Source organism: Microcaecilia unicolor, chromosome 2 (assembly GCF_901765095.1).
Source record: "Microcaecilia unicolor chromosome 2, aMicUni1.1, whole genome shotgun sequence".
Classification (NCBI taxonomy): Eukaryota; Metazoa; Chordata; class Amphibia; order Gymnophiona; family Siphonopidae; genus Microcaecilia; species Microcaecilia unicolor.
In genome coordinates this window covers 270,379,197-270,523,375 of record NC_044032.1, presented here as the reverse complement: position 1 = coordinate 270,523,375, position 144,179 = coordinate 270,379,197, and the positions used below count along the sequence as shown (strand labels likewise).

The following is a 144,179-nucleotide window of genomic DNA, read 5'->3' as shown; positions in this document are numbered from 1 at the left end:
ATATTTATGGCTGTGTTTTCCCATCAAGTTGACCCGATGATTGCAGTATGAGTCTGGTAGTGGCTTCAGATTTTGTCGCTTTCCTCATCCTTTTATAGAGAAGCAGGTGTAGTTACCTGGGTATGATGTTACTTCTGGTGGTCTAATCCTTCCTTTAGTGGGGGGAAAAGGTGTGACATTATAAGACAGGTTCCGTTGGGTCTATAACTTCTGTTATATAGCTGGACTATGTACTGCAATCCTTCAGGATCATCAAGACCCAATCTGAAGGGTATGGTTCCTAAGGAAGGTCTTGCCTTAGCACAAGCCACACAGTCAGACTTGTTCATTTTTCCAGTAGTATAAATTACCCATGCCATCCATTCATTTTTTTCCTGGTAACCCATTTTGAGTCTCAATTTTTCTCTCTTTATTGATATTAGTAGGATATAAATACCTGAATAGAATAGAATCTGTGAGGTAAAATTTAGTTTTGAGTACGTTGGAGAAATTTGTGTTTCTTTCTTGGAGGAATTTCTCATTCCCCCTACCCCCATGGTACCTCAGTAGGATGAGTCCTAGAGCTGGGACAGCACAATTTTGGTGTTCATTGCATTTGGGCTGAGGTCAGGTTCATGCTGCTGTCTCTCCTGTTTTGTGGCAGTGGTAAGCAGCAATAACTTTAATATGGCTTGTTCCCTTTGGCTGTCTCATTTCTTCCATTGCCAGAGTAAGTGTTTCTGGTGGTGTGCCTCTATTTTTTTGTTGGGTGGTTTGGGGCGGTGTGTTGTAGTGTGTTTCTGGAGCTCTGCTTGGTTTTGTCCCACGGGAGTGTGAGTGGTGGGGTTCTTATCTTTACTTGTGTTTATCTTTACTTGTGTATACTTTATTAGTTTAAAAAAAAAAAAAGCTTTGTGTCTTCTACTAAAATAAAAAAAAATAAAAAAAAACATCTCATTTGAGTTGTGTTCTTGTGCTGTGGTATATTGTGAATTAGTTTCTTTGGTGCTTGATTGGGTGCCCTTTAGTGCCTGATGCTGGGGATATGACTCAAAAAATGGATGCTGCTCTAAGCTGGGTCACTTTGTGCGTGGGGGTAAATGTAAACAGGTAGCAGCTGGAAGCTACATTGCACGGGGCCGTTTGTGGTAACAGAGAAAACAGAGTGTGAGGGGGTATACAGAACACTGCCCTTCACCCTTAAGTAGGATCCCTCAGGTACTGCGAGCCACCTTAAAACCATTAGCCCCACCCAGGGAGGAAGTGAGAGGGGAGAGGTGGCGTAAAAACCAGGAACTATAAAAGGCAGGGGCAGAGTGGGGCTAAGGAGGCATAGGGAAGGAAGATGAGAAGCACCCGCATATGCCTTTATGACATACAGTATGTCTAGCTACTCTGCTGCAATGCTCCAGCAGGGTTTAGCCTTTATTGACTGTGACCCAGCAGTGAAAGACCTTTGGTCTTTCCCAGTATGGCAATATGTATGTAGTTACGAGGCAACTTATTTTGCTGCTGCAAAGGGGGGGGGGGGGGGGGGGCTCACCTGATTTTATTAGGAGTTAGGGCAGTGGTGTTCAAATCACTATTTGGGCTATGGGCACACCACCATCGTCAGCCTGTAATTAAATGTTTACATAAGTAAATAAGTATTGCCATACTGGGACAGACCAAAGGTCCATCAAGCCCAGCATCCTGTTTCCAACGGTGGCCAATCCAGGTCACAAATACCAGGCAAGATCCCAAAAAAGTACAAAACATTTTATACTGCTTATCCCAGAAATAGTGGATTTTCCCCAATTTAATAATGGTCTATGGACTTTTCCTTTAGGAAGCCATCCAAACATTTGTAAACTCTGCTAAGCTAACCACCTTTACCACATTCTCCGGCAACGAATTCCAGAGTTTAATTACACATTGAGTGAAGAAAAAGTTTCTCTGATTCATTTTAAATTTACTACTTGTAGCTTCATCGCATGCCCCCTGGTCACATCTACCCGTTCAACTTCACTCATTATTTTATAGACCTCTATCTTATCTCCCCTCAGACATCTTTTCTCAAAGCTGAAGAGCCCTAGCCACTGTTCTTGTGCTACTCTTACAGGTATTCTTCCTCCTGAAATCTGTGTCCAACTGTATGGGCACTCATTTATCTTCTAGGCCCAGAAACGTGCGATGCAGTCTCAATGGGGAGCAAATCTTGGATTGACTGAAGTAGGTGTTTGGTTTCCCTGGTTGGGCCTCCATGGCCTATGGTGGGATCAACTCTTCCCAATATTATTTCAAGCAAAATGTTTTTCCTCTACTCATCTCATGCTTATTCATCTTGGGGGGAAATGATTTGTGCAGGATCAAAGGGGTAAATTTGATTCATCAGAAGAAAAGATCTCTTTTTGGCTGCCTGCTATTTCCCTTACATTCACTTAGGGGCCCTTTTACGAAAGGGTTGTCGCGTGGCAACCTTGAACTACCACCAGCCCAACGCAGCCGCCAGCAGTAGTTATTTTGCCGTGGCACTAACCCAGCGGTAATCAGGCAGCACTGCACATTGCCTGGCTACCACTGGGTTACCTCGATGGGTGGTGGTAAGTGCTCCCAGCTGCATGGCCACCCAGTAAAAGTAATGGCCATTTTATTTTTAAGGGTTTTTACCCGCTGAGGTAAAAGGGCCCTGATGCAAGGAACACCCCCCACATACACTACCCCAGGGCCCTTTTTACCATAGCTTGGTAAAAGGACCCCTAGATTATACTTAGATGCTAGGAAAGTGGAAGCCATAGAGCAGCTTTGGAGGAGGGTTAATTGGGATGTTTCCAGGTTTGTGTCAGCTTTAGGGGAGATGGTTCTTTGTCCTGAGTTGTTGAGTATCGATTGTCCTATGCTTTATCATAGGGTTCACCTTTCGACACTGAGCTGGATATCTTTCTGAGTACTGTACAAGGCCTCTTAGAGGCTTGTTTTGGAGGCACTCTGGCTGCAGTTTCTGTGGTGAGGAAGCAATAACTAGATCCAGGCTGTCACTGCTTGTGGTGGTAATGCTAATGAAAATATGTTCCGATACTGATGTGGGAAAGGTAAAAGGGATTGTGGGGAGCTGGAAAATTAATAAAACCTGCTCACATGTGGCACTGTCAAGGGTAGATGCGTATCCCTGAGGCACAGCAGATCTCACTGAGAAAACTTTTCTGCTGGGATTTGGATATCAGGTGGGTTAGTTCGTTACTGACTAGTTGTTTTGGGTGGGGATATAAACAGTGGTATGCTGGAGCAGGCTCTCACAGGCTCTCAAGAGCCGTTTGTTAAGTTTTTAAGAATTTTGGGAGCCGGTTCTCCATGGCTACTTTAACAAATGGATCCCAAAATGTGGGCTTGGGTCCCTCCTGAATTCTCTTTTACTTTGCTGGCGAGAGAGAGCCCCCTGTTAACAATTTACCAGCACACCCCTGGATATAAACCACATTGGGAAAAGGTGTGTGTTGCAAATTCTATAACGTTTGGGTTGTTTCATATGTAAATTGTTCAAGATTTAAACAAAGTTGAGGCCAGTTCTTTTGCCACATAAAATCTTAATTAGTATGTTTTATAAATTGGATTATGAAGTCAGAGAATGATAGAGTTGGAAGGAGCAGTGCAAATGCCGATGTTATTAACTGTAGGTTTTAAGTTAGTCTATTGTATTTTATTTATATTTCATTAAGGTTTGGACACTAACTTTAGTCTCTGCTCCTGAAAGCAAATTATTGGGTAGAAAAGATCTAAGTAACATTGGACAATAGTTAATCCAGTGAGCTTTGTACTGTCTGATCTGTAGAGCTAAATTTATAATGAATCTCAAAGGCTTACAGTTTTATTCAGAAAGGTTTGTAACATATAAAAAAATATTCTCATTTATGTGCTCATTTTGCTTTCATGATCCCACTTTCTAGGTCTTCCCAATTTAAAGAGAAAATTGCACAAATTTCATTTTTCACTAAAGTTGTGGCATGATAAACTCTTATGCATTCACCAGTAGGTGGTGAAATTTAAAACTCTGCAACAGTGCCTTCAGGAGATCAAATGCTTTTGTTCTGTTGACAAAAGCTTTGGGGCCCCAGCAGTGTTATTTTGGGGCTGCAGGGGTGAAAGGAAATGCTCAGAAGATTAGGCCCTCCTGCTGTCAGGGGGAGAGAGAAGGAAGTTTGAAAGGAATTTGTAATTATCAGGGGGATAGATGGGATTTGGGTCTGAGAGAGGGCTTTATGATTGTTGGGGAGCGGGTTGTAAGTATTATATTTATATTTAGCATTAATATCTAATATCCCTATTAGAAATATTTTCATTTTTCATTTTCATGCACATTAGCATTGCCATAACAGAACCAGTGGTAAAGCTTTCAGAATAAGTATTCACATCTGCTTTAATGCATGTGTGTCATAAATATTACTGATAACAGCTGTCAATACACAGACTCCTTTTGTCTGATCATTTTAATTTGAAAGTTTGCATTCCTTCTGAAGGAAATGATAGATATCTAGATTTCAGCAGACTATAGGGTCTGAGGCAGCACAGTTTTAGTAAAAGATGATTGTGTTAAATCTGATCAATTTCTTTCATTAGATAACTAGAGAATTAGATCAAAGCTATGATTTTAATATGATCATTTAGTTGGCTTTCATCAACATTTTTGATAAACTAACCTACATAGGAGGCTAATAAATTTTAACTGAGAAAACTAGGGGCCCCCACAATGGTGGACTGAATTAGAATTTGGTTGATTGATAGATGGCAGAAAGTAGTGATGAACTGAATTCACTCTGGGAAAAGAAAGGTGATTAGTGAAATTCCCCAGGGGACAGATCCTTGGGCCATTTCTGTTTAATATCCTTGAGGACAATTCGCCAGAGGAAAGGCTTGACCTTATGAGGAAGCCACTAAAATCTCCAACATTTTAGAAATCCTTGAAGGACATGAAATGGAATAAGATTTAAGAAATACTTAGAAATAGTTGAGGGTCCCTTTTACTAAGCGGCACTAAGCCCAATGTGAGCTTACCACTCGCTAAACAGGAAGTACCATTGGGCTACTGCAGCAGCTCGGCAGTACTTCCCACCCCTAGCGTGCTGTCATATCCAGCAGTAATCAGGTACTGCCGTGCGCTGCCTGCTTAATGCCAGGTTAGCGTGGGAGCCCTTACCGCCACCTCAATGGGTGGCAGTAAGGGCTCTCCCCCCCCCCCCCCAAATAGCCACGTGGCAAGTGCTTTACTGGCCGCATGGCTATTTCCTGCAGGAAAGAGAGACTTCCCTTTTACCCACTGCGGTAAAAGGGGGCCTCAGTGCGTGTGAAAAAAAACACACGCTGACGTCAGTGCAGGCTCCCTTTTACCACAGCTTGGTAAAAGGGGCCCTGAATCTTTTAAAATTAAGGAGCCCTTTAACTAAGCTGTGGTAAGCACTAATATTTGCTTACTGCAGCTAAAAATATCTTACCATGGGGTGTGTGCTGAGGCATTCAAGAGTAATTTTTAATGTGCATGAACTATCCACGTGCTAAAAGTTTTTTTAAATGTTAGCACTGGAGGTGGATCTGGGACATAGAGTGGGCATGTTCTGAGCTAATCAGTTACTGCAGCTACATTGCTGCACGCTAACTAATTAGTGTGCGGTAAAATGTCCATAGCACTCGGGATTGACGTGCTAAGGCCATGTTTTACCACTTTTTGGTAAAAGGGCCCCTCAGTGTGAAAGAGAACAATGACACATTTGCAGCACAAAAATTCTATTCTTTTCTCGGTTTTTATATCCCACTTAGGTCAACAAGGAATCTAAGTGGGTTATAATAAGATATGAAATACAAAAGTCATTTGGTAAATTATATCAGATTATATATTGAAATGCATATTAAACAAGTATGTTTTCAAAGCTTTGCGAAACAAGAGATACTCTAAAATAGAACAAATTTGTTCAGGAATAGAATGCCACATTTTACTGGATTGAAGGGTCACTGAGCATATCTCCCTCTATTAAATGTATTCCGACTCCATCTTCTCCATGGGGATATGTATAATAGGTATTTGGCTGCTTACCTGTAAATGAGACTAAAATTAATGTAGAAATTAATTATGTCAGTCTAATTTCCCATTGAATTGCTCTTTTTCTCAGAAGCTCCAAAAGAGCAGGAAGCTTTACTAACTTATAGCAAAGAATGTGGTAAATAAAAGATTTATAAAACATTTTAAATCATCAAATCCTTGTTGTCACCTATGGCTAACAAGGGAGTGCAAAGTTGCCTGTTCTGGCATAAGCAGAGCATTATTTATTTACTTACATTTGTTTCTCACCTCTACCCCTAGATCCAAAGTAATTTATATATGCAATATACTTCTTCAATATCATTTACATATATCACTATAATTCCTCTATAATCCGACCTCCTACAACTCAACAAGTTTATAATCTCATTTCTGCCCCATCTCTCTCTCTCATATATCTATATCTATATATATGTATATCTATCTTTCTATAGCTATATATATCTATATATACCTATATTTATATATATGTTTTCTATATAACTTTGTCAAAATGACCAATTTCAATAAAATCTGGAATATATCATCCTCAATAAACCTATACTCACGCTTGCCACCTCACCTAAACAACATCACTTCACTGCCTGGATCTTCAAATGTTGTGATGTTTTCTTCAGTGCGAACTTATTGGGCCCTGACACTGCCTGACTTTGTGATCTGCAATTACATATAAACATATTTTACGCTTACCTTCTTCACCTCTTTACTGGAAAACTCTTGCAACCATTCCATGAGACTATAACCTTTCCCTTGAAAGGAGTTTCTAATCCTCCTGACTGAAAAACTATTTCAAATCCTCCTGATAAGAAACTATTGTACCGTTATATTAAAGCAAAATGATGTCTGCATGTATCATGACGATAATCGCTAGGTGGTAGCGACATCATTTAGGTAAGGTGGCTAACATAGGTGTAGGCTTATTGCTTATTGAAGATTTATTCAGGTTGATATATCCCAAATTGTATTGAAATTGTTAGTTTTGTCAGAGTTATGAAGAAAACAAGCTTTGAATAGTTTTTTGAAACCCAGTTCCCTCCCCCCCCCCCCCCCCCCCCCCATATTCAGCTGTTGGATGTCAGCATTTTTGTAAACACTGATCATTGCTAGCTAAATTAGCCCCCAATCTTCAGTGCCGGGCCATATCCAGGCACCAGCACTGAATACTGGGGGCTAAATGAGGGGTGGGCAAGCTGATAGAGCCAATGTGGACCCAGCTAATATTCAGCTGCGGCCCACATAAGACAGTTGGACGGGCCCCCGCTGAATAACAGCAGGACCCCCATAACTTCAAAAATCTAAACTGCTGCAATCACCCTCCCAGCCAGTGGCGTAGAAAGGGGGGGCGGTGGGGCAGTCCACCCCGGGTGCACGCCACTGGGGGGGTGTCGGCTTCACTGGTTCCCTGCTCCCTCTGCACCGAACAGGTTACTTCCTGTTCTGGGGCAGAGAGAGCAGGGAACCAGCGGAGCCGACGCAGCTCCCAGTGACGTGCACTTGGGGCGGATCGCCCCTCGCCGCTTCCCTATGCAAGTACGAATGCGCTCCGGGGGGGGAGGGTGCGCTCCGGGGAGGGAGGGTGCTCACCGAGGGGGGGGGGGGCGCCGTGCTGCACCCGGGGGAGAAGTGCGCAGGGGCGACCCGCCCCGGGTGTCAGCCGCCCTCGCTATGGCACTGCTCCCAGCCCTCTCTTTCCTTCCCACCCTCCCCCCAGCCTGCACCGTTTAAACCACCCCCCCACAATGTCACCCTCCCAAACCCGACCCCAGCCCTAGCACTCTAACTAGGCCCCTTGAACCATCCCCCACCCCCAGCCTACCTTCTACTGCCTGGTGGTCCAGAAGATCATTGGGGGCAGGGGTATAACCCCCAAGCTTCTGCCCCTAGCTGCTGGACTCACAAAATGGCTGCTGCAACCTCTCACAGTAGTCTCTTGGTACTATACACAGTACCATGAGCTGCCACAAGAGGTCATGGCAGCCATTTTGTGAGGTTGGTTGCTAGGGGCAGGAGCAAGTGGGCTGCACTTCTACCACTACTACAAATCATTTCTATAGCGCTACCAGTCATTCGCAGCGCTTCACAATTTAACATGAAGAAAAGACAGTCCCTGCTCTAAAGAGCTGACAATCTAAATCAGGACAGACAGACAGGACAAATAAGGGATAAGGGTAGGACAGACAGATAGGTCATATAGGGAAGGGATTATTGAAGAGAGGGAGACAAGATAAAGGTTACGAGCAGGTGACAAGTTAGGAATTAAAAGCAGCATCAAACAGCTAGGCCTTTAGCCCAGATTTGAAGGCGGCCAGGGATGGAGCTTGATGTAATGGCTCAGGGAGTCTATTCCAGGCATAAGGTGCAGCAAGATAAAAGGAACGGAGTCTGGAGTTAGCGATGGAGGAGAAGTGTACAATTAGGAGAGATTTGCCTAGTGAACGGAGTTCCTGGGAAGGAGTGTAGGGAGAGATGAGGGTGGAGAGGTAGTAAGGGGCAGCAGAGTGAATGCACTTATAGGTTAATAAGAGGAGTTTGACCTGTATACAGAAACGGATAGGGAGCCAGTGAAGTGACTTCAGAAGAGGGCTGATATGGGCATAACGACTTTGGCGAAATATTAATCGTGCAGCAGAATTTTGAACAGATTGAAGAGGAGAGAGATGGCTGAGTGGAAGACCGGTGAGAGGCAAGTTGCAGTAGTCCAAGCGAGAGGTGATGAGAGTGTGGATGAGGGTTCTGGTAGCGTGCTCAGAAAGGAGAGGGCAAATTTTGGCGATATTATAGAGGAAGAAACGACAGGTTTTAGCAATCTGTTGAATATGTTCAGAGAAGGAGAGGGAGGAGTTGAAGATGACCCCAAGGTTATGAGCAGATGAGACAGGAAGAATGAGTGTGTTGTCGACAGAAATAGAGAGTGGGGGAAGGAGAGAGGTTGGTTTAGGTGGGAAGATAAGGAGCTCAGTTTTGGTCATATTAAGCTTCAGGTAACAGTGAGACATACAGGCAGCAATGTCAGACAGGCAGGCAGATATCTTGGCCTGGATTTCTGCTGAGATTTCTGGTGTGGAGAGGTAGATCTGGGAGTCATCAGCGTAAAGGTGATATTGAAAACCGTGGGCTGAGATCAGAGCACCAAGGGAGGAAGTATAGAAGTAGAAAAGGAGAGGTCCTAGGACAGATCCTTGAGGTACACCCACTGAGAGCGGGATAGAGGAAGAGGAGGATCCACCAGAGTAGACACTAAAAGTACGCTGAGCAAGATAAGAAGAAAACCAGGAAAGAGCAGAGTTCTGAAATCCAAGTGAGGACAGCGTGCCAAAGAGTAGGCTGTGATCAACAGTGTCAAAAGCTGCAGAAAGATCGAGAAGGATGAGGATAGAGCAGAGCCCTCTGGATTTAGCCAGGAATAGATCATTGGAGACTTTAGCAAATGCTGTTTCAGTTGAATGAAGGGGTGAAAGCCAGATTGGAGTGGATCAAGAATAGCTTAAGAAGAAAGAAAGTCAAGGCAGCGACGGTGGACAGCACGTTCTAGTATTTTGGATAAGAAAGGGAGGAGGGAGATGGGGTGATAGTTGGAAGGAGAGGTAGGATTCAGAGAAGGTTTTTTGAGGAGTGGGGTGACTACGGCATGTTTGAAGGCATCAGGGACAGTCACAGTGGAAAGTGATAGATTGAGGATATGACAGATGAAAGGGGTGACAGCAGGGGAGATAGTGTTGAGTAGATGAGTGGGGATAGGGTCAGAGGGGCAGGTGGTTAGTTTTGAGGATGAAAGAAGAAGTAAAGTTTCTTCAGTGATTTCGGAAAAGGAAGGAAAGGAGGCAGGGGTAAGAGGGTTGAGAGAGTGGACTGAGGGAAGAGGGGGTGGAGGAGAGCTGGTTGTGAATTCAAGTTTAATCTTGTGAACCTTATCATGCAAGTAATCAGCCAAAGTCTGGGGAGAAAGTGAAGGGGGAGTTGGAGGAGAAGGCACTTTGAGGAAAGAGTTTAGCGTGGCAAACAGACGTCGAGGGTTTGAACCAATAGAGTTAGTCAGTTGGATATAATAATCCTGTTTGGCAAGTTGGAGAGCAGATTGGAAGGAGGTCAGCAGGAATTTGAAGTGTATGAAGTCAGCATGGGCACGAGATTTAAGCCAAAGGCGTTCATCAGAGCGGGCACAAGAGCGTAGGTAGCAGATAGCAGGGGTCATCCAAGGCTGGGGTTTGGTACGTTTTACAGGACGAGACACGGGAGGAGCGAGAGTGTCCAGAGTAGATGACAGAATAGTATTATAGGAAGAGACATCCCCCAACAACCCTCTGGACCACCAGGAAGTAGAAGATAGGCCTGGGTGGGGGCCTACCTTTAACATTGGGACTGGGGTTGGGGAGGAAGACAATGCAGAGGGGGTTAAACTTGGTGCAGGCTGGGGGAGGGTGGGAAGGAAGGAAGGAGGGGGACCAGGATGGGGATCGTGGCAGATTAAATTTTTTAAGTTATGCATGTGCCGGCCCAATATTCAGAGCCGGCACCCACAACCCTAAGCAGCCTAATTTAGGACAGCTTTTGAGCTGTCTTGAATTAGGCTGCTTAGCGATATGGGTGCCAGCAGTGAATATTGCCGGCACCCACAAAATCTTGGGCTACTGCCCCCATACCACCCCTGACTTGCCCACTTTTTTTGTGAGTGGTCAGAGGCAATATTGAGAGACTCCAGGGGATTTAAGCGGACCTGCTTGAATCGCTCTGAATATCGGGCCCAGTGTGATTATACAGTATATCTATCTACATATATGTGTGTATATGTGTGTGTGTGTGGGGGGGGGGGGGTGTATGTGTACAGAAATAATGGCCATTTCATAAAATATTATAATATCCTCATCTCTCTAAAACACCTTCCTACTCCTAACTCCATGCCTCAAACTCCCTTTACAGCATCCCATATATCTTCATGAATTATATTCCCTTAATCTCACTTACCTTATCTCACTTACATGCTCCTTTCAATCAGTTTATTCTTGTGAAAATAACTAGGTTTTCACTAACTACTAAATTGCATGTAATCTGTACAATTTCATATTTCCACTCAGTCCAATATATTGGAGCATAGATTGAAAGGTGATAATTTTATAAGGAGTTGCCTAAAGTTAGGTGGCAAGAATGTTAACACATATGCACATAAATGACTATAATCCAGCTGCATGACCTATGCACGTCAAATGCAACTTGGTGCGTGTCCGTTACATGCATCCGAAAATAAAAAAAAAGAATTTTCAGACACGCATATCGGACATGCACCAAAACTGAAATTACGGCAAGTGCCAAGCGGTAGTCAGACAGTAACTCCATTTTGGCACGCATTGGGCACGTGTAGACGCTTACGCGGCTTAGTAAAAGGTCACCTCAGTTTCTAAGTGTACAACTTTCTGGTCATCTTTTATCTTTAATGCTCTAGCTTTAAATATGAAAGAATAATGAGTTCAGAAACACAAGCAAAAGATGAATGTGTTACCCTTCCACTGGATGATCATTTTTGTGTTTTCTTTAGACTACACAAATGTTTAATCTGCATGCCTTGAAGCTCTCTGTTTCTTCAAAGTATATTTGTATTTGATATTTTGGTTAATAGTGTCATTTTGTCAATATTAAGTTTAACTTAGCTTTAGGAGAACATGCTGCACTCATAAAGCTCTTTTTGAAGTGTCTATCAATGAAAGTAGGCAAGCTGTCAATCAAAGAATAAAAACTAGGTCTAGCATGATGCCAACAACTTGCAGAAGGGAAATGATTGCTCTCCCACACCAGATGTTACTGACAATAGGGAACCTGTTTTCATATCTCTTTTTGTAAATCCACATCAACATGAAATTATAATCTAATTGTGTGAAATGGATCAACACCTTTTCCTTGGCATTTTCCACATTCTATCATTGTATTGGTTCTGTTGCAATCATCTTCTAAATTAAATGTGTCTCCATTTCTGCCATAATTTTTATTTATAGTATATAAATTATACTGTGATATCAGGTTATCAGATTTTAATATATAATAATAATAACTGTTCTTGTTATTACTGGGTTCACTGATAGTACATTAATGGCCACCTGAAGCCATCAGTCCTCTCACAGCAGATTAATTGAATGATATTTATCTGATTCATAGGTTTTTTTTTCCATTTTGCCTTCTATTTCCTATCCCAGCAGATAAATATTAATCCATTTGCAAATCTGCAGACTTTTCTGTAACAATTTCTCTCTCAGAATACTTATTATTTATATGTTTTTTCTTCCTGTTCTTTTAAGGTCTGGGTAGGGTAAAATCATGGGAGGGGCCCTTTTACTAAGCCGTATAAGTGTGTATGCATGCCCAACGCATGCCAAAATGGAGTTACCACCTGGTTACCGCGTGGCTCTTGTAGTAATTTCATTTTTGGCACATGTCCGATACGTGTGGCTGCAAAATAATTTTTATTTTCGGACACGTGTGTCGGACGCGCGCCAAGGGAATTTGACACGTGTAAGTCATTACAGAGTGAGACTCTACTGCTAGGTCAATGGTTGGCGGTAAGGTTCCAGACCCAAAATGAACACGTGGCAATTTTTATTTTACCGGCGCACTGAAAAATGGATCGGCGCGCGCCCAAAACCCACACCTACACTACCGCAAGCCATTTTTCAGTGCACCTTAGTAAAAGGACGCCTGAGGTGCTTACAAAAGAAATGGCTATTTTACCATCCACATTCTAGTGATATTTAAATTGTAATTGTTTTTTTGTTTTTCACATGAGACTTCAGAAAATTATCAAAATAGTTTAGTGATCATAGAAGAAAAGAGTTTTGATTTTAAGCCTTGCAATTTGTGAGGCTACACTTTCAGTTTTGTGACTTGCCTCTTGTAGGTTTGCTTTTCAAACAGAAAACAGAGGCTACCGGAACGTGTATTAGAAATGTTGGAACACCATGTTGAAGTCTAATGGCAATACTGAGTTCGTTTTGTAACACTGCATTACAGGTAACATTAAAGGTGGTGATATTTGTGGATAATTGCGCTCTGCAAAAGAAAGCCTGTTAAATCTGTAATCGGTGCAATTTCAAAAGAAGGCTTACTTGGTTCAGCAGGCTTAATGCACAAATCAATTTTACAGTACCCCCTTGTGCTGTGACTACCCATACAAGGAGATCATGAAAATTGAATAGGTCTGAGAATGTAAATTGCAGCAAAGAGGGAATCTTCAGTCTGTGGACAAGCCTTTGAAACTTGAGAGAGACTTAGGTAGATTTGTGGTAAGCTTTTACTCTGCAGCATATCCTATAAAAATTTAATTTTCATTTTCCTAACAAGATTCACCTGACCAATATATTCAAAATTCTAATGTAAGTATATTTTAAAGTAACATCACTCATTCAAGATATGGATATATACATTGCAACAAACCTCAGAGCAGATATTAAAGGAGTTCTGATAAGATTGCTTCAGAGGCAGAAGAACATAGAGGAAAGCCTTTCAAATTGAACTAATAAGTCATGTCTCTTGATCATAAAAAAGACAAATAGGATGTTCTGCCCCAGAAGACAATACTGAAGGTTCCACTGCCCATGCAATGAAAATCTTTATTGAGATCTAATCCTAGTACTTTTGTTCCTTAAAATGTGCAATCAAGAGTGAGCAGTGTCTTTAAAAGTTTTTATCAGATTTAGTTGAAACAAATGTGACTTTTAAATGCATTTTTTTCTATCTTTGGTAAATTTTAATGTTTAACTGAAGTTATACTCAACTTTATACTATGAGAGTTGTGTCATATTTGTTTGCAATGTTTTGGTTCTGGTGCTTTCCTGACATCTCTTAAATTTATAGCCTTTCTATAAAGTACTGCACATATCCCTTTATCTGTCCAAATATCAATGTCAAAATATTGCAAACTCAGCACAAACACCACAGGTTCCCGAGTCTGCTGGAAGCTGCCAAATTACGCTGTCACAGAAATCTATGTCCAGATGATTGGTATAGGCACATCAATTCCAGGTCACAGACATGAATCGACATTGAATTTCTGAGCTTACGGAGCTGGCTATTATATCATAGCCGGTTAAGGGGTCTTTTTACAAAAGTGCAGTAAGCCTAACATGGGCCTACCATGTGGTAAAAGGACACTACCACCTATTTGCAGGCTCAATGTGGCTTACACAGTACCGTAAAGGCGTTTGCCATTTCGGTTGATAACAAATACAAGATTGTGTTGTGGTCAAATGAGGTAGAAGTGAGTCAGACGACATAGGGTCGAGGGGAAAGAGGATAGTAAATTGTGCAGTACGATCATTGATTATGTTGTGTTGCTGGGTGTGGAGATTTATGTTGGATCGGTGGGATAAGTTTTTTTGAAGAGGTGGGTTTTTAATGATTTCCTGAAGTTTAGGTGGTCATGTATTGTTTTCACTGCATATGGAAATCCATTCCATAGTTGTGCGCTTATGTAGGAGAAGCTAGATGCATAAGTTGTTTTGTATTTTAGCCCTTTGCAGTTTGGGTAATGTAGGTTTAGGTATGATCGTGCTGATCCGAGTCTGTTTCTAGCTGGTAGATCTATGAGGTCTGTCATGTATCCTGGGACTACGCCGTAGATGATTTTGTGGACCAATGTGCAGATTTGGAAGATGATCCGTTCTTTGATTGGGAGCCAATGCAGCTTTTCTTGAAGAGGTTTAGCGCTTTCGAATCGTGTTTTACCATATAACAGTCTGGCTGCTGTGTTTTGGGCAGTCTGGAGTTTTTTTGTGAGTTGTTCTTTACATCCCGCATAGATTCTGTTGCAGTAATCTGCATGGCTTAGGACCATTGATTGTATTAGTTTATGAAAGGTATCCTTTGGGAAGAAAGGTTTTATTCGTTTGAGTTTCCACATTGAGTAGAACATTTTCTTTATTACGGTGGTTACTTGGCTCTCGAGAGTGAGGTTGCGGTCAATTGTGACTCCGAGTATTTTTAGGCTATCTGAAATAGGGAGTGCGTGACCTGGAGTGTTTATGGTAGCTGGTTTGTAGTTGTTGTGTTGAGATGAGAGAATAAGGCAATGTGTTTTTTCAGTGTTCAGTTTCAGTTGGAATAAGTTTGCCCATAAGTCCATGATGTTCAGGCCATCGTTGATTTCATTGGTTATTTCAATCAAGGCATGTCTGAAGGGCTTACCACCACTTTGTAAATGGGGCCCATAGTGTGCAGGTCATGCCTATCTTTGGGCACAAGATAAATGCCTGCTTCTATCAGACTTAAGTCCAGTGTCCAAAGTTAGGCACATTCTATAACATGACACCTAACTTTTGGAAGTGGCATGACCTGCCCATGCTCCTTCCATGGTCATGCCCCCTTTAGCGTTGTGTGTGGGAAAAATTAGGCTCCAGGTTATACAATTTTGCACAGAGGAGATCTGCGCACAACTCCAATTAAGTGCTTGCTAACATTAACTAAAGACCAACCTGTTCAATAAGATATATCATAATGAGCCATCTGAAATGGCCTAACACCATATCTCTCCAAACCAGATAAAACCGAATTTTTACACCTGACTGGTTCAATCAGTTTTCACCAATGAACATTAACTTATTACCCCTTATTTCCCATGCCTGAAATGAACTGTCTATCCAACTTACTTTATATTTACTTCAACATTTATGAACTTTAATGTAACACTACTTTGTATTTCTCAATCCGGAAATGGTAATCACCATTATGGCATAATGTAAGCCACATTGAGCCTGCAAAGAGGTGGGAAAATGCGGGATACAAATGCAACAAATAAATAATTGGTGCTTGTTTTCACTCACAGGTCCCATTTTTTGCAATGAGACCTCGTTACTAATAAGTGGAGTTAACAATAAAATAGCACATCTTAATGGTAGCTCTAATTGATAACATCCCCTCTAAATGCAATTACTTCACAAAATCTTAATGTCTGCAGAGATTCCATTATTTTCTTTAATTCCTTTCACAATATGCTGATCTCCCTATTTTACATATTAAATAGAGATTTATTAAAATGTTGCCATGTATTTGAAATTTTGCAGAAACAAGAAAAAATGTTTAAACACATATGAAGAGATATCTTTTTTCAGCAGGCTTTTTTCCAGTAATTTCATTATTTTATATCATGCTTATAAACCACAAAACTAATTAATGTACAGCATTACATTCATAGGGCTCATTTAACTAAGCTAACAGTAAGCACTAATGCATGTTTAGCACAGCTTAATAGGGCTTACCGTCAGATGCACTAAGGCATCCTACGGTAATTTTGCAATCAATGTGTGCAAATCTAGGCTAAAAAATCACTTTTATTTATTCTCAGAAGGGGCATTTCTGCACTAATCAGTTAGTGCATCTGCATTAGAATAGATTAAGGAGTCCTTTTACAAAGCTGCAGTAAAAGGGGGCTTGCGCTAGCATCAGCTCGTGTTTTTGTTGTGGGTCAAGGCCCCTTTATACCGCAGTGGGTAAAAAGCTGTCTTTTTTTCTGAAAAAGAAATGGCCATGTGATAAGTGAACCACTTGCCTTGCAGCCATTTCGGGACGGAGCGCTTACCGTCACTCATTGAGGTGTTGTTAAGGGCTCCCTGCTAACCCAGCAGTAACCGAGCAGTGCACTGCCCAAGTACCCTCGAGTAAGCACCGGCACTACAAAAATAGAAAATATTTTTATAGAGCCGGAAATGGTGTGTGCTGGGGGGTGGGAATTACTGCTGTGCTCCTGCGGTAGTTCAGGATTGGCACGCAGCAAGCCTGTTGCCACATGCCAACTGTTTAGTAAAAGGGCCCCTAACTGATTAATGCAGGCTTAGCACATCAGCCCTTACCACCTACAAAATAAGTGTCGGTAACTGCTCATGTACTAATTTTTGTTAATGGCCACGCACAAATGGCAACATCAGTGCATGCAACTCAACAAATAGTAGACCTAGAGGGGCATAATCGAACGGCACCGGCCAAATCGATGGGCGGCCATCTTCGGGGCTTGCTCCATGAAGGGGCGGAGCCAAGCGTATTTTCGAAATACGCTTGGCGCCGGCCAAATCGCTCGCCGGGGTTAGATGAGATGGCTGACTCCGATTTTCAGCCATAATGGAAACCAGAGCCGGCCAGCTCAAATCCGGCGAAATGTAAGGCATTTGGGTGTGGGAGGAGCCAGCATTTCTAATGCACTGGCCCCCCTGACATGCCAGGACACCAACCGGGCACGCTAGGGGGCACTTCAAAAAATTAATAAAAAAAAACAAAATTAGCTTCCAGGTGCATAGCACCCTTCCCTTGTGTGCTGAGCCCCCCAAATCCCCCCAAAACCCACTGCCCACAACTCTACACTATTACTATAGCCCTAAGGGGTGAAGGGGGGCACCTACATGTGGGTACAGTGGGTTTTGGGGGCTTCCATTTACCAGCACAAGTGTAACAGGTGGGGGGATGGGCCTGGGTCCACCTGCCTCAAGTGCACTGCAGCACTGCACCCACTACAAACTGCTCCAGGGACCTGCATATTGCTGTCAGGGAGCTGGGTATGACATCTGAGGCTGGCATACAGGCTGGCAAAAAATGTCTGATTTTTTTTGTGTGTGTGTGAGAGGGGGGTGGTGACCACTGGGGGAGTAAGGGGGGTGATCACCGCTTCCCTCCGGTGGTCATCTGGTCAGTTGGGGCACTTTTTTGGGACTTGGACCTAAAAAAAAAAAAGGTCCAAATAAAACGGACCAAATTCTCCTGACGGCCGGCTTTCTTTTTTCCATTATTGGGCGAAGCCGGCCATCCCAACACACGCCCCCGTCCTGCCTTCGCTACCATGCCAACACGCCCCCTTTCAACTTTCACTGGCCCCGCGACGGAACGCAGTTGAAGCTGCCCAAAATCGGCTTTTGATTATGCCAATTTGGGCGGATTCAGTAGATCACCGCCCATCTCCCAATTTGTGTCAGAAGATGGGCGGTGATCACTTTTGAAAATCAGCTGGGTAATGTTCACTTGAAAACTAATGTATAGGGGGAAAAGGTCTCATTTGTCACAGGGTCATATTACCCTGGTCTTCAACACCGGGTATATAAATGAAACCCACTAGTGACTGTTGTAATCATCGACAAAAAAAACCCTCTTTCCTATAACTGTGTTTGCATCTTTTTAATTGTTTTAAAAAAAAAACTTTTAACACAATGTTAACACTAGAGAATCCTATACTGAGTGATTAGCAATTGGCACAAAGCTCACAGAATGTAGTACATTTATGTTAAAGCTCGTTGAACCCTGACAGGCACTCATTTCGCTGCCACTTTTTCAGGGGATCTGTGCCAATGGATACACCTGGTTTCTATTGAGGAAGTAGACTATTTAAGAGCCATTATATTTCTATTAAACATTAGTGCATGGCCATTCATTCAGAAAACGGCAAATCATCCATTTTCCGGCTGTGCAAAAAATGATCTTAGCACACAGGAAACATCAGCATAAATTAGGGCCAATTTTTAGCACAGCTTAGTAAAAGGAGCCTGTAATGACTAAATAAAACAAATTAAAACACAACTCTGACAGTTTCTCACATAAGTACTAATTTTTCCTTGGGTCAACAGAAGAGAGTGGGAACACTTTAATCTATACAGATCAGAGTTCCTTGCATTATTATTTTTGTTTTTCACTTTAAAAAATTCCAATAATTTTTATCAATACTTGCCAAAATTATTAATTCTGATCACTATTCAAAAATTATAAAAACACATTAATCTTGGTGTCCTGAAGATCAATGATTCACTTCCACTTCATTTTCGTTTTAGATGTACTGTTTATGTTTTAAACAAAGATATCCTGGAACATTGATGTCCAAACCTCCAAAACATCTGAAGCATGATTTTAGAACAGGCCAGAAAAAAAGTGAATGCAGTGAAAATGTTAAAAATGGCTGGAAACATGTTGGGGGTGGGGATGGGGTGGGGGGGGGGGGGAGTTGTTATGGGGCATTCAACCTGTGACAGATCCCAACCCATGGTTTATGTTTTGTTTAGGCACTGTTCTACCACACCAAAGAGAGTCCTTCAGTGTTCTGGAACCTCCTTGACCAGCATCTCCACATCCTCTGAGGTAAAGTTACCTTTTTGGGTCAAAACCTGTTGCTTAGGAACCATTCTAATGTTCCCTATAGCACAAATCTCAGAGATTGTAAAATGGTAACTTGTACATTTATATAAGCATCAGCAAAATGTTGAGGTGGGAGGGCTGAAAACATCAATACTTGGAAATTTGGATTCTACACTCTTTTGATCACCCCTGTGCTCTTTTCAAGGCTCTTGATTGCTCCATCCTCCTCCATTTTACTGGACTATGACCCCCTACTCTTTCCCTTACACTCCCTTGCAGATGCCTGGCAATCTGAAACTGCCTCCCTCAGACAAGCTCTTCCACCTTCTGCCCAGCTTTCTCCTTTACCATCCTCAAATACAGCCCCCTTCATCACCCCCTTCTCCTGCCCTCACTGTTTCTAGCACCCTCTCCCATGACCCCACTAGTATTTCTTCTAATTGGTCTAAGTTAATCTCCCCTCTCCCTCTCTCTTTCATGCACCATTGCTTCCCTTAATCCTCCTCCGCCTCAACTGACCTGCATGCCTGCTTTCCTTCCTAAACAACTGGTCTCATTTCTGATCCCTCACCTTCTTTTTCTCCTTATCTCCAGCCTCTCTGGTTTTGTTCCTCCCCTCTGGAAGCACACCCTCATCCACCCTCTATTGAAAAAAACCTCACCTTGATCCCTCTCTCCCTGTGAGCATTCATCCAATCTCTAACCTCCCTTTTTTTCTCCAAGATTCTTGAGAACATTGTACAACCTCAACATTCTCAACATATTGAACAATGCAATATTCTTCATCCTTATGAATTTATTTATTTATTTGTTGCATTTGTATCCCACATTATTCCACCTCTTTGCAGGCTCAATGTGGCTTGCAATACATCATGAATAATGGTAATACATAAGGAATTATACATTTAGTAATAGCAGAAGTGTTTTGGTACATGATAGTAAAAGGACATGGTAATATTATAACAAGCAAACATAATAAGAGATATGTAGGAGAAGTATAAGAATTGAGGAAAGTGTGCATTTAGTGGTAACAAAAGGTTTTTGGGTAACATGATGCTGAGAAAGAAGATGGTAGTAGTTTGACAACTAAATAAGGTTGGGGCATTTCTGGATATGTGTATAGCGTTCATGTTTGTTGATCATTTTTGTATGTCTTGTTGAAGAGGTGGGTCTTCAGTAGACTCCGGAAGTTAACTTGTTCATAGGTCGATTTTAGGTTTCGCGGCAGCGCATTCCAGAATTGTGTACTCAGGTAGGAAAATGTTGATGCATGCATTAGTTTGTATTTGAGACCTTTACAATTTGGGAAGTGAAGATCAAGGAATGTACAGGATGACTTTTTAGCATTCCTGTGTGGTAAGTCTATCATATCTGACATGTAGGCTGGTGCTTCTCCGTGAATGATTTTGTGAACTAAGGTGCAAATTTTGAATATGATACGTTCTTTGCGTGGTAGCCAGTGCAGTTTTTCTCGTAAAGGTTTGGCGTTTTCGTATTTTGTTTTACCGAATATTAGTCTAGCTGCCGTGTTCTGGGCTGTCTGAAGTTTCTTGATTATTTGTTCTTTGCAGCCAGCATAGAGTGCATTGCAGTAGTCTAGATGACTAAGTACCATTGATTGTACTAGGTTGCGGAAGACAGATCTTGGGAAAAAAGGTCTTATTCTTTTTAGTTTCCACATTGAGTAGAACATCTTCTTGGTTATATTTTTCGCGTGGTTCTCAAGTGTTAGGTGTCCAAAATTGGAAGATTCAGTTTTGGTGTTTCAATGGTGGTGAATTTGCTTGTGTTATATTGTGAGGTGAGTATTAGGCATTGGGTTTTTTCTGCATTGAGTTTCAGCTTGAATGCATCTTCCCATGTGTGCATGATGTTTAGGCTTTGGCTGATGTCATTGGAAATTTCCTTTAAATCTTGTTTAAATGGAATGTAGATTGTTACGTCGTCTGCGCATATGTATGGGTTAAGGTTTTGATCTGATAGTAGTTTCGCCAATGGTATCATCATTAAGTTGAATAGAGTCGGTGAGAGGGGGGATCCTTGTGGAACACCACATTCAGGTATCCATGTAGCTGATGTAGTTGAATTAGATGTAACTTGGTATGACCGTGTGGTTAGGAAACCTTTGAACCAGTAGAGAACATTTCCTCCGATTCCGAAGTATTCGAGGATATGTAATAGTATTCCATGATCAACCATATCGAAGGCACTTGACATGTCGAATTGTAACAATAGTATGTTCTTGCCAGTTGCAGTCATTTGTTTAAATTTATTCATGAGAGTAACTAGTACTGTTTCCGTGCTGTGGTTAGACCGAAATCCTGATTGAAAGTCATGAAGTATTGAGAATTTGTCTAAATAATTTGTGAGTTGTTTGGTTACCAACCCTTCTGTCAGTTTGGTTATTAAGGGTATGGATGCTACTGGTCTGTAATTGGTTAATTCACTGGCATTCTTCTTTGCATCTTTGGGGATAGGAGTGAGTAGAATATTTCCTTTTTCTTTGGGAAAGAGTCCAGTTTGTAGCATATAGTTTACGTAATTCGTGAGGTCTATTATGAATCGATGAGGGGTATACGTCATGAGATTGTTTTGGCATATATCTAATTTGCAATGAGATTTGGCAAATCTTTTGAGCGTTTGTGAGATAAGATCTTCCGAGATTATTTCAAAGTTGATCCAAGTTCTGTCTGCTGGATATACACCAGGGTCTGGATCTAAACAGTCAAAGAGTGCAGCATAATCGGTGGTGCTTGTTAGTATTTTAAGTCTCAGTTGTATAATTTTCTCGTTAAAGTATTTCGCGAGATTGTCTGCTCCTGGTGTGTCTTTATTGTTGGTTGTGATTGTTTTGGTATCTAGTAATTTGTTCACGAGTTGGAAGAGTTTATGTGTGTCTTTGTAGTTTGGTCCGATTTCCTTTTTATAGAATAGTCTTTTAGTTTGTCTTATGGTATATTTATATTTTCTTTGAAGTTGTTTCCATGCATTAAGTGTTGGGTCATCTTTCTTTTTGTTCCATGCATGTTCTAGCCTTCTAACTTGTGTTTTGAGTTTTTTCAGTTCTTCGGTAAACCATGGATTTGATTTCTTCCTAAATGAGGTTCTGGTTTGAGTTGGGGCAATATTATCTAGTGTTATTCTGCATCTGTCATCCCATTCCAGGAGGAATTGGTTTGTGTCCATTTTTATTGTCCATCCGTCATGGTAGATCTGTTGCCAGAATATTACTGGATCTATTTTTCCTCTTGTGGTGTAAGTTTTTCGTTCTTGTTTGTTGGTTGTGTTTTTCTTTCACCATTGGAGGGAGATGAATGCTTTGTAGTGGTCTGACCATGGTGTGGGTGTCCATCTTGTATCTGTTATTAGGAGGTTTAAGTTTGGATCAAATTTTTTGTGTGTGATGATGTCTAGTGTGTGACCTTTTGTGTGTGTTGGTTGTGTATTTGGTTCGTGGAGATCCCATAGTTGTAGGAACTCTTTACATTCTTTGGTGCTCATTAGGGTGAGATCTTCAAGGTGCAAGTTGATATCTCCTATTATGATGAGGTTTGAGATAGAAACACAAGTGTTCGAGATGAAGTCCATAAATTGTATTTGTGAATCTTTCCAGTTGTCTGGCGGTCTATATAGTAGGATTGCGTTGAGGTGTTCCTGTAAGTTTGGGTGGTTAATTCTTACCGAGGCAATTTCAAATTGTGGAAGAATGGATTCAGCTGTGGTTGTGATGGTGAATTCGGATTTATAAATTATGGCTATTCCACCTCCTCTTTTTCCATTTCTAGTCCAGTGGGTGATTTTATATCCTGGTGGGCATAGATTTAAGATTATGGGGTCTTTGAGATCATGGATCCAGGTTTCAGTGATGAATCCGGATTCATTCCAAAATCATAGTACATACAGCTCTTGATTGTCATTCATTCGTGCTGGTCTCACTTGATCTCTCCTCTGCTTTCAACCTAGTGGATCACTCTGTTACTCCATCATCTCCAGTTACTTGCACTGTTCTGTCCTGGTTTACTAGCTTTCTTATGGACCTTATCCACCAGCTCAATTTTGATTCCATTTTCACCACTTCCTGTTCACTCAGGCAAATTTGGAGTTGTGGTCCCACCTTAATACTGCATCCCAGAGTTGTTTAGGTACCACTGTCTTACCAGGGGTTATTGGTACTGAGATGGTCACCAGGATCTTGGCCAGGTCAAGGATGGACTGGAGAAAGGGACTCCCATCTGCAGGCTTAAATGAGTTGGAAAGGGCATTGTCCCAGACGTTCTTATCAGCCAGGCGAAAGATCACACGAAAATCAAATCAGGAAAAAAAAAAGAAACCATGGGGCCTAGCATAGGTTCAGTTTTCGAGCCTCCTGTAAATGTAGGAGGTTCTTATGATCTGTGGTCATATTGAACGGATACTTGGCTCCCTCCAGCATATGACGCCACTCCTCCAGGGCCAATTTGATGGCTAACAATTCCTGATCTCTAATAGTATAGTTCTTCTTCACAGACAAGAACTTCTGAGAGAAGGCGGCACAGGGTAACAATTTGCCTTTAGCAGCAGATTGAGAGAGGATGGCACCTGCCCCCATGGAGGATGCACCAACCTCAACAAAGAAGGGTTTTGCCAGATCAGGATGGCAGAGCACAGGGGCTGAGATGAAGGCTAGTTTCAAGAGGTCAAAGGCTGAGATTGCCTCACCCAACCACTCCCAAGCATTAGTGTCCTTCTGGGTTAGGGCCGTGAGAGGCGCGGTAATGGTGGAGTAGTCTTGGATGAACTGGCAAAAATAGTTGCCAAAACCCAAGAAATGTTGTAAGGCTTATCATCCCTAGGGCCAAGGCCAGTCGCGGATGACAGATAGCTTCATGAGATTCATTTTCAGGCTCCAATCAGATATGATATAATCTAAAAAAGGAAGTTCTTTCTGCTCAAATATGCACTTTTCCAGTTTGGCATATAGATGATTCTCATGCAGGCATTGCAAAACCTGTTTGACCTGTTCCTGATGTTGGAAAGTGTCTTGGAAAATATTAAGATGTCATCTAGATAGACCTGAACGTATTTCTGTATGAAAATCTCAGAAGATGTCATTAGCAAAGTTTTAGAAAACATCAAAGGTGTTAGAGAGCCCGAATGGCGTGACCAGATACTCATAATGACCATATCTAGTGTTGAAGGCTGTCTTCCATTTGTCTCTTTCATAAATGCGTATCAAATTATAGGCTCCTTTCATATCCAGCTTTGTGAAAATACAGGCCCCTTGTAGATGATCAAACAGTTCAGAAATCAAAGGAAGTGGGGAACTTATTCTTGACTGTGATGGCATTCAGTCCTCTGCAGTTGATACAGGGGCAAAGGATCACATTCTTCTTCCCCACAAAGTAAACACTGACTCCAGCCGGGAATGTGGAAGGACAAATAAAGCCCCTTTGTAGATTCTCAGCAATATAGGTTGACATGGCCTGGGTTTCAGGATCCAAGAGCAGATAAACCCTCACTCAGGATGGCGTTTTGCCTGGTAGAAGGTCTATTGGGTAATCGTACTCCGAGAATTTCTGCCTGTTTTTTGGAGAACACATTGGCATAGGCCATGTAGTCTTGAGGAAGGCCCCTGAAGTACCCATCTCCGCAACAGCCAGTGACAATACAGGAACTACTGGATCTAGGTTATTGCAGCAACAGGGTGTACTCCAGGCCATGAGCTCCCCACTCTCCCATTCTATCCCTGGGTTGTGTTTCTGTATCCAGAAAAATCCCAAAATGATTGGATTTATGGATGTCTGAAGAACATACAGGACAGTTGCTTCCCTATGAAGTACCCTGATTCTTAGGTGTAGGGGAACCATTCTGGCCTTGATATGTCCCTGAATATTCCCATATGCTGAGGAGACCGGAATAGCCTTGGGAAGCTCCTGGGTAGGGATGGGGTAGTGGCGAACAAGGACCTCATTGATAAAGTTCCCTCCTGCACCTGAGTTGATGAAGGCCTCAATGGTAGTTAGTTTATGGAACAATTCTAAAGATTCAGGGACTAGAAATCTCATGTGCAGATTTCTGACAGAAGAACCTAGCACTGTTTCCCTGACCAGGGCTAGGCCTGATAGCGTTCTGGCTTGTTGGTGCATTTCAGTGCATACTACCCTTTCTCACCACAATAGAGGCACAAATTCAGCGACCAGAGTCACTATTTCTCCTGTTCTGAGAGAGAGGATCAGTCCATATGTATCAGATCCCCGGAGTCGGTAGGTGTGGTAACTTTAGTAGATGTGTGAGAGACATTGTGAAGACTAGATGACAGATGGACCATCCTGCAAATGGATTGCTGTTCCTGAGCCTGCTCTTGTAACCAGATGTCTACCTGGTTGCAAAGATGAATAAGGTCACCCAACACAGCCAGGAGATCCCAGTCTGCCAAGTCATCTTTAATCTGGGGTGCCAGCCCCTGCCAGAACATGGCGGTGAGACTTTCATTATTCCACTCCAGCTCCGAGGCCAGAGTACAAAACTGAATGACATAATTGCCCAGAGTTTGCAACCCTTGTCATAATTTGAGGAGCTTGGAAGCTGTGGAGGAGGTCTTCTCAGGTTCCTCAAAGACTCCAGAATTGCTCAAGGATCTCATTTAGGTTATTAAGTACCAAGTCATCCTGCTCCCAGAGTGGAGACACCCATGCAAGGGCTTGATCAGACATTAAGGAGAACATATAGGCCACTCGGGCTCTATTGAAAAAAAAAACCTTGACAAAGTTCCTCATGAGAGACTCCTGAGAAAATGAGAAAGTCATTGGATAGGAGGTGATGTCCTTCTGTGGATGAGGAATTGGGTATTGAACAGAAAACAGAGGGTAGGGTTAAATGGCCATTTTCTCAATTGAGGAGGGTGAATAGTGGAGTACTACAGGGATTTGTATTGGGACCGATGCTGTTTAACATATTTATAAATGATCTGGAAATCAGAATGTCAAGTAACGTGATTAAATTTGCAGATGACACAAAACTATTCAAAGTTGTCAAAACACATGCAGATTGTGAAAAATTGCAGGAAGACCTTAGGAAACTGGAAGACTGGGCATGTAAATGGCAGATCAAATTTAATGTGGACAAATGCAAAGTGATTCACATTGGGAAGAATAATCCAAATCATAGTTATCTGATGCTGGGATCCACCTAGGAGTCAGCACTCAAGAAAAAGATCTAGGTGTCATTGTAAACAACACACTGAAATTTTCTACCCTGTGTGCAGCAGCAGCCAAAAAAGCAAACAGGTTGCTAGGAATTCTTAGGACAGGAATGCAAAATAAGACCAAGAATATTACAATGCCTCGTATTGCTCCATGGTGCGACCTCACCTTGAGTATTGCATTCAGTTCATTGTATCTCAAAAAAAATATAGTGAAATTAGAAGAAATACCAAAAGGGGATGGAATTCTTCTCATATGAGGAAAAGCTAAAGAGGTTAGGCCTCTTCAGCTTGGAAAAGAGACAGATGGGGGGGGGGGGGGGACATGATTGAGGTCTACAAAATTCTGAGTGGTGTAGAACACGTAAAAGTGAATTGATTTTTCACTCTTTCAAAAAGTACAAAGATCATGGGACACTCGATGAAATTACATGGAAATACTTTTAAACCCAATAGGAAGAAATATTTTTTCACTTAAAGAATAGTTAATTTCTGGAACTCATTGCCGGACGACGTGGTAACAGCAGTTAGCATATTTGGTTTTTAAAAAGGCTTGGACAATTCCTGCAGGAAATGTCAATAGTCTGCTAATGAGATAGACATAGGGGAAGCCACTACTTGCCCTGGGATAGGTAGTATGGAATGTTAGTACTAAATGGGTTTCTGCCAGGTACTTGTGACCTGGATTGGCCACTGTTGGAAGTGGAATACTGGGCTAGATGGACCATTGATCTGACCCAGTATGGCTATTCTTATGTTCTTTGGTCTCCTGGTCTCTATCTTTCATATGCACATGATTTGTTCCAATAGTGAGCACTGTATGCATTGCATAAACTGGCCCACATGAATATGGCTCTAACTGCTGCCTTTTGGCTGACCTGGTCATTTCTGACAGAAGCTGTCTACATACTGCATGGATTTTGACATTTACTGCTGCTACCGGAGACTGGAAGGATGATGTTATACGTTTAGCGCTGCACTTGTATTACCGCTGCTGGATCCCAGGCACATGTTTTTCCCCGGCCACTGAATATTGCACATGTATGTGCCGAGCATGTACATGCTTACCTATATGCACTGAGTTTCTGCATATCTGGCACCCTTTCAGACCCTTCAAAATTTGTATGTGTGCCGCAGGAGTGTTTTATGAGATCCACATGTATCTCCTATATGTTTATTCCACTTTTTAGACATATTTGACACTGAGCAAATACACATCAATTTTACAAGACACATGCACATACAGCCCTGGTCTTCTCCCACATAAAGTAAAGAACATGGACACTGTGGGAACGTGGACAAGGGCACACTTGGAGCCCTGATAAACATAACCACACAGCGAGATAAAAAGCGAACATAAACTAATTTATTAATGTCTGGGGCTGAGGAGAATCCTTTTCACTTCACAGGTAGGAAGAAAATAAAAATAAACAGCCAGTTCTTAGATTCCTGAATTGTCCTTCTGTGACCTGCTTCAGCAGGGCCATGGTGTACATTATTATTTCTCATCACAAAGCATAAATTCAGCTTGTCTCAGGTCTGTATCTCGCCAGATAGCAATCACTGGCCAGCTGTTGGTCAGGTTTTCACGCATACAGTTCTGGAAGGCTCCAAGGTTAACTTGGCCTACTTGAATGCAGCCTCAGTAAGAGTCTGGCAGTCATATGAAGTTGATGGAGGCATAGGCGGTAGGGCTCTGAATCTTTCCTCTGAGTCTCCTCAACCTAGCTGTGCCTTGAGCTCTTATACTTCCGGGGTTATGCCCTCTTGTCTCTGACTTCCTGGGTCACCTCCCCCAGGCAAGAATGTGAGGCTTAAAGTGGCTCTGTAATTGTGAGGGAGTATCATTAATGAGAAGCAGTAATGTCCTATAGACTCCCTCACAGGCATACAATGAAATAAGGGATATCATTATCAATGTGGGCTACTGTTGTAATACGTTATTTTACTACTAAATTGTGCTATTTTAGCACAGGTCCTATTTTATGCAATAAGACCTAGTTACTAATAACTGGGGTTAACAGTAAAATAGCATATCTTAACTGTAGCCAGTGGTGTGCTGGAGCCGGCTCGCACCAGCTCGCAAGAGCCGGTTGTTAAATTTTTAAAGCTCTTGCAAGTCGGTTGTTGTGGCAGGTGAGCTGGCTCCTAGGGGCGGCACAACCCGGCAGTAAGTGAGGTAAGCATGGCAGGAGGGCGCCACAAGCCATGCTTACCTCACCTCCCGCCGCTCTGGGGGGGGGGGGGGTTAAATCGTTGATTTTACCTCCATCGCTGCAGCCGCAGTGAAAGCCCGTCTCTAGCCTTCCCTTCATTCCCGTCAGTGTCCCGCCTTCTTCTGACATCATTTTCTCTTTCCTCAAGGGCGGGACACTGACAGGAAATGAATGGAAGGCTAAAGACGGGGTTTCACTGCGCCGGCTGCTGCGATGGAGGCAAGGGAGCGAAGGGAATTGCTGGGTGGGTACATGGCTGGCTCGAAGTGGGGCAGGGAAGCGAAGGGAATCACTGGGTGGGTACATGGATGGCTCGAAGTGGGGAAGGGGAGCAAAGGGAATCGCTGGGTGGGTATGAATGGCTGCAGGTGGAGCAGGGGAGCAAAGGGAATCGCTGGGTGGGTATGGATGGCTGGAGGTGGAGCAGGGGAGCAAATGGAATCACTGGGTGGGTATGGATGGCTGGAGGTGGAGCAGGGGAGCAAAGGGAATCGCTGGGTGGTTGTGGATGGCTGGACATGGGGCAGGGGAGCAAAGGGAATCGCTGGGTGGGTATGGATGGCTGGAGGGGGGGCAGGGGAGCAAAGGGAATTGCTGGGTGGGTATGGATGGCTGGTGGGGAGGGGCAGGGGAGAGGAGAGTTGCTGGACATGGATGGAGGGGAGGGAAAAGTGAGGAAGGAGATGAGATGAGGGAAAAGGAAGAGAGAAGAAAAACAGCACATGGATGAAGAAAGTAGGCAGAAGCTGGATCCACTGGACAGTCAAGTCTGCGGAGGACCAGAAATGAAGAAGAAAGGAGGAAAGGAAATAAATAAATGGAAAGGAAGCCCTGGAAACAGAGTTAAGAGGACAGATAACAGCAGAATTGGATACTGGGCCAGCATGATCTGAAAAACAAAGTCACCAGACAACAAAGGTAGAAAAAATAATTTTATTTTCATTATAGTGTTTGGAATATGTCCACTTTGAGAATCAGGTGCTCAACATTAAAAGTTTATATTTATTTACTTATTTATGGCATTTTATCCCATTAAACATAAATTAGATTGGAACCTGGTATCATAAAATATTTTTTTCCTGGAGTAATGCATTGCCCCCCCCCCCCCCCCAGGGAGCGGGAGGGCAGGGGAGAAACGACAGCATGGATGCGAAGGGGGGGGGGAGAAGAGGGCGGGCCAGGCTGGGACATGGGAGAGAGAGGAGCATGGATGCGAGGGGGGGTCATGGAAGGGAGAGAGGGGACTTGCTGGAAAAGGATGAATGGAGGCGGCAGGGGACAGAGGAGCATGGATGGCCATGGATTGGGAGGGGAGGGCTCAGGGAGAGAGGGGAATTGCTGGAAAGGGATGAATGGAGGGGGCAGGGGACAGAGGAGCATGGATGGGCATGGATTGGGAGGGCAGGGCTCAGGGAGAGAGGGGAATTGCTGGAAAGGGATGAATGGAGGGGACAGATGGGCATGGATGGATATGGATTGCAGGGCAGGCCTCAAGGAGAGAGGGGAGTTGCTGGATAGGGATGAATGGAGGGGCCAGGTGACAAAGGAGCATGGATGGGCATGGATTGGAAGGGCAGGACTCAGGGAGAGGGGAATTGCTGGATAGGGATGAATGGAGGGCACAGATGGGCATGGATGCATATGGATTGCAGGGCAGGCCTCAGGCAGAGAGGGGAATTGCTGGATAGGGATGAATGGAGGGGCCAGGTGACAGAGGAGCATGGATTGGAAGGGCAGGACTCAGGGAGAGGGGAATTGCTGGATAGGGATGAATGGAGGGGACAGATGGGCATGGATGGATATGGATTGCAGGGCAGGACTCAAGGAGAGAGGGGAATTGCTGGATAGGGATGAATGGAGGGGCCAGGTGACAAAGGAGCATGGATAGGCATGGATTGGAAGGGCAGACTCAGGGAGAGGGGAATTGCTGGATAGGGATGAATGGAGGGCACAGATGGGCATGGATGCATATGGATTGCAGGGCAGGCCTCAGGCAGAGAGGGGAATTGCTGGATAGGGATGAATGGAGGGGCCAGGTGACAGAGGAGCATGGATTGGAAGGGCAGGACTCAGGGAGAGGGGAATTGCTGGATAGGGATGAATGGAGGGGCCAGGTGACAAAGGAGCATGGATAGGCATGGATTGGAAGGGCAGACTCAGGGAGAGGGGAATTGCTGGATAGGGATGAATGGAGGGGACAGATGGGCATGGATGGATATGGATTGCAGGGCAGGCCTCAGGGAGAGATGGGAATTGCTGGATAGGGATGAATGGAGGGGGCAGGTGACAGAGGAACATGGATGGGCATGGATTTGGAGGGCAGGGCTCAGGGAGAGAGGGGAATTGCTGGAAAAGGATGAATGGAGGGGGCAGGGCACAGATGGGCATGGATTGGGAGGGCAGGGCTCACACTCTCTCTCTCATATACAATGTCTTTCTGACTCTCACTCTCACACACTCTATCTCACACTGTATCACATTCACTCTCTATGTGCCACACAGTCACTCACACACTCGCTTGGTCTCATACACTCACTCTCACAGAGAATCTGTGTCTCACACACACTCTCTCTCTCGCCCACACACACACACTCTCTCTCACACTGTGTCTCACATACACACTTGCACACACTCTCATTCTCACACACACACTCTGTCACAAACACACTCACACCCAGACTCACTCTCTCTCTCACACACTCACACTTTCACTCTGACTCTGAAACAGTCACTCTCACATACACTCTCCCAAACATACACACTCCGAGGAAAACCTTGCTAGCGCCCATTTCATTTGTGTCAGAAACGGGCCTTTTTTACTAGTATATATAATAAAACACACCTCCAACATTCTGAAGCTGACTGCATGGCTGAGTCATTCCTGCTTTCTGTATCCATCTCCTGAATTGACATCATGTACTTCCAGGTTCGTCACAAGCAGAAGTGACCAACCACACGAGGTTTCTCGGCTTCAGAATGTTGGAGGTGCATTCTATTAAATAGGATTGGTCAGTTCCTTGAAGCACAGCCAGAGCTCAGCATCCTGCACAGTAATGCTCAGACACCAGAGAGAGAGAGAGGGGGGGGCCTGACACCAGAGAGGGGGGGAGCTATCTCTGTCACACACATACTCTCTCTCACAGTCAATGACTTTCTCTCTCTCTCTCACACACATTCTATGTCTCACACTGTATCACATTCACTTTCTATGTGTCACACAGTCACTCACACACTCTCTTGGTCTCATACACTCAGTCTCACAGAGAGTCTGTGTCTCACACACACTCTCTCGCACACACTGTATCTGTGTGAAACACACTCTCTCTCTCACACTGTCTCACATACGCACTTGCACACACTCTCATTCTCACACACACACTCTCTCTCTCACAGACACACTCGCACCCAAACTCACTCTCTCTCACACACACACACTCGCACATTTACTCTCCCTCTCACATACAGTCACTCTCACATACATTCTCTCAAACATACAGACTCTGAGGAAAACCTTGCTAGCGCCCGTTTCATTTGTGTCAAAAACGGGCCTTTTTTACTAGTATATATATATATATATATATATATATATATATATAGTACTTGAGGAGATAAACAACCATCAACAGATCTCTGATATTTCATCCTCATTGAAATGCCATCATTGCCTAATCCTGAAATAAATTTAAAGGTGTTAAAACATGCTAAACCTTTCTGGCTATCTTCACCACTCATAGAAACCAAACCATATGCTGTAAAAGGCATGTCAATCTATACACAGATTCTCTTTGACAATAAACCAATATGTATTCCCAAAGGGCATAAAGTACCCATTTGTATGCTTTTTTGAATTCACGGGGGGGGGGGGAGAGGATAACCATGTTAGAGAAAATGATCCATTAAATCCATGACATTCTCTTTGATCTCTAATGATGAAGATCACACCAGTCACAGCCATAAGAATTGACTAAAAGGAAGACTCATTTTCAATTTATGAGGGTAGAAGCTATCAAACCGCATAAAATTAATCCTATGCACTTCTTTTCTACAGAATTGTTTGTAATTTACCTTGGTGTTTGATAGTATAAATATCCAAGAACTCAATCAATCAAGTACTGTTCATTGATATCAGAACATTAACAAAATCATCCAAATCCACTTTGCTGATTGCTGGGTTGGATGTCAAATATATGTATTATGCAGACAATATTCAGGGAGAAAGTTATTAACATAGGCTACTGTTATGACATTATTTTACTGTTAGCCCTAGTTATTAGTAACTAGGCCTTGTTGCATAAAATTGGAACTGTGCTAAAGTAGCATTTGTTAGTGGTAAAATAAAAATATCTTATTTCTGTGACAACTACTTTCACTGAGGCTATTGATCATGGCAGTCTTGTGTATTAGAACTGTGAATAATCCGATGAAACATCATAAACTGGCCTTCAAAGTTCAATCAACCGAGGCTTTGTTCTTGGGTAGATTAGTTCCTCCAAATTTGCCAGCATCAATGAACACAAATGACTCATCTACTCCAATTACCACTAAACTAAAAATTACCATGTTCTACTTGATTTATGACTTACCATGAAATATTAGATTAAGGGGCCCTTTTACTAAGCAGCAGTAGGTCTATCACAGGCCTACCATGCGCTAAAAAAGTAGTACTACAGGACGCGCTTAGGCATCCCGCAGTAGTGTTCCGCATAGGGCCCGATTCTATATATGGCACCTAAACTAATGCACATTAGGCAATCACGCCTAAGCATATTCTAAATACTGTGCATAAATGTACATGCAGCATTTAGAATATGCTTAGGCATAGTTCATGCAACTAAATCTACATGCATCCATTTACACCAATGAAAAGCTGACGTAAATCCCTGCACATAGATTTACATGCACTGGCCCATGTTTTATAACAATGCACATAGATTGTGGATCGCCAACAAAATGCACATTTCCACGCCCCAAATCACATGTGTGTAATGAATTTAAGTTTTGAGTAATGTGTCTGTTTTAAAGTAGTAAATTTTCTCCTCACTGTAATTTGTGTTTTAGTCATCACCCTTGAAGACGCAATTTTGCGAAATACAAATTTGCGTTGGGTGCTGACATTTTGTTTGAACAAGGACGTTAAGCTTTTATACTAGCAAAAGCAAGGAAGAGGGCTGGTCCGTAAGTTCTGGCAGCCCGTTGAATTACACATTGCAAAAACATCCAGGGCTAAAAGTTAGACGGTTTGGTCTAGGCCTGTTTCAATCACAACTAAGTCACAAAAAGGTGTCCTAGATGACCAAATGAGCACTGGAAGGATTAAGGGCCCTGTTTACTAAGCAGCATTATAGGCATGTTAACATTTTTAACGCTCGTTAACCATGTAAGCGTGTTAACCATGTATGTGCCTACAATATCCCTATAGGCGCCTACATGGTTAGAGAGTGTGCTAAGTGTTGACATGCTAAAAACACTAACGCACCTTAGTAAACAGGGCCCAAAGGCATGACACCCCTTACTTCCCCAGTGGTCAATGACCCCCCGCACCTCCAAAAATGTGAAAGAAACAGTACATTCCTGCATCTATGACAGTGTCAGATGTTATGGCCAGTCCTATTAGAGCAACAAGAAGGTCCTTGGGGTAGCCTAGTAGCCGGTGCAATGCACTTTAGAGAAGGGGGTCCAGGCCTCTATCATACTCTAACTGTTACACGTGTGGTGGAAAGTGTGAGCCCTCCAAAACCCACCAAAAACCTAGTGTACCCACATATAAACAACATCTTCAGACAAAAGGGCTATTGTAGTAGTGTACAGTTGGGTACACTAAGTTTGTGGTGGGTTTTGGAGAGATCGCCATACAATTTAAGGGAGTAACAGTGAGATGTGTACCTAGGACCTTTTACGTGAAGTCCACTGTAGTACCCTCTAGGGTGCACCTACTGCTCTGCTGGGATGTCTGTGTGGCCAGACTACTAAGAATGCTGCCCCCCCCCCCCCCCCCCCCACACACACACACACACATCCCAGTGGCTTATGGATTTTTTTTTTTTTTTTTCAAAAATGGTCCAAACAGATAGTTACATTGAGCACAAAAACATTTAGCAAATGTCCATTTTTGAAACAAAAAATGGGATGTTTTTCTGCTTTGAAAATGGCCATGTTCACTACTGAATTTTTGGATAGTTTCTGCAAAACATCCAAAATCAGATTTAGATATCATATCAAAAATGCCCCTCTCTATCTCAGATTTATATTCAAATATAGTCAAATACAAACTATGATTAGAAAACAGGTGCAGCATATTATCTAATAAAGGACATGTGAATGACAGTATATTTAAACAGGTTCACTCATTGAAATTCAGAACTTCAAAAATGTTCAGGCTGAAAAATATTTGTGTTTACATCTAATCACATCCATGCTAATATAAATACTTGACAAAGGGACATGAGTATTTTGTAGGGAGGAGCACAGACAAACAAAAAGTCTTTGGCTGTTTTCCTGATTTTCAGGATATTTTTTAAACTTTTTTTCTAACATTTGTTTTGATAAATATCTTTAATATGCATGAATTAATTTTTAAGGTGCACTAACAAACCAGAAACCTGCTAACACACACACAATAACATATGAATTATCTTTCCTAATATTTTATAAAAGCTTCATAAATACCCTTCACTTGTCATGCAAGATTAGCTCTGCTCAGATTAATATAATGTTTGATAAGTTTAAATATGAAAATAGCTTCCCAAATCTGTCTTGTGAAGTCTATAATCAGTTGGGTTTTCAGGAGTTCCACAATGAATATGTTGAGTACATACAAATTAATTGCATGAATGTACCTTATGGATAACCTTATCACCTGACTGGGATCCCCAGGACAGATTTGAGAAGCCCTGCATTAGAATATTTACACCAATTAAAACTACTTTTCTGATGTCACTCTTCTGACATCAACAACACAGAGAAGAGGAATCTCCACAGAACATACATAACCGGGAAACCAAAAAATCAGAGCTGGCCAAAAATGGAGACTTAACCACAGGTCCAAATTGAAGTATTTTATTAGCTGACCAGACAAAACAGTGTTTTGGCACTTTGTCTATGTTGGGGGTTTTAATGAAAGATTAAAAATATATATATATACATATAAAAATAAATGAGTCACCTACCAAGAAAGTGATCTAGGTGTCATCATTGATGATATGTTGAAACCTTCTGCTCATGTGCTATGGCGGATAAGAAAGCAAATAGAATGTTAGGTATTATTAGGAAATGAATGTAAAACATAAATGAGGATGTTATGCCTTTGTATCGGTCCATGGTGCAACCACACCTCAAATATTGTGTTCAATTCTAGTCACCGCATCTCAAAAAAGATACAGTAGAATTAGAAAAGGTACAGAGAAGGGCGACAAAAATGATAAAGAGGCTGGGACGACTTCCCTTTTTGGTCCCTATTTCCCTCTACCTGTCACTCTTGTAGTAGAAGTTGTGACCCCTCCCAAGGTCACCAAAACCCTACTTTACCCACATATTGGTGCTCCCTTCACCCATAAGGGCTATTTTAATGGTGTACAGTGGGGAACAGTGGATATTGGATGGGTTTTGGAGGGCTCAGGGGACAAAATAAGGGAGCAAACATGAGATGTGTACCTTAGAGTATTTTATGATGTGCACAGAAGTGCCCTCTAGGGTGCCCCACTGCTCTTCTGGGATGTCTGGGGGACCAGTCTACTAAAAATGCTGGCTCCTTCTACATCCCAATGGCATGAATCTCTACGTTTGGCACCTATTCATTTTTTTGTTTGTTTGTTTTGGTTTGGGGGGGGGGGTTGAAAATGGACCAAAAAACAAAACATGAAAATCACAAAACCTTGCTCAAAACAGTATTTTCAAAAAATAAGTATACACATTTTTCTTTTTTGAAATTGACTATTTTCTATTTGGATTTTGTACGTTTTGCGCAACATGTCCAAAATCGGACATAGACATCATATCAAAAATGCATAGGACATATTTCAGTGTTAAAGAGAAGAAGTGAAAAAATAAAGCTGAAACATACTTTGAAAGAGTACATTCATTAGATGCTCAATACTGAAAAATAATGAGCTAGAAAAACAAGAAAGGAGGACAAAAGAAGAAGAGGAGGTAAAGAAAAGGGGAAGAATAAAGAAGGTAAAGAGGGGAAGGGAGGAGGGAGAGAAAAAGGCAGACTATCTGGGGAAAGATATCTACTAAATGTAAGATTTTATGTATTTCTTCATTGAGGGAGGTCTTTTACTTAAGCCTGCTGGCGTTTTTAGCACATGCTAAAATTAGGCACACACACTAAATGCTAAAGACGCCCATAGGAATACATTGCCATCTTTAGTGTTTAGCACACGTCTATTTTTAGCATGCACTAAAAAACGCCAGCGCGCCTTAGCAAAAGACCTCATGTATTTTTTATGAATGTTTTATTGTAACCTGCCCTGGATAAGGATGGGTTAAAAATAATAAATCTAATCTAAACTTCAAATACTTAACATAATCTGGAAGCATATGAGGTATGCCTCCATGAAGCCAGCTCAGAAATGTGTGCCCACTCTCCAGGAATCATTTAAATATGTTTGAGACATCTTTTGCACCAGAACCCCAAAAGAAACAATGCAGATTAAGGATGGACACATGTAAATTACTGTAAACACTGTAGAAAATGAACCTAACTTTGAACATTGGTTCAGGCCTAAAATGATTATAAAAACTGACAGGTCAGAGCTTGTGTGACACTGGCCTGAACTCCAGTGTGGCTCAACTCATGATCTGTTGAGACACCCTGGTGCATGCAGAAATGAGGAAGGGGTGAGGATGGGAAAACAGAGTAACATGGTTTAGCAACATAGTGGTCACAGATGTTTTAGTGAAAAATAGAACAAGATAACTCATCAGGAAGATGACTTAAGTCTTCCAAGAAGAGCTAGTCCATTATTAGCTTTTCCAGTAAGTACTAACCACATTATTATAATAGCCAATCAGTGTTAACTATAATATTATCATATATCCAATAAGTGTGATTATTGTCAGATTACCTATATATGACCTGTTATGTTAATGAACGTATATAAGTGATTGTATTTCCTACTTCTTTGGAGACAGTCACAGCCAGTACCTTTGTGCAAGCAGGGCTGCTCTCCCATGAGAAACTAATCAATTGTATCTGCATTGGCAAGTAATAATAAAAGAATTGTTTTTCTTATAAGGAATAAATCCTATTGCTTTCTCATATGTAGCCTTGGGTCTTTTATCTCTACAAAGTGGCTTTGGCTGTACTCTTGTGAAAAATTACTATTTGTTATCTATGCTTGGTTAGTAATAAACAATTGCATTTCTCATACCTAGGCAGCCTTGGTTTATTTATTCCACCTATTAGGTGGTGGCTGGTCCATACTACTCTGGTAAGGGATAAACCCAGGGCTTTTTTTGAGGGGTACTTGGGGGTACTGAGTACCGACACCTTTTCCATTGTCTGCTAAAATTGACCCATGGTCCCCCAAGTTTTAATAAAAGAGCTCAGGCTCTACACACCAATTCTGCCTTGTCATAGATTCTATGACTGGTTGCAGGGGACCTGGCTATTGTGGGGTGGGTCCCTCAGTGATCACCCCACCCCTGAAGGGAGGCCTGGCATTTGAGTACCAGCACCTTTTTTGCTAGAAAAAACACACTGAATAAACCTAAATAATTCAACATCTTCATTTTAGTTAGGAACATTTTTGATATTTCAAAGGAAGTAACAAGAATTGGATTAGGACAATTTTGCATGTGCTGTGAAGTCTAAAATAAAGAACAAAAAAGGTTCGTATAGGCATTGCACCATTTACTTTGCCCTCACTGCCTTAGCAGATGCAATCCATATCAATGCTTAAGAGCATTGCACCTTGACTCCAATTCTCCTATCATAATATAGCACCCTCAGCCACAGTGGGTCTCAGTAAATGTGAAGTTTCCCCCTTTCATCTTCACCTGTCAGTGAATTCAACTCATTATCACCGAGGGAAGGGCACACACACATAACACCTTCTTTCTTCATGGCAATAATTAACCATATATAAAGATTACCCAGAAAAGCAGGGGTGAGAGATGCAGAAGAAATTCACTGCTTTTCATTTAGTAAGATATTAAGGAAAAACTAAATCTAAATTGGTTTAAAACAAGATAAATCAATGATCACATATTAAAGAAATATATTACATTTGATTTATTTAGTTAATTAATTAGACAAGTAAACACACTGCTTAACATAGTTAAAACAAGTAAATCAGAACAATTTTGTTTGCATCCTTTCTGCAGATTATCTAATGAGCTCTTGCTTAAGTATAGTACATGAATTAAGGGAACCTTTTACCTAGCTGCTGTAATAGGGGCCCTGTGCTAGCAGCGATGACCATTTTTGCCACACGCCAAGGCCCTTTTTACTGCAGTGGGTAAAAAGGCCAAAAATAGAAATGGCCATGTGGTAAGTTTGCACTTGCCATGAGACCATTTCAGGGGGAGCACTCACTGCCACCCATTGAGGTGGCAGTAAGGTCTCCAGCGCTAGCCTAATGGTAACCGACTGCCGGCGGTAGTCCCGCCCCGAGTGCGCACCATTTCCGGGGAAAAAAGAAAACCCCTGGAAATGGCTTGCACGGTGGTAACCCAGTGCTAATTGAGCATCACCGCGGGCTGCCAGGTTACCATCGAGTTAATGAGGGGGCCCTTATCGCCACCTCAGTGGGTGGTGACAAAGGCTTCCCGACACATGGCCATGCGGTAAGAGTTTTCTTACCGCATGGCCATGTGTGTCTGAGGACTTTTGTATCCATTGCAGTAAAAAGGGCCCTGGAACATGGGGAAAATGGTCCCCACCACTAGTGCAGGGCCCTTTTTCCTGCACATTAATTTTTTATGAGGGGGCATGTCTGGGGGGTGAAGACTAAGCAATACTGCACTTATCAGTTAGCACAGCTACATTACCTTGCACTAAGGGGCCCCTTTATTAAGCAGCGGTAAGCCCCCCGTGGACTTACCACGCACCAATCTGGAATTCCTGACAGCCCAATGTGGGTGCCGGCAGCAGTTCCACCTCCAGCATGGGGCACTTCTGGAGCTAACAGAAATGTTCAAAAAATATTTCCATGGGGGTTACCTAGCAGAAATCAGGCAGCATTTTGCGCTACCCGGTTACTGCCAGATTAGGTCAGAAGCCCTTACCGCTACCTCAGTGAGTGGTGGTAAGTGCTCCTCCTGGTTGTTTTTGTATGTGTTGTTTTATTTGATGTACACCACTTTGATTGCATCTTTGGAGGTAGGTAAATATAAGAATTTAAATAAATAAAATACGAATGCATCAGATTTTGTACTTTCCAAACCCTGCTTCATGCGTTTCTCAGTAGGGAATAGAGTGCACTGACGATATTTCTCTATTGGCAATTATTTTACCTTTTACTGGTCTCCTATCCCTCCTCCACCCTGCACTGTCTCTGCTTTCTTTTGCTTCCCTTTGAAGATGGAAATAATTAGTCTTTCATATTTCCATAGGCAGCTGCAGCTGTTGGTATGCTCCTCTTAAAGGAATCTTTCTTCAGCTATACTGTTGGACTAAAGGGGATTTGAACCCATCCGCTTTATTCTTCTCCACTAGTGCAGCTGCTAGCTTTAGATCTCTTAAGAGCATTAATTAACTTCCTTGTTCTGTTTTTATCCCAACTCTCACAACTACCTCTTTCAAGCATTGGTGTTAATTGATGTTAATTGGCTCTAATTGGCAATTACATGCATAACTGCCTTTAGTCATATGCTAGAAGTTGCATGCTCAAATTCCAGAGCAAGTAACTCCGTAAGGGTGTGGACCTGGGAGGGTCATAGCCGGGTTAAGGGTGTGTCAAGCAGATACATGGGCAGATTATAGAATATTAACATTTATGCACCTAACTACGTACAGTTAGGCATGAGAATTTGCACAAGCCATTTGGCTGGCATAAGTGCTTGCACCTAAAGATAGGCACATACATGTGGACTTATGCTACTATTCTACAACTGCAGTTGAGCGTGCAACTGTCTTTATAAAAACCATTCTTAGCGCACATCATTCTGGTGTCTAATTTTAGGCGATCTGTTGAGAATTACCCCATATATGTGTCTCATAGCAATTTAGAAATGAGTAGTAGCAGTAGTAGTAGTAGTAACAGCAGTAATAGTAGTATTAATAGTATTACATAACTGTCTTCCTCCATCTGCCTATCTGTCTTTTCTGTACTCTCTTTGGATTCCTTTTCTGACTTCTATCCTCTAGAGCCAGAGAGTGTGAAATATTTTTAAACTTCCTCTTCTCTATAACTGAGATGGAAGCAGTGTTACCTATACCTCTCAGAGCTCGGTCTCTACTATTTCTCTATCACTGTGCAGTTGGTGTTCCTCGCTCTATATACACAAACCCTATGAGGTTCTTACAACTCAATTTTCTCTGCCATTGCGACAAAAAAAGTCTTTTAATTTTTTTTAGACAGTTTGGACTTTAGCAAAGTAACTTTCTGAAACTACCAATTCTCTTCTGCTTTTCTTTCCTAATGCACAAAAAAAATGGAACACGATTGCTGTTTTTTGTTTTCAGTTTCCTGCTGATTCTGAAATCATCAGCCATAAGTTTTGGGATAAGTGGGGTAGGGATTTGCTTGTTTGGGTGCTTGTCAAAAATTGCAACATGATTGGAGAAGTGCTTCATGCTGTTTCCTTCATACCCTCCCAAACTGTGTCCATTGTGACTGGCTCCATAGACTATGCTATTGCTGAAAACGAATGGCATGAATAAGAACTCAGCTCATTCCTGGGGCAGCAGTCATTCATTTTATTTAATGGCACACAAACTAAAAATGTCTTCATTAGTTGCATTTTACTATTGGTTTTAATATGAACGCACTTCCTTGCTGTGAATGTAATTTTTTTTCAGAATAGAATAAAAAAATGACATGTAAATTTTAAAAGGTTATTATAGATATTTGGATATATAGAAATGGAATCCCTGGAAGAAGGAGGAACACTTCACCTTAAATGCTTTTGCATCAGAAACACCGTTATTAAATTAAAATAAGGATATTTAAAATATTATGGGATTTCTTAGAAATATTTAATGCCTATTTTTTTTCAGGTGTTAAAACTGCCCTGTTGTTGGATACTAAAGGCAGTTTAATAAACCTAAACCTTAAAAGTATCACAATTACTCCAAAAGAAGGTGTGGGGACTATGTGGCTACAGCAGAGTAGACCTAAATTTAAAATATTTGAATCAGAAAACTCCTGGGGAGTGAATAAAAATGGTTATATGATTATGAGAACATCTGAGGACAGAGCAGAGAGCACTCATGGGGGCTCTTTTTTCTTGCAAACCCCAAATGTCTTTGTTTTGACCCATTTCAAATATTTCATTTACAAAATGTCCTAAATATTTGTTTTTATAAAAGCTGCTATTTTGTTTATTTTACTCTCCAGAGGCTGAAGGTAATTTAACTAAGCCGAGCCTTTGACTTCAAATGCATTTAAGATGTATGTAATCCCAAAATGGTTGTTCTAAGTGTTAGTAAAACTGTGGAAGTATATGAAAAAAAATTACTTCCACACAGTTATAATGTAGAAAAGCTTTGATAATAGGAAAAAGAAACCCATCATCATTCTCCCTATTCCCTTACTTCACATAGAGGAGCATTTTTCAAAGAACCTCCAAGTCAGAATTGGGCAATCCTGCTCATAATGTCCAAAAAATTGTCCATCTAGAAGCAATTTTCGAACAGGAAAGGTGTCCAGATTTCCTGTTCAAAAATATGTGAGAAGGATGTCCTTATGCTTTACACGTCCATCCTGAACAACTATTTTACAAACTGAAATGTTTAAATTCTAAACGTGGGGGGTGGGGGGGCGAACAAGCACGGGGATGTCTGTCTGGCAGCATTCTTATGAAAGTGGTCGCACAGCTATCCCTACAGAACAGAGGAGTTCCTTAGTGGTTAGTGCAGTGGAGTAAACCAAAGGACACAGGTTCAAATCCCACTGTAACCTTTTTTTTTAAATGTTATTCCTCCAGGAACAGAAAAAAATGCCTACTGTACCTGAATGTACACCACTTCAATAACTTTCAGGCTTCTGAAGGTACAGTAAGCATTTTTCTGTTCCTAGAGAGAGCCCTACGGGGAAAAAAAATGAATGAGTTACAGTGGGATTTATTTATTTTTGTTACATTTGTACCCCACACTTTCCTCACTCATGGCAGGCTCAATGCTGCTTACATGGGGCAATGGAGGGTTAAGTGACTTGCACAGAACAAGGAGCTGCCTGTGCCTGAAGTGGGAATCAAACTCAGTTCCTCAGGACCAAAGTCCACCACCCTAACCACTAGGCCACTCCTCTACTGCAACGTGTGTTCTTTGGTTTAGAGTCCACTGCACTTACCACAGGTCTACTCTTCGAACCTGCTTACTGCTTTTTTCAGAATGGTCATAATACCTGAAGCTGACATACAGCCTGGTTTTCCTTTCCAGTTTTCCTTTCAGGGGAGAGGGAGGGAGACAGCAACCAGTGGTCAGCTGCTCAATCAGAGCACATTTTTGTAACTTGGATGTGACTGAAACAGGTGAAGATAAGGCGTCCTTCTTTTTAGACAGACATCTTTTCCCATTCAAAAATTGCTGTTGAACGTCCTACTTTTGGGCAGTCCCTAGTAACGCTGTACCATATATTTGTATTCAATTTGATTCAGCCCTGAATAGTGCCAAAAATATGTTACTCATGTTCAGCTGAATAGTGATTTAAACTCGAATACGAATAATCTGGAGCTCTACTGTGCTAAATTCTACTGAAACAAACACTAAATCACAAACACTTGATTTCTGATCTCACATTGCTTCTTTTATTATTTATGTCAAAGCTCAATGTTCATTATTTGTATTCAACTGAATAATATTTTTCATTATTCGTATTCATCTGAATAGCAAAATATGCTATTTGGTACAGCTGTACTCCCTAGTCCTGCCCAAAACATGCCCACAGCATGCCCCTTTGCTATTTGGATGAATTGCGGTGTGAAACATCAAATTCTGACTTTCCAAGTTGGAATTTGGATGTTTTTAGCAGATAGGCTTTCTTTACGCTTTTTGAGACATTCATTTGCTTTGAGAATGAGCACCATAAGCTAGCTGACAGATACAAGTTCAGAATTAAAAAAACAAGATGGCCGCAGAAATATGTCGGTGCCAAACCCAGTTGAGAAAGCATGCCAGTTCTCCCCTAACAAGTTCAACAACCTCAGCAGGAATGAAATAAGTTGAGATTTTTGATGAACGTCTTATTACCCTAGAGGTAGAGTTTGAATGCTGTAGAATTTGGTCAGCCTGAAATTACACTCAGTTGAAATAATACAAGTTGCATGAGGTGAATTCATGGTCTGACATAATTTTACTCAACCACTCAAAAAAGGAGAATGAGCAGTACATAGATTTGAACATCCAAATACAATAAACTGCTCAACCTCTTATGTTTCATGGTCTCTCCTGGATCTACCTAACCCTTCACAAGTGTCACACTCTTCATCCCCCAGATTAAATCCACCCCCTTTACTGTACACAGGTCATTACCCCCCAAATGTATTACAATTAACACAGGTAAGGAAAAATGATTTGCTTGACACAGTGTTTGTTGAAGCTGCTCCCAACATATACCTCATAACCCCAACCAGCGAAGACAAATTCAATGCTCCACCAGTCCCAGATTATTTCTCATTCCCCATGAGACTCCTCTGCATGCTTGTGGGCCCAAAAGATATTGGAATCTCCGCACAGCCACACACAGACATCAGGAGGCAAGGAATCTGGAACATGAACTGGTAGAAAAAGAAAGATTAATACACTTTTGTCATACCCTCCCCCCCGCCGCACATAGCCCTTAAATTGGTGTGAATTCCATCACCCATTGTGACAAATCAGAGCAGAAGAAACCCCCCCTGCACTGCTGCATAACTCACAGCCCCAATCTGGAAAGAGTGAGTCTCATAATCTGCCGGATCACACCCAAGTGCCACCAAACTTTTCTTCAATACTGCAGCAAATTGGTAGTGGGTCAAAGGACACCCTTGCTCATGCATCAGCCAGTAGAGGCCCCCAGCTAGCTGCACCACATGAAGAGCTTGGGCAAAGAGAACTGGACAAGCCTCCACTTATGGGTAGCCATGCAACATCACCCAGCTCCCTCTTTCCACTTTATCAGTTGTGAAATGACAGGTCAGTAACCAGAGACTCCGCTGATCCAACAGAACATCATTGAGCAAAACCCCTTACTCCCCACCAGCCTGATGAAAAGGGGCCACCAACTCCCCAATCTGACACAGTTCCCCACAGGAGGCTTTTAAATAAACTGGATGGGCTGAAGATAGGACCCGAAGTGGTGAACTGGATTAGAAACTGGTTGACGGACAGACGCCAGAGGGTGGTGGTGAATGGAGTTAGCTCGGAGGAGGGAAAGGTGAGTAGTGGAGTGCCTCAAGGATCGGTGCTGGGGCCGATTCTGTTCAATATATTTGTGAGAGACCTTGCCGAAGGGTTAGAAGGTAAAGTTTGCCTATTTGCGGATGATACTAAGATCTGTAACAGAGTGGACACCCCGGAGGGAGTGGAAAACATGAAAAAGGATCTGAAGAAGCTAGAACAATGGTGTAAGGTCTGGCAATTAAAATTCAATGCCAAGAAATGCAAAGTGATGCACTTAGGGAATAGAAATCCACGGGATGTTAGGTGGCGAGGTTTTGATAGGTACGGACGGGGAGAGGGATCTTGGGGTGATAGTATCTGAGGATTTGAAGGCGACGAAACAGTGTGACAAGGCATTGGCTGTATCTAGAAGGTTGTTGGGCTGTATAGAGAGAGGTGTGACCAGCAGAAGAAAGGGAGTGTTGATGCCCCTGTATAAGTCGCTGGTGAGGCCCCATCTGGAGTATTGTGTTCAGTTTTGGAGGCCGTATCTTGCTAAGGATGTAAAAAGAATCGAAGCGGTGCAAAGAAAAGCTACGAGAATGGTATGGGATTTGCGTAACAAGACGTATGAGGAGAGACTTGCTGATCTGAACATGTATACCCTGGAGGAAAGGAGAAACAGGGGTGATATGATACAGACGTTCAAATATTTGAAAGATATTAATCCGCAAACGAACCCTTTCCGGAGATACGAAGGCGGTAGAACGAGAGGACATGAAATGAGATTGAAGGGGGGCAGACTCAAGAAAAATGTCAGAAAGTATTTCTTCATGGAGAGAGTGGTGGATGCTTGGAATGCCCTCCCGCGGGAGGTGGTGGCGATGAAAACGGTAACGGAATTCAAACATGCGTGGGATAAACATAAAGGAATCCTGTTCAGAAGGAATGGATCCTCAGGAGCTTAACCGAGATTGGATAGCAGAGCCGGTAGTGAGAGGCGGGGCTGGAGGTTGGGAGGCAGGGATAGTGCGGGGCAGACTTATACGGTCTGTGCCAGAGCCAGTGGTGGGAGGCGGGACTGGAGGTTGGGAGGCAGGGATAGTGCTGGGCAGACTTATACGGTCTGTGCCAGAGCCGGTGGTGGGAGGCGGGGATAGTGCTGGGCATACTTATACGGTCTGTGCCAGAGCCGGTGGTTGGGAGGTGGGGCTGGTGGTTGGGAGGCGAGGATAGTGCTGGGCAGACTTATACGGTCTGTGCCCTGAAGAGCATAGGTACAAATCAAAGTAGGGTATACACAAAAAGTAGCACACATGAGTTATCTTGTTGGGCAGACTGGATGGACCGTGCAGGTCTTTTTCTGCCGTCATCTACTATGTTATTATGTTACTATGACAAGCAGCAAAATAGGCCACCAAAAAAGCCAAGTGGAAGAGTACCTCCTCAAAATGCGAATCACACACCTCAGGTAACACCTCCGTAAGGCCCACCAACTGGTCATACAGAATAGGTAAATGGACTAAGTGGGGATGATAAACAAGCCCCCTCCCCTGTGCATAGCCATACAGCATCTTCCAGACTAAAAAAGGTCCTGGAGGAGTCAACCCCACCTTGTAATTTGGCGAAACAACTAAGTGACGCCAAGGATTTTGCATCACCATCCTATAAGACCAACTTCGAGACATGGCAAAAACAATAAAATCCACCACATGACCCTCCAATACAAGGACAGTAGAGAACAAATTTCTGGAATCCAGAAACTGAAGAAAGCACGCCCAGCCAGAAGTATAAGATTTCCAGGTGTTCAGCGCTAAAGCTTTCTGCAACAACCATCCACAGCCTCCCGGAAAGTGGTCCACAATGTGTCTGCAAGAAACAGGTCGGCAGCTGTCAGAATCTCACCCACTGAAAATGAGAGAGCACATCAGCTAACTCATTCACCACACTGGGCACATGGCGTGCCACCAGACAGACATTCAATTGTAAATAACTCAGCACAATCAGGCGCAAGAGCTTGACTAAAAGTGGGCATTTGGAAGATTGGCAATTGACAGCATACGTTGCTGAAGAATTGTCAGAGAACAAAAGAACCCATCTACCCCTATATCCACAATGAGGGGCATAATTGAACGAAAACGCCTATCTCCATGGGCGTTTATCTCCAAGGACGGGTCCGTGAAGGGGTGGACCGAACCGTATTTTGGGAAAAAATAGACGCCCATGTTTTATTCAACAATGTGTGAGCTGGGCGTTTTTGTTTTTCAGCGATAATGGAAAATGAAAGCGCCCAGCTCAAAAACGAATAAATCCAAGGCATTTGTTCGTGGGAGGGGCCAGGATTCGTAGTGCACTGGTCCCCCTCACATGCCAGGACATCAACCGGGCACCCTAGGGGGCACTTTTACAAAACCAAAAAAAAAGGTAAAAGAGCTCCCAGGTGCATAGCACCCTTCCCTTGTGTGTTGAGCCCCCCAAATCCCCCTCACAACCCACTGCCCACAAGTCTACACCATTACTATAGCCCTAAGGGGTGAAGGGGGGCACCTACATGTGGGTACAGTGGGTTTGGGGGGGTTGGACGACTAATAAGCATTAAGCAGCACAATTGTAACAGGTAGGGGGGGGATGGGCCTGGGTCCACCTGCCTGAAGTCCACTGCACCCCCTAACAACTCCTCCAGTGACCTGCATACTGCTGTCAGGGAGCTGGGTATGACATTTCAGGGTGAAAATAAAAAGTTGTGAAACATCATTTTTTGTGGTGGGAGGGGGTTAGTGACCACTGGGGGAGTCAGGGGAGGTCATCCCCGATTCCCTCCAGTGGTCATCTGGTCATTTAGGGCACTTTTTGGGGCCTTATTCATGAAAAAACAGGGTCCAGGAAAAGTGTCCTAAATTCTAGCTAAAAACGCATACTTTTTTCCCATTATCGGTGAAATGCGCCCATCTTTGTTCGGCAGATAACCACGCCCCAGTTCCGCCTTCGCCACACCTCTGACACGCCCCCATCAACTTTGTCCTCATCCGCGACGGAGTGCAGTTGAAAACGTCCAAAAATCGGCTTTCGATTATACCGCTTTATTTGGTTTTGTGAGATAAACGTCCATCTCCCGATTTAGGTCGGAACTTGGGCGTTTTTCTCGTTCGATTATAAGCAGGAATATCACCCACACCGGAAACAGTTTGAGCAATGCAATATTTGCACACCAGCTCCTCGCTTTCCACCAATCTGGTAAGCCTGAACATACCAGGTGCTACCAAAATAGGCACCAAACCCTACTTCCTCAGAAGCATCCGTGAATAACTGCAGGTCCATATTAGAGACAGAGCAGTACTGCCAAATACAAACACCACTGAAGGATTCTAAAAAGGAATACCAGAGTCTGAAATCCTCCCAGACACCACACGTCAAATGGACCTGGAAATGGGCTCTCCGAAGTCCCACAGATAATCAAGTCAGATGCCATGCAAATACCCTACCCATGGGTATAACGTAAGCTGCAAAGTTAAAATAACCCAATAAAGATTGAATCTCATGTAACGTGATCTTCCTGTGAGCCAAAGCAGACTGAATAGCCTCCTGCAATGCCAACACCTCAGCCAAGATTGCATGAAAACGTAATCCAATTTGATGCCTAAAAACACCCAGGTGGTAGTAGGCCCAGCCGCTTGGTCTTCAGCCAATGGGATCTCCAACTCCTCCACCACACAGCAGAAGGCCTCCATCAAATGGGCACACTGACTGGAATTTGCAGAACCACAAAACAAAAAATTGTCCAAATAATGGACTATGTAATCTCTGCCACTCACTTGACAAACTACCCAATGCGTAAAAGTCGCAAAAGCCTCAAAATAAGCGCAGGAGATTGCACAGCACATGAGTGTGCATTTATCAAAATAATAACCAGCCTCAAGCCAAAAAACAAGCAAGTGGAAAGAAATGGGATGCACAGGTAACAAACAAAAAGCTGCCTCAATGTCCGCCTTCCCCATCAACCCCCCATGCCCCAACTGCCACACCAAATCCACCACTGCATGAAATGAAGAGTACTGTACCATACAAAATTGTGTGCCAATAAAGGTATTCACACTGTAGCCCTCCTAGTACGATAAATTGTGAATGAGGTGAAACTGCCAGGATCCCAAAGGGGATACCATAAAATCATCCAGAGGAAGATCCCTGAACAGGCCCACAGTACAGCTGAGCCAAAGCTCCTTCTGAAAATTCTCCCACACCCATAGGCATTGGAACAGGGGGAGCCACGGGTGCCGTAGCACCCCCCAAAATCCTTGAGAGCAGGATGCATGCAACAGGCTCTCCCCACTCCCATCCAATATCCCCCTGCCACAGCCACCACTGCTGCTGCGGGGCCACACTGTTCCTGCTCGCAGCTGCCAGTCCCGCCTTCCTCTGACTTAATTTTCTGTTCCGAGGCAGAACTGGTCAGCCACGAACAGGAACAGTATGGCCCCATGATCTTCTACTTTGTTTTTGCCACTACTGCTGAAACAGCAGTGGTGGCTGCAGCAGGGAGTATATTGGGTGGGAGAGGGGAGATCCTGGTGTACCAGTGGCAGTGGGGGTGTTCGGTGGGGGGGAGGGGTTAGATGCTGGATGTTGGGGTAGACCATCTTCCATGACCCCGCTGCCCGCGACTACCAGAAGTGTCCTTCCATGGTGCCATCTCAACTCACCCAATAAATCTCCCCAGCACAGGACACAGACCCCAAGAACCTAGCAAACCCCACCAAGCATACCCTGAAAGTACCCCCCTCTGTACCAAGCCCATTGTTTCCACATACCACCAGGAAGCTCCCCTAGGCACTCACCCAGTCCCCCAACACCCGCCAACACATGCAACAACTCCTTCATACAATGTGCTCCTGCCTCCAGCTATCAACCCCCACCCCCCCCAGAACCGCACCTCCAAAACCACAGCCCCACCACAACCAACAAAGCACCTGCAAACCTTACTCCCACAGCTCATCAACACACCACTGGGCACTGCCAGACCGGAGGCTGGGCTGCTCATGTATGCCAAACCCCCCTCATTGTAACTAGCAATGGAAACCTGACCATCACAGGAATGTAATGCACAGCTGACGCGGACGCCACCTCTGACACCTCCACAGAGCAACCACACACCAGAGCTGCCCACCGTGGTCATTCACCAGCAGGGACCAGCGTCCAAATGACGGACCGGCCTCGCAAGAAGGATGCACATCAGCAGACACCAAACAACTGTTTCCATAGCAAGACTCCCCTGCTTACCCAACAATGTGAGAAAAACGGAGTCCCAAACCAACCAGTCCCTCTAGAGGCCAAAGCGTGAGTAAAACAAAAATTGCCCCACCCCCGAACAACCTCTCACCCTCTTCTGTCCCTCCTATCCTTCAAAGACCCAGCAGCCTACCAAAAACTTCACAATATCATTGCATCCTCTAACTCCACCCCATACCTCTCCACCAATCCCCTTCTTTTCCATTTTTCCTTACCACTCTTCTTACTGTTGCTAATCCTATCCTCCAATCATCACCTCTTTCTTGTTGCTACCTCTATTCTCCAGCACCTCTTTTCTCAATAAACACCCCTCCCAAATGCCACTGAACCTCTATTAAACCATTGTATCCCTGCACAGGTGGCTTGCTCATGTGATGTTATCCACCCCCTCCCCCCCAGTCCAAACTGGGGATTCCTCCATGTCTCTTCTTTCATTGCTAAATTGCATTGACTTCCTGTCAGCGACCCCCTCTTCTTTTAGAGGGGTCTGTTTTTCTAGGCAGTTTGCATCTTTATTTTCCTTGGCTGTGTCATCATTTTTCAATTCTCTTCCTTCTGCTATAAGGGTTAAAGTGAATTATTTATATTTTCGTAAGAAACTAAAAACATTTTTATTTAGGAATGCTTAAATGTTATCTTTGTGATATTTTGAATTTTTAATTACTCTTATTAGTTGTTTTGACTGGTTCTATGATCATTTTGTGCTGCTGTTTGATGAAGTAATTTTATGGTGTAACACACTGAACCCTTATTGGGGATATAGCAGGTAATAAAAGCTGTGTTGGTACATGTATTTGCCGGCATGTGCAGCAGGAGCAGCCATTTACAATGATACATGAGGGAAAAATCACTAGAGGAAACTTGGCAAAGTATGTATGATATGCCTACATGTATAAGCGACCATTTACAAACTTAACATATAAATGTTGCAAGTTAATTACAAATGCTGCAATCTTTATTTTCAATTTAGAGGGGGAAATATACAATAGGGGATTGAGGAGGATATTTCCCTTGGTCCCTCCTATTAAGTGATGGCTGAAATGAGCACATTTTAAAAATCAGCTGTACATCCTAATATGGAAATATTAAATCTTATGCTTGCATTGCCTTTATGAAATTGGGAATACATGTGTAGATTATGACCAGTCCAGGCCATGCCCCCAACATACCCATCATAATTGGAAGATATTATGGATATCCATGTGTAAACTGAGCGCTATGTAAAATCACCAAGTACAGATGGATGTCATTTTCATATGTAAATGCAGGAGGTTTGACATGGAAATTGTGAATAAGATATCTAAAATAAACCCCGTAATAAATTACTACCCACAGCTTTAGAATTGAAAGTACTCCCAGACTTTTTTTAAAGCACGAGTTGCACATAAATTACATGATCAAATGTATGCATTTATGAAGGTAAACTAAACAGTATTGCATTGTTTACCAATAATAACAAGTATCAAAGCAGCAAGCATGTTTCTTGAGATAGTAATGGAAACGGCAGACAAGTCCTGCACAGTTTATTTGTGGTGATACCTCCAGTACTTCGACATAGAGAAATTTGAAGCCAGTACATCTTTCAAATGACCTAAACAAATAACCACTCCTGCTCAGGGGCGAAGCCAGACAATAGATTTTGGGTGGGCCTAGGCAACAAGTGGGTGGGCACCAACTGCTCTCCCCCCCCCCCCCCACATCAAAAATATATCTCAGCTGGCAGGTGGTTCTGTCCACCTTGGCAGTCTGCAGCAGACATGCGTTAAAACTGAGCATGCGCAGTTGCCAGTATCGTGGAGAGCAGAGTTTTTGTTACCATCAGGGGGAAGTCTTCAGCTGGTGGAGCTTGGGATCCCCAACAGTTACCGCTAAACGTGTGCTACTGTTGGGTGGGCCTGAGCCCTAACTGGGTGGGCCTTGGCCCACCCAGGCCCACCTGTGGCTACGCCACTGCTCCTGCTGAATGTGCTTTATTCTGTTTTGAGAACATCTCACCTGCTTGTATTTGCATTTTTTTCTCTCACTTCTGGTCAGTCACCTTGCTGAAAGAGACATCCCTCTACCTGTGGCCCTACCCACCACATCACTAAGGAGATGCATCTGAGCAGTCCCTACTATCATCTGCATAGCTGTAACAACATTTGTGTGTTTTATTCCATGTTATGACTATCTTGCCAGGGTTAGTTATTCTTGCTGTGTAGTTCTAGCCAATTCTGGATTTTCTGTTGATGCTAACAGAACCCCTAATGGATTCGACTCACCTGATGCCTCCCTCCTGTAATCTGAGCTGTCCTCTACTCAAAATCAGCTTTCCAATTCCTTTATCCACTAATTCATCTGGAGATTACAAAATCACTGTCAATAAGGTCCTACTTAGGCTACTTCTTACCTTTGAGCAGGCTGAATTGTCTGAGTTGGTTGGTTTGAGCTCACTCATTCTGCTGTATCTTCTGAATTAATACCCTCTCCTTGATATTCTTCAGGTCAGTAATTGGAGATTCATTTTTCTTTTTCTTAAATACAAGATCCCAACACAGATCATATTTCCACCATCCTACTCTTGAAGTCACCTCCCCAAGTTCTTGGGAACTGAATTTTCCTCCTTGAGTTTCCTTTCTACATACTTTGGCATGAGTGGCAGGACTAGCCTAGTGGTTAGTGCAGCAGGCTTTGATCAGGTTCAATTCCCACTGCAGCTTCTTGTGACTCTGGGCAAGTCACTTAACCCTCCATTGCCCCAGGTACAAATAAGCACTTGTATATACTATGTAAACTGCTTTGAATGTAGTTGCAAAAGCCACAGAAAGGCAATACATCAAGTCCCAGAACTCTGTGCTGTTTTCCTAGATGGGATATGGATAGATAAACTTATTATTATGTTGTTGTTCATGTTGCATGAGTAACTTGGATATTTTCCTCCTTTGGGGGGGGTCACATTTTTTAATTTCTAAAGAACTTCAACTACTCAATGAAACTTTCTACCTCTGCAGCACTAACAAAGCCCCTTCTCACATTATTTTTGTATTGCTGAACAATGCTCTATTTTGTGCGTTTTCATCTTTAATTTTACCTATATATTTTCTGACACAGCAGACAGTTGCATAAATAATTTGACAATTGTTACAATCTGCATATCTCTGCAATCTAGTGATTAGCATGCACTAAATAATAAGATGTCCATAGGAACCATCTAAATTTCAGGAAATTACTGAAGACCACTCTGTTCAAGAAGGCTTACCCTCTAGACTCCAATGAACCTACTTCTTCTTTGTTACAGCAAAATTTTACGGACCCTATCATCTTTTATTAACTTTTATTATCTTTGATGTTTTTTTACAATACCTCTGCGTTTACTATTTTACTAGTACATTGTTTAAATTGTATTTTAATGAACTGTAGCCTACCCTACAGTCTTGTGTAAGCCACATTGAGCCTACAACTTGTGGGAAAATGTGGGGTATAAATATGTTAAATAAAATAAAAATATATATATAATGGGCATCTTATCATTTAGCGTACACTAATCATTAGCACATGCTAAATCCATTACCACAGCTTAGTAAAAAGACCCCTAAATGATGCGTTGACAATTGTCCTTCACATCTTATTGCATCAAGCATTTTATCATACTGATTTTTTTTTTACAAAGGTATAGAAAAAAGTTTTTAGCAAAGTATTTATTGTAAAAGCTCATTAGGTATAATTTTCCAGATGAATGTCTCTCTTTTTTATTTATTATAGTGATCTATTTGTTGCTTGTAGGTTAATAATACAATAGCATTTTCATTGTCTAGAAAGATGGCATTTATATATCTGACAGTTTGGTCAAAATATTTGAATTATTTCTGGCAGCTCACTTCCTGTCTCAATTTTATTTAGAGCTGTGTATTTGACAATTCGCTGTATCTTTCAGTGTCTTATTACCAGTCACTATTTTCTTCTAAGCTTTTCTGGTGTTGAGAATTTATCTTCTTTTCATCAGTTTTGCCATGGCAACTGATATAGTTATGGTTCCTTTGGCTCAACTAATAATTGTCTTTTTCAGCACTTTGTTTTTCCATGTTAATGTTTATTTTAATATTAATTTTAATTGTCTGCATTTCCTTTTTAAAAGTTTTCCTATGCTCCTTCAAGTGCATGATCCATAAACACATTTTTTTTCTCTCTGGGATTGAAAATGTTTTTCTTGATTGCTCCTCACTGGAGCGGAAGATGGTGTGAGTGATAAAAAGCATAGCAAAATGCTGCTCTATTTATATGTTTAGCTTGAAAACATGTACAAATTCATTTATAGATCAGAGAAATAATATAAATGGTGCTTCTAAATGATGAGGAATTATGCTATAATATACTGCATAATTATGTACCCACCCTTAAATTTTTCACTTATAATATTAGCAGTGATAAGTACATAAGTATTGCTATACTGGGACAGACCGAAGGTCCATCAAGCCCAGCATCCTGTTTCCAACAGTGGCCAGTCCAGGTCACAAGTACCTGGCAAGATCCCAGAACAGTATAATATATTTTATACTGCTTATCCTAGAAATAAGCAGTGGATTTTTCCTATGTCATTTTAATAATGGCTTATGGACTTTTCTTTTAGGGAGCTATCCAAACCTTTTTTAAACCCCGCTAACTGCTTTTACTACATTCTCTGGCAATGAATTCCAGAGTAATTACACGTTGAGTGAAGAAATATTTTCTCCAATTCGTTTTAAATGTAATACTTAGTAACTTCATTGCATGCCCCCTAGTCCTAGTATTTTTGGACAGAGTAAACAAGTGATTCACATCTACCCATTTGAATCCATTCATTATTTCAATATACCTCTATCATATCTCCCCTCAGCCGTCTTTTCTCCAAGCTGAAGATCCCTAGCCGCTTTAGCCTTTCCTCATAGAAAAGTTGTCCCATCCGCTTTATCATTTTCGTCACCCTTCTCTATACCTTTTCTAATTCCACTATATCTTTTTTGAGATGCGGTAACCAAGATTGCATTAGCGCACACTAAAACCACTAATGAGCCTGTGTAAAAGACCCACCCCAATATTTTAAATATGAGAACATCTCCTTATCTTTCACTTCTTCAGTTGCATAATTGCTATAAGTGTTCTTGATATTATCATTTATTTTATATTGTAAGCCACATTGAACTCAAGCTTGTTTGGGATAATATCCTGCTTATAATCGAATGAGAAAAACGCCCAAGTTCCGACCTAAATCGGGAGATGGACGTTTGTCTCACAAAAACGAATAACGCGGTATAATCGAAAGCCGAACTTGGACGTTTTCAACTGCACTCCATCGCGGAAGCGTACAAAGTTGATGGGGGCGTGTCGGAGGCATGGTGAAGGCAGGACTGGGGCATGGTTATCACCCGAACAGAGATGGGCGCCTTTCGCCGATAATGGAAAACATGTATGCGTTTGTAGCTAGAATTTAGGGCACTTTTCCTGGACCCTATTTTTTCATGAATAAGGACCCAAAAAGTGCCGTAAATGACCAGATTACCCCCAGAGGGAATCGGGGATGACCTCCCCTGACTCCCCCAGTGGTCACTAACCCCCTCCCACCACAAAAAAATGATGTTTCACAACTTTTTATTTTCACCCTCAAATGTCATACCCACCTCCCTGGCAGCAGTATGCAGGTCCCTGGAGCAGTTGTTAGGGGGTGCAGTGGACTTCAGGCAGGTGGACCCAGGCCCATCCCCCCCTACCTGTTACAATTGTGCTGCTTAATGCTTAGTTGTCCAACCCCCCCCAAACCCACTGTACCCACATGTAGGTGCCCCCCTTCACCCCTTAGGGCTATAGTAATGGTGTAGACTTGTGGGCAGTGGGTTTTGAGGGGGATTTGGGGGGCTCAACACACAAGGGAAGGGTGCTATGCACCTGGGAGCTCTTTTACCTTTTTTTTGTTTTTGTAAAAGTGCCCCCTAGGGTGCCCGGTTGGTGTCCTGGCATGTGAGGGGGACCAGTGCACTACGAATCCTGGCCCCTCCCACGAACAAATGCCTTGGATTTATTCGTTTTTGAGCTGGGCACTTTCTTTCTCCATTATCGCTGAAAAACAAAAATGCCCAGCTCACAAATTGTCAAATAAAACATGGACGTCTATTTTTTTTTTTTTAAATACGGTTCGGTCCGCCCCTTCACGGACCCGTTCTCGGAGATAAACGCCCATGGAGATAGACGTTTTCGTTCGATTATGCCCCTCCACGGGATATAAATGAGTCATAAATAAAACTGCAGACATGCAAATATTAAACACGTCAGTACTGGGTTGCACTACTATTGTACAAGTGATCTTGGACATCCAGTTGCTGTTATAGAAAAGGCAGTCACCACCTATCTTTAAGATGCCGAAATGGAGGCATCTGCTTATAATAATTGCCCACTGCATAATAATTTTTATTTTCTGGCACGCATCCACTACACACACAGGTCATTACCGCCCGGTTAACGCATGAGACCTTTCTGCTAAGTCAATGGCTAGTGGTAAGGTCTCAGACCCAAAATGGACGCGTACCAATTTTTATTTTGCTGCACGTCCATTTTCGGCAAAAATATTTAAAAAGGCTTTTTTTTTGCAGGTGCGCTGAAAAATGGATCTGCGCACGCCCAAAACACACGCCTACACTACTGCAGGCCATTTTTCAGTGCACCTTAGTAAAAGGACCCCATAGTATCTTCATCTCTGCCCAGCCCAAGCATTAGAAAAAATGACACTAGCATCATGGTTACTTTTATTCTTCATTTAGATTTTGCTCACACTTTTTTCAGTAGTAGCTCAAGGTGAGTTACATTCAGGTATTCTGGATATTTCTCTGTCCCAGGAGGGCTCACAATCTAAGTTTGTACCTGAGGCCATGGAGGGTTAAGTGACTTATTCTTCAGAATCATTTTGAGAGACGGATCCTATGCAGACTCACAGAGCGTTGTCGTTCTTTCAGCAAATCACAGTCTAATTTGTCTGTTTTGTTTGCTTATATTAAATACATTTATTTCAGGCTGATCTAGTAAAATTATAGGTATGATTGTTTCATATTTGAAAGGCCTAAGGCACTGATATTCAATTCATTTTCATTTTATTTATTATTTTTCTTGCTTGTCCTTCTGAAGAACACTTGGAACAATCTATAAATTCAAATAATATAGAGCATATGTAATTCATAGCTCACAAAATACAAATGATAGACCCAACAAAGTACACCACAGATAATATGAATCAAAACAAAGGGTCTGATATTCAACCATCCCAGTCAGTATCCAATGTTAAGCGTCAGCACTTGCAATTAAGGGGCCCTTTTACTAAGGCATGCCTAAAAGTGTCCTGCGCTGGTGTAGGCATGCGTTATGGATGCGCGCTGGTCAATTTTTCAGTGCAACTGGAAAAAAAGGGGGGTTTTTGTGGCCAAAAATGGACATGCGGCAAAATTAAAACCAACGCGCGTCCATTTTCAGCCTGAGACCTTACCACCACCCATTGACTTGACGGTAAGGTCTCATGCGCTAACCAGGCGGTAAGCAGCCAGAGCGCATAAATTGCCGATACCGCCAGGTAAGCGCCGTGCGGTAGAAAATAGAAAATATTTTCTACCGTGTGTTTTGGACGTGCGTGAAAAATGGAATTACCGCCTGGGGCATGTGGTAGCCGGATAGTACTTCCAATTTGGCATGCGTTGGATGTCCATAGGCGCCTACGCATTTTAGTAAAAGGGTCCCTAACCTTGGGGGTCCTGGTCCTAAGCTGTGTTAGATGCTAACGTATGCCTAATGCAGCTAAAAATGGAGTGCCACAAGACATGCTCAGACATCCTGAGGAACTGCATCTACATTACCATGTGCTAACTGATTAGCGCACGGATAACACTGAACCCTTACCACCTACAAAATCGGTGGTAGTAAGTGCTCACAGGGTAATTTTGTTTAATGGCCACACCAGGGGCGTATCTGGAATCCAGCGGTAGGGGGGGCCAGAGCCAGAGAGGGGGGGCACATTTTTGCCTCCCTTCCCCCCCCCCCCCCCCCGCCGCTGCCGCCTCTGCCTCTCTCCACCCCCCTCCCCGCCGTCAACCCTCCCCTGCTGCTTACTTTTGCTGGCGGGGGGCCCCAACCCCCGCCAGCCGAGGTCCAACCCGCAGTCTTCATATTTCGTCTTCCTCCGTGGCCATGCTGCAAGGAAGTAACGCTGCAGTGCTAATTCGCTGAATCCAGTTCGGAGTCTGACGTCGCAGCACGTTGTACTAAGATACTAACTTTATAAGAAGTCTATTCCACATATACTATCATAATAACAATAAGGTAACATAAGACTTATTGGCCCATCCAGTCTGCTCAGTTATGTTCCTAAATTTAGACCTGCCATTGATTTACATGCCTAGTGCTGAAAACCAATATTAAGGTCCTAATTGTTTTGTCATTGTTGTTGCCCTTCCTATTGCCACTCACTTTTTGGGCTCCTAAATTTAGGAGTTTATTAGAATTTTCATGTATAAATGTAGGAATTCAGCCCTAGTAAATTTTTCAAACAAGCCCATTTAGTAGCCTAACTCTTAAGGAGGCCTTAGGAAATGAGACTTGATACACCGCCTTTCTGCGCTTACTATCAAAGCGGTTTACATATTCTGTACAGGTACTTATTTTGTACCTGGGGCAATGGAGGGTTTAGTGACTTGCCCAGAGTCACAAAGAGCTGAATTTGAAATCAAATCCAGCTCCACTGGTTCTCAGGCTACTGCACTAACCATTAGGCTACTCCCTCACTAAAGATTAGTGCATGCTATCTGCAACAGGGCCCATAAGAACAAAATGGATCCTGTGGCAGATAACATATGTTAATTTTTAGTAAATGACCCCTAAAATTAGGAGCATAAACACTGTACATGTTGGTCTGTTCTTTTCTTATGTGTGTTATATTTATATGCTGCCTTCCTTAAGCAAATGTTTAACCCAAAGTGTATTACAGCAAAATAGACAATATGATAGGTAATACATAATAATAATACAGTATATAAAACATACAACAATACATGAAAAATACAGTGCATGAATAAAATATAATACATCAACATCTAGAGTGCATCCATGAATCTATGGTACATATCTAGAATGAACCATATAGTCTAGATCAAATCATATATTACTCTTTTTTCATTTATTTACTATTACTATCACATTTTTATAACTAAATGCAAAATATATTAAACGTGTATTAAATGTGCTCAGAAACCAAATTGTGCCAAGAATTGCCATCATGACAGCTTTTGGCACAATTTGGAGGAGTAGCCTAATGGTTACTACAGTGGGCTTTGATTCTGGCAACCTGGGTTCAATTCCCACTGCAGCTCCTTGTGACCTTGGGCAAGTCACTTAACCATCCATGGCCCCAGGTACAAAACTTCAAATGTGAGTCCTCTAGGGACAAAGCACCTGCATATAATGTGTACAGTGCTGCGTATGTCTAGTATCGCTATAGAAATGATTAGTAATAGTAGGTTCCCCTTTGCCATCATTGCACATTACAGTCATTGCTCACTTTTCTGTGATATTCTAGATATTGGCATTATCTTAAATACAAATAGTCCATTTATCTGTGAATCAAAACAATAATCCTCCTTTGAAATCACACTATATCCACTGTACCCTTCAAAGGTGATGTTACTCAGATCTTTGTGCTGTTTCACAAGGGGCGCCTCAGTAAGTAGGATCCCAGTTTTGCCTACATCAGCTTTTTCAGGGGGTGCTTCATATCATAGTGGGACTACACCACACTCTTAATTCCTAATCCAAAAGAACTAACTCCTAACTATTGCTCTATTTTTGGATAACATATCTATAATAAAAACATTAATATATAGAATCATAAAATGCAAATGCATTTTAAGTTTAGAGCTGTAACTCAGATCATCCCACCTTCACAAGGTTGGGTTAATCTACAAATCCATATCTATATATATATAATTTGTACCTCCAACGTTCTCTTGCTGGCTGGCTGGTTGGGTTCGTAACATCCTGACGTCAGCAAGCCTCCAGCGTTCCCTTCCCTCTCACTGACCCGCCCTCACGTAAAGATGAAATGACGTCAGAGGGCGGGAAACTGAGAGGGAAGGGAACGCTGGAGGCGAGCTGACGTCAGGATTTTACGAACCCAACTGAAGGCAGCAAAGGAACGCTGGAGGCGATGAGAGCAACCTGCCTGCAGGGAACAATGCAGATGACAGGAGCCCGACCTGCCTGCATGGAATGCTGGAGGCAACGCGAGACCAATATGCCTGAGGTAAGATGGATGGCTTACAGGAAAGAATGCTGGACATTAATGGGATGGGAGGGCATGGCAGAGGGCAGGGCACAGGAGAATCCCTGCAAATGGATGGGAAGAAGCAGGGAAGAAGCAAAATGCTGGATATGGGCAGAGGGCAGGACACAGGAGAATCGCTGCACATGGATGGGATGGCAGGGAAGAAGCAAAATGCCAGATATGGGCAGAGGGCAGGGCACAGGAGAATCGCTGCACATGGATGGGATGGCAGGGAAGAAGCAAAATGCTGGATATGGGCAGAGGGCAGAACACAGGAGAATCACGTCTACCCTTTCCATTCCACTCATTATTTTATAGACCTCTATCATATCTCCCCTCAGCCGTCTTTTCTCCAAGCTTAAGAGCCCTAGCCGCTTTAGCCTTTCCTCATAAGGAAGTCATCCCTTCCCCTTTATCATTTTCGTCACCCTTCACTGTACCTTTTCTAATTCCACTGTATCATTTTTGAGATGCGGTGACCAGAATTGAACACAATATTCGAGGTGAGGTCGCACCATGGAGCAATACAAAGGCTTTATAACATCCTCATTTTTGTTTTCCATTCCTTTCCTAATAATACCTAACATTCTATTTGCTTTCTTAGCCGACACAGCACACTGAGCAGGTTACAACATATCATCAATGATGACACCTAGATCCCTTTCTTGGTCGGTGACTCCTAATGTGGAACCTTGCATTACGTAGCTATAATTTGGGTTCCTCTTTCCCACATGCATCACTTTGCACTTGCTCACATTAAATGTCATCTGCCATTTAGATGCCCAGTCTCCCAGTCTCGTAAGGTCCTCTTGTAATTTTTCACAATCCTCTCGCGATTTAACAACTTTGAATAACTTTGTGTTGTCGGCAAAGTAGGTGCCTACGTGCACCCAACGCACGTCAAATTAGAGTTACCGCTCGGTTACCACGTGGCCCTTGCGGTAATTTCAGTCTTGGTGTACATCCTCTACATGCGTCTGAAAAATATATTTTTATTTTCTGGCGCGCAGCAGCTACGTGTGTCAAGTGGTATTTGACGCACCTAAACCATTACCGCCCGGTTACTGCGTGAGACCTTACCACTAGGTCAATGACTTGCAGTAAGGTCTCAGACCCAAAATGGACACGCGGCAATTTTCATTTTGCTGCACGTCCATTTTCGGCAAAAATTTTGAAAAGGCATTTTTTGTAGGTGTGCTAAAAAATAATTCTTTGCACACCCAAAACACGGGTCTACACTACTGTAGGCCATTTTTCAACACACCTTAGTAAAAGAACCCCTTAATGTGCGTGCTAACCATGTAGGCGCCTATAGGGATATTGTAGGCACGTACATGGTTAAGGCGTGTTAAAAATGTTAACAAGGCTTAGTAAACAGGACCCTTAGTATTTTCCTATTCTCTCCACTGATAGTATTGGATCTCACTTGTTGTGGACTATAGCAGGGTATATACTGATAATAGTAATATGAATTATGTTTCTTTATTACTTATAACTAGTGCTAGCTGTTTGGGGATTTTTCTTTCTTTTTATCCAGTTTGACTGTGCAGGTATGTTAACTTGTTTGCATATTTCAAATCTATAAATAAACACTTTTTTTAAAAAGCAATGGATTGGACAAGGAGAATGAGAATTGAGTAACAAAACTTGGCCTTGGTCATAAAGACATCGCTGGATACTTAGGTAAGAACAATTTGTTATAGAATGTAGAGTGCAAAAACCAGATAAGAACACATTTAGCATGGCTTGAAATGAAAAAAAGTCAAAATGGATAAGGTGAATGATGTTTTTGAACAGATTGGATACACTGGAATTTTTTTGTGGACTGGTTTAATCACAGCGTGTTTCAAGAAAATGAGAACGGTTTAGTGACAATTGATTGACTGAAGAAGTGACAAATAGCAGTGGTGATTGCAAGGCAGACACAACCGAGAAATTTGATTGTAGTGGGGGTCAGAGGGAACAAGTCGTGAAGAGGAGGACAGAAAAAAATGAGTAGTTTTCTGTGATTTCAGAATAAGAACAATGTGGTAGGGGATAATGAAAGGAGATCTGCATGAATGCCAGATTCAGTAAATATCACCCAAAGAAAGATCCAGGCTAATCCCCTAATACTATAAAAGTCGCCAAAAACTGTGCTTGCAGATTTGGGTGTGTACCTAATTTGTGTGCGCAATTTAATTGAATAGTGAGCTAATTTGTGCCAATAATTGGTTTTATCACAAGCGATTATTGGCACTAATTAGATTTAATTAGAACTTATGTATGTAAATGTAGGTGTGGGATCCGCGCCTTAATTTTAAGTGCAAGTAAAAAAAAAAGGGGTGCAGGAGTGGAAGGGTTGTGGTAAAATGGGGGTGTTCCTATCATTCCTGTGCTTTGTTATAGAATGTGGGAGATACGTGCCCAATTTAGGGGCATACATTTACACCATGTTTCAGTTGGAACTAATGGCTGTGCCTAAAGTTAGGCGTGATCCCTGGGCATAAGTGCTATTCTATAAACCCCGCATTACTGTAAGGGCCTTAGAGTCAAGGATCTCCGACGGTTGCAGCTTATTAAAAACACTGCTATTCATTTAATTTGCAAACTAGGATATGTGATCATATTACTCCCCACCTAAAAGAAACACACTGGTTACCAATAACCCATCAAATACACTCTCATCCAGTGCACCCCCTGTCTTCTGACTCCATATAGTCCAGCACGCACTCTTAGATCCTCTTCTCAAAATGTGCTTGCCATCCCATCTTATCATCTGATCATTCATGAACATACAAGACATTCCATCTTCTCTGTACAAGGTCCCCATCTTTGGAATACCCTGCCCAATTCTCTCCATTCACAATCCTCTCTTGCAACCTTTAAAACTGAGCTTAAAACATATCTTTTTGCAGATGCCTATATAAATTGATGCTGCAGTTCCTAAGTGAGCCGTCCCTTCCCCCTTGCTTTACCCCACCTCCTTTCCTATTGAAATTGTTGAAGCTCCTCCCTCCTACCCTACTCTATTTCTTCGTTTGTTATCTTCTACTGCTCTTCTCATTTTTCTCTGTCTGTCTGTCTGTCTGTCTCTCTCTCTCTCTCTCTCTCTCTCTCTCTCTCCTATACGGCGGTAGATTGTAAGGCGCCCTGATGATTCTCCAAAGGGTGGGATAGGAAATTTTGAATAAACTTGGAAACTTATAGAATAGCGCTTCTTTGGCACCAATGTTTTCAGTGCCATATTTAGAATTCACCCCTAAGTGCCAATTCTGTAAAGGGTTGCTTAGCACTAAACAACCTTTATAGAATACCACTTGGAACGGATCTTCCCATGCCCAACCTTGGGCATGACGACTTAGCCTGCTGAAGCCTGGTATAAATCCTTGTGCCCAACTGATGGCAGTTGGCCATGGAAATTCAAGTATTCTATAACATTGCGCCTAAGTTTTGGGAATGCCCCTGACTCCCCTTACCCTTCCAATGGTCATGCCAACTTTTGAGTTGCACGTTATGGAATTTTGGTGCCAATGTTATAGAATAGGGTTAGGGCAGATGCATATGTAACTCATAATTATTGCCAATTAGGTGCCAATGAACCAATAATTGATTGTTGGCACCTTATTGGCTAATTAGTTTCTGCGTGCATCTAGGATCCATGCCCAAATTTGGGCACCCAACTGTGGGTGACCTTTATAGAATTTGGGGGAAGTGGGGTAAAAGTTGGCAACATGAAGGAAAAATTCACAAATAAGCTTGTGAATCTTGTCACAGAAGAAGTCAATCAAAGTTTGGGCAGAAAGAGAAGTGGAAATGTGAGGTGGAGGCAGTTTGAGGAGGGTGGAGAATGTGGCAAGGAGCCAATGGTGCTTCAAGGCAAAAGTATTTTTCAAATGGGCATAATAACGTTACTTGGTGAGTGTAATAGCAAAGCAAATGGAGGTGAGCATGAGTCTGCATGGAAGCAGGATTTCAGTAAAAAATGCTCTGCATACAGGGTGGAAGAACATAGAAAATGAATTCTGATCAGAATGTGGGGGAGAGTATTCAAGGGTTAAAATTATCAAATGATGTTCAGAGAGGGAAAGAACAAGGGTGTGGAATAAAGAGCTGGTTCAAGAAAGGACTAGGTCAAGACAGTGGCCATGCTAGTGATTGGGAGCCACAGAGCATAGTTGTAGGTCAAATTAGGACATTAAGAGAAAAATATTTGAGGCAAAGGAGTTAAAGGGGCCATCAAGGTGAAAGCTAATGTCTCTAAGGATAAGGGAAAGAGAAGATAGTGCAAGGAAGAAGGAAAGCCAGAAATCAAACTGAGCAAGGAAAGAGAAGGGGGACCTAGTAGAGGGGATAACAGAGGACAGCTACCCATAGTAAAAGTGAAGTGAAAATACAGATGCACTTGGCCTCAAATGAAGAAGACGAATGGGCTTTAGGAGCCTGATACCAGCAACAGAAGCAGAGTCCTAGGGTAAAGCCAAGGCTCAGTCAAAGCAAGAAGATGGAGAGGAAGAGAGATAAAGAGGTTGTTAAGGTTACTAATGTAAAAAAAAAAAATGCTTACTCGAAACAGAGTGGCCATTCCACAGGGAGCAAGAAAAGAGGAACGAAGAGGCAGAAATACAGATAAAGATAGGATTGGACAGGTGATGGGTTGAAACACACAGATGGGATGACAGCTGCCTTACATCAAGTAATTTAAATAAAAAACAGTTTAAAAGAACAGCCTAAGACATTAGTCTATATCGGGTGCATTGAAAAAAATAGCGTTGTGTTCCCCTATGTGTTGATATAGTGCAAGTTCTTAGTATTAGAGAAACTTGCAGACAATCTTTACCACATTTGTTTCAGTATTAGAGCAACAAATACTTTATTGATTTGTAAATAAGGCATATTGCTAACAAGATAGCTGAAATTTGTAAGTCGTAGACTATGGCTCAGCTAATTTATGTAAATCATTGCACTGGGAATTGTGAAAACAGTTGTTTGGGTTTTTTTCTGGTTACATTGTGCTTTTATTTCTGCTTTCAGTTAATTATGTTGCCCATATGTCTTGCCTGGTTGTTTTAGTGTATTTCAGTCGTCATAGATTAATGTTTTGTGTTGCTTGCCTTGAATGTAAATGGTGTCAAGATTGGTAGTGGTGCAGCTATTTCAACATCTGATTTATTTATCATATCAAGATGGGAGCTGTTGAGTAAATTATAGGGAAGAGAGCTAGTAGTCTAGCGGCACCGAAAAAATAAATGTGAGATTTGTTTATAAAATAGAAGGCAAGATTAATTGTGTTTATATTTTATTTAATCCTCCAAACAGCATTGTTGAAGGTTACAGTGATGTAAGTGGGAACAGCAAGTGCAAATACATATTATGCTATACTGGCTAATAATAAAGTACCATGAAAATAGAAAAAAACCTTGCAAAGACTGAGGAAATCATTAGAGAAATACAAAATGACATCAGGTTTCTAAAGAGCCATTACTTCTGGGGGGAAAATGCATTAAATCATCTGTTCCTAGCTGAAGATATTTCTAATAACCTACATAAGCTCTAGTGACAATTAAGCACCATTGGGCTAAAGGAACTGTGTTCAAGAAGTAACAATAAGGTGAGCATTGCACCCTTAGCTTCTCCCTGACCTTTGGGCTCCTGAGATTCTCCAGTGCCACTTTGACTTGCTCTTCCCTCAGTCATCATACATACTGTCTCGTATAAACATTATCCACCTAATTCAGGGGTAGGCAACTCCAGTCCTCGAGAGCCGCAGGCAGGTCAGGTTTTCAGGATACCCACAATGAATATACAGGAGATAGATCTTCAAGCACTGCCTCCATGGTATGCAAATCTATCTCCTGCATATTCATTGTGGATATCCTGAAAACCTGACTTGCCTGCGGCTCTCGAGGACCGGAGTTGCCTACCCCTGACCTAATTCTATATATGGTGCTCAAAAATGTGTGCACAAATTGGGACATGCACCCAATTTGTGCATGCAATTTAATTGACAAGCAAGCCAATTAGCACCAATAATTGAGTGGTTATAATCAATTATCAGCACTAATTGGAATTAATTAAAATTTGCATGCACATCTTTAGGTACCAGGATCCACAAGTAAATTTTACACGCAGAACCAAAAAGGAGGCACGGCCATGGGAGGGGCATGAACGGAACAGGGATGTTCCTGGAATTTGCACGCAATGTTATAAAATTCGGGGGATCCGCCAAAAGAGTCCCCCCTAACTGTTAGACCTGGGATCTTAATTGTAAAAATAGTTTTCACCATTTTTGTGTTGCATGAGCAACATCAGGAAAAGCTCCAGTAATCGCCCCCTCCCCCCTGGCCAGTTAAATGCCCCATAACCAGCTATCTGTGAATATTCAGCAGGAAATAGCCGGCCATGACCTGCTGAAAATTTGCGATTAGCAGCTAGTGGTTAGTCAGTTATATCATGCGATATAACTGGCTATCCACTGATTTTCAGCGCATCGCTGGCTAAGTTTTGCGGCCATGTGAATACAGGCCTATATTTGGCCGATTCAAACTTAACTGGCCAGCACTGAATATCAGCTTAGCCAGTTAAGTTTGAACTGGCCAAATTAAACTGGATATTCAATGTTGGTCACTGGAAGCAACCCAGTATTGAATACCCAGGCTCAGCACCAACCACGGGAGTTAGCCAGCCTAACTACTGTAATCTAAATATCGGGCCCCAGTAGAATAATTCAAGAACTTAACATTTCTATTATGCAAAATAGTCTCAGAACCCAGAACAAAATTTTCATTTAAAGTCAATGGAACTGAATCTTGATCTTTAGCCATATCACTGCATGTTTGCCAACATGCAATACTGAAAGAACTCAAACATGAAATTGCTGATCTATTGTTAGTGATCTGTAACCTGTCGTTAAAATCATCCATCGTTCCTGAAGATTGGAGGGTGGCCAATGTAGTGCCGATTTTTAAAAAGGGTTCCAGAGGTGATCCGGGAAATTACAGATCAGTAAACCTGACATCAGTGCCGGGGAAAATAGTGGAAACTATTACAAAGAATAAAATTACAGAGCACATAGACAAACATGGTTTAGTGGAACAGAGTCAGCATGGGTTCAACCAAGGGAAGTCTTACCTCACCAACTTGAGCTGGTTGATGTAATGTATCTAGATTTTCAGAAAGCTTTTGACAAGATCCTCATGAGAGACTCCTGAGAAAATTAAAAACTCATGGGATAGGAGGCAATGTCCTTCTGTGGATTAGCAATTGGTTACTGGACAGAAAACAGAAGGTAGGGTTAAATGGCCATTTTTCTCAATGGAGGAGGGTGAATAGTGGAGTGCTGCAGGGATCTGTACTGGGACCGGAACGACGAGTGAAGTGATTAAATTTGCAGATGACACAAAACTATTCAAAGTTGTCAAAACACATGCAGATTGTGAAAAACTGCAGGAAGACCTTAGGAAACTGGAAACTGGGCATATAAATGGCAGATGAAATTTAATGTGGACAATTGCAAAGTGATGTGCGTTGTGCATCAGCAGCCAAAAAAGCAAACAGGATGCTAGGCAGTAGGAAGGGGGGGGGGCGGTGGGGCGGTCCGCCCCAGGTGCACGCCACTGGGGGGTGTCAGCGCCTCGCTGGTTCCTTGCTCTCTCTGCCCCGGATCAGGTTACTTCCTGTTCCGGGGCAGAGAGAACAGGGAACCAGCGAGGCGTCGACACCCCCCAGCAGCGTGCACTCAGCAGATTGGCTCTCCCGCCCGCCCCTCACCGCCTTTCAGGTATGTTCTCGGGGGAGGGGGGTTGCGCTCCGGAGGGGGGAGGGTGCGCCGCGCTGCACCCGGGGGGGTGTGCAGCGGCGACCCGCCCCGGGTGTCAGTTGCCCTCGCAACGCCACTGATGCTAGGAATTATTAGGAAAAGGATGCAAAATAAGACCAAGAATATTATAATCCCTCTGTATCATTACATGGTGCAACTTGAGTAATGTGTTCATTTCTGGTCACCATATCTTAAAAAAGATATAGCAGAATTAGAAAAGGTTCAAAGAAGAGCGACCAAAATGATAAAGTGGTTGTAACTCCTTCCATATGAGGAAAGGTTAAAGAGTTTAGGGTTCTGCAGCTTGGAAAAGAGATGGCTGAGCGTCCTATAAAATCCTGAGTGGTGTAGAATGGGTAGAAGTGAATTGATATTTCACGCTTTCAAAAAGTACAAAGACCAGGGGGACACTCAATGAAATTACATGGAAGTACTTTTAAAACAAATAGAAGGAAATATTTTTTCACTCTAAGAATAGTTAAGCTCTGGAACTCGCTGCTGGAGGATACGCTAACAGCAGTTAGCGTATCTGGGTTTTAAAAAGGTTCAGACAAGTTCCTAGAGGAAAAGTCCATAGTTTGTTATTGAGATGGACATGGGGGGAAGCCATTGCTTGCCTCAGGATTGATAGCATGGAATGTTGTTACTAATTGAGTTTCTGCCAAGTACTTGTGACCTGCATTGGCCACTGTTGAAAGCGGGATACTGGGCTAGATGGACCATTGGTCTGACCCAGTATGGCTGGTTTTATGTTCTTATTTCTTATGTTCTTATGTCCCCACTCAATCTCTGCCTATGCCCTGCCCAGTCACTGTCCAATCCCAGTTAGTATGTGTTTCTTACCACACTGGATGTAATTAGCGAACAGTAGTCCAAAAATAAAACCAGAGAAAGATAAAGTGGAAACGAAATATAGATAGGTTGACCCCACACTAGAACAGACTAACGCATATTTTAAACGAATTTTGGAGGTTTCTCAGAGTATTGACTCACCCAAACAAGACTACACGCAAGTGATTTAAATCTCTAAGGGTGGTTGAGCATCTCAATCATAGAACTTCGTGGTTTTATCTTTCACAAATCATTCACAAAACCACACTATAGTGCTCTAATCATATAATAGTGAGAAACCAAAATAACAAAAAATGTGAAAGTCAATCACTTCTATCTATCGTTCTACTCAACCTCAATCACAAAAATTTCAAAAACATAAAAAGAGGTCTAATAATCTTCCAGTTCAAAAGAGGCATTTATCTTGTTATGTTGAGTGACTCTCCTTAAAGACGTTCAATACGTTTCTCTTATATTGTCCATCCATCCATCTTGCTTTCCACAGGAACACCGGGTCTTATATTACTTTGTTCTCAACTGTTCCACAGTGTGTCCTGATCCTAGTGAGGACTATCTGTAAGCCTCACAAGGATATACTTATATTCTCTCCATAGATCATAAAGAGCGAACAGTAGCCATGATGACAGCCCATGCTAAAAAGCCTGTGGTAACTGCTTAGTGCATTTTAGTAAAATGGCTTCTACAACTGTAGGCCCTCTAGGGAAATGAAACTATAACTCACCTTGAACTATAGCTGAAAAAGGTGTGAGCTAAATCTCAAAAAATAGGAAGTTAAAAAGATATTCCAATGAATGTTAGCATGTGAAGTAAGGCATCAGTTGCAACACCATGATGTTCTGAGGAATAACAATATATGATCGAATCCATTTTCTTTGCTAGAACATCTTTCCATTGATCCCTGATGAAGGTATAATGGCAAAACACAATCATATTGGGTCTATGTTTGTTTTATTTTATTTTATATTTATTGATTTTAAATTCTTTTAATAAGAGTACACTTGTCAACTGAAATACAACAAGGTAATATTAAGATATTACTACTACTACTATTTAACATTTCTAAAGCGCTACCAGGGTTGCGCAGCGCTGTACAATTATAAGAAAAGTAAAAGGAAGATGAGTACAAAAGAAAAAAATCAAAGAATATTAGTTCACTTTTAAACCACAATTATTCCGCTTTCTTAGACCACACATTAAGATGAATTAGAGAAGATTACAAAGAAAAATAATTATAACTTAATTAAGGCTACGTGCAATCCTCCAACACAATTTAAACAGGTGTTATTTTAGTTGTTTTAAATCTAGAAAGGATTTCAGTTGATCAGGAGAAACGAAAACATATTTCATCTAACCCAACCGAACAATACATTTACAAGGATAGGCAAGAAAAAAGGATCCCCCCACTTCCACCGTCCTCTGTATCATAGCCAAAAAAGGGTCTATCAATAAAAGATTTCTTATTGGCCCTGCGTTTTTGTCTCAGTTGTGGCCATCTCTATGGAGAACATTGGTTGAGGAACTTCAATTTGTGATGGTGGAAGTTTTTTTTTACCCCCATCTGGTGGTGGCACTGCATGGCTTCTGTGGCAGAAAGAACAATGATGGATTTTTATCTAGAATACAGTGGCGCCTAAAGGCTTGAATAAGAAAGTGAAATGGCAAGCTTTGGTTGGGGGTTTTGACCAATCAACATGGAAAATTTTCTTCTCTTTGTGGGTTTTAAACGACACTTCCAGAGTTTGTTTGCATCTTGTGAGCCTTTATAAAATAGGCTTAAAATAAATGTTTCTTTTGGAAATTTTATTTAAACATCCATTTATGAAATTGCCCCCGTAATGATTAAGAGATGAGTTTCATGCATGATACAATGAAATTAATAATCCATTGAAAGACATGGAGAAGGGACTACCCTAAAACCCAGTATAATGCTTTTGCACTGAAGGAATTTAGGATAGTGAAGGTCTGGGACATAGAGGCTGAAGAGGTAGAGACCATGAGGGCCAGGCCAAAACTTTGTCATTTGGTCATTTTTGATGGGCCTTTTGAGTTAGTAAAGATATTACACCACAGGGGAGATAATTGATCCCTGATACAACACAGGAATAAACACACAGACTCCCTATGCACAAAAGATAGGAGAACCATTTCAAAACAACATTCTCTAACTCTGTTACTGCAGATGATTCAACAAAATGTCAAAATCAAGAAGATCATAAGCTGATGTCACAGTCAGCACTGCTACCAGTTTATTTTTAACTTTGACCAATTCTAAAATGCAAATAAGTAATTCAGCTACAACAGCTTTAATCCTGAAAAAAATAATGTTCATTCTGGGTGTTGATTCTGATCAGAAAAATTGCTACAGGTATGCAGTCATTCCCCAACTGTAGGAGTGAACAAGTCAGTCTACATTACCTGTCTAAAGTTAGTGTCTGGACTTCATGGGGAAGACAATTTTGAAAGCAGTTTACACAGCTCAATAGCAAAATGATTTCCATTTATAAATTGGTTTTTCCTACATACATTGTATGGGGTTGTATTTTTGGTGGGATTGGATATCAATCAGTGTAGAAAACAAAGTGCAAAGACTTATACTTTTGTAGAAAACAAAGTAAAAGTCTCTGGTGAGGCCCCCATTTGGAATACTGTGTACAGTTCTTGAGACCACACCTACAAAAAGATATAAACAGGATGGAGTCAGTCCAGAGGGCGGCTACAAAATTAGTAAGCAGTCTGGAACACAAAAAATATAGGGACAGGCTTATGAACCTCAACATGTGTACGCTGAAAGAGAGAAGGGAGAGAGGAGATATGATAGAGACATTTAAATATCTCAAGGGCATTAATGTATAGGAAGTGAGCCTTTTTCAATTGAAGGAAAGCTCTAGAACGAGGGGGCACACGAAGTTAAGAAGGAATAGGCTTAGGAGTAATCTAAGAAAGCATTATTTCATGGAAAGGGTGGTGGTAGCATGGAATGGCATCCCGGTGGAGATTGTGGAGTCGAAGACTGTGTCAGAATTTAAAAAGGCATGGGATAAGCATTTGGGATCGCTTAGGAAAAGGAGAGTTAGGGGTTATAGAGGATGGACAGACTCATGGACCATTTGGCTTTTATCTGACATCATGTTTCTATGTATGTTTCTATCATATGGAGGACAATTTTGAAAGCAGTTTACACAGCTCAATAGCAAATAATGATTTCCACTTATAAGTTGGTTCTCTCTGCATACATTGTATGAGGTTGTGTTTTGGGTAGGATTGGATATCAATGGGTGTAGATTGTATTTTTAAGTCTAAGTGCACATTTTTTCTGTAGAAACCCTGCTCACACAAAAAGCAGGAACAAATGTACGTTATACCTGCCAGATGTTTCAATCTGTGAGTTAAAATTAGCAGTAGATTTTTTTTCAAAGCACTCTGCAAATATCCCATCCCACTCCTACCAGACAACAATACATTTTACATCACTAGCTTTTCCTTACTTAAGGACAAAATTTACTAATGGAAATTATTATGTAGCACCTGTTAATGCAGTCAACATATAAATAGGTCCCGATGTATAAAATGACACCAGATGTACATAATGTGCTTTAATTTGCACTAGTGTATATTAATGAGGTAGTTATTTTAGTAAATCTAGTCCTAAATATGAAGTCTGTGCAAGTCTTGATGTCTTTTAAAGCTCTTAATGGGCTGTTCAGACCACAAAGAGTCATAAGTACATAAGTATTGCCACACTGGGACAGACCAAAGGTCCATCAAGCCCAGCATCCTGTTTCCAACCGTGGGCAATCCAGGTTACAAGTACCTGGCAAGATCCCGAAAAAGTTCAATACATTTTATGCTGCTTATCCCAGAAATAAGAAGTGGATTTTCCCCAAGTCATTTTAATAAGCCGTCCAGAGCTTTTTTAAACCCCACTAAGCTAACCGTCTTTACCACATTCTCTGGCAATGAATTCCAGAGTTTAATTACACGTTGAATTCCAAATGTGATGGTAAACAGAGCCAGCTTTTGAAGTATGCAGCCTTTGTGGCCACAGAAGCTACCAATGTACAAAAGCAAAGGATCCAAGGGTAGATCACCAAACAGAAGGTAATGTTTCAAAGCTTTATTATATCATACAGATATAACACCCAATTTGGCTATGTTTCAAAATATCTTCATCAGGGATGTAACAGCTCTAGGATGGTATTGTGCCTGGTCAAAGTACCAATTAAATAGAAGGCAGCACCTTATCAATTAACAAGGTACAGCCAATTCTCTCCTACCAAACAATTTGTGAGAAATCAAATGAAAAGTGTTCCTCAAATGTAATGGACAGAAATACAAGAGCCACTGCTGAAGGAGGGATTGTTCTACCAATCTTGCCACCACCAACAGAACGGTTTTCACACATGGTACTGATTTTCCTCAAGCCCAACCTGACAGCAATTCTGCCACAATGACGCATTTTCTAACTACAGGACTTTTGTGAAGGTCAGATGTTCCCAAAGTAGAAGTCCAGAACTTAAATTAGCACCAATTAAAAGCAATTATCAAATTATAGTCACTAGAGATGTTGAAATTATTGTGACCAGATAATAGTAAAAGGTATTGTAGGCTCCCCTAGTAAGTAAGGTCATGAATTCAAAGTCTTGGTTTTAGTCCAGTACTTTTTAAAAACTAAAAATTGAATGAATGTATATCAGTACTTCCAACCTTCTTTTCTATGTCTTTTTAAAAATTTCCTTTAAGGACTAAATCAGTGATAGAATGTCCTAGTTTGAGAAGGGCCTGGCACCGCCCCCCACCACCAAGGGGCCCTTTTACAAGGCACACAGAAAAATGGCCTGCGGTAGTGTAGACACATTTTGGGTGCGCGCAGAATCATTTTTCAGCGCATGTATAAAAAATTCCTTTTATACATTTTTGCCAGTAATGAAGGCAGAGGGGTTATGGTCCCTCCCTGTATTTCTGTTGGCATCAGAACCCTCCTACTGACCACTTCCCAGAGCTGAGGCAGATCAATTACATTTGACCCACTGTTCCTTTAAAGCGATCTCTCGACTCCCCATAGCTTCTTGCAATCCCAAAATCCTTATCCTATTTGGGCATTCCAGTTCCCAGGCAAACCCATATCCATAGCCTCACAGGCAGGGCACATCCATGGCTCTCTTTCTCTCTCTTAGGAGTGACTGTCTTTCCCCCCACAGCTCTGCTAACTGCCCTTTTAGTTGCCCACTTCTCTTTCACTAGCTTCTGAGCCCCTCCTTCCTTTCTCCCAGAAGCTCCCTCTAGCTACCCTTCTTTCCCATTTGGATTAATCAGGAGGAAACTCAATTCCCAGTCTGCCCACAGGAGCCTCCCTCTCAGTTGCAGCTAGGAGACTACATTTCCCAGCATGCCCACAGGATTCTCCAGCCTGGGCTTCCCTGCATGATTGTCTCGGGTTATGCCTGCCCCTCCCCCACATCCTTTACTTAGCATTTCTCTGAGGATTAATCTGATGTAGTTAAGAAGACAGGTTGCCTGCTCTGGCCAGTCCAGGGATCTCTTCTGCGTCCTGTTTCCTGATGTAACTTCCTGTTTCCTTGTAGGCAGGATGCAAAAGAGACTGCCTGTATTAATCATTGCCCACCACAGCCACTGAACCTGAGAACACAGGCACTACTATCTAGCTGACACCAACCGGTGCCTATTTTATAAAAGTCTGCTCCCCCTGATGTCAAAACCTGGCTAAGCCTCTGCACTGCAACACAGAAAACAAGAAAGCAACCCAGCCTGGGCTTCTCTGCATGATTGTCTCTGGTTATTCCTGCCCCTCCCCCACATCTTTTACTTAACATTTCTCTGAGGATCAATCTTATGTGCCTGGAGGTAAGCTTTTCTGCCTTCCCCTTCCTGGCTTTCCTATTGTCACCCTCCTGTAGGGAACATGAAGGCTCACACTCTGTCCAGAGACAGCAGACACACAGCCCCACAGCCTCCCACCTTGTGTCATTCTTTCAGGTAAGAGCTTGTTTGCTGTCTGTTTCCTTATGTTTCCTTCTGTGCTTAGTGCTGAGGCTTCCCTTACAGATTCTGGAGGATTCGTAGGGCCATAACCACCCTGTTCTATTCCCATTAGTCTCCAGTGACACCCCTTGACTGTTACAATATACACATTACCCAAAATACATAAATCCCTTAGTAGATCTCCTGGCAGGCCCATCATTTCAGCAAATTGCTCAGTTTAGAACCCCTCTCCATCTTTGTCAATTATTTCTTAAAGCCTTACATTCCTGGAATTGATTCTTACGTCAGAGAGAGACTCCACTCGCATGATTAATCTCCTTGTATCTTTTGATGGTGATTTATCAGATATCATTGTAGCTCTAGACATCTACTCATTGTACATAAAAATACCACAAATAGAAGCACTTGCCATCATTGAAAATACACTTAAGGACAGGACAACTGACCATAGAATACCCAATCACTTCCTTTGACTCCTGCAACCATTGCCATGACCAAAAACTATTTTTCATTGGAAAAAGAAGGTGTTTTTATTTAGCAGATTATGGGCACAGCCATGGGTGCCTCCATGGCACCCAGCATAGCAAACCTCTATGTTGCACATTTTGAAGGAACATTTTTGATAGATCATCCCTTTACTAAGGAAGTAAGATTCTACAAATGATATATAGACGAAATCTTTTTACTTTGGAGAGGCAGCACAATCTGTTTAGAAGAATTCCTTTCCTGGTTATACACCCATGACAAAAACTTGCAATTTTAGAAGCAATACAATCCGGAACCAATTTCATATATGGATATTCTTATTAGGAAAACCAGATATTTCTTTGTGACCATTATATATAGAAAACCCACTGACAAAATGCATACATACAGTACAATAGTTTTTATCACAGGAGTTTAAAATACGATCTCCCAAGTTCTTATGCCTTAGGAGATTATGTACAGAACTTTCAGAATTCAGTCTACCAAACTGGATGAACAATTCAGAAGCAGAGGATACCCTGAGTCATTCATAAGAGAAGGGTACAGGAACTCCTTTCTTCACAATCACCATGCAAAACGTTCCCCTGTAGTTTGCACCCTGAGATATTCTCACCTATTGGATGGAATTAAGAAGATAAATAATAAACATTGCCATGTCCTTGAGGGCCACAGCTGTTTTAAGAACAAATCTGTCACTGTAACTTACTCTAGGAATAAAAACCTTAGAGAACTACTAGTACCCTCTGCTAGACCTGAACCTATTAAAACATTGAATCCATTTACAAGTCATAAAGAGTGTGGACGTTGTTCTTTTTATATACATGCATGACTTTATCCAGCTTTACTGATCCTCAAACACAGAAGACTTTTAAGTTCAAACATAGAAAAATGTTGGTAGATAAAGATCATTTGGCCTATCCAGTCTACCCATTCATGCCATCTACTCTTCCTGTCACTATCTCAGAGATTTTTATGTACTTGTCTCAAGCTCTCTTTAATTCAGATACTATTTTTGTTCCACCAAGAGGCCATTCCATGAATGTGAAGAAATATTTCCTGATGATAAAAACCTGGATGTAGAGATTAAGGACCAGTGACATATGTATATCATGATATATTATTGCTTCTTTTCCTGGTCAAGAGTCTCCTTGCATTGTTTGGATGTAGGGACCAGTGATGTAATGATTGTTTCTTTTTAACTATAGATAGGTATTGTTTCTTTTCAGTTATATAGCCTAATCATTGTATATATATCTTTATCACTGTGTATCTTAGACAATAATGAACCTCTAATAAAAGTCTCATTTACCTAATACGAATCCAAAAGAATCCACAGTAATTATTGAGTAGTCTGTATCAGTGAGGCAAGCTGTAAAACCAGGTCAGAACAGTTCATAGTTATGATGCCAACCACATTTAGGCAGTTCCATTTGATACTGTCTTGGAAGAGTGGTTTTATAATTTTGGTTCCAACATCAACACATTCATTATCAATACTTTATTAAACTAACAATCCAGCAATGTTGCAAACTGACAACATTTGACCATCAGTGAGAGATATATAACATTCATGTCATATGCTATGAGTATAAATACTTATCATTAATAGCACATCAAAAGGTTTCATGAAAATCAGTCTGAACATCCACAACTTATATAAGACTTCCCAACAAGTTTGTTATTGTTTGCCTCAGCAGTGTAACTCGCTAATCGGATGTTTAGCAAGAATTATAGCACTCACCTCATCACTGGCTACACAGGAAGTTATCTTCTATCAATAATTTTTATCAACATTTAACCATTATGAAATGTTTATATACATAAATATTTAAAATATTTTAGACTACTCATCTTAAATCATTCTCTAATTCCAGTTCATAGTCACTACCAGGTTGGGGACTAAAAATCCGACAAGACTGCTCATGTTTGGCTCATATGAGCTGTTTCAAGGGCAAATTGCCAACTTTACTGGTCAGTGTTTGTGATCTTGGCATTCTAGCATTCTTCTGTCTGTGGTGACTGCCTTATCACATTGATTTGCCACCTTGAGATCCTCAGACACTATCGCCCCAAGGTCTCTCTCTTGAACTGTGTTTATCAGCCTCTCACCCCTTATCTCAAACATCTCATTTGGATTTCTACACCCCAAGTGTATCATTCTGCATTTCTTTACATTAAATTTAATTTGCCAGAAATCAGACCATTCTAATTTTTGTAGAACTCTTCTCAAATTCTCATAGACAACATTTACCCTCCTCACCATTAAATCAGTTACATAAGTGACTCATAGGTTCGCCAACACCCACTGCAAACTGGATATATGTCCCAGTCATCTACTTAAATCCGCACCTGGTCGCTTCATAGCAGACCTCACATCCCACCTTAACTTCATGCTACAACAAGGTCTCTTCCCGAGGAACATGGTAACATCCTACTCACCCCAATACCAAAAGACACTAAGAAAAACACAAACGACCTCACCAATTACCGCCCAGTGTCGTCTATCCCACTAGTAGTCAAACTGATGGAATGTTTGGTGACCAAACAGCTCACGGAATACACGGACAAGTTCTCAATACTACACGACTCACATTCAGGATTTTGCCCCCACCACAATACTGAAACTGTCCTAGTCACTCTCCTGGCGAAATTCAAACAGGAAATAGCCACAGGTAAAAGGATACTTCTCCTCCAATTTGACATGTTGAGCGCATTCAACATAGTAAACCACAACATACTACTAAGACTCCTTGGCTACTTTGGAATCGATGGAAACATACTTAATTGGATTAAGGGTTTTCTAACCACCAGAACATACCAAGTAAAATCAAATTCAAACATATCACCACCATGGAAAGCAGCCTGCGGAGTACCCCAAGGATCACCACTATCTCCAATGCTCTTTAACATAATGATAATTCCACTGGCAAAGTCCCTAACCAGTCGAGGACTTAACCCGTACATCTATGCAGATGATGTAACAATCTACATTCCCTTCAGATATGACCTAACAGAAATAACCAAACAGATCAATGATGGCCTGAACATCATGGACTCTTGGGCAAACTCATTCCAACTGAAACTGAACACTGAAAAAACACATACCTCATCCTCTCATCCCAATATAATAAGCACAAACCCACAATCATAAACATCCCAGGCCATACCCTCCCTATCTCAGACAGCCTAAAAATACTCGGAGTCACACAATTGACTGCAACCTTACCCTTGAGAGCCAAGTAAACTCTGTAATAAAGAAAATGTTCTATGCGATGTGGAAACTCAAACGACTAAAGCCTTTCAAAACCTAATACAATCAATGGTCCTAAGCCATGCAGATTACTGCAACGGAATCTACGTGGGATGCAAAGAACAACTCACAAAAAAACTCCAGACTGCCCAAAACACAGCAGCCAGGCTAATATTTGGTAAAACACGATTCAAAAGTGCCAAGCCTCTCCGAGAAAAACTGCACTGACTCCCAATCAAAGAAAGGATCATCTTTAAAATCTGCACCCTGATCCACAAAATTATCTACGGCATAGTCCCAGCATACATGGCAGACCTCATAGATCTACCAGCCAGAAACAGAATCGGATTATCACAATCATATCTAAACCTACATTACCCAAATTGCAAAGGACTTAAATACACAACAACTTACGCATCCTGCTTCTCCTACATAAGCGCACAACTATGGAGTGGACTCCCAAAAGCTGTGAAAACAATCCATGAACATTTAAACTTCAGGAAATCACTAAAAACCAACCTCTTCAAAAAGACTTACCCCACCGATCCACCGTAAATCACCATACCCAGCAACACTGCATAACCAATGATCGTACGAGACAATAAACTATTTACATTCCCTTCGACCCTCATGGTGCCTGACACACACCTACCTCATCAGACCACAATATAACCTTGTATCTGTTATCAACCAACTTGGCGAACGCCATTACGGTACTATGTAAGCCACATTGAGCCTGCAAATAGGTGGGAAAATGTGGGGTACAAATGCAACAAATAAATAAAATAAAATAAATAAAAATATTTTCTACTCCTTCTGTGGTGTCCACCCTTTTGAAAGCCTTTGTGTTATCCACAAATGCAAACTTTTTCTTCTAACCTTTGGCAGTGTTATTCAAAAATATAGCAAATAGAATCAGTCCCAGTACCAATCCCTGAGGCATTCCACTACTCACCTTTCCTCTGAGCAGATTCCATTTACCATCACCCTCTGTCATCTGTCAGTCAACCAGTTTCCAATCCAGTTCACCACTTTGGCCCTTAACTTCAGCCCACTCAGCTTATTCAGGAGCCTCCCATGAGGAGTTATCAAAAAAAGGTCTTCCACTCAGTTCTTTGATTTAAACCCCTAGGCTCTTCAGTTCTCAAATTAACCATTGATTGCTCTTTATGTATGAGCTGTTTTGAACATTCTTCCGGGACCCAATTCCCCATACAACAACGTAAAGAGATAAATGCATGACCCTTAATCACACAGTGTTCTACTATTGGGGCTTGCATCTTCTTTTTCTTCAAGCAACTTCTATGTTCATTGAGACGAACATTAAAGGGGCGAGTGATCTGCCCAACATAGACATTAGGCACAGACCTATGATCAAATACACCACAAAGGAGGTCACCAATGTTGTATGATGACGTATAGGAAATCTTCTTAAAGAGACAGGATTTTTATGTATTACTAGAATGTGGCATTCCTCAAAGTTCTCTGTCTTCTCAACACTGTTTTTCAACCTGTTCCTTTTCACTTCTGGTGCTTTTGATTCCCAGATCTGGAATTAGTGCTTACTTTTTCATAGAAGATGTACAGTATAACTTATTCATTATACTTTTATTTATTGTATTTGTATCCCACATTTTCCCACCTCTTTGCAGGCTCAATGTGGCTTACAATACATCATGAATGGTGACAACATGAGAAAACATACATTTAGTATTACAGAAGGATTTTGGGTAACATGATAATAAAAACATGATAGTATTTTAACAAGCAAATATTGTAAGACAGTTCTGGATATATGTAAAGGAGTTCACATTTATTGATCTTTGTGGTATGCTTTGTTAAAGAGATGGGTCTTCAGTAGTTTGCGGAAGTTAGTTAGTTCATAGATCATTTTAAAGTTGCGCGGAAGCACGTTCCAGAATTGTGTGCTCAGGTAAGAGAAGGTTGATACATGCATTAGTTTGTATTTTAGACCTTTACAGTTAGGGAAATAAAGATTAAGGAATGTGCGGAATGAATTTTTAGCATTTCTGGGTGTTAAGTGTATCAGATCTGACATATAGGCTGGAGCGTCTCCGTGAATGATTTTGTGAACTAGGGTGCATTTTTTGAACGTGATGTGTTCTTTAAGTGGGAGCCAGTGTAGCTTTTCACATAGGAGTTTAGCACTTTCATATTTTGTTTTACCGAATATGAGTCTGGCTGCGGTGTTCTGAGCTGTCTGAAGTTTCTTGATTATTTGCTCTTTGCAACCAGCATAGAGTGCGTTGCAGTAGTCTAGATGACTGAGTACCATTGATTGTACCAGGTTGCGGAAGACGGTCCTTGGGAAGAAAGGTCATATCCTTTTTAATTTCCACATTGAGTGGAACATCTTCTTGGTTGTATTTTTCGCGTGATTCTCAAGTGTTAGGTGTCGATCAATTGTAACTCCAAGAATTTTTAGGGTGTCCGAGATTGGAAGATTCAGTTTTGGTGTGTTAATGGTGGTGAATTTGTTCGTGTTATGTTGCGAGGTGAGTATTAGACATTGGGTTTTTCTGCATTGAGTTTCAGCTGAAATGCATCCGCCCATGTATGCATGGTCTGTAGGCTTTGGTTGATGTCGTTGGAGATTTCTTTTAAATCTTGTTTAAATGGGATGTAGATTGTTACGTCGTCTGCATATATATATGGGTTGAGGTTTTGGTTTGATAGTAGTTTGGCCAGGGGTATCATCATTAAGTTGAATAAGGTCGGTGAGAGGGGGGAACCTTGTGGGACTCCGCATTCGTGTGTCCATGTAGCTGATGTGGTCGAATTAGATGTCACTTGGTATGATCGAGTGGTTAGGAACCCCTTGAACCAGTTAAGAACGTTACCTCCAATTCCGAAGTACTCAAGGATATGTAGTAGTATTCCATGATCAACCATATCGAAGGCGCTAGACATATCAAATTGTAGAATTAGTATGTTCTTGCCAGTTGCAATACTGACTTAGTAGAATCAAATTTTATGTTCCTTAATTCTTGTTTGCTCACTTTGATTTCTGTTTATTTAGAAGCGGTTAGCTTAGCGGGGTTTAAAAAGGTTTGAATGACTTCCTAAAGGAAAAGTCCATAGACCATTATTAAAATGGACTTGGGTAAAATCCACTGCTTATTTCTAGAATAAGCAGCATAAAATATATTGTACTGTTTTGGGATCTTGCCGGGTACTTGTGACCTGGATTGGCCACTGTTGGAAACAGTATGCTGGGCTTGATGGACCTTCGGTCTGTCCCAGTATGGCAATACTTATGTACTTATAAACAAATAATAAATGAGAGTCCTATCATTACCCAGTTAGCTATGTGGGTATGGTACTGCATATTGGCTATACCCACATAATTTCTGGGTAGTGCTGATGACCAGAAATGCCTGACACTGAATATCTGGTCTAAATTATCTGGCATTTATAAAAATGCTGACCACTGCTAGCTTAATATTGAGCCAATTATTTATAGAAACAAAACAAAACACATGGAAAAAACAGCTCAGTTGTGGCCTTTTGCTTTATATTGTTTTAGAAATAAAATGACGTAAGAATATCATTGGTATTTTAATTTTACAGAAATACATGTTTCCAGTCTTTATACAATATGAAAAATCCTCTGGAGATATCCTGAGGAATGTAATGGTTATGTAGAAGCAGCTTGATTATTATCCAAGCCTATCTAGAAATCCCACAGATATTTGCTGATACATTATTTAACTTTAAATGTGAACCAGTTTTGCTAATAACCTGCAGCTTTAATGGAAAATATGTAGGTATGAAAATGCATGAAGTAACAGTCTTTCAATAGGAGCATGGTTTTGCATTATAAGAATTGTGAGGAAAATGTCAACAACCTATAATCAACAAATTGAGTGGGGGTTAGTCATTATAAAGGATAAATGTATTTTACAAGCACAGAAGAAGAAGGCAGTCAGAAAATTATGAGGACACATGATAAAGGTAGAGTTTTGGAAGAAATGTTTTATTTCACATGCACACGAAGATGATTTGATTTCATGACTTCAGGCCTGTTGATGAATCTGTTAAGAAAAATAAAAGACAAAGCTGTTTCCAGAACATTTCTGTGAAATGCTGCACAGATATGCAACTTTTAATATGTGAAGAGGGTCGTTTATTTAGGTACCAAGTATGCGTGCAATTGACCAGAACACTAGCATAAAGCTTAATATCACATTCAAGGGACCATTCAATCATGTGACATTAAGCGGAGTTGACATTAACAGGAGTAGACATTTACAGTGCAATAAGGAGACCTTTTACAAAGGTGCAGGAAGGCTAATGCACAGGTAGTGCTCACCCAATCAGCACTGCCACCAGGGTAGTGCGTGTGCCCAGCAGTAATTCAGAATTTGGCACACGCCAAATCCCGCAGTAGAAACAAATTTTCTGTTTTCTACTGGGAGGGGCATTCCCGGTGATAACTGGCAGTGCGCCCAAGTTGCCGTGTGCTGTATGGTTACCACATGGGTAGCGCATGAGCACTTATCACTAGGTCAATGGGTGATGGTAAGGGCTCAGGCCATATATAGGTGCTCGCTAGTTTTAATATTAGCACAGGCCCATGAAAAAATAGCCTTTTTTACAGTCGCTGTAAAAAACGGCCCAGCGTGCACCTAAAAGACGAGGCCACACTACTCCAGGCCACTTTTTACCACAGCTTTGTAAAAGGACCCCTAAAAGCATAGAAGACAGAGCCAGAGGTTTGCTTTCAAATTTCAGCACCTCAGTGGTGGAAGAGCTGGGTTTGCAGAGAGGAAATGTGCCTGTAGCGATTGAGACTCTTGAACCTGGGCAAGATATATTAATTCAGTAAGCTTTAAAGATTATACCTTTGGAATATGTGAGTACTCTCTCCCAGGTGAAAAGTCTACCTCCTCCTGCTATGCCATCTCAGGGAACAGTTAACCCAGCTGTAGTGTCATTGGAGTCACTTTGGGACAGTGTTTATGATATGCCTTTGATTATGGAAAACTCTAAGGTTATTTCAGAGGCGGTTTTGTTCCAGGCTCAGACATCTGCCCATCAGTCCTCTAAAGTGAAGTCTTTAGAGTAAAGACTTCAGACTTTGGAGAATTTGGGAATAGTCTTGGTTAAGAACAAGATTTATCAATTTTCCTAAGTCACCCTTGATTTCCCCAGTGAACTTAAGAAATATTTAAATGAGGTCCTGGGGATGGTGAGTGACTCATTGCCCCCCATTACATGAATCCAGTATATCTTGAGCTCTGACTGACACTAACGTGTCGGTTCCGGCAGAAGGAGATGAGGTCATTGAGAGCCCTACAGACACTCTGAAGCAGTCCAACGTTGTGTGTTTCATCACCAGGACTACATCCGGGAGTTGAAGGAATCTCCCAAACCTTCTCTCTCTGTTTGCCCATGTTCAAATGGGCAGGAAGATGCTCTGAACAGATTAAATTTTGCATAGCCTGGAAAGCAACCACAGGTGCATCTACCTTATATCGCCATCTTGGATCTGCCTTCTTCTGTCTTATGCCTCTGTTCTTCTATTAGGCTGGGCATCCCAGCTGCAGGATTTACACAGGTTCTGGACCTCTCCTGGGATCCTCACAGTTGCAATTGGAGGGCACAACATCTTCTGTCCCTTTGGGGGAGCAGATGTTTTTCCATATATGCTTTAATGGTTTGGATGCTCTCTGGGCCACATTGCTCAAGCTCTTCTAGAGATTAGAGCACTGGCATCCTCCATAGTTCCTCTGCCTCTCTCATGTTAGTGATGGCTGGTCTCTTCTCATGGTCGGGGCACTGAACTCATCTGGGTACATTGCGATCCTCAAGAAATAAAGTAAAGCAAATATAGTCGCCAATCGCACTGCTGAACTGCTGTCTGAACCGTAATATTGGTTAGTTGTTTAAAATTGCCAAGGGAATAAGGATAACTCCACCACCCACTCTCCAAGTTAACATTATTTTGCTCCACACACAAAACCCTCTTTGTCCTTGGACTACACAGCCCTTGAAGCATAAGGAGCCATCTTTGTAAGCCTAGCAGCCTCATGTATCAACATGGATCCACACATTCATGTCTCCTTCGTTTTCTCCCTCACAGGTAATAAAGGATATCCCCCTCCAGATATGACCTATATCACTTACTGTACCTACATATAGGTGACACCTGCAGGCATAAGGGCTACAGATGGGTACAGTAGGTTTTTGGTGGGTTTTGGAGGGCTCACCATACAATATAAGGGGGAAACCGTGAGATGCGTACCTGGGATCTTTTATGTGAAGTCCACTGCAGTGCCCACTAGGTTGCCCCAATGCTCTGCTGGGACGCCTGTGTGGCCAGTCTACTAAGAATGCAGCCCCCTCCCCCCCCCCCCCCCCCCCATATATATATATCCCAATGGCTTGTTTTTGTGTGTTTTTGTCTTGGACTGTTTTTTTCTGAAATGGTCCTATAGGACCATCTAAAAAATGCCATTTTTCAAAACAAAAAGTTGGACATTTTGTGGTTTGAAAATTGGCATGTTTGCTACATCATATTGAAAATACCCATCCACGTGTATTACTTGTTTGCTGCAATCAGATATTGCAATTGTGACACAATGCTGCCCTGTAAATTTTGGCTGGGAATGGTCATGTCGTAAATATAAGAGGGGCAGAGGGTTATTTCTTTCTGGTCTGCACCTTCAGTTTAAGAAGATTCCTTTTGAGTTGGTTATGGTGCTGATCAGGGGCGTAGCCACGGGTGGGCCTGGGTGGGCCCAGGCCCACCCACTTTCCCTCCAGGCCCGCCCAGGCGCCCATTCACATCCTTCGCTCGCTGCTTCTCTCCAGGCTCCGCTTCGCTGCATCACTCAGCATTCTTCTTCTCGCCTGTCGCACGGTGCTGCCATTCATGCAGGCGGCTGTGCTCTCCCCTGCCGCGTCCATCCGGTCCTAACAGGAAGTGCATCAGAGGACCGGATGGACGCGGCGGGGGGGAGCGCGGCTGCCTGTGTGAATGCCTGTGCAGCGTGGCGGGCGAGAGGAAGAGTGCAGGGAGCGACGATCATGCGGCGAAGCGGAGCCTGGGGAGAGGTGCGCATAGCTACATTTGGTGCTCACTCAGCCAAGGTACTGGGCAAGCATTGGAGCAGAGGGAGAAATCTTGTTTAGTGGGAGGAGAGGGAGAAATGCTGCCTGGAGGGAGAGGGGGATAGGGACAAGAGATATGAGGTGGATGGAGAAGGAGAAATGTTGCATGGAGGGGGGAGGGAGAACACAGGGAGAAATGTTGGACACAGGTGAAGAGGACGGAGAGATGGTGCATGAGGGAGGAGGGAAGGAAGAGAGAGAGAGACAAAGGGGTAGAGGGGGGCAAGAAAGGGAGAAATCTTGTATATGGGGGTGGAGGGGAGGGAGAGATGGTGCACTGAGAAGAGAGGGAGAAATGTTGGGCATGACAGTGGATGGGAAGAAGGGAGAGACGCTGTATGGGTGGAGGAGAAAGACATATTGGACCTGGGCACAAGGGAGGGGGGAGACAGAAATGGTGGACAGTGGGAGAGAGACAGAAATGTTGGACATGGTGGAGGAAGGAAGAGAATGCTGCATGGGAAGGAGAAGGAAGACAGCTATTGGATCTGGGGTACAAGGGAGGGGGAAAGAAGGATGTGGACAATGGGAGAGAGGGGGAGATGTAGGACATGGGGTTGGATGAGAGGCAGGGGAGATTCATAGGAGAGGGGAGAGAGGGAGATATTGGATCCAGGAGCAAATGAGAATGATGGAGAGATGCCAGACAATGGGAGGAAAGAGAGAGGGAGAAATGCTGGACCATGGGGAGGAGAGAAGGGACAGGGGTGGAGAGAAGAGAAGGGACATGGAGCTAGAAGGGTGGATGGAGGAAGATGCTGGGAATGGTGGAACCATGTGGGAGATGCTGGAGGGGGGAGGAGGAAGAGGGTGGCAAGGAAATGGATGAGAGGATAGTGATTACAGAAGATAGAAATATAGTAATGGGGAGTAGATTAAAGATGAAAGGGAATGGCTGGAGAAGGAGTGAGTTGGGTAATGGGAGAGCTAGTGGGTGACAGAAGAAGATGACGATCTGATAGGCAGCTGTAAAGTAAAAAGAAGGAGAAAGGTGAGAAAGAGAGTAAAATTTGAGTTGACAGAGAGGCAGAAAAAAAAAAAAAGAGGAAGCAGCTAAAAAGGAATGATCAGTATGTCGGAGGTAGATGTAGTGAGGGAATAGACAGTAGAGAGGAGAAAAGACAAATGCACAGCAGTCACTTGAAGGAGAATTAGTAGACAACAGGAAATTAGAAGCAACATAATGGAAAAATAAAATGTCCAGACATCAAAGGTAGAAAAAAGCATTTTATTTTGAATGTTTAAATGGAATATGTTAGCTTTGTGAAAAGTGCATAGCAAATGTCTTTGCATTGTGTTCAGTACAAAGGAAATGCATTTTTGTTTTTATTTCTTCAGGGTTGTAGTACATGTTAAGTTTAACTTCTTGGTGTTTTCAATTCAGTTTTTGTGTAAATATTTTTATTTCTAACTTGTGATCCCTTGTTCTGTTTTTGGTGAGGGTCTGTCAGTGTGATAGTAATGGCAGGTACAGAAATCGGAAGGGAGGCAGGGAATAGAGGGGATTGGAGAGAGTGCCTTCCTTTATTTTCCTACCTGGGCCAGAGCATGTCTAACACTGGCCCTTACCCTTGCTTTATAGCTGATGGGGCTCCCCAAGCATCCATCCTCCAAAGGCAGTCAGAGCTCCCTTCTACCAAGCTCTGCAGTTGGCGACAGCATCTTTGAGTTACTGACAACTAAGGATGCAAGGGGTGCCAGCTTTGGTCGCTTAGGGATGTTGCTGCTGCCTGCCAAGCTTGGTAAAGGGAAGTTCTGGCCACTTTCAGAGGAAGTCTTCAGCTGACAGAGTTTGAGGATCCTCATTAGCTAAAGTATTTATATTTTGAGGTGAAGGTAGGGCGAGGCAGAGAAACTTTTGTGCCACCCACTTTGGGCTCAGGCCCACCCAAAATTGGTTTTCTGGCTACGCCACTGGTGCTGATGGTTGTCATATTGTTTTTGCTGTATTGCCCTCCTAGATTGTTAGTAAATGATTATTCCTTCTGTTTGATTTTTTGACTAAGCTGTAATGGAAACATGTTTTAGATGGTTTTAACGTACCCTTTGATCTGGCCTCTGCAATGCTTTTAAATCAGGATCATTTATTATCTGTTATGCCTGTTCTTTGAAACAGTTTGTAAAAAGTATTACTCATGTCGCTGGGCATATTCTTGATCTTGTCTTTCTATCACAAGTCTTGTTTGAGAGACTTTTAATGCTACCAAAGGTACCTGAAATGGGATAGATGGATCATTTTTTAATTACATTTGATTTGAGTGGTAAAGATTGTACAGTTGGAAGTGATAGGAATCAACGTGAGATTTTAGTTAGGCCATTTTTGAATTAGTACAAGTGGAAAATGCATGGTTCCCTGCTTTAGGGGGTCTTTTACAAAGAGACAGTAAGCCCAATGTGGGCTCATCGCATGCTAAAATGGAACTACCGCCAGACCAACGCAGCCACCGGTGGTAGTTCCGGCTGGAGCGCGTGGCATTTCCGGTGTTCTAGAAATTTTTTTTCTCTAGCATGCTACTAACCCGGCAGTAATTGGACATCGCCACGCACTGTCTGGTTACTGCCAGGTTACCACAGGAGCCCTTACCGTCACCTCAATGGGTAGCAGTAAGTGCTCCCCGCCACATGGCCATGTGGTAAAGGTTATCTTACCACATGGCTTCTTTGGGGAGAGCTTTTTATCCACTGTAGTAAAAAGAGTCCTGGCGGTTGGTAAAAATGGTTCCTGCCACTACCGCAGGGCCCTTTTTCCCGCAGCTTATTAAAAGGACCCCTTAGTTTTTGCAAATTTGAATTCTGTGCAGGAGATGGTTATGTTTGGAATATGACTCTTATGGAGCCTTTGGATCAAATAGCACCCAGTAGATGAATTAAGATATGTGATACATCAGATTTTCCCCCCTGGAAGAATGTTCATGCTATTAAGAATTTGAGGAAGGAGTTAAATAACAAAGAAAGGTTGTGGAGGAAGTCTAAGGATTTGGATGTTTATGAGTCTTATAAAATTCATTTAAATGAATATTTCAATATTTGAAGAGGCTAAAAGTCAGTAATTTAGACGAAACATATCTGAGAAAAGATTACACCTGCTTTAAGCAAGGTTGTAAACATATTGGTATCTGAGGGCTGTTTGCCATTTTGTTTGAAAAATGCTACTGTAAGGCCGCTTTTAAAGAAGGAGAATTTGGATCCAACAGTGGTTATGAATTATCAGTACATTTCTGTTTTTGTCTAAAATAATTGAAAAGGTGGTCCTTGAACAATTATCTGAATATGTCAATTGTCATGATGCATTAGATGTCCATCAGTATGGTTTCCGTAAGGAGCAAAACTGTGAGACTTTACTGTTATCTGTTTTTGATGCTGTAAGGAAGGGATTGGATGACATCACATACTGTATGGTATCACTGGATATATTCTCTGCTTTTGACACAGTTGCTTGATAGGTTATATGAAATTGGTTTAATGGGATCTATATATGATTAGTTTGTACACTGGGTGTACTATGCAAATAAATTGGGAAGTTTTGGTATCAGATATTTACAAAGTATACGTGGAGGGGCATAATCGAAAGGGACGCCCAAGTTTTCCTGAGGACGTCTTCGCAAAACATCCCGATGGAGGGGCGGGAAAACCTTATTATCGAAACAAATGGACGTCCATCTTTCTTTTCGATAATACAATCGGGGACGCCAAAACCTTGACATTTAGGTCGTCCTTAGAGATGGTCGTCCGTAGACTTGGTCGTTTCTGATTTTTTGCGATAATGGAAACCAAGGACGCCCATCTCAGAAACGACCAAATGCAAGCTCTTTGGTCATGGGAGGAGCCAGCATTCGTACTGCACTGGTCCCCCTGAAATGCCAGGACACCAACTGGGCACCCTAGGGGACACTGCAGTGGACTTAAGAAATTGCTCCCAGGAACATAGCTCCCTTACCTTGTGTGCTGAGCCTCCCAAAAAAAACCCCACTACCCACTACCCACCACTGTACACCACTACCATAGCCCTTACGGGTGAAAGAGGCACCTAGATGTGGGTACAGTGGGCTTCTGGTGGGTTTTGGAGGGCTCACATTTACCACCACATGTGTAACAGGTAGGGGGGGATGGGCCTGGGTCCGCCTGCCTGAAGTGCACTGCAGTACCCACTAAAACTGCTCCAGGGACCTGCATACTGTTGTCATAGACCTGAGTATGACATTTGAGGCTGGCATAGAGGCCGGCACAAAAGATTTTTAAAGATATTTTTTTGAGGGTGGGAAGGGGTTAGTGACCACTGGGGGAATAAGGGGAGGTGATCCCCGATTCTCTCCGGTGGTCATCTGGTCAGTTCAGGCACCTTTTTGTGCCTTGGTCATAAAAAACAGGACCAGGTAAAGTCATCCAAGTGCTCGTCAGGGACGCCCTTTTTTTCCATTATGGGTCGAGGACGCCCATGTGTTAGGCATGACCAAGTACCACCTTCGCTATGCCTCCGACATGTCCCCGTGAACTTTGGTCGTCCCCACGACGGAAAGCAGTTGGGGATGCCCAAAATCAGCTTTCGATTATGCCGATTTGGGCGACCCTGTGAGAAGGATACCCATCTTCCGATTTGTGTCAAAAGATGTGCGTCCTTCTCTTTCGAAAATAAGCCTGATAGGTTCAGCCTTATCAACTTTCTTGCTTAACTTATATTTGTTGCCTCTTTGTGTTGTACTATGAGAGTTGAAAGTGGAATATAGATTATATGTGGATAATAATTTTTCTTCTGGTCATGTTATGTTGAATTTGTGTTTGTAAAAAATGCAAGTTGGATGCAAACAAACAGTTTGGCATTGAACATTTCTAAAACAGAAATTATGATTGCGAGTAGAAACAATGCTGCTGGGGGCTATGCTGTTGCTGACTTTAGAAATATATTGATTCAAATAAAAGAACAGGTTGCTAGCATTGGAACTGTAATACATTCACATTTGAACATGCAAACTCAGGTATCTTAGGTAGTGCAAGCTTGTTTTTATCAGCTGAAGATTTTGTGTAAAGTTAATATGACTTCTAGATAGTCATTCAGATATTATCTAGATTAGACTATTGTAATTGTCTTTATGTGGGTATTTCTCAAGCTCATATAAAGCTCTTCAGGTTGTTCAATATGCTGCAGTCTGTATGATCGTTGGCATGAATCGTTCAGATCGTGGCACCATTTCAATGAAGGCCCTTCAATGGCTTCCTGTTTTTTACAAGTTGCATTTTAAGTTGCTGTTGTTTGTTTCAAAATTTTGCATGAGTTGGTACCTGTTTATTTGTCTCAGGTACTACAAATTTATGAGGCAAATAAACCTTTGCATTATGAAAATTTGCAACAACTTCTTATGCCTTCATTGACTTGTGTTATACTGTTACTGCTGAGACTGCAATGTCCATTGTAGGGCCTGTTATGTGGAATAAGTTACCAGCGATCCTGCGACTACTGAAGGAGTTTGGTACCTTTATGAAACATCTTAAAGCATATTTGTGTGCACAAGCGTATTTTGTATCAATTGTGTAACTACATTGAGGTTACTTAGGAGTTGAGTATTTTTAGGGAGCATTTTAAAGTATATTTGTATATGTAAGTATATTTTTGTATGTATTAAATAATGAGACATTTATGGGTCAATTATTTTTGTTATGTTTTGTGGTATATTGTATTATGTGTGTTTATTGTAACCTGCCTAGCTAATGGCAAGCTATAAATGAAATATAAATAAATAAATAGGTACCACACAGGTTAGGGCATATAAACAAATTACTCTAAAACGTTTAGGGGCACCTATAAGGTGTGTAGGCGCCTGTCAGGCTAATTTTCGAAACAGAACACCCATCTTTCGACACAAATCGGAAGATGGGCATCCTTCTCACAGGGTTGCCCAAATTGGCATAATAGATAGCCGATTTTGGGCGTCCCCAACTGCTTTCTGTCATGGGGACGTCCAAAGTTCAAGGGGGTGTGTTGGGGGCGTGTTGGAGGCATAGCGAAGGCGGGACTTGGGCGTGCCTAACACATGGACGTCCTCGACCCATGGTGGAAAAAAAAGGGCATCCCTGACGAGCACTTGGACGACTTTACCTGGTCCTGTTTTATTACTACCAAGGCACAAAAAGGTGCCTGAACTGAACAGATGACCACCGGAGAGAATCGGGGATCACCTCCCCTTGCTCCCCCAGTGGTCACCAACCCCCTTCCACCCTAAAAAAACATCTTTAGAAATATTTTCCAGCCTCTGTGCCAGCCTCAAATATCATACCAAGCTCCATGACAGCAGTATGCAGGTCCCTGGAGCAGTTTTAGTGGGTGCAGTGCACTTCAGGCAGGCGGACCCAGGCCCATGCCCACCCCACCCCCACCTGTTACACTTGTGGTGGTAAATGTGAACCCTCCAAAACCCACCAGAAACCCACTGTACCCACATTTAGGTGCCCCTTCACCCATAAGGGCTATGGTAGTGGTGTACAGTAGTGGGTAGTGGGTATTGGGGGGCTAAGCACACAAGGTAAAGGAGCTATATTCCTGGGAGCAATTTCTTAAGTCCACTGCAGTGCCCCCTAGGGTGCCCAGTTGGTGTCCTGGCATTTCAGGGGGACCAGTGCAGTACAAATGCTGGCTCCTCCCACGACCAAAGGGCTTGCATTTGGTCATTTCTGAGATGGGTGTCCTTGGTTTCCATTATCGCCAAAAAACAGAAACGACAAAGTCTAGGGACGACCATCTCTAAGGACGACCTAAATGTCAAGATTTTGGCGTCCCCGACCGTATTATCGAAACGAAAGATGAACGTCCATCTTGTTTCAATAATATGGGTTTCCCTGCCCCTCCATCGGGACGTTTTGTGAGGACGTCCTCAGCAAAACTTCGGCGTCCCTCTCGATTATGCCCCTCCACGTGTGTCCAACATGCATCAAATTGGCACTACTGCCCAGCTACCATGTACCCCGGGTGGTAATTCCATTTTTGCCGTGTGCTCAAAACACGTGGTAGAAAATATTTTCTATTTTCTACCATGTGGTGCTTACCTAGCGGTAATTGGCAGTTTACACATGCTGGCTGCTTACCACCCAGTTAGTGTATGAGACCTTAACACTAAGTCAGTGGGTGGCAGTAAGGTCTCAGCCTGAAAATGGACATGCACTGGGTTTAATTTTGCTGCACATTCATTTTCCAGGCGTGCTGAGCAAATGGACCTGTGCATATCCAAAACACGCGCCTATACCAGCGCAGGCCACTTTTAGGCGCACCTTAGTAAAAGGGCCCCTTAATTTGTTCTGCAGTAACCTGTACTCATGCACAGTGGCGTTCCTAGACAGGATGGCACCCGGGGCGGATCGCCGATGCGTTCCCCCCCCGGGTGCACGCCGCTGGGGGGGTGCCGCGGCGCACGCCTGCCGGCTCCAAAAAGTTTGCTAACTTCACTCGTTCGCTGTAGCTCCCTCTGTCCCTGAACAGGAAGTAACCCCTCAGTGGCATGCACCCGGGGCAGACCGCCCCCACCGCCCCCCCTTGGTACACCACTGCTCATGCACTAATCACATATTTAAGACACAACACCTTTCAGTAAATGGACCCCATACTTTTGAATTGCGAGTAGTATGTACAAAATTCCACATCACTCATACATTTACTCACAGGAATATGTACACCATATGTCTGTGTGTCTTAATACTGCCCTTTAAGCTTCCCATTGTCTCTTTCCAACGTTTCAATGTTGATGTCCCATTGTTATATTCTTAATGATACTTCAATGGTCTCACATAACTTGTACAATGTAACCCATAACCAAGTTGTTAACAAATGTATTTCCATTATTCATATCTTATTGTAAGTCACACTGAGCCCGCAAAGAGGTGGGACAATGTGGCCATACAAATGCAATAAATAATAATAATAATTGTTGACTGAAATTAACAGATGTAATTATGTTGGGGTAACTTTGGTAAGATAATTTTCAAAGAGAAGATATTGTTTGAAATTTTATATAAAATGTACACATACTTGATGTAAAATTTAGGAGCACCTCTAGAAAATCACCTCCATAATTAGAATGTTCTATTCTATTGTTCCGGTTGTTTTAGAAAATTCAATTGCTTGAAAAATTGAATGTGATATTTTTAATTGGACCAATAAAAATTATACCTCAAATATTATTTTCAATAATACCTTAAGTTTAATGAGGGATTATTTTCCTTCAGTCAATAAAAAATTATTGCAATTGTCAGAGTATTCTAGGACTTCTTTGAAATAACTGACCTGTATTCTGAAAGTAGAGAAATACTCTCTTCCAGATCATACCAAATCATCTAGTGAAATCATTACTGCTTTTCACTATGCTGTTGTCAATCAAGGTATTCTCAATACCCAGCTTATACTTAGCAAAAAATGAGCTCCCCATGCATATATTTGTAAACTGCATGTAGCTTTCTAAATGCTTTAATTATAACAACAACCAGCATGTAGGTACCTGTTTCAAGCACTGTGTAGAAGATACTTTACAGCTTAATCCACAAAAAGGGTTCTCTGAAATATATCACTGTAATTAAATTGATGTTTAAATGCTATAAGATAGCTTGTAGTTAAAAACTATAAGAATGTATGGAGTTTACTGAAACAGACATTTGGAACAATTCCATAAACTGGCACCTAGAGGTACATGCCAATTAAATGCACCAAAGGAGCCATAAATTGACAGTTAGGTGCCTATATGCAGTGGTCATTATTCTGTAACTTAGTGTCTAAGGGGCCTTTTTACTAATGGGCAGTAGGGCTACCGTGCGGGTAGCCTGCAGCAAATCAGCATTACCACCGGTTGTGTCTAGGCGCCCTGCAGTATTTTTGCTTTTGCTGTGTGCTGTTTCCTGTGCTAGAAAATAAAAATTATTTTCAAGTGCAGGGGACGGAAGAAAGGCATACCCAGCAGTAATCGGGCAGCGCATGGCCATCACCATGTGCTGCCCAACTGCCACCAGATTAGCACCTGAGCCCTTACCATCAAGTAAATAGGTGGTGGTAAAGGCTCAGGCAGTAATTGCTGCACGCTTATTGTGAAATTAGTGCACAGCCAGATACACACGACCATGTAGTAAGAGAACTCTTTACCATGAGGCGGGGAGCCCTTAACACCACCCACTGAGGTGGCGGTAAGGGCTCCCGCACTAACCTGGCAGTAACTGGGCAGCACTTGGCAATGCCCGATTTACTGCTGGGTTATTGCCATGCAATATAGAACCAAAAAAAGTGAGGAAAAACCAAGTAAGGATACCAAAAGACACTTTATTGTATAAAAAACTAGATCATCTGAGATTGTCCAAGACCCCTGAGGCAGGCCTTAGGGCCGAAACACGGCCATGTTGGGTCATTTTTTATACAATAAAGTGTCTTTTGGCATCCTTACTTGGTTTTTCCTCACTTTTTTTGGTTCTGTATCTCACGGTATCATGAGGGCTTTTACCTCCTTTTTTTTTTTTTTGCTTTATTGCCATGCAAACCATTTCCAGGGGTTTTCTTTTTCCCTCAGAAATGGTGCACGCTTGGAGCTGAACTACTGCTGATGGCTGCATTGGGCCGGCAGTGGTCCCAGAAGAGCAAATGGTAAGCCCACGTTGGGTTTACTGCCACTCTGTAAAGGGGACCCTCACTTATCTGCAATAGCTTAAAACATAATATGCACCACCTCCTGGCCAAACTAGAGAAATACATTACAGGAAAATATCAAAACAATTATCACAGGCTTAAAAACCCACTGTTCTGTCACAGATGGTGAGTGAAAATCCCATTTGTTACCAAGCTGTGCAAGTCTGGTGCTCAGCTTGGTAAACTTTTGAACTTTTATTATTCCTTTCGGAAAGGTCTCAAGACACATCTGTTTAAGAAATATTTACTATAATTTTGTTTTGTTTTTTGTTGTTTGTTTTTGTTTGTTTTGTGTTTTGCTTTATGTATTATATAATTTCTAGGTTGTAATTCACTTTGAACCTTATGGGGAGTTGGCAGAATATAAATGTTTGCATTACATTACCAGTCTATGCTGATTCAAAAATATTGCTAACATACCACAAGACTTCAGTACCAATTATCACACATTGCAGTAAACCAGTTTCTTATGCAAAAAATGCTAACTTAAGAAGCAATTCTATAATGGAGTGTCAACTCACACATGCTGTGGGTTAGATTCTATATAAATGGTAGCAAAAAAATTGGCACTGAAAAAAGCGCTATTCTATAATCCACAGTTAAAGTTAGTTTATAGAATTTCGCTTATGCCCAGGAATTGCACCTGGTTTTAGGCATGGCCATTTACATAAACTGAAACGTGATGCAAATATATGCGCCTACATTAGGTTTATATCCCCATTATTCTATAACAACGCATGTTCATTTTAGGAATGTTCCCATTATACCTATGCCCCTCCCCCATATCTACACTCCCGCTTTCAAATTGCACATAAAATTAATTTACATGTGTAAAGATCAATTCTATTTAATTAGTGCTAATTGCTTGTTAGCTAGTTAGCTTGTTTTTTTTTTTATAAAATTGCATGTACAAATTGGGCATGTGTCCAGATTTTTGCATGCAATTTTGGTGACTGTTACAGAAGTAGGTGGTATATTTCTGTGGATAGCTCCCTCTAAGCTATCCCAAAGTGATCTGACTACTCTCAAATTTGTCATGTGTACCTGACTGGGCACAATTATAGGTATCCTGACAGAGAAAACATCAGTGAGAGACTTTTAGGTTTGTAGATCCTTCATATTAAGAGAGTGCATGGTCTTTCAGTTTGATTTTACTTGATTTATTTACTTGATATACTGCTTAACACACAAAGGGGTCCTTTTACTAAGGTGTGCTAACAGATTTAGCACATGCTAATGATTAGTGTGCATTAAACGATAAGATACCCATAGGAATATAATAGACGTCATATAATTTAGCCCACACTAATCATTAGCATGCAATAAATTCATTACCACACCTTAGTAAAAGGACCCCAAAGTTATAAACTGATCTGACTTGCCTTGCAAATAGTTTCGGTATAGAAAAAACAATAAACGATAATAAAAATAGTTTTGGTAGTTGACCTCTAGGGATTTGCACATTTTCAGTTTCTTTTCAGATTTTTTGCATTTTTCCCAATATTGGTCTTCTTTTGTTGTTGTTTCTTTCAATGTTTGTTTTAGTAAACAGTTCATAACATGCCATAGAACTTTCTAAGACATGAAATGATCGTACGCACATTAATTCACAGGTTAATGCATATGAAATTGATTTTGCATGCTCTAAATTTTTAAAGACACGCTAATGAACTGAATGACCATTAACAAATGCACATCCCTCCTGACCTTATTCCCTTGAGGTGGCTGAATGCAATGTGTGTGCAATCAGTTGCCCTCAACACTGATAGGAAATGAGCAATCTCATAGAAATCAGTCATTTTTATCTGTCTCTGCAGCACTTTCTGTGGGAAGGCAATATACTTAGTGGGTTTTACTGAAAAAGACTATGAGAAACTGATTCACTGGCTGATGCCAGCTCTGAAAGCTCCCAGTGGCCATAAAAGGCAAGGCTTCTGATGACTTCCTGGGGCTCTGGCATGACCTTACCTTTCTGTGGCTAACTGCAGTTGAGGCTGCAACTGCTGGCAGAGGAGGAGAATGGTTTGCTTATCAAACTTGAACCTGCTTGTACATAATTCCTCAGAGAAGTTGGTAAATTTAATTCTACCTATAATCCTTTGTGGTCTGAGCCTCCTCTGGATGAATTCATCCCCATCCCCTACCCCCAATTTGCCACTCATTAATGCCATTCATTGTGTACCAGATATCTCCCCCCTCCCCCAGTACATTCAGAACCCTCCAAGAGCTCATATGACCCCCACCACCACCACGTAGCCACACACCACACATGGAGACACAAAACCCCACTCACACAGGCACAGACAGACACTCTGACAGAGAAACAACTAAACAAACATAGAGTAGGAGCAAGCAGGAAAAGAGGAGAGAGAGAGAGAAATACAGAGTCAGAGACAGAAACCCACTCACACAGCCACTGAAAGACACCAACCAGCTTATAATCGAAAGTAATCGCCGGCTATTTCCCGACACAAATCGGGATATGGCCGGCGATTTCGCAAAAGCGGCGAAAAGCGTATAATCGAAAGCTACATTTGTGATAGCTTCGCCGCTTTCCCTTCGCCTCGCCGGCAAAAGTTCAAAGGGGCGTGTTGGCGGTGAAGCGAAGGCGGGACATGGGCAGGCTTGGGCGTGGCTACCAGATGGCCGGCTTTAGCAGATAATAGAAAAATAAAACCCGACGATAAGCAGTATTTCGCCGGGTTTACTTGGTCCTTTTATTTTCACGACCAAGCCTCAAAAAGGTGGCCCAACTGACCAGATGACCACTGGAGGGAATGGGGGATGACCTCCCCTTACTCCCCCAGTGGTCGCCAACCCCCTCCCACACTAAAATTATTAAAATACAAACCATTTTTGCCAGCCTGTATGCCAGCCTCAAATGTCATACCCAGCACCCTGACAGCAGTATGCAGGTCCCTGGAACAGTTGTTGTTGGTTGCAGTGGACTGCAGAAAGGCAGAGCCAGGCCCATCTCCCCCCTATCTGTTCCACTTGTGGTGGGTAATGTTGAGTCCCTCCCAAACCCCCCAAAACCCACTGTACCCACATGTAGGTGCCCCCCTTCAGCCCTTACGGCTAGGGTAATGGTGCACACTTGTGGGCAGTGGGTTTTGGGGGGGATTTGGGGGACTCAGCACACAAGGGAAGGGTGCTATGCACCTGGAAGCTAATTTGGTTGTTTATAAAAGATGTTTGAAGTGCCCCCTAGGGTGCCCGGTTGGTGTCCTGGCATGTGAGGGGGACCATTGCACTACAAATGCTGGCTCCTCCCTTGGCCAAATGCCTTAGATTTCGCCGGGTTTGAGATCACCGGCAGTTTTTTCCATTATCGCAGAAAAACAAAACTGGCGATCTCAAACCCGGCAAAATCCAAGGCATTTCACCGGCCCACACCGTATTATCGAAAAAAAAGATGGCCGGCCATCTTTTTTGAAAATACGGATCCGGCCAGCTGTTGCGCCGCCGCCAAAATAGATCGCCGGCGACCTATTTCGCCGGCGACGTTCGATTATTCCCCTCCAAGTCAAAAGACAGACAAACAAAGCAGAAACAGGCAAGGGACAAGGGAAAGGGAGAGAAAAAGAAAGAGAATAAATGGAAGGGGAGAAAGGGATTGTTAGCACTGAAGAGGGTAAAGAGAGAGATGAATCAAAGGATAATACAAAGCACCGTCCACAAACAATTCTCCTCCATCAAACACTTCAGATCTAGAGGTTGGCTGGTGCCATATTCAGGCCTGCAGCCAATGGAGCAGGGAAACTCCCAGTAGGTGCCAAGGGAATCACTGGGTTGGGGGAATTGAGAGGATACTGGCATATAAATGTTTCATGGTGTTGGGGATGTGATCTGTATAGACATAGCGATTGAGGATGGGGTTTTTCTTAGTCAAAGAGGGTATTTTCTATCTATGAATATTGTAACTTGTAAGGTTAAAAGTAAGATGTATTATTCAATTTGCATAAAACTGATGTGCTTATTATGCTTTGCATCTCATTATTATTCAGTTCAATTTGCACTACAAAAATGTTCACATAAATGCCAAAATTCCTCCTAAGAACAATTCTGTAAATATGCACATATCAAACTAGAAGAGCAAACTATACTATAAGTGCATAAGTATTGCCACACTGGGAGAGACCAAAGGTCCATCAGGCCCAGCATCCTGTTTCCAACAGTGGCCAATCCAATACCTGGCAAGATCCCAGAAAACTCAATACATTTTATGCTGCTTATCCCAGAAATAAGAAGTGGATTTTCCCCAATTCAATTTAATAATGGTCTATAGACTTTTCCTTTAGGAAGCTGTCCAGACCCTTTTTAAACCCCGCTAAGCTAACTGCCTTTTTAACCATTCCAGCTATCATTTGGTCTTCCTCCCTCCTTTTTTAATACATGGAATATATTTGGCCTGGGCTTCTAGGATGGTATTTTTGAACAGCATCCACGTCTGATGTAAATTTTTGACCCTCACAGATGCTCCTCTAAGTTTTTCTTTCACCGTTCTTCTCATTTCATCATAGTTATAAGTTATGGGTGTCTCTCAGGCACTTAGGCACAAGCTCTTACACCATTTTCATGGCTGTGTTGGGGCTCACACCCTAATTATAGTCATATATTTCACCTGTTATAATAGTAATCGATAAAGCAAAGTAGGCATCTATTTTCCTTTATAGAAAAGGCACGACATGGGCATCCTCTAAGGGCTAGATTCTATATATGGTGCCAAACAAATCTGAAAAAGTGCTATTCTATAAGCCGCACTTAAAGTTAGGTATGGTTTATAGAATAGCACTTATGCCCAGGAATCGCGTAGACGCGGCCATTTGCACAACTGAAACCTGGTGCAAATGTAGGCATGTATCCTCGTTATTCTATAACAATGCACATTCATTTTAGGAACGCCCCTATTCCACCCATGGCCCTCCCATTTCCATGCCCCCTTTCTCAAATCACATGTAAATTGTTTTCTCCAGTGTTATAGTATATGCTGTTTAACTTCTTGGGGTTTCTAGTTCAATTTTTATCTACATATATTTATTTCTAATTTGTGATCCCTTGTTCTGTATTTGGTGAGGACAGAGGGGAGATCAGAGGGGAGGCAGGGAGGAGAGAGGATCTGGGGGCCCCTCCTTTATTTTCTGACCTGGGCCCTAGCATGTCTAACACCGTCCCTGACTTTTGCTATAGCTGGTGGGGATCCCCAACCATCACCAGCTGAGGACCTCCTCCAAAGATGGCCAGAACTCTTTTTTACCAAGCTCTGCAGTTGGCAATAGCATCTTTGAAGCAAAGCAAACAGTGGATACAAAAAAGTCCTCTCTCAAGTGGTGTCTTCTGAAACAAGTTCTTTATTGCAAAACAATTAAAACAACGACCCGACACGAATCGTGTTTCGGCCGTATAGGCCTGCGTCAGGGGTCGTATCGCGTTTGGCCCCTTTCATGTCCGGTATCGCCTGGCTGGCACCGAGTCAGACGGCTGCTGCTGGAAGCGCTGAACAAATAGTGGGGGTGGATACGGGCACCTGGCCAATTAGAGTATTTCATTTGCAGAAAGTTGATCAGTTATTATTTTTATCTACATATTCTCTTTCTTGATTGGAAGCGAATAGACCCCTGACGCAGGCCTATACGGCCGAAACACGATTCGTGTCGGGTCGTTGTTTTAATTGTTTTGCAATAAAGAACTTGTTTCAGAAGACACCACTTGAGAGAGGACTTTTTTGTATCCACTGTTTGCTTTGCTTCGTTGCTCTTTCGTGGAGAGAACACCTTCTGTGTGTGTTGGCGTGTTTAATAGCATCTTTGAACCACTATCAACTAAGCATGTGTGAGGTGTTGGTATCGGTGGCTCATGGATATTTGTGCTGTCTACCAAGCTTGGTAAAAAGAAGTTCTGACTGCCTTCGGAGGACAGACCTTGGGGATCCTCATTAGCTAAAGCAGTTATATTTTGATTTGGGAGGTGCTGGGAAAGGGTTTAGACTACTGCAATCTGCTTCTTGCTGGCCTCCCACTTAGTCACCTCTCCCCTCTCCAGTCGGTTCAAACCTCTGCTGCCCGTCTCATCTTCCGCCAGGGTCGCTTTACTCATACTACCCCTCTCCTCAAGACCCTTCACTGGCTCCCTATCCATTTTCGCATCCTGTTCAAACTTCTTCTACTAACCTATAAATGTACTCACTCTGCTGCTCCCCAGTATCTCTCCACACTCGTCCTTCCCTACACCCCTTCCCGTGCACTCCGCTCCATGGATAAATCCTTCTTATCTGTTCCCTTCTCCACTACTGCCAACTCCAGACTTTGCGCCTTCTGTCTCGCTGCACCCTACGCCTGGAATAAACTTCCTGAGCCCCTACGTCTTGCCCCATCCTTGGCCACCTTTAAGTCTAGACTGAAAGCCCACCTCTTTAACATTGCTTTTGACTCGTAACCACTTGCCTCCACCTACCCTCCTCTCTTCCTTCCCGTTCACATTAATTGATTTGATTTGCTTACTTTATTTATTTTTTGTCTATTAGAATGTAAGCTCTTTGAGCAGGGACTGTCTATGTTTGTGCAGCGCTGCGTACGCCTTGTAGCGCTATAGAAATGCTAAATAGTAGTAGTAGTAGTAGGTTGGAGAGAGGGGGAGAAGGTGGATGCCAACAGAAAATGTTGTGCCCACCCATTTTGACCTCAGGCCACACAAAATTGGCTGTCTGGCTACACTACTGATAATAAGTAAGACGAAGAAGGCCATAATCTTTATAAATGGATAGTCTATTGGTATCACAGAAATTAATTGAATCCAGCACTGTGCAATAAAAATTCTTACTGGGAAAATTCTACCAACAAGTATACAGGGTTAGAGGAGGAAGAGAATGATAGCAACTTCTTACTGGAAAAAATGTATTTGAATGAGATATGCCCGATAGATGGGTATCTAAAATGATCAAGATCAGTCAAGATAATGAGAAAAATCAAAAACACCATAAGGTGCATTAACAGAGGAAGCCCTATATGCTCTAATATCAAATTAAGCTTAGCAACTGATGCATACAAAGTGTGGAGAAGAAAACAGATAAGAGGCATATCTCCTCCCCCCTCTAAGAGCCTGCTGGGAGTTTACTCATGAAAGTGGCTCTTTTTGTGTGTGGTGGTGTGTTCCTGCTTTGTGAAAGACACCTTGTGAAAAACTTTGAGTGCTTGCTTAAAGCTCTTTTTTTTTTTTTTTTTTTAGCCATCGCATGTCCTGTCTAGTCTTGAGGGGAAAGGTTCCCCTGTGTACTTGCAGCTAACTTTTATTTGATTTGTATATAGTTGTGGTATTAATCATTTTGGGGTCCTTTTACTAAGGTGTGCTGAAAATGGCTTGCGGTAGTGTAGGCGCAAGTTTTGGGTGTCTGTTGATCCATTTTTCAGTGCGCCTATAAAAAAGGCCTTTTTTATTTTTCCAAAAATGGACATGCGGCAAAATCAAAATTGCAAAGTGTCCATTTTGGGTCTGCAACCTTACCGCCAGCCATTGACCTAGAGGTAAAGTCTCACATGGTAACCAGGCAGTAATAACCTACGCACGTGAAATGCCACTTGGCACACATCCGATATGTGCGTCCGAAAATAAAAAATATTTTTCAGCCACGTGTATTGGACATGCACCAAAAATGAAATTATCGCAAGAGCCCCGCTGTAACTGTGCGGTAACTCCATTTTGGCACACGTTGGGTGCAAATAGATACTTACGCAGCTTAGTAAAAGAGTCCCTTTAATTGGAGTTCTTTTCTTATTTTCCTCTATTATTGCAATGTAAACTGCCATGATCTCTGAAAGCCAGGCAGTATAATCACATTTTAATATAAACATAAACTGTTCAGAAACACCCAAAACAATTCTACAGGGAACTGGTTAAGAGCATAAGTACAGTGAAAATACCGCCAACTAAAGTGAAGTTTATTCAAGGATGCTGTAGAGCACAACCAAGAAGCAAAGTGTTACCCTGCTTACAGGAGAATCTGGAAACATAAGAATTATGAAATGGCTTGAAGTAACAATAAGCTAAGGAGATGAGATGAAAAGTATATTCTTTATTCTGTATGAAAATTGGATTCGACACGGCACCATGTTTTGGCAATAGTGCCTGCCTCAGGAGACTAAAAATTACAATAGAAACTAATGATTACATGTACCTGACAATCTGTATCACATATACTTTATTTATGACATTTATATACCGTATTAGCCAGAGCAGAACTTAGGATCAGTGTGGCTTACGTAACAATTAGAAAAGCATGAACATGTTCAAAATATATTGACAGAAAGTAAAATACATCACATAATGTTAGACCAGTAAAACTTGAGTTAGGAACAGATGTAATTAAATACTTTGGGCCCTGTTTACTAAGCTAAGCCGTAGGCGCACTAGAGTTTTTAGTGCATGCTAAAAATTAGCATGCGCTAATGCTAGAGACACCCATATATTCCTATGGGTATCTCTACCATTAGTGTGTGCTAATTTTTAGTGCACTCTAAAAACACTAGTCCACCTTAGTAAACAGGACCCTTACCACCTTATAATCAAAAGAGAAAAACGCCTAGATTTCGACCCAAATCGGGAGATAGACGTTTATCTCACAAAAACGAATAAATCGGTATAATCGAAAGCCGATTTTGGACGTTTCAACTGCACTCCATTGCGGATGCGGACAAAGTTGATGGGGGCATGTCAGAGGTGTGGCGAAGGTGGAACTGGGGCGTGGTTATCGGCCGAGGAAAGATGTACGCGTTAAGGCGATAATCGAAAAAATAAAGACGTTTTTAGCGAACATTTAGGACACTTTTGTTGGACCCTTTTTTCACACGAACAGGTCCCAAAAAAGTGCTCTAAATGACCAGATGACCATCGGAGGGAATCGGGGATGACCTCCTCTGACTCCCCCAGTGGTCACTAACCCCCTCCCACCACAAAAAATGATGTTTCACAACTTTTTATTTTCACCATCAAATGTCATACCCACCTCCCTGGCAGCAGTATGCAGGTCCCTGGAGCAGTTGTTAGGGGGTGCAGTGGACTTCAGGCAGGTGGACCCAGGCCCATCCCCCCCTACCTGTTACAATTGTGCTGCTTAATGCTTAGTCGTCCAACCCCCCCAAACCCACTGTACCCACATGTAGGTGCCTCCCTTCACCCCTTAGGGCTATAGTAATGGTGTAGACTTGTGGGCAGTGGGTTTTGAGGGGGATTTGGGGGGCTCAACACACAAGGGAAGGGTGCTATGCACCTGGGAGCTCTTTTACCTTTTTTTTTGTTTTTGTAAAAGTGCCCCCTAGGGTGCCCGGTTGGTGTCCTGGCATGTGAGGGGGACCAGTGCACTACGAATCCTGGCCCCTCCCACGAACAAATGCCTTGGATTTATTCGTTTTTGAGCTGGGCGATTTCATTTTCCATTATCACTGAAAAACAAAAATACCCAGCTCACAAATTGTCGAATAAAACATGGACGTCTATTTTTTTCGAAAATACGGTTTGGTCCGCCCCTTCACGGACCCGTTCTTGGAGATAAACGTTTTCGTTCGATTATGCCCCTCTTAGTGATTTAAGTTAGATAATTGAAATATGGAAAAAAAAAGGTAAGGGCTAGGATTAGCTGGGATAGACAGGCGTAGTGGAAGGTAGGATGGGGTAAAAATTAATGCCATGAGTTTATTTGAGAGGAGTGCTTATTTCCTTAAAGACTAGACTGAATAAGAGAGTTTTCAATAGATTTACAGTACAAAAATGATATAAAGACATGCATACATATGCATATATGTGAAAACAAGGGGTCACAAATAAGCGACCATAAGTCACAAAATCAGAATATCAACAGGTTGACCATCTCAGGTTAAAAAAAAAAAAATTAAACATGTGTAGATGTAACAATTAGTAACATGGAAAAATGAGTGGAAAGCTGACCTTTATTTAGTTATAAACCCTAAGATTGACAATAGGGTTGCACAGAAATGAACTAGTAAACCAGGATCAAGTCTACCAAGAGAGAATTATAATCAAATAACAGTATGTATACATGAAGAAAGCAGACATGCATTCTTTAGAGGTACATAGGCATCTTGATGATAAATGAACTGTATTACAATATTGGGATATGAAATGGTGTAATAGTTAAATATAAAAAGAAATAAAAATAAAAGTTGTGCGAAGTAGTGGTTTTAAAAGAATACAGAGTTTTAAAAAAGTGTGTAAACTGCCATGAAAAATTATATCATCATGCATCTGAACGTGCAAAGAGGTCATAGAGAGAGAAAAACAAAGAAACAGAGAAAAAAAACCTCAAGTGGTATCCAAAAAAGTGTGCTGCTTTATGCTAGTGTTTAAAGAACAGCACGAAGATTAAAAAAGAGGATGTAAATTTAGATATGTGTGTGTAAAGGACAATATTGTCAAAAAAGAATGAACGTACCACAGTTATGAAAAACAAACGTGATCGTGAAGTTAAAATAGAAAATGTGCATCTTACCTTTAAAAAGACCGTCGATGCCAGTTCTTGTTGATTATGCTACTTCCCTTTTCTGGATTTGTTTTGCTTGTAGCGGATCCTGTTTCTCCAACCCGGTGCCTGATTCCTGAAGTGACAATAAAACAGATGGGAAACAAGTTGAAAAGAGCACTGGCCAGATGTGGTGGCCAACATTTGGCTCAAAGAATATCATTCCACCAAGACATGACAGATTGCAAAAATCATGTAGTCAGGCTGCCACACTTAGCATTAGAATGGCTAATAGCAGGCAGAACACATTTTTCCCAAAGGGAGATCCAAGAAGCATCCCCCAAAATTATAGACCTATAACCTGTCTACCTATAGTCTACTAGCTATTCACTGAAATAGATGTCAGTAGAATATATGATCATATCAATAGCATCATGACAATAGAACAGGAGGGTAATAAGAAAAGAGAATATGAAACCAAGGACCAGTTAACACTAAACGAAGCAGAAATCTCAGTATAGCATGAAATGACTGTCAGAAAGCCTTTGATAGCATTCCACGTTCCTGGATAATAAATAGCCTTGAAATGTACCAAATAATCACGGATTGATTAAATTCATCAAGTTTATCATGAAAATGTGCTTGATAAATCACAATCCCCTGGATTGTCATTCCTAACATCATGATCCAGTGAGGCATAGATCAGGGACACTCCATGTTGCCACTTTTGTTTTGTTTGGCACTTTATTAATAAGAGCACTCAGTGGATTCTCTGGGCTGTGGTTTAGATTTATGAAAGATGGCAACGATCCAGCTTAGTCACACTGACTTTTTGTAAAGTTCCAGTGACCAACATTTAACAGAACATCTCAATGTAGTGAAAAGCTCAGATGACAACAAGATGACTCTAGGTGTTGGCAAATGTGCTAAGGCAACTTTATTTAGAGGAAGAAAAATTTAACAAAACTGAAAACATCCCTCTGACTGATGACTGTGAAATTAAAAAAAAAAACTTGAACAAGAAGGTGCGCATAAATACCTAGGAGTGGAGGAAGGCACAACAATCAAGCATAAATCACTGAGAGAAAAGATCAGTAAATAATATTATAGGAGATTAAAACTGATATTGACAAGTGCATTAACATTACACATCACATCCAAATGTGCAAAAAGTAAATTAATTTCATCATTAAACTTGGACAATGTTCTGATGACTAGAAGAAATGAGTGAGAATCCCCTGGTACCAAAAGGAAGCAACAAAACTTTCAAGGAAGAGAAAAAGCTCTTCAAGGAATTACTGTAGATCAGCCAATGAGGAAAAACAAGTGGCAAGTGCACAAGTACAGCAGGAAAGAAAAAGTGTGACTCCAGGAATAATTCATTGATCAAAACCAAACACATGAATGGTTAAGGAGAAATCTAAGAATGAGCAATTGATAATTGCAGCCTAGGATAGTGGATTACAGAAGAGGTGGTATATAGTAGGCATAGGAAAAACCGGTACAACAGACATTTATAGATTCTGTAAGAAATTGCTGGAAATAGTCACTCATCTTGTGACTGGCTGAGAAGTTTTGATATCAGAAAGTTTCTATACAAAAAGGCACAAGGTGGCACAGCTCATCCTTTGGAATCTTTGCAAACATTTTAACATCGCTGTACCAGAAAAGCACTGGGGTCATGACCCTAAGAGACATGAAAAATAAAGAGGTTACAATCCCAAGGAACATCCCTATTCTGACTAATAAAAATCTAGATGTGAGGAAACCTTACAGAGAATAAAAGAGAGAGAAAGAATGGCATTGATCACAGAGGTGCTGGTCCCAATCGACGTCTCTGTGAATCATGTAGAGATAGAAAATACTCTGAAGATATGCAGTCTGAGACCAAGAAAATGTGGCAGAAGAAAACAGAAATATTTCTCATCATCTTGGGTGCCACAGGCCTGATTCAAAGGACTTTTCAAGCACACCTGGTACATATAACATCCTATACACTCCACATACAAATACTACAGTGAGCATCAGCAGTAAGTTTAAAATACTGAGATTCATATACTTTGGCTCAGGAGTGAGGTTCATTACTACATAAGTACATAAGCACTGCCACGCTGGGAAAAGACCAAAGGTCCATCAAGCCCAGCACTCTGTCTCCAGACCCCCTTTAAACTCAGCAAGGCCAGCTGCCATCACTACCTTCTCCGGCAATGAGTTCCAGAGTCTAACCACACGCTGAGTAAAGAAAAACTTTCTCCAATTTCTTTTAAACCTACCACATTCTAATTTCATCTTGTGTCCCCTAGTTCTATTATTGTTAGAAAGCGTAAACAAACGCTTCACATCTGTCCACTCTACCCCACTCATTATTTTGTAGACCTCTATCATATCACCCCTCAGCCGCCTTTTCTCCAGGCTAAAGAGTCCTAGCCGTGTTAACCTCTCCTCATAAGGTAGTCATCCCATCCCTTTTATCATTTTCGTCGCCCTTCTCTGCACCTACTCCAATTCCTTTATATCTTTTTTGAGATGAGGCGACCAGAACGGAACACAATACTCCAGGTGCGGTCGCACCATGGAGCGATATAACGGCATTATAACATCCTCATGCTTGTTTTCCATCCCTTTTCTAATAATACTCAACATTCTGTTCGCCTTCTTAGCCGCCGCAGCACATTGAGTGGAAGATTTCAACGTTCTATCCACGATGACTCCCAGATCCCTTTCTTGGTCCGTAACTCCTAAAGCGGAACCTTGCATGACATAGCCGTAATTCGGGTTCCTCCTTCCCACGTGCATCACTTTGCACTTGTCAACGTTGAACTTCATCTGCCATTTGGACGCCCAATCCCCCAGTCTCACGAGGTCCTCTTGCAATCTTTCACACTCCTCCTGCGACGAGACGACCCTGGATAACTTTGTGTCATCTGCGAATTTAATTACCTCACTAGTTACTCCCATCTCAAGGTCATTTATAAATATGTTAAAAAGCAGCGGTCCCAGCACAGACCCCTGAGGGACCCCACTAACTACCCTTCTCCATCGAGAATACTGACCATTCAACCCTACTCTCTGCTTCCTGTCTTTTAACCAGCTCTTAATCCATAATAATACACTGCCTCTGATCCCATGACTCTCCAGTTTCCTTTGGAGTGTTTCATGAGGCACTTTGTCAAACGCCTTCTGAACATCTAGGTATACAATATCCACCGGCTCCCCTTTGTCATGGTAAGGTAAAAATAACCCATTTGGAGACATTGCCCATAAGAAAACTACTAGGATATGAGTTTATTTGCCATATTTTATTTGAATGTGTCTAAACTCATAATCCTATGGATGTGTATTCTTTTTCTTATTAAGTCTTAACTTATCGTAACCCCTTGGGGGTTCAGTAAGTTGAGAGATTCTGAATGAGTCCCCCAGGGGATTACTAAACGACAGTCCTACCCTAGGGAGGACAGACAGGGAGGGTCTATTTTGCTGATGGTCTGCATGGGGGAGGCCCATTTCATGTTTGAATGTTATGCTGTTCTGGTTATGGAAAGGAGATATTGTAAGGAGGTTGGAGGGTCTAAGCAGGTCAGGAGGAGGTATGGGGCCAGACTACATTCCCCACAAGGCCCTGAGAGAAGGGATCGGGGGGGGGGGGGTAGGTCCCAAAACCCGGTATGGCCCCCACATGGAAGGGAGGGGGAAAAGGACTGGAAAGAGCAGCTGCTATGGCAGACGAGGGCCAGAAGGGGGAGCAGGGATGACAAAGCTCAATTCCCTTGGGTTAGAAATCAGTACAAGATTCCTTCCACCTGGGAGGGGGAGGAGGTCTCCAACCAACAGCCTAGCAGAGAAGCAGAGTTAATGGAGTGCTTGGAGGAAGGAGAGTCTGGGGGGACCAGCACACCAGGTTTGGAGGAGCCGGTGGACATGGACTGTAATTGTACTTTGGGGCAGAGTTGCAGGGACTGAAGGCAGTGGGTGGTCAAAGGAGTCAATTAGCTGTGTTGTGGGCGGTGTACTGCCATTCTGCAACCACCCAAGCGGAAAGACTTTTAAAACTGAAACCCAGGCTGTTGAACTGGGGAGAACTTGGATTTAAAGGGAAGTTTTTTTTCTTGTTGCTTTGTTTTGGAAACTGAATGGGACTTTAACCCCCTTGAACTGAGATTTGTGAAGGAGGGGAACTAAACTGTTTGGAACTAAAAGCTGTGTTGTCTGGAAGGACTTTGTTTGTGGACTGCTGAAGGGAGCCTACCACCCCCTGAAGGTTTGCAACCGGGATTACAGTTATTACAATATGAAAAATAATGCATTGATGATTGACAGTGGGTTTGAACTAGAAGGTGGGGAAGGTAAGGGATAGAACCACCTGATATGGAGGGTAAGAGGTCTTTGGTTGCCTGAACCCCCTGCTAAGACCCCTGGAGTTAAGGGAGTATCCCACCCTGCATTAGGAACAGGGGCTGTTACTCAAACTAAAGGGAAGATGTCTCTGCTCAAGAACAGAGGTTGAAGTGTGGAGACTTCAGGGAAGAAGAGAAAACCCCCCCATGAGTTAAACAGGGAAGCACCTGTTTGGCCCAGACATGGGTGAAGGGAATCGCATCTCACATATTATTCACCCTTTCCAATCAGGTTATAGGTCTACTCACAGCACAGAGTCATTACTCACAGCTTTAATCAGTCATATCCACAGCACCTTTGAAGAGAGTAGGATTGCTTTGGCTATCTCTTTAGATAGTAGATCAGACAATAAACAGTATGGGCTGTTGGAGTGGAGGAGTGGCCTAGTGGTTAGGGTGGTGAACTTTGGTCCTGGGGAACTGAGTTCAATTCCCACTTCAGGCACAGGCAGCTCCGTGTGACTCTGGGCAAGTCACTTAACCCTCCATTGCCCCATGTAAGCCACATTGAGCCTGCCATGAGTGGGAAAACACGGGGTACAAATATAACACAAAAAAAATCCTGCTAAGGTAATCTAATACAACAAAAACTAGAAAACAGCCAAACACAAACTCAAAGGGTTGTGTGAAAAAGGAATGCACAGCAATGGCTAGCCAGTGGGAAATACCCTCAGAAACCAAGGTATCTACCAAGGTCTGAACACCAGGACACTGATAGCTACATGAGATTTTTTTGTGCCTGTGATCTTGTCCCTTTCATAGGGTATATTATCCCACCTGTTTACAAACAAGACTGTTGTCTTGTCTGGGAAGAGGGTGAGCCCTTAGGTCCCACAAGGCCCCGAAGGACCTCAGAGGACAGCCGTGCAACCCCAAGTCTTCACCTGCGGCGACCGCCGTTCACCGGGGTTTGAGCCCCCAGCTGTAGGCGGCCAACAGGACTTCCGGAACCGCGGGGTTGACGGACTGACCCAGCACCAGAACCGGGAGCAGGGAGGGCAGGTGGAAATCAGAGTAGTCCAGAAACAGGCAACAGGTCAGGGCAGGCGGCTATCCGAGTCATCCAAAAACAGGCCACAGGTCAGGGCAGGCAGCTAACAGAGTCGTCCAAAAACAGGCAACAAGTCAGGGCAGGCAGCTATCAGAGTAGTCCAGTAACAGTCCAAAGGTCAAACCAGGAGAGCAAGGCAACGCACTGAGAACAGGAACACACGACGACTGGTCTCGGGAAACAGAACCTGAAGCAACGTCCTGTTCCAGCCCCACTCCTTAAATACTGTCAACATTCAACCGCCCAGCCCCAGCCGACATGGGCGGCCAATCGGAACTCGGCTACTGAAGAAATCCCTCTGGTTGGTTCCGTCCGGCATCCCAGGCGGGGCTACAGTACCGGCATCCCAATCTGGTTCCTCTGAGGCGGAGCTTCGGGTTCCCGCGCCCGAACGTGGAGAAGACGCCAGCCATCGCGTCTCGGCGCCATCTTCCCTGCTGGTGCAAGCGCGGACTCCGTAGCCGGCGACTGAGAGCCCGGAAGCCGCGATCCCCGGACAGGGCGGCCACCGCTGCGACGGGTCCTGGCTCTCAGCCGCGGCCTCAGAAAGGCCGGCCATCACCGCAAAGGACACTGGCTCGGCCCCGACTGCACACGAGACAGGCGTCTATCCGGGGAACCGTCTGGTAAGTCCTCTCTGGCTGCGGGTCCTTCCTCTCGGCCCTTGCTTCCCGCAGAGGAGCAGCCGGATTGAGCGAAGGATGTGACAGTATCCTCCCCGGATGCCCCCTTCCTTCTGGGTCCTGGTTTCTGAGGATAGCGATCATGGAAGGCCCGTACCAACTCTGGGGCATGTACATTGGTGGCCGGCTCCCAAGAGTTGTCCTCGGGACCGAAATGCTTCCATGATAACAGGTAGAGCAGCTTTCCCCAGCACCTCTTGGAGTCTAAGATTTCTTCAACTTCATACTCAGGATCGGGGTCAGCCTCTGGAACAACTGACTCTTTACCCTGTGGATGCCACTTAGACCCCTGAAAGACCTTCAGCAGCGAAACATGGAAAGCATTATGTATTCGTAGAGTTCTAGGTAACCGCAGGCGGTATGTCACAGCTCCGATCCGAGACTGGATCCTGAATGGCCCGATAAACTGCGGCCCCAGCCTCCGGGAGGGCACCCGGAGCCTCAGGTATTTAGTACTCAGCCATACCTTTTGCCCCAGCTGAAGGACCGGAGTGGGGCGCCGGTGCCGGTCTGCGAACAACTTATACCTGGCGGCTGCTTTCTGTAGTTGTTCTTGGACCATGTTCCAGACTTTCCGCAGGTCAGCGAGGGTTTGAGTAACCAGGGGCGTAGATGAGTCAGAGAGAATGGGCGGAGGACGCCGCGGATGTTGTCCGTATACAATGAAGAATGGAGATTGCCTGGAAGCAGAGTGTTCACTGTGGTTATAGGCGAACTCAGCCCAAGGGAGAAGAGATGCCCAGTTGTCTTGCCGCCTGTTGACAAAAGCCCGCAAGAATCCCTTTAGCGTCTGGTTAATCCGCTCGACCATCCCGTTGGTCTGGGGATGGTAGGCAGAGGAGAAATGGGTGACGACCCCCAGGGCGGAACACAGGGCTCTCCGGAATCGCGAAGTGAATTGGGCTCCCCGGTCGCTGATGATCCTGACTGGTAGCCCATGGAGCCGGAAGATGTGCTGGATGAAATGCTGGGCTAACAGTGCTGCCGACGGAAGACCTGGCAGGGTAACAAAGTGCGCCATGCGGGAGAACCGGTCCACCACCACCCAAATCACTGTGTGCCCCTGGGAGCGGGGACGATCCGTAATGAAGTCCATAGACAATTCTTCCCAGGGGGCTGCAGGAATGGGCAAGGGCTGCAGATTCCCCCAGGGGCGCCCTACAACAGACTTGGGCCGGGCACAGGTGGGACAGGTCGTGACAAACTGAAGGATTACTTGATACGAGGCCATCGGTACTGTCGAGTAATCAGACGCAGGGTTTTTTGAAACCCGAAGTGTCCGGCCAATACAGACGAGTGTCTCCAGTGCATTACCTTTTCCCGGTTCTGCGGAGGCACGAATTCCCGCGTTGGGGTGACCCCTCCCGGGGCCGCACAGAGGCAGGCCGGATCCAACATAGGATGAGGTTCCTCGAGGTCCTCTGGAACTTCGAAGGCTCTGGAGAGGGAGTCCGCAGGGGTATTTTGTGCAGCCGACCGAAACACTAGTTGAAACCGGAACCTGGCGAAGAACAATGACCAGCGGGCCTGCCGCGGATTCAAGCTTTGTGCCTCCTGCAGATACAAAAGATTCTTGTGATCCGTAATCACTGTAAATCGATGCTCTGCCCCTTCCAGCAGATGTCTCCACTCTTGCAGAGCTAACTTCAAGGCTAGCAGTTCTCTATCCCCTACGGTATAGTTGCGCTCCGCTGGGGAAAACTTCCGGGAGGAGAAGAAGAAACAGGGTTGGCGCCAGCCCTTGGCGTTAACTTGAGAGAGGACAGCCCCGGCGCCCAAAGCAGAGGCGTCCACCTCTACCACAAAAGGTTTGTCCAGATCTGGGGCCTGAAGGATGGGAGCGGATTCAAACGCTTTCTTCAACTGACCAAACGCCGTGTGCGCCTCGGCCGGCCAGTTCTTGATATCCGCATGCTTCTTAGTGAGCGCTGTCAACGGAGCCGTCAATTGAGAATAATGGGGAATAAATTGACGGTAGTAATTAGCAAACCCCAAGAAATGTTGCAGCGCCTTCAGGCCTTGGGGTTGGGGCCACTCCCGGATAGCGCGGAGTTTGTCTGGATCCATCCACAGACCCCCAGGTAGGAGAATATGCCCTAGAAAAGGCAAAGTCTGCTGGTGAAAAGAGCATTTGCTAAGTTTGGCAAACAAGTGGTACTGCCGCAAGCACTGGAGGACGGTCCGAACGTGGGCCACATGCTCCTGGGGATCTTTAGAGAAAATCAGGATGTCGTCCAGGTATACAATTGAAGTGGAATAAAGCAGGTCTTCAAGGGCGAAGTTCATGAACCTTTGGAACACCGCTGGAGCGTTGCACAGGCCGAAGGGCATCACCCGGTATTCAAAGTGCCCCTCGTGCGTGTTGAACGCGATTTTCCATTTGTCCCCCTGCCGGATACGGACCAAGTTGTAGGCCCCATGGAGGTCCAACTTGGTAAAGATCTGGGCCCCCTGCAGCCGATCAAACAACTCCGGGATAAGGGGCAGAGGATATCGGTCCTTTACGGTGATGGCATTTAGACCCCGGTAGTCGATACAGGGCCTCAGGGAGCCGTCCTTCTTGGTCACAAAAAAGAATCCTGCCCCGGCAGGACACATGGAGGAGCGAATGAACCCCTTCTGGAGATTCTCCCGGATGTAGGCTTGCATGACCTTCGATTCCTCTCGGGATAACGTATAGAGCCGGCCCCGCGGTGGCATTTTGCCGGTCATCAAATTAATAGCGCAAAGGACCGATGTGGGGGTAGCACGTCCGCTTCCAGGGGATTGAACACATCTGCGAAGTCCCGGTACTCTTCTAACAGAGCAACTTGACAGACTGGCACGGTTCTAGGAGTGGCCACCACAGCGGAGCAGCAGGACTCCTGACCCCTTAAACAGGTCTCGGCGCAGGCGCCACCCCAGGCTTGAATCTTTCCTAGAGTCCAATCTACTACAGGGGTGTGACGCCGTAACCAGGGCAGGCCCAGCACCACGGGATGAATGGTACGGGACAGGATCAGAAATTGATCCTCCTCTCGGTGGTCTTCCCCCACCTGGAGCCCCAGGAATGGGGTCACCTCAGTGATTGGCTGGGGTAACACCGTTCCCTGGATGAACGTCACTTGCAAGGCGGGCCGATAGGGCAGTATAGGCCATCCCATCTGCCGCAGGAGCTCCTGACTAATAAAATTTCCCCCTGCCCCGGAATCCAACAAGGCTCGGGTGTGAACCACCGTCTCCTGCCACCGCAGGGTCACCGGGAGAGTAATCAAATTGTCTGATAGCGGATTAGTGCCCCAAGACCCCTCCCCTTATGGCGCCTTGGGAACAGCGTTTCCTGGCCGTGCGGGACAAGTGCTGACAAAGTGACCGGCCTCGCCGCAATACAGGCAAAGGCCGCCCCGGAGGCATTGAGACCTCTCAGACAGGGTTAACCGTTGACGGCCAATGACCATAGGCTCCTCGGAGACCTCTCTCGGCCCCCTGGAGCCCCGTCGGGGGGAGAGTACCCGACTAGGCCGGGGCCCGCCTCCGGACCCCCCTCCGCCGGTCGGCACGGGTTCTAGCCCTTTCCTGGAATCGGGTATCCACCCGAACACAGAGCGAGATCAAGGCGTCCAGCTGCCCCGGAACCTCCCGACCGGCCAGCTCGTCCTTGATCCGATCCTGAAGCCCCTCCAGGAAGATAGCGGATAGGGACTCCTGATTCCAGCGCAATTCTGTCACCAGAGTCCGAAACCGGATCGCATAGTCTGCCACGGTCCCTTCGCCCTGCTGAATCTGCAGCAGCTTGGAAGCGGCGGAAGACAGCCTTCCTGGAAGATCAAACACCATGCGGAACTGGCGCTGGAACTCCGCATAGTTGTCCAAAAGTGGATCTTGTTGTTCACATAGCGGAGACGCCCAGGCTAGTGCTCGTCCAGTTAGCAAAAAAATAACATAGGCCACCTTTACCTGGTCTGAGGCAAAAGCCTCTGGTTGCATTTTAAAGTACAAGTTGCACTGGTTGAGGACCCTCGGCAGCTTCCAGTGACACCATCAAACCGGGTAGGCTCAGGGAACCGAGGTCCCGGGAAGGACCCTCCCTGACGGGGAGCCGCTGCAGCGGCCTGGTTCGCCGCAGCGGCCTGGTTCTGCGCCTGGACCATGGTTAACTGGGAGCAGACATTCTGCAGGGCCCCCGACAGGGCGTTCAACTGCTCCTTCTGCTGCTGGAGAATCTTAGCCAGGTCTCGTAGATCGGGTTGCGTTGGCGAGCTCATGGCTTCAGGTTCCTGTCTTGTCTGGGAAGAGGGTGAGCCCTTAGGTCCCACAAGGCCCCGAAGGACCTCAGAGGACAGCCGTGCAACCCCAAGTCTTCACCCGCGGCAACCACCGTTCACCGGGGGTTGAGCCCCCAGCTGTAGGCGGCCAACAGGACTTCCGGAACCGCGGGGTTGACGGACTGACCCAGCACCAGAACCGGGAGCGGGGAGGGCAGGTGGAAATCAGAGTAGTCCAGAAACAGGCAACAGGTCAGGGCAGGCGGCTATCCGAGTCGTCCAAAAACAGGCCACAGGTCAGGACAGGCGGCTAACAGAGTCGTCCAAAAACAGGCAACAAGTCAGGGCAGGCAGCTATCAGAGTAGTCCAGTAACAGTCCAAAGGTCAAACCAGGAGAGCAAGGCAACGCACTGAGAACAGGAACACACAACGACTGGTCTCGGGAAACAGAACCTGAAGCAACGTCCTTTTCCAGCCCCGCTCCTTAAATACTGTCAACATTCAACCGCCCAGCCCCAGCCGACATGGGCGGCCAATCGGAACTCGGCTACTGAAGAAATCCCTCTGGTTGGTTCCGTCCGGCATTCCCAGGCGGGGCTACAGTACCGGCATCCCAATCTGGTTCCTCTGAGGCGGAGCTTCAGGTTCCCGCGCCCGAACGTGGAGAAGACGCCAGCCATCGCGTCTCGGCACCATCTTCCCTGCTGGTGCAAGCGCGGACTCCGCAGCCGGCGACTGAGAGCCCGGAAGCCGCGATCGCCGGCCCACGGGCCCGGCCCCGGACAGGGCGGCCACCGCTGCGACGGGTCCTGGCTCTCAGCCGCGGCCTCAGAAAGGCCAGCCATCGCCGCAAGGGACACTGGCTCGGCCCCGACTGCACACGAGACAGGCGTCCATCCGGGTAACCGTCGGGTAAGTCCTCTCTGGCTGCGGGTCCTTCCTCCCGGCCCTTGCTTCCCGCAGAGAAGCAGTCGGAGGGAGCGAAGGATGTGACAACTGTTCACAATAGAACTAATAATTCAAAAAAAGCATTATCAAAAGATAAAAGCTTCCCAAGCCATGGCAAAACATAAATAAACTTAGCTTTCTACTACTACTACTACTACTATTTAGCATTTCTATAGCGCTACAAGGCATACGCAGTGCTGCACAAACATAGAAGAAAGACAGTCCCTGCTCAAAGAGCTTACAATCTAATAGACAAAAAAATAAATAAATAAATAAATAAAGTAAGCAAATCAAATCAATTAATGTGAACAGGAAGGAAGAGAGGAGGGTAGGTGGAGGCGAGTGGTTACAAGTGGTTACGAGTCAAAAGCAATGTTAAAGAGGTGGGCTTTCAGTCTAGATTTAAAGGTGGCCAAGGATGGGGCAAGACGTAGGGGCTCAGGAAGTTTATTCCAGGCATAGGGTGCAGGGAGACAGAAGGCACGAAGTCTGGAGTTGGCAGTAGTGGAGAAGGGAACAGATAAGAAGGATTTATCCATGGAGCGGAGTGCACGGGAAGGGGTGGCTCAAAGTTGGCTTGGTAACCCCACATTCAAACTGTTATCTTTCATTTGTTCAACGGGGCCCAAATCGTTTCACCCGCTTCATGGTTAGCTATTGCTGTGCATTCCTTTTTCACACGACCCTTTGAGTTTGTGTTTGGCTGTTTTTCAATCTCTTTAGATCTCAATTCTGCCATTGATCTTGTGGACCATATCTTTCTCCTCAACAGGCTCTCTGACATTGGGATCCCTGGCACAGTTCTGCAGTGATTCCACTCTTATCAGAAAGAGCATATACTGTTAACACTTCTCTTCTGTCTCATCAACCTTCAGCCTCTCCAGTGGAGTCCTCCGTTACCTTCGCTCCTGCGCTCGATCTGCTGAACGCCTGTGGAGGAAATCTCGTACCCATTCAGATTTCCTTCATTACAAATTCATGCTATCCTCCTTCCAGTCCTCCCTATTCCTTGCCAAACAGGACTATTACACCCAATTGACCGCGCCAACCCTCGTTGTCTCTTCGCCACCCTTAACTCCCTCCTCAAAGTGCCCTCCGCTCCCCCCCCCCCCCTCACTCTCACCTCAATCACTGGCTGACTACTTCTGCGACAAGGTGCAAAAGATCAACCTTGAGTTCACTACCAAGGCACCTCTTCCTCTTCACCCTTCAACCCTCTCCCTCAACCAACCAACCCAGGCCTCTTTCTCCTCCTTTCCTGATATCACCGAGGAAGAAACCACCCGCCTTCTTTCCTCCTCGAAATGCACCACTTGTTCCTCTGATCCCATCCCCACCAACTTACTTAACACCATCTCTCATACTGTCACCCCCTCCATCTGTCATATCCTCAACCTCTCTCTCTCCACTGCAACTGTCCCTGACACCTTCAAGCACACCATAGTCACACCTCTCCTCAAAAAAACATCACTTGACCCTACCAGTCCCTCCAACTACCGCCCCATCTCCCTTCTACCCATCCTCTCCAAAATACTTGAGCGTGCTGTTCACAGCCGCTGCCTTGATTTTCTCTCCTCTCATGCCATCCTCGATCCGCTTCAATCCGGTTTTCGCCCTCTACACTTGACAGAAACGGCACTCTCTAAAGTCTGTAATGACCTGTTCCTTGCCAAATCCAGAGGCCACTACTCCATCCTCATCCTCCTTGATCTATCCGCTGCTTTTGATACTGTCAATCATGATTTACTTCTTGCCACACTGTCCTCATTTGGGTTCCAGGGTTCTGTCCTCTCCTGGTTCTCCTCCTATCTCTCCCACTGCACCTTCAGAGTACACTCTCATGGATCTTTCTCCACCCCCATCCCGCTCTCTGTTGGAGTTCCCCAGGGATCTGTCCTTGGACCCCTTCTTTTTTCAATCTACACCTCCTCCCTGGGCTCACTGATCTCATCTCATGGTTTCCAGTATCATCTTTATGCTGATGACACCCAGCTATATCTCTCCACACCAGACATCACCGCGGAGACCCAGGCCAAGGTATCGGCCTGCTTATCCGACATTGCTGCATGGATGTCCAACCACCACCTGAAACTGAACATGGCCAAGACCGAGCTTATCGTCTTACCACCAAAACCCACTTCTCCTCTTCCTCCGCTCTCTATCTCAGTTGATGGCACCCTCATCCTCCCTGTTTCATCTGCCCGCAACCTCGGAGTCATCTTCGACTCCTCCCTCTCCTTCTCTGCGCATATCCAGCAGATAGCCAAGACCTGTCGCGTCTTTCTCTTTAACATCAGCAAAATTCGCCCTTTCCTCTCTGAGCACACCACCTGTACTCTCGTCCACGCTCTCATTACCTCTTGCCTTGACTACTGCAACCTACTCCTTACTGGCCTCCCACTTGGCCATCTATCCGCCCTTCAATCTGTTCAGAACTCTGCTGCACGTTTTATATTCCGCCTGAACCGATATACTCATATCACCCCTCTTCTCAGGTCACTTCACTGGCTTCCAAACAGATACCGCATACAGTTCAAGCTTCTTCTTCTTACCTACAAATGCACTCAGTCTGCAGCCCCTCATTACCTCTCTACCCTCATTTCCCCTTACGTTCCCGCCCGTAACCTCCGCTCGCAGGACAAATCCCTCCTCTCAGTACCCTTCTCCACCACCGCCAACTCCAGGCTCCGCTCATTCTGCCTCGCCTCACCCTATGCTTGGAATAAACTTCCTGAGCCCTTACGCCAAGCCCCCTCCCTACCCATCTTCAAATTCTTGCTCAAAGCCCACCTCTTCAATGTTGCTTTCGGCACCTAACCTTTATACCTTTCAGGAAATCTAGACTGCCCCTATTTGACTGACTGTACATTTGTCCTTTAGATTGTAAGCTCCTTTGAGCAGGGACTGTTTTTCTATGTTAAATTGTACAGTGCTGCGTAACCCTAGTAGCGCTTTAGAAATGTCAAGTAGTAGTAGTAGTAGTGTTCTGGCTCTCATCCTTTTAAACATCTTTTTAAGTCCACTTTTCTCTCTGATTCAAGCTTATAATATTGCCATTTACAATTATGCAGATTATATCCTGCTCCTATCCTTCTGTAACCTTGAGCAAGTTGATCCTGTTTAGATGATGTTTTGTAGTAGCTTATGGACAATCAGTTCTTAATCCTACCAAAACCAACTCCTGCTGGTTCATCCATCAATCTACTTGCCCTTCTGTCTCACCTTTGATATAGGTACACCAATTGTGCAGGTGACTTCACTCAGATATCTTGGGGTACACCCAGTGCATTTTGTCTAGCAAAAAAGGTGCCAGTACTCAAATGCCAGGCCACCCTTCAGGGGTGGAGTGATCATTGAGGGACCCACCCTACAATAGACAGGACCCCTGCAACCAGTCGTAGAATCTATGACAAGGCAGAATTTGTATGTAGAACCTGAGCTCTTTCATTAAAATACGAGAACCATGGGTCAAGTTTAGCAGACAGTGAAAAAGGTGCCGGTACTCAGTACCCCCAATTACCCCCTCAAAAAAAGCCCTGGGTACACCTGGGCCAACAATTAAACTTTGAGGTGCATATTGCATCAGCTGTTAGGTCTTTTTTCACTCTTCACCAGTTTTGCTCCTTATTAAAGTACTTTGATGCCCCAGCTTCATGTCTTTCCTCTGTGCATTGGTAGTTGCGTGCCTTGATTATTGTAAAGCAATTTATGCAGGCCTTCCGAAGTATCTTACCAAATGCCTTCAGTCTGTCCAGAGCACTGCTATCTGCATTGTTTCTCATGTCAGTTTCTTTGAACATGTCACACCCCTCTTAGCAAATTCTAATTCTGGCCCACAAGATCCATTGTTCATCCACTCCCTTATATTTATCCACCTTACTCACTCCTTAAGTTCCTACCTTTCCCCTTCATTCAGCATACAAATCTTGTTTGTCTATTTCTCCAGTATGTTCATCAAAATTAGAATCTACTAGGCAATCTGCTTTTTTTTATGTTGCCCCTACTTTATGGAATGCATTCCAATGGCCTTATGTTCTGAGACCTCCTACCTAAAATTTAGGTCTAATTTGAAAACCTTCCTATTTCAGAAGGCATTTGGGGCACAGGCTGTGAGCTGAATTTTTAAAGTTGGGTTTGGCCTGGATTGGGTTGGTTCGCAGCCTGTTCTGTTTCTGTCATGTATGTTTCTCCTCTTCTTCCTGTCCTATCAGTTAATGACCTTCCCTTTTTGTACTAGTATATAAACCGACTTTTGTGTCCCCATGATAGGTGGTATATCAAGCATTGTATGAACAATATCCTAAAAGCCTGAATATCTGTGGTCTCCCAGGAAAGGTTTTATTTTCAAAAACTCACTGAGAAAATCATTTACACCTAACTTCTTTCATTTGTCGAACAAAATAGGGTACTTCATCCACATCAAGTGGACATTTGCAGACATCACAGTTTATAAATAGTGATTACATCTTTCTTGAGTGACCTCAACTCAACTCTCGACAAAGTTGACATTGTCCTCTTCGTGGTCTCCTTAAATCTTTTGGCAACTTTCAACTTGGGTGATCATATATTATTGCTTTCTTGTCTTGGCTCTATTAGTCTTTCTGGTACAGTGCTTAACCGATTCTCATTTTTTCTGTATGATCACTCATTTTCAGTTCTTACAGTCTCTGGTACTTCTCACAGTCTTCCTCTTTCCTGTGGAGTCCCTCAGGGCTCCATTTTGTCTCCCCTTCTTTTTAACATCTTCATCATTCTGTTGGCTGTTGATTGAAGGTGCACTCTATATCATTGCTTTATAAGGACTATCGGGGAAAAATTATAGTCACCATGTTGTTTTTGTTTATTCTACGTGTAGAGGACATAGGTCTTCAGGCTTTTAGTTTTATGTTTAAATCATGTTTTATTATCAAACATCATGTGAGAATAATACAGTTAACATTTGTCTCTAGGTACAACCATTTCCCACAACTTTCCATATGCTAATATGTGAACATTTTTAGTTTTTCTTCCCCCCCCCCCCCCTTACCTATATCTAGCACATTTATATTCTAGTAATCAACTTGGTAGGTAGTATCATATCATAGGTATCCTATCTTCCCTCCTCAAGCCCCACCCTCCCCTTCCCCATTTCCACCCTACTCCTTTCCTCTTATAGTGTCCTTCCTATTGGTGTCCAAAACATTGCCATCAGGGATTCAATATATGACTTTGTGCTGCCGGTGTCATTGTATTCCCAGGCTTTTAGTTTTAATACTATCAGGCTTATTGTCGAAAGAGAAGGGCGCCCATCTTTCGACACAAATCGCAAGATGGGCGTCCTTCTCCCAGGGTCACCCAAATCGGCATAATCGAAAGCCGATTTTGGGTGTCCTCAACTGCTTTCCATTGTAGGGACAACCAAAGTTCACGGGGGCATGTCGGAAGCATAGCGAAGGTGGTACTGGGGCGTGCTTAACACATGGGCGTTCTTGGCCGATAATAGAAAAAAGAAGGGCGTCCCTGATGAGCACTTGGACGACTTTACTTGGTCCGTTTTTTCTTGTGACTAAGACTCAAAAAGGTATCTGAACTGACCAGATGACCACCAGAGGGAATCGGGGATGACCTCTCCTTATTCCCCCAGTGGTCACTACCCACCCTAAAAAAAAACTTTAAAAATATTTTTTGCCAGCCTCTATGCCAGCCTCAAATGTCATACCCATAAGTACATAAGTACATAAGTAGTGCCATACTGGGAAAGACCAAAGGTCCATCTAGCCCAGCATCCTGTCACCGACAGTGGCCAATCCAGGTCAAGGGCACCTGGCACGCTCCCCAAACGTAAAAACATTCCAGACAAGTTATACCTAAAAATGAGGAATTTTTCCAGTCCATTTAATAGCGGTCTATGGACTTGTCCTTTAGGAATCTATCTAACCCCTTTTTAAACTCCGTCAAGCTAACCGCCCGTACCACGTTCTCCGGCAATGAATTCCAGAGTCTAATTACACGTTGGGTGAAGAAAAATTTTCTCCGATTCGTTTTAAATTTACCACACTGTAGCTTCAACTCATGCCCTCTAGTCCTAGTATTTTTGGATAGCGTGAACAGTCGCTTCACATCCACCCGATCCATTCCACTCATTATTTTATACACTTCTATCATATCTCCCCTCAGCCGTCTCTTCTCCAAGCTGAAAAGCCCTAGCCTTCTCAGCCTCTCTTCATAGGAAAGTCGTCCCATCCCCACTATCATTTTCGTCGCCCTTCGCTGTACCTTTTCCAATTCTACTATATCTTTTTTGAGATACGGAGACCAGTACTGAACACAATACTCCAGGTGCGGTCGCACCATGGAGCGATACAACGGCATTATAACATCCGCACACCTGGACTCCATACCCTTCTTAATAACACCCAACATTCTATTCGCTTTCCTAGCCGCAGCAGCACACTGAGCAGAAGGTTTCAGCGTATCATCGACGACGACACCCAGATCCCTTTCTTGATCCGTAACTCCTAACGCGGAACCTTGCAAGACGTAGCTATAATTCGGGTTCCTCTTACCCACATGCATCACTTTGCACTTGTCAACATTGAACTTCATCTGCCACTTGCACGCCCATTCTCCCAGTCTCGCAAGGTCCTCCTGTAATCGTTCACATTCCTCCTGCGACTTGACGACCCTGAATAATTTTGTGTCATCGGCGAATTTAATTACCTCACTAGTTATTCCCATCTCTAGGTCATTTATAAATACATTAAAAAGCAACGGACCCAGCACAGACCCCTGCGGGACCCCACTAACTACCCTCCTCCACTGAGAATACTGGCCACGCAATCCTACTCTCTGCTTCCTATCTTTCAACCAGTTCTTAATCCATAATAATACCCTACCTCCGATTCCATGACTCTGCAATTTCTTCAGGAGTCTTTCATGCGGCACTTTGTCAAACGCCTTCTGAAAATCCAGATATACAATATCAACCGGCTCCCCATTGTCCACATGTTTGCTTACCCCCTCAAAAAAATGCATTAGATTGGTGAGGCAAGACTTCCCTTCACTAAATCCGTGCTGACTTTGTCTCATCAGTCCATGTTTTTGTATATGCTCTGCAATTTTATTCTTAATAATAGCCTCCACCATCTTGCCCGGCACCGACGTCAGACTCACCGGTCTATAATTTCCCGGATCTCCTCTGGAACCTTTCTTAAAAATCGGAGTAACATTGGCTACCCTCCAGTCTTCCGGTATTACACTCGATTTTAGGGACAGATTGCATATTTCTAACAGTAGCTCCGCAAGTTCAGGTCCCGGTGATTTACTACTCTTCAGCTTGCTGAACTGACCCATTACATCCTCCAAGGTTACAGAGAATTTGTTTAGTTTCTCCGACTCCCCCGCTTCAAATATTCTTTCCGGCACCGGTGTCCCCCCCAAATCCTCCTCGGTGAAGACCGAAGCAAAGAATTCATTTAATTTCTCCGCTACGGCTTTGTCCTCCTTGATCGCCCCTTTAACACCATTTTCGTCCAGCGGCCCAACCGACTCTTTGGCCGGTTTCCTGCTTTTAATGTATCTAAAAAAGTTTTTACTATGTATTTTTGCTTCCAACGCTAATTTCTTCTCAAAGTCCTTTTTTGCCCTCCTTATCTCCGCTTTGCATTTGGCTTGGCATTCCTTATGATCTATCCTGTTACTTTCAGTTGGTTCTCTTCTCCACTTTCTGAAGGATTGTTTTTGGCTCTAATGATTTCCTTTATCTTACTGTTTAGCCACGCCGGCTGACGTTTAGTCTTTTTTCCCTTTTTTCTAATACGTGGAATATATTTGTCCTGAACCTCCAGGATGGTGTTTTTAAACAGCATCCACGCCTGATGCAAGTTTTTTACTCTGCGAGCTGCTCCTTTCAGTCTTTTTTTCACCATTTTTCTCATTTTGTCGTAATCACCCTTTCTATAGTTAAACGCTAGCGTACTTGATTTCCTAGTTTCACTTCCTTCAATGCCAATATCAAAACCGATCATATTATGATCACTGTTATCAAGCGGCCCTCGTATCGTTACCCCCTGCACTAGATCATGAGCACCACTAAGGACTAAGTCTAGTATTTTTCCTTCTCTTGTCGGCTCCTGAACTAGCTGTTCCATGAAGCTGTCCTTGATTTCATCAAGAAATCTTATGTCCCTTGCGTGTACAGATGTTACATTACCCCAGTCTATATGCGGGTAATTGAAATCCCCCATTATTATTGTGTTGCCCAGTTTGTTTGCGTCCCTGATTTCCTTTAACATTTCCGCATCCGTCTGTTCGTCCTGGCCAGGCGGACGGTAGTACACTCCTATCACTATCCTTTTCCCCTTTGCACATGGAATTTCAATCCACAGTGATTCCAAGGAGTGTTTTGCTTCCTGCAGAATTTTCAATCTATTTGATTCAAGGCTCTCGTTAATATACAATGCTACCCCTCCACCAATCCGATTCACCCTATCACTACGATATAATTTGTACCCCGGTATGACATATAATTTGTACCCCTGAGAGCAGTATGCTGGTCCCTGGATCAGTTTTAGTGGATGCAGTGCACTTCAGGCAGGCGAACCCAGGCCCATCCCCCTCTACCTGTTACACTTGTGGTGGTAAATGTGAGCCCTTCAAAACCCACCAGAAACCCACTGTACCCACATGTAGGTGCCCCCTTCACCCCTTAGAGCTATGGTAGTGTTGTGCAGTTGTGGGGAGTGGGGAGTGGGTTTTGGGGGGCTCAGCACACAAGGTAAGGGAGCTATGCACCTGGGAACAATTTCTGAAGTCCACTGCAGTGCCCCGTAGGGTGTCCGGTTGGTGTCCTGCATCTCAGGGGGACCAGTGCACTATGAATGCTGGCTCCTCCCATGACCAAATGGCTTGGATTTGGTTGTTTCTGAGATGGGCGTCCTTGGTTTCCATTATCGCCGAAAACCGGAGACAACCATCTCTAAAGACGACCATCTCTAAGGTCGACCTAATGTAACCCGAGGGGTTAATAAAATAAATAAAATTAACCAAGTTGTCTCAGAATTCCATTGTGGCCAGCAGCTCAGTCCTTAGAATTTGCTGAGAGCTGAGACTCCGTTGTCTGGGAAACGGCTGGCTGGTCAGTTGGGAGTGGGCAGTTGGAAGAGAGAGGTTACAGCGCTGCAGGAGGCAGGTTGTGTGTCTGAGTGCTCTGGGTAGGAAAGTGTGAAAAAGAGGTGTAAGGATTTCTGGAAGTGTTTGAGAGAAAAATAAATGAGTGAGGATTGATTGAGAGGTGATTTGGGATGTATGTGATTAAGGGAGGTGACTGTGAGAGAAGAGTCGAGAGGAAAAAAAAAGGTGCTTGAGGTGAGAAGTGAGAAGAGTGGTGGATGATTCTGGGGTATGCATAGTAGCTGGGATCAGTAGCTGGAGGTTGGATGGTGAGAGAGAGGCTGATTCTGACTGCTTGAGCAACAGGTGCAATGCAGACGCTCTCTCTCTAGCTTTTGGAATAGGGAACACTCAGTAAGTAATAGGTTGAAAAGAATAGAAAACAACTGATTAATTTTATTTGTAATTAGTTATCTGGCCCAGTCAAAAATAATTCTCTTTAGTGTTACATCTAGGACTGGAAAGTGGTAGGTAGTCAGGGTCTTGCCTCCTATTTTGGTTGATTATTAGAGAGGTTGAGGGAGAAGAAAAGCTTTAACATTGATATTGGCATTGAAGGAAGTGAAACTAGGAAATCAAGTACGCTAGCGTTTAACTATAGAAAAGGTGATACGACAAAATGAGAAAAATGGTGAAAAAAAGACTGAAAGGAGCAGCTCGCAGAGTAAAAAACTTGCATCAGGCGTGGATGCTGTTTAAAAACACCATCCTGGAGGTTCAGGACAAATATATTCCACGTATTAGAAAAAAGGGAAAAAAGACTAAACGTCAGCCGGCGTGGCTAAACAGTAAGATAAAGGAAATCATTAGAGCCAAAAAACAATCCTTCAGAAAGTGGAGAAGAGAACCAACTGAAAGTAACAGGATAGATCATAAGGAATGCCAAGCCAAATGCAAAGCGGAGATAAGGAGGGCAAAAAAGGACTTTGAGAAGAAATTAGCGTTGGAAGCAAAAATACATAGTAAAAATTTTTTTAGATACATTAAAAGCAGGAAACCGGCCAAAGAGTCAGTTGGGCCGCTGGACGAAAATGGTGTTAAAGGGGCGATCAAGGAGGACAAAGCCGTAGCGGAGAAATTAAATGAATTCTTTGCTTCGGTCTTCACCGAGGAGGATTTGGGGGGGACACCGGTGCCGGAAAGAATATTTGAAGCGGGGGAGTCAGAGAAACTAAACAAATTCTCTGTAACCTTGGAGGATGTAATGGGTCAGTTCAGCAAGCTGAAGAGTAGTAAATCACCGGGACCTGATGGTATTCATCCCAGAGTATTAATAGAACTAAAAAATGAACTTGCGGAGCTACTGTTAGAAATATGCAATCTGTCCCTAAAATCGAGTGTAGTACCGGAAGACTGGAGGGTAGCCAATGTTACTCCGATTTTTAAGAAGGGTTCCAGAGGAGATCCGGGAAATTATAGACCGGTGAGTCTGACGTCGGTGCCGGGCAAGATGGTGGAGGCTATTATTAACAATTAAAATTGCAGAGCATATACAAAAACATGGACTGATGAGACAAAGTCAGCACGGATTTAGTGAAGGGAAGTCTTGCCTCACCAATCTAATGCATTTTTTTGAGGGGGTAAGCAAACATGTGGACAATGGGGAGCCGGTTGATATTGTATATCTGGATTTTCAGAAGGCGTTTGACAAAGTGCCGCACGAAAGACTCCTGAAGAAATTGCAGAGTCATGGAATCGGAGGTAGGGTATTATTATGGATTAAGAACTGGTTGAAAGATAGGAAGCAGAGAGTAGGATTGCGTGGCCAGTATTCTCAGTGGAGGAGGGTAGTTAGTGGGGTCCCGCAGGGGTCTGTGCTGGGTCCGTTGCTTTTTAATGTATTTATAAATGACCTAGAGATGGGAATAACTAGTGAGGTAATTAAATTCGCCGATGACACAAAATTATTCAGGGTCGTCAAGTCGCAGGAGGAATGTGAACGATTACAGGAGGACCTTGAGAGACTGGGAGAATGGGCGTGCAAGTGGCAGATGAAGTTCAATGTTGACAAGTGCAAAGTGATGCATGTGGGTAAGAGGAACCCGAATTATAGCTACGTCTTGCAAGGTTCCGCGTTAGGAGTTACGGATCAAGAAAGGGATCTGGGTGTCGTCGTCGATGATACGCTGAAACCTTCTGCTCAGTGTGCTGCTGCGGCTAGGAAAGCGAATAGAATGTTGGGTGTTATTAGGAAGGGTATGGAGTCCAGGTGTGCGGATGTTATAATGCCGTTGTATCGCTCCATGGTGCGACCGCACCTGGAGTATTGTGTTCAGTACTGGTCTCCGTATCTCAAAAAAGATATAGTAGAATTGGAAAAGGTACAGCGAAGGGCGACGAAAATGATAGTGGGGATGGGACGACTTTCCTATGAAGAGAGGCTGAGAAGGCTAGGGCTTTTCAGCTTGGAGAAGAGACGGCTGAGGGGAGATATGATAGAAGTGTATAAAATAATGAGTGGAATGGATCGGGTGGATGTGAAGCGACTGTTCACGCTATCCAAAAATACTAGGACTAGAGGGCATGAGTTGAAGCTACAGTGTGGTAAATTTAAAACGAATCGGAGAAAATTTTTCTTCACCCAACGTGTAATTAGACTCTGGAATTCGTTGCCGGAGAACGTGGTACGGGCGGTTAGCTTGACGGAGATTAAAAAGGGGTTAGATAGATTCCTAAAGGACAAGTCCATAGACCGCTATTAAATGGACTTGGAAAAATTCCGCATTTTTAGGTATAACTTGTCTGGAATGTTTTTACGTTTGGGGAGCGTGCCAGGTGCCCTTGACCTGGATTGGCCACTGTTGGTGACAGGATGCTGGGCTAGATGGACCTTTGGTTTTTCCCAGTATGGCACTACTTATGTACTTATGTACTTATGTACTTATGAAAGAAGAAGAACTGGTGAAACCCTTGAACCAGCAAGAAAAGGGCCCCGACGCAAGAAAGATAAGTTGCCTGATTGATGTGCAACGCAAAAGTGGAACTCCGCAAAGCGGGGGGAAAAGCAAGTATATGTTGACACAAAGTGAATAAACAAAAATAAATAACCAACAAAGAAAAGAGACAGCAAAGGAAAGAATACTTACCGGAAGGAATGAGGTGATGGTCCCTGAAAAGAGGTACCTGTAAGACAAAAGGTTAAATAAAGAATCAAATTCTTTATAGGGGTGCTAAAGAGAGTACCAAAGTTGAACACAAGATTTGAAGTGACTCATGCAGTGAGACCTTATAGGGGAAATAAAACTGAAGAATAATACTTAACTGATAGATATCCTGGGTTGTGTTTGGTCCTGTGGGAGGCAAACAAATTAAAGTAAATGTGAGTTGAGAAAAATGAAATGTTTGCAAAGTATATTGAGTTGTGTTAGGTATTTGCGTAGAAATGTAAATGTGATATGTTGATATTGATTTGTTAAAAAAGAAAACTATTTACCTAATATTAAATATTTAACTCATTCAGATTGTAAGGAGTTTACTGGGTTATTTATAAATTCAGGTGAAATCCATACTATTAGATTATTTTCCTCCCGTGTTCTTTGAGAGCACGGGACGTGGTTAGTATATTTGTTCTCCTTCCACTTCTGGGAGCTGGGTTCAGAGGCACGACTACACACAAAAGCAAACAGAATCCAGCATTTACCACACATTTCAACCAGCAGTGAGGGGGTGATACACTAAATGTTGAGATTTGGGCGTCCCCGACCGTATTATCAAAACGAAAGATGGACACCCATCTTGTTTCGATAATATGGGTTTCCCCGCCCCTTCGCCGGGACGTCCTGCGAGAATGTCCTCAGGAAAACTTGGGCACCCTGTTTGATTATGCCCCTCCACATCTTATATAATACTACAATTTCTTTGTTTCTTTGAAATTCTGCTTATTGTAATAAATTCTTATGTGCTTCTTTTCAGGCAAAGACATATTGCTTTGGTTCTTGCAACACTTTGGATTCTAAGATATTCACTATCCTTTCCTTCAACAGCACCTCCATTATTTTTCCAACCATCGTAATTTCCCATTTCCTCTATGTCATCATTTTTCTGAACAGGGAACACATCAGTCTTGTGGAACCTCTGTAATTTCCAAAACTTTATTAAGAAAATCTTTAAGAAGACCCATCAGAATCTCTCTGAGTTCTTTCAATATCCTGTATCTCCTGATTTTGTCAACTTTCAGTTTTTCAAGTTGTTCATAAACAATTTCTTCCATGAACAGTACAGCGTTATCAGAAGGAGGAGTAGCCTAATGGTTAGTGCATTGGGCTGAGACCTGGGAGGCCTGGGTTCATAGCATCTTTCACTCTTACAATTCCACTTCTAACCTTCCTCCTTTCACCAATGCACCTGAAAACAGTCTTGTTTCCTATCTTTTAGGGCTGCATATTGATTAAAACTTTTAATCACACGATTAATCACATAAACCGTCCCACTCAAATTTCATCCTGCAGAATGCAAAATATAGATAGCAGATGTACATTCTCAAAACTGATATATTTCAATTACTAACCTGAAAATAAAATCATTTTTCTTATCTTTGTTGTCTGGTGATATCCTTTTTCTAATCTTCTCTGTCTCTGGTTCTGCTTCCCTCTGAGGCATATTTTCAAAGCACTTAGCCTTCCAAAGTTCCATAGAAACCTATGGAACTTTGGAAGGCTAAGTGCTTTGAAAATATGCCTCTCTGTGTTCTGAAATTTATTTCCAGGGCCTTCTGTCTAATCACTGTTTCTTTTCTCGCCTCCTTTCTTCTTCACTTGCTATCCTATATCCACCTTTAAGATTCAACATTCTTCTTTCTTCCTTCTCAAATCTGTCTAGTTTCCATCTCTTCTCTTTCTTTCTCTACCCCTTCATCCAAAAGTACCATCTACTCCCTTCTGTCTTCCCTTCCCCTCCATGGGCACCATCTCCTCCCATCTTTCTTCTCTTTCCCTCCCCCCCTTCCATGGGCACCGTGTCCTCTCTTCTTTCTTCCCTTCCCTTGTACTCCTCTCTCCTCCCTTCCAGGGGCACCATCTCCTCTCTCCTCTCTTCCTCTCTCCTCCAAGGGCACCATCTCCTCTCTTCCCCTCCATAGACATCATCTATGCTTATATCTCATCTCTTCCCCCCCTTCCTCTCCATTGGCACCATCTACTCTTCTATCTTCCCCTGCCCTCCCTTCTCTCCATAGACACCATCTCCTCTCTTCCCTCCACTCCCTCCATGGGCACCTTCTCTTTTCTTCTTTCATCCCTTCCCCTACCCTCCTTTCCCTTTAATGGGCACCATCTCCTCTCTTCTCTCTTTCCCTCTGCTCCCTTCCAGGGCATCTCAGCATTTACTACCAGCTAATTTTTACCGTGAGCTAAAAACACTAGCGCAGCTTTGTAAAAGACCCCTAGGTGTTGTAGCTCTGTTCTCTAATTACTAGGTAATACACTCAGACCTGTCAAGGGAATGGGAACTCTCCATAATGAATAAGCCATCTTAAAAATTAATTTTTCCCCACCAAATATGAATTCAATACTGTTATATAAACATGGAAAAAGATGACGGCTTGAAAACCTGAAGTAAAGTCAAGTGAATTTGACCAGTGAGCTCTCATAATTATTTGATGCAAAACCTATTTTTGTGAGTCCCTGGGAAGTATTTAATCTTCTGCTGAAAATGATGTCATTCCATTTGTGTGTCATCTGGTGTATCAGTTTCACAGTGCACTCCTGAGATTTGCAACATCTCCCATGGGGCTGGATGAAAAGGCAATCTTTTCCTTGGATGATGTGTTTTAATGATCTAAAGCAGGTCAGGTTTGTCCAAAAAAAAAAAGCGAAAGAGTTCTCAGTACAATTTAAATGAATAAAATTGAATCTCAGCAGAAGCTGCTTTTGAAAGAGACCCTTCTATCTGGCAGAACTGCCTTTCACAAAGCTTTTATATGGATTTTTGATGTCAGTTCATCCTTGTATTGACTCTTTATTTTGAATGTAAGAATAAATCCCCTGAGTACTCACAGCAGCAGTAGAGACGCATTTTGCTGTGTATATTATTTTTTTTTTTTAAACATGAAAAGGTAACAGAAGTTGTTAAGGGCTCTTTCCCCTCTTCGCTACACATAAAACCGTTTTTATTTAGTGTGTCACTAAAGAAGGGGAAAGCGTTCTAAGATTTTGGAATAAAAATATTCATTCGAATCTGAGGTTATAAATGGCAGTAGAAAAGAAACTCATAAACATGTAGGTTTTAAAATGGAATTGAATACGTTAGAAATATCACACCGTTACACTTTATTTATGGTTGGACAGCAAGTCCCCCATGAGAATTCAGCATGTGGAGGGTAATTTTACAAAAGGACACCTATCTTTAAGTAGTAAAAAGGTGCCTATATTAAACTTAGGGTGTCCTTTACTAAGGCACGCTGACGTTTTTGGCGCGCGCAAAAATTGTTGGCGTTCTAAACGTTAGAGACGCCAATGCATTCCTATGGTTGTGTCTAACATTTAGCGTGCCCACAATTTTAGCACATGCTAAAAACGTGAGCGCGCCGTAGTAAAAGACGCCCTTATTTTATAAGGCAACGTAGGCACCAAAGTGCCTTTATAAGATCCCCAATCACACATGCTCCAAAGTTGATGTACATGTGTGCATCAAGTCTACTCAGGTACCAGCTTATTTTATAAAATACCCATGTACATCACAGTTCCACCTTCGCAAGAATGCTAATGGAGCCCTTTTACTAAAGGGTGCTCTGCGGCAAATCGGAACTACCACAGGCCTAATGCAGCCTCCGGCGGTAGTTCCACTCCTAGCACATGGCATTTCCACCACTACCAGAAAGTCCAGAAAAATATTACCGCAGGGGGTTACCCGGCGGTAATTGGGCAGTACCACATGCTGCCCAGTTACCGCTGGGATAGCGCAGGAGGCCTTACCGCCACCTCGGTAATATTTGACTGGGAGTGTTTCCATGGTAGAGGAAGGGGAGAAAGAGAGAGGGATCTAGGATGGGAGGAGAGGGAGCAGAATAAAAAGAGAGGATGGGGAGTAGGAGAGATGCTGGACAGTGAAGGGAGAGAAGGAGAGATACTAGACTGTAAAGGGGGGCAGGGGTGAGAGAGGGAGAAATGCTGGCCTTGGGAAAGGAGTGTAGGTGAAAGGGGAGAGAGATGGAGAATCTGGAAATGGGGAAGGACAGTGACACAGAGGGGTGATGCTGAACATGGGAGGGAGTTAGGGACAGGGACAAAGAGTGGATATGCTTGTCAGGACAGAAGGACATAGAGGGAATAATGGTGGATATAGAGAAAGAAGAAATGGACAGGAGACCCTGTAAAGTGCAGAAGATGGATGGGACTTGGGTTTGGGGGAACAGAGCATAAGATGACTGAGACTTGGTAATTGGGAAAATATTTTAGGTACAGAGCAAGTAATTGTGGATGGGAGAAAGTGAGAGGGAATTTTGATGGGTTAGTGGGGACCTGTCAGTGGGTACTTATGAGTGGAGGTATGTTGATGGGTTGGGAGAATGTGTGAGGATGTGAAATGGAGGGATATGGGAAAGGGGATGAAGTATGGGTAAAGGCTGAAACATAATGTGAATGACCTGGAAGTTTGGAGAAAGAGGATGAGAGGCATTGACAAGGGATGGGGGAACAGAGAAAGGGTTTGTGTCTCTTAAGGGACTGAGAGTGGAAATGGAGTGGAGGAGTGGCCTACTGGTTAGGGTGGTGGACTATGGTCCTGGGGAACTGAGTACGATTCCCACTTCAGGCACAGGCAGCTCCTTGTGACTCTGGGCAAGTCACTTAACCCTCCATTGCCCCATGTAAGCCGTAATGAGCCTGCCATGAGTGGGAAAGCGCGGGGTACAAATGTAACAAAAAAAAAAAGATGGTGAAAAAAGTCAATAGGAGATGGGGTAGAGGATAAAAGAATGGCCTACAGTAAAGGGAGGTAAGGAGAGATGGAGATAGATCTAGGGCTGGTGAGGGGATGAGAGATAGTGGAGGGTAGGTGACTACAGAGGATGGAAATTGGGGACTATGGAGTAGGTGAAATATGGGAATGGATAGGAGACTGGTGAAGGAGAAAGACAAAAGGGACAAGGGGATGAGAGAGAGATGGGAAAAGAAGGAGACTAACAAAAGGATGAGTAAAAGGAAGAATGATGGTAAAATCAAGTGGACAGATATAAACACAAAGAAGAGAAAAGTAAAAAAAAAAATAAAAGAAAGCAGTGGCAGACATACAAAGAAAAGAAAAAAAACAGGAGGCAAGAGAAGAACAACCCGGAAAAATTATTTAGAAGACTGACACAAGGAAAGAGGAAAAGAGACTGGTACTTGTCAATTAGAAAAATAAAATACCCAGACAGCAAAATGTAGAAAAGAAAAATATTGCGGGCCTTTTACAATGTCACACTAGTGTTTTTAGCTCATGCTAAAAATCAGTGTGCGTTAAATGCTGAGACACCAATGGGTCTCTCAGCATTTAGCGTATGCTGAATTTTAGCATGAGCTAAAAACACTAGCGCAGCTTTGTAAAATACCACCATGATTTAATAGTTTCTATGAATTGGGATGTGTCCATTTTAGGTCTACAAAATCCTGAGTAGTGTAGAATGGGTAAAAGTGAATCGATTTTGCATTCTTTCAAAAAGTACAAAACCCAGGGACACTCAATGAAATTACATGGAAATACTTTTAAAACAAATAGGAGGAATTATTTTTTTGCTCAAAGAATAATTAAGCTCTGGAACTTGTTGTCCGAGGATGTGGTAACAGCAGTTAGCATATCTGGGTTTAAAAAAAAAAGGTTTGGACAAGTTCATGGAAGAAATGTCCATATTCTGCTATTGAAATAGACATGGGGGAAGCCACTGCTTGCCCTGGGATTGGTAGCATAGAATGTTGCTACTATTTGGGTTTCTGCCAGGTAGTTGTGATCTACATTGACCACTGTTGGAAGCAAGATACTGGGGTAAATGGACCACTGGTCTGACCCAGTATGGCTATTCTTATGTTCTATTTTTGTGTTTTGCAGAGTACAAGAAAAAAATTTTATTTATTTATTTATTGCATTTGTATCCCACATTTTCCCACCTCTTTGCAGGCTCTAAAAGGAGAGATACAGAATATTATTGCATTTAAAATAGAGAAATATAACATAAATTAGAAATAAAAAGGTATATAAATCATCCTAGGGTAATATGAAACATTCAATAAAGACATTTTGATTATAGTAAACAAATATCATGGTGAATATAGTAAACAAATAGTAAGAGATCATAGATAACTTGTTCAGGTAAAGTCTTGGTGTCCATTCAATTATGAAGGACCTTTATGATAAGTCTCATTAAACAGGTTGGTCTTTAGTAGTTTCCGGAAGGTTACCAAATCTTGCGTTGTTTTTATGGCACTTGGTAATGCATTTCTGTTTCTCTTTTACCAGCATTGCACTGCTTATAGAGTATGGTTCTGTAGGCGGAGCACAACCGCAGTTATATAGGGGTCTTTTTACTAAGGTGTTGTAATGAATTTAGTGTACGCTAAAGATTAGCTTACAATAAATGATAAGACATCCTTCATTTACCACATGCTAATCATTACCGCGTGCTAAATCTGTTAGCACACCTTAGTCAAAGGACCTCATAGTGTTTCCTGTAATACTATATAAAATGGGGATGGCCTGAAGTGTTAATAGTATTTTTTTAGCAGTCTAGCTAGGGTCAGGAAAATACAAAGCTTGTCCTCTGACTATGCAGATCTAAGTTCTAGCTCCTGAAATTATATTGACAAGGAATGGAGACAAGCCCAGAGTTAGAAAAATAAAGCTAATTTTATTCACAAGCCAATCCAGAAACCTTAATTGAACAGATATACTCAGCACGTCAGTAAGAAATGCACATGCCAGATAGCTCAAAGAAAAGCAAAAATTACTTCATTTAATGTCACCTTAAGTACCTGTCAGAGAAAAGTGAATTAGAAGAAACACACACACCCCGAGCTACAGTAAAGGCCTTCTGCCTGTTACCCAATATTTTATAGAGTTTTTATTTATACCTGATGAAAACAAATCTCTCCTTCCTTGGATGAAGGTAGGTCAGCAGGTGCTGAAGCTGGCAGGGCAGGCTCTGTGGTGTTCCAGATGGAGAGAAGTTCACAAGCTGCAAGGGAGACACAAGACCATTTCCAGGTTAGATCTGATTATGTTATCAGATGATTTGTGGTCTCCAAGATGCTTCTTTTATCTTGATTTGTTAAGGACAGTGTCCCTGAGGCTATGATAAACAAACAGTCCTAGCTTCAGATATTATGACTTAAAAAACCATGACTGCCATTTTTACATCATTCTGGAGGGTTTTCTCCAATTCCAAGGTTCTGCAAATGCTGGGTCAACTTGTTCAGGGTCATTGTTTCAAAACAATAAGTACTTGGAGGGGCATAATTGAACGGAAACGCCTATCTCCATGGGCGTTTATCTCTGAGAACGGGTCCGTGAAGGGGCGGGCTGAACCGAATTTTCGAAAAAATGGAAGTTTTTGAGCTGGACGTTTGTTTTTTTGAGCGATAATGGAAACTAAAAATGCCCAGCTCAAAAATGTTGTAATCAGAGCCATTTGGTCGTGGGAGGGGCCAGGATTGGTAGTACACTGGCCCCCCTGATATGCCAGGACACCAAGTGGGCACCCTAGGTCAGTGCGGTGGACTTCAGAAAAAGCTCCCACATGCATAGCTCCCTTACCAAGAGTGCTGAGCTCCCAACCCTCCTCCCCCAAAACCCACTACCCACAAATGTACAACACTACCATAGCTCTTAGGGGTGAAGGGGGCACCTACATGTGGGTACAGTGGGTTTTGGAGGCCTCCCATTTACCAGCACAAGTGTTAAAGGTGGGGGGGGGGATGGGCCTGGGGCCACCTGGCTGAAGTGCACTGCGGTACCCACTAAAAGTGCTCCAGGGACCTGCATACACGCAGGCCTCTAGGACTGGTTGCTGCTATATAACATTGGCACACCAGTTGACACCTGAAGACTAATCTCTCCGAAAAGTCCTTTATTGGAATAACCGTGTTTACTCACAGTTAACTGCAGATCAGAGGTTGTGCCCCATTGGCAACGAGTCTCCCTGATACCGAGATGAGCAGTAGATCAGAGCTGGCAGAATGCTGTACAATGCCCTCTTTCAGCCACATTCAAGGGAAGAACTAAGTTGTCTAACGTGGCTAACACAGGAAAGGGAACTAAAACTGGCTTACAAAAATGGCCACTACCGCATGGACTACAACAGGAAACACAACAGGGCACACTCTGACCCAGTAGGCAGGGGGAAAAGCACCATGGGAGAAGAGCCTACCAACTACCAACATCGTGAGACTGTAACACAAGCTAATGAAATCAGGCAGCCCAATACCCTACACCCACCACAATGCAAAGCTGATGTGACCCTGTACTGCACCCGAGAGCCACATCTGACCCAGGGAAAGGCAGTGACAGGATCGAACACATTCTGCTGTCATGGAGATGGGTACGGCATTTGAGGCTGGCATAGAGGCTGGAAAAAAAGTTTGTAAAGTGGGTTTTTTTTGGTGGAAAGGGGTTAGTGACCACTGGGGGAGTCTGGGGAGGTCATCCCCGATTCCCTCCAGTGGTCATCTGGACAGTTGGAGCACTTTTTTGGGACTTGTTCGTGAAAAAAAAAGGTCCAAAAAAAGTGACCCAAAATCGCGGTAAAAACGCCTTTTTTTTTATTATCAGCTAAAGACGCCCATCTCTCCTCGGCTGATAACCACACCCCAGTTCCACCTCCGCCACACCTCCAACACGCCCCCGTCAACTTTATTTCTGCGATGGAGTGCAGTTGGAAACGCCCAAAATCGGCTTTCGATTATACCGATTTGGGCGCCTTTGCGAGACAAACTATCTCCCGATTTAGGTCGCACTATAGGCGTTTTTCTCTTTCGAAAATAAGCTGGATAGTGTTACAACTGTCCCACCTATTGCATCAATCAAGTGGGGCAGGGGACTTTCCTGCTGACACTGCAGACCTTGGCAAATACTGACAAAGTTCGTGCTGAATTAAGGCATCCTCTGAATTATGGATTACATAAGTACATAAGAATTGCCATACTGGGAAAGACCAAAGGTCCATCAAGCCCAGCATCCTGTTTCCAACAGTGGCCAATCCAGGTCACAAATACCTGGCAAGATCCCAAAAAAGTACAAAACATTTTATACTGAGGTATATCAGCAAGCTCTCTATTAAACCATCAATAGGGGGTGGGGGGAGCTCCATTTGAATTTTTGTCTGCATGTTTTTGTGGTCCCCTATTTGGATCAGGTGAGAGTCTGTCCTTGATCTGCATGTGAGACTGAGGTGAAAGATTCTGCTAGCATCCAGTGTTTGTGTGGGACTCTGTAACAGCATAGCTTGTTCCAGTTTCCCTTAGTAGGTATATTGGTGCTCTAGGGCCCAGTGCAGTGGCATAGCAGGGGGGGCTGCCACCCGGGGCGGTTCGCCGTTGCACCCCCCCCAGGGTGCAGCACGATGACATCCCCCCCTCAGCGCATTGACACCCCCGACCAGCTCCCGCACCCTACCTTTAAAAAGAATGTCGGAATCCGAGGCGAGGCACAGCCCCTCGCGCCTGCCCTGCACGTAAAAGAAATGTGGACCATCGGGCCTTCTCTCACTCTGTCTGTCCCGCCCTTGTGGAAATAGGAAGTTGCGTCAGCAGAGGTGCGGGACAGACAGAGCGAGGGAAGGCCCGACGGTCCACATTTCTTTTACGTGCAGGGCAGGCGCGAGGCGCTGCGCCTCGCCTCGGATTCCGATATTCTTTTTAAAGGTAGGGTGCGGGAGCTGGTCGGGGGGTGTCGATGCGCTGAGGGGGGAGCTGGCAGGGAGCACCCCCCCCCTGAGCTGACACCCGAGGCGGACCGCCCCTCCAACCCCTTGCTACGCCACTGGCCCAGTGTAATAGTTACAGCACTGTCGTTTTATAGATCGGTAAGATGTGGTTTGGTAAGCTTGCCATATAGATTTTGAATGTCTTTTTGCAGGGTTTTGTGTTATTTGCAAAGTGTCTGTCCCTATTTGAAAACAGGCCCTTGGCACCCAAAATAAAAATGCTCAAGACCTGTGGCCTCCACATCCACCACACAAAGAAAACTTCATCTGATTTAAACAGTCTGGCAACAGAATTAAACAGTCTGGCAACAGAAGGAGCTTGTGTTGTTCCTGAGATAATAGCCACAATTTGAATATTATTTATATGTTGAGTTGTAATAGCTCTATTGTTGGGGAATATGGGGTTTGGGATACAGAACTGGAGTTTCAGGGTTTATATTGAGATTCTGGCCAATCCTGTAAAGAATCCAGACATCACTCCCATACAGAAGAATTTGTTGAATGATGCTTTCAGTTATAATGGCAGTTTTCCTGGTAGCTGAAAATAGCTGAAGGGGGGAGGGGGGTTCTTTATACATAGAAGGCCCTGGTGTCTTCCATTGCTACTTTTAAAATGGGAGCAGGGGAGGGGTGTGTGACGTGGCAGGCATGATGTACAAAAATGTTGCTTTAGCTTGCCCCCTTCCATACCAAGCTTGCCCCCTGTTGTCATCACAAATATTTCAGGCTAGAGTTCATCAAATATTAGTATGTATTTGTAAAGGCAGGAAGCATGTTGTATTATGTATGAGCATAAATATAAACCCTACCACATCTTCACCATTGTTTTATGGCCGAAAATGACTTTGAAAGTTATGTCCTAAACACTGTGACAAGGATACTGGGGAACTGGGGAAAACAGCTTCCCAAGGTAGGTATTCTCATCCCAGAGATCACAAAAAGAACCTTGCTTACCCCTGGGGGGGGGGGGGGGGGGGGAGCTCAGTCCCAGTGCAGGCTAAGCCAAAGGTGTGGTCTAAATTTCCAGGATCCAGGGTGGGGGAAGTTGCAGCCAGTTTTCCTGGGAACACAGTCAATATACATTCTACCCCCAGGCTTCTGACTGCTTCCGGGTTACACCCAGCAGTGACTTGGTCCTCCATAAGGTCAGCTGCCTCCACTGAGGAGATGATGGAGTGGGTCCCCTCTGCACAAGAGAGTTCAGAGCATGGCCTAGATACCAGGGAAGAGATGGACATCTCCTGAAGAAGGTATCTGTTTTCTGTTGTTGCCCTTTTGGATTATACAAAGAGCTGCTGGACTCATCCCGCTGGGGTGAGTTTCTTGGCTGGCATTTGCAGCTATGAGAGAAAAATCTGGAGTGGGTGCAGTTGTTCCCACGCTACCATTTCCCAGTCACTGTGGGAGAAGAGATTTAACGTGCTCAAGCTGCTTGTTTGGCAGGTATATCTACTGAGTCTGTGGTGCTGCTTGAAAAGGAGAATTGCTATGTGGGAACTCTAAATACTACTGCTACTAATAATAATATTTATTCTTCTATTCTGCATGTGCCAAGACTGGTTTAACGCAGATCACAATACATAAAAACTGGAACAACCAGAAATTACAATAACAATTATATAACAATTGAGTATAACATAGTATTGCTTAAGAAATAAAAAGTAGCTTATATCATCTACAATTAATATCACATGACACAATTATTTCACAGAAAACAGGTTAAACTTTCATACACTATCATAATTATAAAAAGTCATTGTTGCTGTATGACAAATCTTTGAAATAAAAATGCCTTTAAAAAATTCAGCCTTGAATGGTGTATTGAACTTGATTTTTTTTCTCCCTCTTTCTTTGTTTTGCACTAAAAAGTGATGACAGGTCTACCCAGGCCTGACTGGACACTTTCAAAGTTTAAGACCTTTATAGGGCCTCTTTTACTGAACCATGCAGCAAATGATAGAAAGTCCTTCCCTGGAATAAATGTGGACACTGTGAACTGAAAAATGTGGTGCTTGTCCTATGGGGGCCCTGAGGTCCTGCAAGGCTATTAAAACCTTGCTTGGAATTCTGCAGTGTTAATCTGCCTGCTAATATCCTATCTCTCTTTTGAGTTGTGTTTTTTTTGCACTGGTGAACGCTGCTCTTCTTGATCCTCTCTCTCGCTTCCTTTCTCGCACCACCCTGGGCGTGACAACATACTGGCTCTTTCATCAGAATGGACATTACACAGTGACATCATCATTCTAGAAAAATTGCTTGTGATTTACTACTGATAACACATTCCATGCATCAATTTCACATTATCTTTGGGACTGGCTCTGAAATTTTCTGTGGAACTGGTTGGGTTTACCACGGACAGATTTTAAGCTCTCCCATCGGCAGAAGCTGATGCAGAACAGATTCTGTTGAAATCCTATTTGAAAAGCCAAAGCCAACAAGGTGATGCACTACCACTTATCCTAAAAAATATTTACAAACTAACAAACTTCCGGAAATCTCTAAAGACCTACTTCTTCAACAAGGCATACCACAATGATCAACAACTGTAAATGTAACACTTCTCACTTATCTATAACTTGGAATTGTGACCCTCTCATATTTATCTATCTCATCTTACTATGCAAGACATGTTCTCTATACAATACTAATGTTATCTAATCTGGTAAGGCAACTGCCTTAACGACACATTGTAAGCCACATTGAGCCTGCAAATAGGTGGGAAAATGTGGGATACAAATGCAATAAATAAAACAAAATAAATGATAATTATTATGCTGGAGTTATTTGACTTGTACTTATTTTAAATATATTGCTTTGAGATTTTAGTACAGTGCTTCATAAATTTAAGAAAACGAACAAAATTGAATGACATGGTCAGAGTGTGGTTGAACAACTGAAGTACATGAGCTTGAGCTGCTCTGAAAGGAAAGTTTACCTTAAGTGAGAATAATAAATCACAACATACTCAGCAAGCTTTTATACTAATAATCATACTATAGGGAAGAATGGTCCTGATTTCTACAAAATGTGATGCCAGATTTCAAGAACATACTTCCTTACTGTGAGAGGCATAGGGGACAATTCAATAACTTGGTGGCTTGATATAAGTGCCACAATGGTACACACTGAATGTCAATTCTATAATGTCATCTAGGCACCCCTAAACTGTTATAGAATAATAACATAAAACCAGTTCAGTGCACCAAGCTTCAGGCACAACCACTTATGCCAGGTCAATGACTGGTATAAGTTGACACACCTAAGTACACTATGCAATGCACATAGCTGATAAGAACATAAGAATAACCATATTGGGTCAGACCAATGGTCCATCTAACCCCGTATCCTGCTTCCAACAGTGGCCGAATCAGGTCACACATACCTGATTGAATCCCAAATAGTAGCAAGATTCCATGCTACTGATTCCAGGACAAGCAGTGGCTTCCCCCATGTCTATCTCAATAGCAGACTAAGGACTTTTCTTCCAGGAACGTGACCAAAAATATGCTAAATGAAAAAGAAAAAATACGCCTGCAGGAGGAATACAGTGGAAGAGTATGCAATGTCTTATTCTTCATACTTTGTGTTCTAGGGATATACTCACACAAAAAAAAAATAATAATGGAAGCTTAACCCCTGCAGCTAGGGGTCCCAGGTATTATTTTTAACCTAGGGCCACAAGAGATATGAATAGCTGGGAATCACTGCTACCTCATTCAACTGGACCACCAGGAATTACATCAGGTAAGCTGAGGAGGGAGTTTTCAGGGAGGAGGGAAAGCTATAGGGGGGTCTTTGGGGAGCTTTGGACTCTTTGGAAAGGTGCCTGGGGGTCTGTTCATGACGGCACAGGGGGAGCCTGCTTTTATACAACTCTGACACCTTTAAGATGGTGCCCATGAACATTGGGCCACATGTTAATGGCGTCATTATCCAAGACAGGAAAAATGATGTCAACTTTAATCTGATATTAATTTACCACAAATAACACAGAAGAAGAGGTTATCCTTCATAAGTTGGGTATTAAGGATATATGCGGGCAAAAAATACTGATTCATTTTTGATTTTGGCACATTTTTCTCGATTTTCGGGTGTTTTTCTTGGTTTGTTTCATACATATGTTTTAACAGCTCCACTTTAACACATTATACAACATTTTACATGCAGTAATTGATGTAACACCAGTTAATTAGTAAATTAGTGTGCATTAAATCTATTTAATGCACACTCAGGGGTCAATATTCAGCTGGCTGTGATCAGCATTTTGCTGACCACTGCCAGCTCTATTCCCAGATAGTCCATGATGGGCCAGTATCGAATATCTTGGCATACGCAGCTGGCTAAAACATAGCCGGTTAAGTGCGATATTTAGCACTTATCCAGTTACGATGAACCGCATAAAGAGAGAACTGTGTTTTATGCAGTCCTACTTATGCATTTATTTTAGCTGTTTAAGGGCTGAATATTGGCATTTTCAGAGGTACTATCTGGTTAAATGCCACTGAATATGCCCAGTTAGCCCTGGACAAGCAATTTAAAAGGTCAAAAGCTTTTTCTGGCTTTGAATATCGACCCCTTAGGGGTCCGTTTACTAAAGTGCGCT

At 43.1% G+C, this 144,179-nt stretch overlaps 1 long non-coding RNA gene across 1 annotated transcript; it reads right to left on the bottom strand.

Moving 5' to 3' along the window:
• Positions 1-82,530: 82,530 nt before the first annotated feature.
• Positions 82,531-132,454, bottom strand: LOC115462418. The gene is made up of 3 exons (XR_003940839.1): positions 132,293-132,454; positions 106,247-106,352; positions 82,531-83,020 (listed from the first exon to the last, which is right to left on the bottom strand). It is a non-coding gene; the product is annotated as an uncharacterized LOC115462418 (long non-coding RNA).
• Positions 132,455-144,179: the final 11,725 nt, after the last annotated feature.